Source organism: Dama dama, chromosome 15 (assembly GCF_033118175.1).
Source record: "Dama dama isolate Ldn47 chromosome 15, ASM3311817v1, whole genome shotgun sequence".
NCBI lineage: Eukaryota > Metazoa > Chordata > Mammalia > Artiodactyla > Cervidae > Dama > Dama dama.
This window is the reverse complement of record NC_083695.1, coordinates 28,811,975-28,925,461: the sequence shown is the minus strand read 5'-3', so window position 1 is coordinate 28,925,461 and position 113,487 is coordinate 28,811,975. Positions and strand designations below refer to the sequence as shown.

The 113,487-nt window shown below is 48.8% G+C and overlaps 2 protein-coding genes, 1 long non-coding RNA gene and 1 other non-coding gene across 7 annotated transcripts; 1 reads left to right on the top strand and 3 right to left on the bottom strand.

Moving 5' to 3' along the window:
- Positions 1-9,506: 9,506 nt before the first annotated feature.
- On the bottom strand, positions 9,507-13,079 carry LOC133070058 (uncharacterized). The gene is made up of 3 exons (XR_009696066.1): positions 12,998-13,079; positions 12,076-12,239; positions 9,507-10,149 (listed from the first exon to the last, which is right to left on the bottom strand). It is a non-coding gene; the product is annotated as an uncharacterized LOC133070058 (long non-coding RNA).
- A 3,744-nt stretch (positions 13,080-16,823) lies between these two features.
- On the top strand, positions 16,824-29,020 carry TACR2 (tachykinin receptor 2). Of its 3 annotated transcripts, none has more exons than XM_061161700.1 (6): positions 16,824-17,869; positions 19,442-19,636; positions 23,020-23,173; positions 23,799-23,995; positions 27,387-27,497; positions 28,654-29,020. In XM_061161700.1, the coding sequence occupies exons 1-6, from the start codon at positions 17,478-17,480 to the stop codon at positions 28,670-28,672; spliced, it is 1,068 nt and encodes a 355-aa protein (XP_061017683.1). In that variant the 5' UTR covers positions 16,824-17,477; the 3' UTR covers positions 28,673-29,020. The 3 variants fall into 3 exon arrangements, with proteins under 3 accessions (XP_061017683.1, XP_061017682.1, XP_061017681.1); XM_061161699.1 differs by having other exon boundaries at positions 28,606-29,020; XM_061161698.1 differs by having other exon boundaries at positions 27,387-29,020.
- Positions 29,021-29,818: 798 nt separating this feature from the next.
- On the bottom strand, positions 29,819-102,445 carry HK1 (hexokinase 1). 2 transcript variants are annotated; one of them, XM_061161696.1, is made up of 18 exons: positions 102,301-102,445; positions 82,096-82,258; positions 69,606-69,754; positions 63,296-63,415; positions 61,240-61,335; positions 60,536-60,635; positions 60,239-60,422; positions 53,700-53,855; positions 50,738-50,971; positions 47,976-48,280; positions 46,920-47,068; positions 46,522-46,641; positions 45,042-45,137; positions 43,178-43,277; positions 37,986-38,169; positions 35,746-35,901; positions 32,346-32,579; positions 29,819-30,704 (listed from the first exon to the last, which is right to left on the bottom strand). In XM_061161696.1, the coding sequence occupies exons 1-18, from the start codon at positions 102,358-102,360 to the stop codon at positions 30,560-30,562; spliced, it is 2,751 nt and encodes a 916-aa protein (XP_061017679.1). In that variant the 5' UTR covers positions 102,361-102,445; the 3' UTR covers positions 29,819-30,559. The 2 variants fall into 2 exon arrangements, with proteins under 2 accessions (XP_061017679.1, XP_061017678.1); XM_061161695.1 differs by lacking the exon at positions 102,301-102,445 and adding an exon at positions 99,046-99,245.
- Positions 57,442-57,514, bottom strand: TRNAE-UUC (transfer RNA glutamic acid (anticodon UUC)). The gene has a single exon. It is a non-coding gene; the product is annotated as a tRNA-Glu (tRNA).
- Positions 102,446-113,487: the final 11,042 nt, after the last annotated feature.

The window sequence follows — 113,487 nt, the reverse complement described above, 5'->3', positions numbered from 1 at the left end:
AGGTGGGGGTGGGGATATGTAACATGTATGACCACTAATACAAGATAAAGATAATTTCAGGTACTGACAAGTGCTAAAGATGCAGGAGAAGAGCTTCTGAGTGGAAGAAGCAACAGGTACAAAGGCCATGAGAGAAGCTGCAGCTTTGAGAGGGTCCATATGGCTTGTGCAAGGACCTCAGGAGAATATAATAGAATGGGGAGAGATCAGAGGCGTGGGAAGAAGCCTCACAACTTTTGTAAACAGTTTAGATTTATGTCCAGGTTTAGTGAGGGCCACCGGTACTGTGTTAAGCAGGGACGTGATACTGAATCTGATTTAAGCTTTAGAAGGTTGCAGCTGGGACTTTCCTGGCAGTCCAGTGGTTGAAACTCCAAGTTTCCATTGCAGGGGGCACAGGTTTGATCCTTGGTCAGGGAACTAAGATCCCACATGCCACACAACCAAAAAAAATGAAGACAGTTTCAGCATAGAGGACAGACAGGAGGGGGCCAGGCCTGGGGGTGAGGAAGGCTGGTTAGGAAGCCTTTGCACAGGGTCAGTGTGAAAGGCTGTGGACTAGTGGTACACACTGGGAATGGTGACAGGTAGCTGCACTGGGGATGTATCTTGGAGACAGAGCCAGCAGGGTTTACGGACAGATTGGGTGTGGAATGTGAGGAAGAGAGAAATCAAGATACTCCCAAGTGTTTTTGCTTTGAGCAACCAGGTAAAGTTTGCTCCTATTTACAAATGTGAGGGATGTTATGAAAAATGCTGCTGGGGGGAAAGTGGGTCAAAAATCAATTACTTTGGCCATTTAATTTTTTTAGATACCTTTTCAAAACCCAGGTAGAGTTGTCCAGAGAACTCAAAAATGAGGTTTAAGTTAGATGATATAAGCTTGAGAGTCATCAGATCAATTTAAATCATTCCTCCAGTTCTTCCCCTAAAGTATTGCACATTTGAGTCTATTTATTTCTTCTGGAGGAGGGACTTTTGTTGTCCTTCAGGTTTTCCTTGACTCTTTTGGGGGCCATCTCATGGCTCAGAATTTAGGTCATTTCTCCTTCCCATCCCATCTTAACTCTCAAGGATCTCCATTTATTCCCGACCAGTTATTTATTAAGCATCAGGCCCTGAGCTGTGGGCTTTCACATAACTACCTCTTAATTTCTCACCACCCATGGAATTTGATTTGATGAATCCCACTTTACAGATGAAGGATGAAGGAAACTGAGGTTCAAAGATGTAAACTGACTTTTCCCAGTGGGAAGCTCAAATGCTCTGTGAGCTGGCAAATGATATGCTTTCTACCGAATGCATATGTGGCCCAGCTGTGCTAGAGTGAAGTGAGTTAACTATGTCACTTAAAAAGAAATAATACACCATAGCTCAGATATTGAGTTCAATACTGGCTAGAGTTGAAACTTTATGTAGCATTATTGTGCATTACTACAAGATAGTAGTTCTGTGAGATAAGTGTTTTGTTAAAAAAAGATCTATCAAATAAGTCTGGGAAATCCTGCAGGACTGTTTCAAAGCCTTTACCATGAGAATAGATATTGTTTCTCTCCAGGAAGAAAGAGGGGGATGCAGCTTTTCTCAACTATATGTGACTGCACAACTCTATCTTCCCCCAGACACCAGCAGTTAACATCTCAAACACTAGTATCTGTCAGTGGCTTATGGGACTTTTAAAACTGGGACAGTCCCAAGAAACCATAATAGTCCACCTGGGACTGGAGGGGTTTGGGTGCTAAAACTAGGAAGGACCAGTACAAAAGCAGGACAAGTGGTCATCCTATTTCTTTCCATCCTTTCCACCATCTCACAGATGTTCAGAGGGGTGTAGCCAGTGCGAGAGCTTCAGACTGTGCCCCTCAAAGTCAGAGAAGGAGGAAGGGAACGCTCAGGGGACAGGACCAGTGTCTTCAGGTTCTGAAAGCTGTCATGAGAGGAAAGGGAAAAGTTCATTCTAAGGGATCCCTTGGGATAGGGACCAAGGAGACATGCTGAGGGTGAGTCAAGCTCCCTGAAGCAGCACAGCTTTGAGAAAAACACTGTGATTCAGGATTAGGGGGTTGGGGGTGGGGGCAGCCCTACCACATGCCAATCAACTCTGAATGAGGCACTGGGAACCTGAGTTATCCTCTTGGGACACCAATGCCATCTGTGAAATGGGACCCTTCAAGTTAACCAAATGAAATTATCAAGCACTGTACTTAGAACAAAGCTGGTCCTAAAGAACTGAGTCAGATCTGCCCACAGCTGGCCCAGTCCACTGGGGACCAGTAGACATGGCGGGGGGGTGGGACCGACTTCACAGACCAGAACCCCTTCCCTTCCCTCACTGCCCGGGTGCTGACCCTGTGCCTGGCGTTCATCCTCCCAGGGCATTTATCCTCTGGCTGGTTTTCTCCTTCAAATTTTTTGGCGCCACCTGCCAGCACCGGGAGGCAGGCTGATTCCGTGTTTGTGTGCCTGATTACAAATGAGAAAAGAGGGCGGTTAGGACATCAATCCCATCCCCACCCACCACAGAGGAAATTAGCAGCAAATCAAGTCTGACAGTCATGATTCAAGGAGTGGCCAAGCTGGGAGGCTCTTCAGATATCATTCAGTCCACCCCCCTCATAAATAAACAGAGGAACTCAAGCTAAAAGGAGCTAGCATCCTGCTCACAGTTGTCTATTTACATCTAATACCCTTTTCTATGTGTGTTAGATTGCACAATAAAAGAAAAATGTTTTTTGAAAAGAAAACAGTTTTTAAATTTGCATATCCCCTATGACTAGTGAAGTCAAGTGTATTTTTACATGTTTATCAGTCATTTGTTGTTTTACAAATTTTCTGATTTTATCCTCTGTACACTTTTTCTTTGGCTGCGCTGTGAAGCATGTGGGACCTCACTTCTCGTACCAGGGATCCAACCCATGCCTCCTGCAATGGGAGCACAGAGTCTTGGTCACTGGACCACCAGGGAAGTCCCCTTTCCCCCTTTGTACATTTTAAAATTAAGTAATAGGTTCCTTTAAGTGGGCAACGCCAAGGGCTGACAGACTGGGGAAATGGCATTCCTACCTCTTCTTCCATAGGGGAGGGGCCCTTCTGGAGAAGACTCCAGGTTGGCCTCTCAGACAGAGGAAGGGTCTTGGAGCCAGCCACCTTCAGGGGCTGGCCTCATCGGGGCCCGGCCGGGCATTCTGGGAAAGCAGCCTGGGTACACTGGTGCTGGGCCAGGCCTGCGTGACTCACTGGGAGTGGCGGGCACCCGGGCATCAGGGCTGCAGCAGCAGTTCCACCTGTCATGCGGAAGAGCGGGGCAGCTGCTTCTGGAAGGCTGGGTACTGCTGGGGGAGGGGAGCCTCAGAGGAGGTGGCTGGGCCCCCGGTGCAGTCAGAAGGTACCAAGACTGGGCCTTGGGGAACACAGAACTGGGGTCCGGACCTGATCCTGTAGCTACTGAGGAAGGGATGCAAGGCTTTTACACTCAGAAAACATTCATGGACCTGCTGATCTGTGTCAGGAAGGTTTACAAGCCACAGCATCCTGCCCTGTGCTGGTTGCTAGGGGACCCCCAGCAAGGGTAGACCACCCAGTTTACAGCTGACAAAGTGCTTTCACCCACATATTAGAGCCCTCACCACTCCTACATTTACTTGGCTATTGCCTTCCTTCTGCACGGTTGTTGGCACCATGAAGCAAGGACCATCTCACCAACTGGTATCTGAGGGCCTGGTGGGGTGTTGGGCACATAGCTGCTCATTAAACATGGCAGCCGCGGATTGGCTGTCCCTGGTCACCCGAGCCGGCTCTGCCTGCAGCTTCATTCAGATTGCAGGTTCCATCCTCCCCTGGGGCTTCCACCAGAAACCTAGTCCCACAGATATAAAACTTGTCCGGGGAGGAGCCAGTTCCCTTCTCCCAGACTTGCCAACTCCTAAGGGCTACATTTCCCTGTAGGCCATTTCAACTTCCTCTTTCCTGTTTGCTAAGCAATTTGCATCAGCCACAGCTCCTACTCTCTGTCTTACATTCCCAAGTCCCTCTCTGTCTGGCTCAGAGAAAATAGAAGGCTTTCCATTAGCAAAATGCCATTTTCTGTTACAAACATGTGTTGACTGAGGGATTTTTTTTCTTTTCCATGGGTCATCAGAATAGCCTTGTGTGCGAAACTAGACAGGGAGGATAATTCTTGCTTTATTCATGAGCAGTGTGCACCCAAAGGCACCAGCCCCACAGGGTCCACGCAGGCTAGGGCTGGTTTCTGCCTCCTGCTCAGCCTCCTCAATCGTCCCCCCAAACACTGGAGCAAAGCGGGCTCCCTCTCTGCCCCCAGCAAATGACCCCAAACCTTCACAAGAACTGCAGAGGAAGCAGGCTAGTCTGACTTCTGGAGAGTCAAGTGGGGGCTGGGGAAAAAGAACACCGAGAATTTAGGCTGCTAAATACTAGTTAGTTCGTATGTCGTAGGAACCTGTGTTTAAAATCAGCTGGGGTGGAGGGAGTCATGGAATTCTTCTAGTAAAGGATCTCATCCTCTTCTATTTTTATTTTCATGTGAAGCCAAAACAACTGCCCCTAGAACATCCTCCAATTCAACACCGCTTATAATTTTTTTTGGCCACACCCAGTGGCTTGTGGGATCTTAGTTCCCCAACCAGGGATTGAACGCCAACTGTGGCAGTGAAAGCACCGAGTCCTAATCACTGGACTGCCAGGGAATTCCCCTGCTTAAACAACTTTTTATAACATGATGCAGAGCCGTATTTTACGTTACAGCCCAGTGTACAAAACACACAACCCAGCAAAAGCTGCATGAGACAAAGGAACCTTTGCCACAGGATGCATTCCTATATTTTCTATGGTCTCCCTTTAAACAGTAGTCATCACCCACTGTTTGAAATCACTAATTCAAACTGCCAACCAAATGCCTCCAGAGAAGTCCTACCAGGCCTGTTTCAGCAAACAGGTAAGTTACACCTGGATTTATTATAACATTTGTTTATACAGAGACTACCCAAGTGTTAAGCAAAAGCAAAACCCTTAAAAACTTGGCTCAAGTGAATCCTGAGATTGCCTTGATTGAGCACTGAGTGTATATCCTCTCCCCCTGCCTGCCACTCACTCTGTGGGTGACATAACCAGGAAGCCAGGAAAGAGCATCTAAGGCCACAGGGAGCCCCTACATCTCCAAGGACAAGAGAAGGTCTGGGGCCCCACCCTCCAGAGCCACAGTTCAAGGACCAGTGGTGGGGAAAAAGGCAGAGCTCCTTTTGGCACCAGGTAGAAAGGAACTCCTGGTTCCCAGAAGTGAACCCCCCCACGGTGGAACCCTAACTCTTCTCAGGGAGGGGGCTGCTTCTGCCCTCCAGCTGTGTGTGGTCCTGGGGGGCCTGCTCCACCCAGCTGACCACCATGGACCAGAGGGAACTGCACTGGAGGACTGATGGATCCCAGGTGGCCAGTGAACATCTGAGGATGCCTCGGGTGGAGAACGGTGAAGGAATGACTGTTTGCCAGACCCTTGCTTTGCCAAAGGCCCAGGAGAGCAGAAAGGGCTGTGTCTTCCACCACTTACTGGCTTGGCACCACTCTGGACATGTCGACAGCCCGACCCCTAGGGGGGCCAAGGGGAAAAAAATATGAGCGAGTAAAGAAAAATCACACTTGCCTAAAAGGACTCAGTAACAAAGGCAGGAAGCCCTAGGTGAACATGTAAATTAGAACTAGCAAGACAGACAGAAGAGAACTTCAAAGAAAAAAAAAGGGTCATGGAAAGATATAGTTGGAGCACACACAAAAAGATTCCTGCAAACTAAAAAGTGTGACTTTCAAATATAACAATCCAATAGAGACAGTCCATGCTGCAAATTGAGTCAGTGGTCTAAAAGACAAACAGAGAGAAATATCTCAGAATTCAGAGGAAAAACACAAAGAGGTGGATCAGAAGAAAAAGATAAGAGATGTGGAGGCCAGGATGAAATGTGGTAGATGCTGCTGCTGACTAACTCAACGCTGTTCCCAACCTCCTCCTTCCTACTCTGACTTCACTGTGGAGGCTAGATATGTGAAATATACTTATTACCAGCTTCCCTTGTTGGAGACTGTTCTGGTTCATGGGCCATAGACATCCAGAAAGATTGTTTGTCTTTTCTGATATGATTAGTGTCACAGTTTTTTCTCCTTTCTTCCTACGTAGAATGCAAACACGATGCCTGGAGCTGCAGCAGCCGTCTTGTAACCACAAAAAAGAGGCCAAGAGAACCGAGGAGATACCAGTCGAAACCCTGATGCTGTCCAACAACGGAACCCAAGTCAGCAGCTGCCTACCCAGAGCCCTGTGAAGTGAGGAAAATAAGTACCTATTTATTCAAGTCATTCTTTACTCAACTGTTCTGCTACATTCTTACATAATATGAGAAGAAATTAAGAAATTATAGAAGAAAATTTCCCTGTGAAGAAAAATTTGTTTTCAAACTGAAAGGGCTCACTAAGTATCATATTTAAAACCAATACCCTTATACACCTGATATAAATTTGTCAATTTATACCTGAATTACGCAGAAAAAAGAGAAAAAGCTACAGAGAGCAGCTTCCTTAAAAGAGAAACAAACATCAAACAAACATTAGAGTTTTCATTTTTAGCTCTTGAATCTGGACACCAGAGAAGCAATGTCAACAGATAATCGACAGGAAATAACAAATCAGTTTTAAATACAGGGTATTTTCCCCAGTCTTAAGTTCCCTGGGTAATTATTAGCCACAGCTTGGGAATTTCAAATAGAAAACAGATAAAAACTGGCTTGAAGCCACCTAGGAAGCCCCCTTTATATCTATATTCAATTTAAAGAAGAAAATGGTTTTCTTCACGCTTCAAACACCGTAAACAGATAAACGGCAAAAATAAAAATCTGGGGCAACGTTCAAAATCATAAGGTGAATAAAACTTGCCTCTTGTTGTGACGATTAGTTGCATGCATGTTTCCACTCAGTGGGGAAGGAGGTGGTGGTAAGGGGGGTAAGGCAGACATTTGAAAAAGAAATAACAACACAGTGTGGTAAGTATCAACATTGGGAAGGAGCAGTTGCTTAGATCTGTGTGTGCAGGAAGGGTTCCAGGAGGCAGCAATGTTAAAGAGAGGCCTGCCAGATTAAGTGGATATTGCCCCAGTGAAAGGATGTGTAAGAGGGTCTCAGAACAAGGGGAGAGTGGTTCCCAAACTTGACTGCAAACTGGAACCACCTGGGGATCTCTAAAAACTACTGATGCCTGGCTCCCACCCCCATGCCCTCCCACCCCCCATGCTATGCTAAATCTCTCAGTCCTGTCCAACTTTTTGAGACTCCATGGACTGTAGCCCACCAGGCTCCTCTGTCCATGGGGATTCTCCAGGCAAGAATACTGGAGTATTCTGGGTTGCCATGCCCTCCTCCAGGGGATCTTCCCAACCCAGGAATCGAACCCAGGTCTCCTGCATTGCGGGCAGATTCTTTACTGTCTGAACCACCAGGGACACCCAAGAATACTGGAGTGGGTAGCCCAGCCCTTCTCCAGGAGATCTTCCCAACCCAGAAGTTGAACTGGGATCTCCTGCATTGTAGGTAGATTCTTTACCAGCTGAGCTATCAGGGAGGCACCCATGCCCCCTACTTCCTGCCTTAACTTATCTGAGGTGTGATGTGGCAGCATTTTCAAAGCTCCCCAGGTGATTCTAATGAGCAGCAAAGTTTGGGAACCACGGGCCTACACCATGCTTGAGGCCAGAGCCTGTGGCTCTCTGTAGATGGAACAAGGAATTGGAGGCAGAGGACCAACAGTGGGAATGGAGAGAAGTGGATGGGTTAAGATTTAGGATGTAGAATGGACAGGAGTAAGTGATCCTGGGGAGGGAGCAAGTGAAGAAGCTGCTGACTGTGATGCCCAGGTTTCAGGCTTGGGTAACTGGGTGCATGTGGTCCATTTTCTGAGATGCAGAGCAGCAGGAGAAAGGGGGTGCGCGCAGGAAGACCTTCTGATTAGAGGTGATGCATGCTTATTTCAAAGAGGTTTGGCTTAAAATATCTTAACCCTGGCCGTGTTTATCATCATCACCATCTTCCTGTTTATCTGAGTCTGAGAGGCTGCTTGAAGCCCTTGTGCTCACACGGATTAAAGTAATGATGTCGCCCTCTGGCGTCACTATCTGTGTATCAGTTGACACATGCAGGAGATGGACCCAGGACCTGGACCCAGGTAGGAACAGGGGCTTGAGGTGAGCAATCAGAGATGATCTCTTTTAGTGCTCAGGCCACAATCTCCCAGGGAGCCCCATGCTTGGCCCGACTTGAATAAGGTCTCCTTTGGATAAGCCGCTGTCCCTGCAAAGTGCTCACCTCATGGAAGGAGCCCTGAGCAGAGGAAAGACCACTGAATGGGGCGTTTGCTGGTGGGAGCTACAGGCACAGCTCGGCCAGTATTGGCTCTCCACCCTGCAGTGAGCGCCTTACCTGGGCATCAGTGTCCTTAACAGGACGAGGTGCTCCTGGAGGACTAACACTGTATCTGTGTCGATGATCACAACAGTGGGCAAGACTGACCTTCTCTGCCTCCAAGGAAGAGACAAGGGGCAGTTCTCACGTTCTCCAGAAAGGCTGCCACATGCCAGTGAGGAATAGAGAGCAAGTCTCCAGGCAGGCTTCTGGAAGAAGGTAGCATTCCATCTGGGCCCTGAAGTGTCTGTGGCCAGACACCCCACCCTTGGGACATTCAGGAGAAACTTGTCATCTCAGAGAAGGCCTGGGGTCGGAGAAGAAAGAGTATGGGCTCTGGAGTCAGACAGATCAGGCTTGACTGATGGTTCTCCCAGCTGCATGACCTTGGGCAAGTTCTTTAACCTTTCTGAGCATATAATCTCATGTATGAAATTGGGATATAATGAAATTGTAGGAAGGGGGAGAGAAAGAGAAAAAAAAGGGGTGGCCTTACAGATGTCTCCTGCCACCTGCAGGCACCCAGGCGTTACGGGACTTTTCCCTGGGCTTCCAGAGAAGGGAGGACTGGAACTCGGCCCTACCAGAACCAGAATTCGAGTTCTCTGCCAAGAGGAGGTGATCAGTCTCCAATCCTTAGCTTAAGCTGAGGCCCTTCGACCAGATTCCTGCGTCCAGGACCGGGGGACTAGAAAAATAGGATAGGTTGAAAAGAGGGGTGAGAAAACAGGGGTCAACAAAATCTCTTGTTCCTTACCCGGTTGGGGCACCCTGGCCAGTTGTCTGCGTCAGGAGGAGACCAGGGACAAACGAGTCCCAGTTGCGGCCGCTGGGTCAGATCCGTCGGCAGGCGAGCTGGTCCTGGAGTACCCCGAGCGGTCTGGATGTCAGCCCCAGTAGAGATGGGGGTGTCCCTTCGTGGTCGCCAGTTGTTGTAGGAAGGGGAACCCCCTTCCAGGGCCCGAAGTTGGGCTCTTGTCTAACACTCGAAAAAGAATTATCTGAGGAGACACGTGCTGACAAAGCAAGAGATTTTATTGGAAAGGGCACCCGGGTGGAGAGCAGTAGGTAAGGGAACCCAGGGGAACTCTGCCGTGTGGCTCGCAGTCTTGGGTTTTATGGTGATGGGATTCGTTTCCGGGTGGTCTTTGGCCAGTCATTCTAATTCAGAGTCTTTCCTGGTGGCGCACACATCGCTCAGCCAAGATGGATGCTAGCGAGAGGGATTCTGGGAAGTGGATGGACAGGTAGTGTCTCCTCTTGATCTTTCCCGAACTCTTCCGGCTGGTGGTGGCTTATTAGTTCCATATTCCTTATCAGGATCTCCTGCCATAAAACAACTCATGTAAATGGTTATTATGGTGCCTGGCCAGGGTGGGCGGTTTCAATCAGTGTGCTTCCCCTAACAAAATGACAACAGGAAACTTATTTAGCCCTGTGCGCCAGGTACTGTTCTAAGCACTTTGCATGTATTAACTAATTTAATCCTCACAACAGTCCTATGAGATAACTAGCCCCATTTGACAAACAAGGAGGAGGAGGCACAAGGAGGTTATTTCGCTGGTTCAGGCCCCAGGCACACAGGCACGTGGTTGGTGGACAGTTACTGCTGTGACCACAGTGATGATAATCAATGGATTTTACTGGAACAGGTAAGCTTGTTGGCAGAGTTCAGTCTCCTGGGCAGGTCAGTGTCTAGGAAAGAATTTCAAGAGACAGAAAGTGACATTCTCCAGCAAGCATTAAGCACAATGCATGATCCTTTTATTTGTGACCACATCATGATACCCTATAGTCCCTGGGACTTCCTGAATGGGGACCATTGGGTAAGGAAAGGCATGGGCTCTTAGATCTGGCTTCTTCCTACCAGCCTCAGTGAGCCCCACAGTACCAAAACCCAGCTGGGTCTTAAAAAAGGAAAACATTTCCTCTCCCAACTGCCCATGTAGTTAACAGTGGTCATGTGACCTTGTTCTGGTCACATTATATAAGGGACATCTGCTGGGAGGGTCCTGAAAAAAGATTTCCCTCCCTAACAAAGGAGAAATACCTGGAAGGGGAATTCTTTTCCTTCCTGCTCCCTTCCTGGAATGGGAATGCTGTCATGTAAGAAACTGCTACTTGGAGATGCTGCAGCCATCTAACAGCCAAGAGGCAAATGTCAAGAAAAAAAAAAAATTCCTAAAGAACTTTGAAACCGTTGCACTGTTTAGCATGGAATCACTGACCTCCAGACTTCCGGTTATGTGAGAAAATAAGCCCCCATTTGTTTAAGTCACTATTGCTTACAGCAAAAAGTTTTCTACTATTACACCCAAGCTGTTTCAATATATTAATTTGTTTGCCCAATAATTCAGTTATTTAACCAACAAATACCGTCTAGCACACACTGTGTGTCAGTCATAACGGAGGGAAAGGAAGATATGACCATAATCAAGACAGATGGGATTCCTGGCCTCATGATTTCTTAGCATGGGTCAGGGTATTAACAAGAAGGAAAGCACAGAAATGCTACTGGAGTGTAGAACAAAGATAGTCAACCTGTGTAATCACCAAGGAAATTCTTAAAGGATAGTGTATCATGAAGGGTTAAGTGCTGTAATAGAGCCTAACATGCAATGCCTTAAATAAGAGAGAAGTTTGTTTTGCTTTGTTTTTCTTTTTCATGCAACAACCCTGGGTTTTGCCAGCCATAACACAGGGCTGCCCTCTCTGGATTCAAAATGTCAGCTCCCGTTGTTACCATTTCCCACCCAGCAGGAAGAGGGGCGTGGAAGTGGAAAGCAGCCAACTCCTTCTCTAAAGATGAGAACTTCAGAATGGCCATCATCAAAAAGTCTACAAATAACAAATACTGGAGAGAGTATGGAGAAAAGGGAACCCTCCTAAACTGCTGGTGGGAATGTAAATTGGTGCAGTCACTATGGAAAATAGTATAGAGATTCTATTTAGAAAACTAAAAATTGAACTACCATATTATCCAGCATTCCTACTCCTGGGCATATATCCAGACAAAACTATAATTCAAAAAGATACATGCACTCCTGTGTTCATAGCAGCACTATTCACAATAGCCAAGACATGAAAACAGCCTAAATGTCCATCAACAAATGAATGGATAAAGATGTTGTACAATATACAATGAAATACTACTCAGTCATAAAAAAGAATGAAATAATGCCATTTGCAGCAATACGGATGGACCTAGAGATGATCATACTAAGTGAAGTAAGGAAGACAGACAAATACCATATGACATCACTTCTAAGTAGAACCTAAAATATGACACAAATGAACCTATATATGAAAGAGAAATAGAATCAGGGACATAGAGAACAGACCAGTGGTTGCCAAGGCAGAGACGGGTGGAAGAGGGTTGGATTGGGAGTTTGGGATTAGCAGATGCAAACTAGTGTATATTGAATGAATAAATGATGGAAGTCTTATTGTACAGCACAGGGAATTAAATTAAATATCCTATGATAAACTGTAATATAAATACATGAAAAAGAATGTTCATATATGTATGAGTCACTTTGCAGTAGAGCAGTAATGAGCACAACATTGTAATGCAACTATACCTCAATAAAAAATAAATTAAAAAAAAAGATGAGGACTTACCTGGTGGTACTATGGATAGAAATCTTCCTGCTAGTGCAGGGGGCACAGGTTCAATCACTGGTCCGGGAAGATTCCACATGCCGTGGAGTAACTAAGTCCATGGGCCCCAACCACTGAGCCTGTGGGCCACAACTGTTGAAGCCCACCCGCCTAGAGCCTGTGCTCTGCAACAAGAGAAGCCACGGCAGTGAGAAGCCCACACACCACAACTAGAGGAGCCTCCACTCGCCATAACTAGAGAAAGCCTGTACGCAGCACTGAAGGCCCAGGACAACCAAAAATTAATTAACTAATTAATTAAATTTTTTAAAAAGCAAGCTGTTTGTTTAAAAAAAAAAAAAAAACAGATGAGACTTTGAAGTTGTCTGTAGACACATATAAATTGCTCCTGCCACATCCTATTGGCCAGATCTTAATCATGTAACCACATCTGGCTTGGAAGGGAGGCTTGGAAATACAGTCATTAGCTGGGAAGCCAGGTGACAATAGGTAACAACAGGGGAGGCTTTATTGCTAAAAGAAGCAAGGGGAAGTGGTCCTAAGAAAGAATTAGCAGTAAAGGAATGAAGCTATTTTCTTCAACCCAGAGAGCAATGGGAATTCATTGAGGGTTTCAAGCAGGAAGTGCATGGTCAGTGTTTTTAAGAGATCACTGTGGCAGAGGATGGAGTGAAGAGGGACAGATAATACAGGGGGTGGTAAGTTCTCTCTGCTCTTCCAGGATTTGGCTCTCCATCTTGGCTGGAAGCTTCATGAAGGTAGAGACATGACGCTTTCTCCTAACTCCGGGATGATTGCAGGGAGTTTCTCAACTCCCAGTCCAGTTGAGAGACCCCCTGCAGGGCCCAGGACTCAGGCTTTTCAGCAGAAACCCTGACCCTCTGTCCCCCTCCTTTTCCTCACTCATTCCCCCCTTCCTCACCACAGCACAATTGCCAGCACCAGGGCAGACACCAAGTCCCCTCTGTCTACAACAGCCAGGCTGCCTCTGGGATGACCCCAATCATCGAACTAGCAACCGGGTGTTGGGGGGCCCCCTCCTAGGCAAGCCTCGCCCACTTCCTCCTCGGCCTGCCATAAATGGGCAGATTTTGCAGAAGCCTGATGTTGGGAAATGAACCCGTTTGGTGTTAAGAGCTTCTGAGCTCTGTGTACACCAGCACCACGGCAGATGTAAACACTCACGGCCTCTCTTCTCTGGCTAGATAAACTTCAGGCTTTTAGGGGGAAGCACCACCCCATCACACTCACAGTGTTTAAAAAAGGTGTCAGCTGCAGCGCGTGCTCTTGGCAGACTGCAACTCTCCCTTTCCCAGCTGAAGTCCCAGATTCTGGGCCACTGATGCACAGGCCAGAGGGGTGGGGGGGCCAGAGTTCATCTTCTAAAGGGGCCAGCCTGGGACCCTCTGGTTTGTGGACAAGGCAGGGTGAACTATGAGGAATAAATCCTGAGATGCTGTGGAAACCCTCAGCATCCTCCAAAAGCTCTGCCTGACCTACACAGGCATGTTTTTTTTAGTTTAAGCTTTAGATTCTGTGAAAATAAGAATGCTACTCCCATCATCCCTGACTGGGTTATGTTCTAAACTTTATTCATAATTTGTTATTCATGTGTTCATCTGAGATTTATTGAGCACCTACTGTGTGCCAATGTGCCAGGTTTTACACTGCCCTGCCCACTCAAAGTTCCCTAAAATCCCATCACGGCCAATCCCATTAGTTAAAGGTTTTCACATCTACCTATCTATCTGTCAAGCATCTATCTCTCTATTAGATATGTATCTACTTATTATAGATAGATGCTTCCATGATGGCTCAGATGGTAAAGAATCTGCCTGCAATGTGGGACACTCGGGTTTGACATCTGAGTTGGGAAAATCCTCTGGAGAAGGGAGGGGCACTCACTCCAGTACTCTTGCCTGGAAAACTCTATGGACAGAGGAGCCTGGTAGGCTATAGTCCACAGGGTCGCAAAGAATCAGACACAACTCAGCCACCAAGCCACAGCATTATAGACAGATAGATAAACAGATGATATATGCAATATATACAATCTACCGTCCCTCACCCCTGAGTCATTTTAAATTTGATTCATCATTTTCATTCAGTCCACCTTTAGAGGGTACCTGTGATACTCTCGCTACTCTCCTGGACAAAAGACATAAACAAGACAAAGACACAGCCCAGGCCCTGAGGAACCCCCCGCCTGTGTGACAAGGAGGTGACCAAGAAGGGGCTTCGTGAGACCTGAGGCCGACAGGCGGGTGCAGACTGTGCGGGACGAGGGAAGCCATCAGGAAGCGGCCCCTGCACAGGCCAGAGGACCCGGGGCCAGCCTCCTCCCCTCGGGGGCTCCCCCTCCTCTTCTCCAAAGGAGGAACTAGATCAGGGCTCCTGGGTCTTTGAATTTCATGGACCAATAAAGCATCAAAACACCTAATTGAGGGAACCATACAGCTCATCAGCATGGTATTCCACTGAGTAAGAAACGTTAAAGGGAAAGAAAAATCACGGAGGCAACTACCATCTGCCATCACCATTATTTCATGAAACAAAGGATATTTTAACCCCCAAAGCAAGAAGCGCATAGTTTCAGAATGAAGGCTGATTTTTCAAATGGGATTCATTTAGCCAAATAAACAACTCCCCGTGCTGTCCTTGACCTCGTTTTGCCCAGCCCAGGTGAACTTGGTGGTGACCAGATGACCTGCAGCCACATGTGACCCACTGAAGCCATGACCAGGCGACATGGCATCTCTGGGATGCTGTTGAGGGGCACCTGGGCCACAGCGCTTCCTGGAACCCCTTTCTTTCTCCCGTCCCTTACCCATGCAGCAGCTCCTACCGTCGCCTCCAAACGCCCTGATATACAACTCCTCTTCCATTCTAGTCTTCAGGACTCCAGCTTCAGAACCACAATAGCACAAACCGTGAGGGTGACTCTAATGGGTCCTTCTAGCTCACAGTGACCCGACCTGGGGCTGTCCAAGGCCACTGTCTCACCATCACTGCTCAGCCACCCTCTTTGCCCACACCCGCTCCTCTCCCCTCCCTTCCCCAGGGGTTGATCCCATGGGCTTCTTAATAAGGAGCACTCTAAAGTCGGAACCAGAGTAGCCTCCCAGGAGTACCCAACCTGCGCCGCCACTCAGCCCATCCAACAGAACCAGTGGGCGGCATTCTCCTCCACTTCCTGGTGGAGGGAACTTCCCATACAAATCCTCGAAGACCAAACTGGAGTCTGGACGTGTGCAGAGGAGCTAAAGGAATTCAGAACGTTTTCCTGTTTTGAGAAAGACCGGCCTTCATGGCCATTGTTTAGTGATGGACTTCGCAGGCCAGCTCTGCACGCTCCTCTGTCCAGGGTGGTCCCACCCTCTCCTTCTACGAGACAGTACATAGTTGGAAAACTACAAGAGCACATGATTTAAGGGGGAAATAAAACTCTTAGATTTAACAGTTCCAAAACATAATCCTCATGTAAATACTGGAGGTGGTGGGATGCTGGCGGGGAGGAGAAACGGGTACTATTTGGGGCTTCTCTGATGTGTGATACATTCTCTGGGGTCCTATCCTTGCACTCTGCCTGTACCTGAAACTGAAATTCTCACAGCCTGAAGGAGGAGGCAGACCCACCAACAGAGTAGATTGCCCCAGCTTACATTCTTATTTCCACACATTCTGCCTCCAAAACCCGGGTCAGTGGAGCATGAGACAAACAAGCCCTGAAACTGGAGTGTCTGTTGCTCTCCCGCCAAAAGACATCAGAGGCAGAGGTCATTCAGCAAAAGACAGTTGTCCAAACAGAGGCTGGTGGCCCGATCCAGACAGGGAACAGGCCTCCCTCTGCCCCATGGCTTGGCCAGGGGGTGGGAGCCATTGTGTCCTAAGCTGACTCTGGGAGGGCAGGAGGCCCAGGGTCCTACAGTATACACACCCACGGGAGGAGTAGGGGTCCCCGGAGGCTGGAGGGAGTCCAAGGAGATGAAGCACACTTGAACCCTCCAGGCTTTAAGGAGGGACATGCCCTGCCCTTCTGAGGCTGCCAGGTCTTGATGGTCTACACCCCCACGGGTGTGCACAGGTACACAAATGTGCATGTGCTTACACATGCCTGTTACATACACGTATAGTCACTCAGACACAGCAGCTTCAGGCAGTGCCCGACACATCACACAGTCGGGGCGGAAGAGTGGAGTCTGCGGGCCGCCCCTCGGGGTTTTCTGGAGCTCACAGGAGAGGCAGTGAGCCCTGTCCTTGTCCTAAGACAGTGGTTCTCAAAGTGAGGCCCCTGGGCCAGCAGCATTAGCATCACCTGAGAACGGGTTGGACATGCTTTGCATTCCATCTTGGCCACAGAGCCCTGAGCAGGCCCCGAGGCCTCCCATGGGGCTGCGACTCCTTGTCACGCCTTTTATGCGTCAGCTCCCGTGCTAAGCAGACTTAAAATACACTATCTCATTTAAAACTCACCAATGCACTGTGAGATGCACACTGTATCGTTCCTATTTTTTTTTTCAGATGGGGAAACTGAAGTTCGAAAAGGCTTAGGAGTCCTTGCCTGGAGTCCCCGAGGCTCCCAAGCCTGTGCCCCTAGTCACATTCTAGATGTAGCTGCGGCCCCGCTGAATGTAAACACCCTACTGAGGACTGTGCCCTCCATGCCAGGCCCCACCCCTGCCACCCCCCACTTTCCCTGGGTCTCTCCCTGCCTCAGCAGCCAGTCCTAAACCTTTCCTAAGAGACGAAGCTGGGCCATCCACGCAGAAAGTGGGATGAAGGGTGGAGGCAAAGCCCCAGCTCGTGAGAAGACAGCACCTCTGCCAAGGCCCTTGCCGCCCCGCGCCGCACGGCCCCGCCCAGAGAGCAGTGGGAAGACCGCCCCGCCTGCACCCCAGCGCCTGGAGAGACCGCCTGCTGCACAACTGACCTGCCCGATCCAGACAGCTGCTTTGAGCACCTCTGAGCCCTAATGGTCCCTGAACCACATCAGGAGGGACCTGGGTTCGAGTTTATCACCAACTTACTACATGACCTGGGCTGGTCCCCACTTGGAATCTGTTTTTCCATTTCTGCAGTGAAGACACAGGCTGATGATTTATGAGGATGCTTCTTACTCTGAGACCACGTCTTGGATTCTAGATATCCACGTGACATTGGAGAAGGCTGGCCAGGACATGGGAATCTGAAGTGCCTAGGGCTCTGGACCTGGCTCTCTGCTCAGCCTAACTCATCTCTGTTTCAGACTTGGGAGTGACCCCCCGGCTCCCTGGACGCTCCTGGCTCGGCACCCACTCCTTCTGCTCCCCGCACTCAGAGAGGATTTGTGTGCTCCCACAGGGCACCAGGGCCTGGAGGGAGCCAAGGAGCCTTACCCCTTGTCCCCAGACCCAGAGGCAGCCATGGGGGCCTGTGTCGTGACAACCGATATCAATATCTCATCTGGCCTTGACAGCAACGCCACGGGCATCACAGCCTTCTCCATGCCCGGCTGGCAGCTGGCACTGTGGACCGCAGCCTACCTGGCCCTGGTGCTGGTGGCTGTGATGGGTAATGCCACAGTCATCTGGATCATTCTGGCCCATCAGAGGATGCGCACGGTCACCAACTACTTCATCGTCAACCTGGCCCTGGCCGACCTCTGCATGGCTGCCTTCAACGCTGCCTTCAACTTCGTCTATGCCAGCCACAACATCTGGTACTTTGGCCGTGCCTTCTGCTACTTCCAGAACCTCTTCCCCATCACAGCCATGTTCGTCAGTATCTACTCCATGACTGCCATTGCTGCTGACAGGCAAGAAGGGGCAGTGGGGCAGTGGGGCAGCTGGGGGGAGCCAGCTCACTGTGTTGGCTTCAGAGAGGGCTGATAACACACCCCAGTCACACAGCAAGTTAAGGGTAGAACCCAGGGAATTAACTGCCTCCTAATCTGTTCATGATCCTAAGCTATGCACCTGGAATAGTCTCACAGAGGACTGTGCAACTGAGACGAGAAAGGGTAAGGTTAGACATGAGAAAGAACTTTGCCCTTAGATGGCTGTTCAAGGCTATAGGGGAAAAGCAACAGTGTTTCAGGGACCTTCTGGAGTGATCTTCTCTGGAGTTGATTTTTGTTTTCGTTTCTTTCTTTTACAAGGAAATTGCTTATATTGTTTCCTATTCCTAGATAGATTATATGAGGGGGGAAATGAAACACTGCATGCAGTTACCACATAATTAAGATGGGGCCAATTACCTCCTGGGTGCTGATCTCTGGGGCTGCAGACTGAGCCTCTGCAGGGGATGGGGGCAGCAGGGTGGAGGAGTGATCAGTCGGCAGATCTTAAAGTCACCTAAGACTTTTTCATTCACCCGATAAGTATTTGAGGCACTGTTTCAGGCACTGGGGAACATACACCAGTGGGAAAAGCATAGTCTCATGGAACTTCTGCCTTAAAGGTCAGGTGGGGGGTGGGTAGTATGGACTGTAGAGGGCAGGATGGAAGCCAGGAGTCCAGATAGGCAGGAGGCGGTTGACTAGTAACTCAGGGGAAGGAAGAGGGCGGCTCAGGTCCGGATGGTAATAATGGAGACTCGTCCACTCATTTCTTCATTCATTCTTACGTTCAGTGCCCACTATATACAGATACTGTTCTGCACATTCAGGTAAAAACAGATAAAGATGCCTGCCCTGGTGAAAATTTAAATAGAAACACAAGACTAAATAAATTATATATTGTATTTTGAGGTCATGAGGGCTATGGGAAAATATTAGGAAGGGGATAGGGGATTTGAGGCGCTAGGGTTTGTGTTTCAGGATGGGGCAGATAGTATATCAGATATCGTTATCAGGATCAGCTAAAGGGTGGGATTTGAGCATTGTCTTATTGTCCTGGCCATTTCTCAAGATTCAGCTTAATCTCAGGGAGGAAGACTCGGAGGCTCATCTAGGAGCAAGGTCATTTCTGCATATGTAGAGCACTTCCTCCACTTCAGAGAGCTGGTGGGCAGCTGCTTTGGGCTTTGTGCAGAAGACCTTCGGGCTCTGTTAAAGTGTCTGAACAGAAGAGAGGCTGTGTTGCTGAGGAACTCAGCAGGGCAGAGCTGCAGGACAATGCCCCAGACGGACTTCTGGTGTGGGCACACTGCCCTCTTGTGGCCTTCTGAGAGCATGTCCACGCTCAGAAGGAGGTGACGTGGTGGACAGAGGTTTAGGGCACTAGTGTGCCACGTGTCTACAAGACAGTCACCAGCCCGGCAGCTCTCTGCAGGTTACCAGCTGGGTGCGGGGAATAGGACTGGAGAGTGTGGGCCTGGAGTGGGAAGAGGAGATGCAGGCTGGTTTGATGGGAGTGCACCCCCCACTCACACCGCCCTCTGCTCACAGGTACATGGCCATCGTCCACCCCTTCCAGCCCCGGCTCTCAGCTCCTGGCACCAGAGCGGTCATTGCCGGTATCTGGCTGGTGGCCCTGGCGCTCGCCTTCCCCCAGTGCTTCTACTCCACCGTCACCACGGATGAGGGCGCCACCAAGTGCGTGGTGGCCTGGCCTGAAGACAGCGGTGGCAAGATGCTCCTTTTGTAAGGCCTGGGGGTGGGGGAACACGGTGTGTGTGCATGTGTCTGTGTGTGCATGCATGCACATTCATGGGGTACACATGTGCAGTGTGTAAGTGTGAGTGCATTGGTATCTGTGAGTGAACTGGGGGTAATGTGAGCATAGTATCAACTAAAAGTGACACTTAGCACTCAGTAAATGTCAGGTCTGGTCTAAGCACTTTACAAACATGAACCCATTTAATTCTCATAACAGGATGGGGATGTGTTATTATTATTCCCATTTCTCAGATGAGGAAACCAAAGCACTAAAAAAACTAAGGGCCTGGACCACACAGCTGCTAAGTGGTAAATCAAGGATTTAAATCCAGGCAGCCCTGCTTCAGAGCCCAGTCTCAACACTCTTGCTTAAATAAGGGGCGTATCAGGGTGGCAGAAAGAAAGGGCAGATGGTGGAGTCTGGGATGTTTTCAGGAGGAGCCTGGAGACAGCCTTGAGTTGAGGCAGGCACCATGGGCTAGGGGATGGGGCAGAAAGCAGAAGTCAGACACGGTGCCGCCGCTGTGTGACCCTGGGTAAGTCCTTTCCTTTTCTGGGCCTCAGTTCGCCTACTTCTCACGTGCCTCTGTCATCCCCACGCACCCTGGAAGTTCAAAATAGAGGATAAAGAATTGGTTGAGGTTCTGGGGACAGAATTCGGGTTGGAATCCTGCTCTGTCACCTGCTGGCTCAAGGATCCTCTGAGTCACTTAACCTCTCTGAGCCTTTGGCTCTTTCTCTTTCCAAGGAGATTCGCAGGAGCATCGTACTCAGGGGTTGTTGTGAGGCACTTGGTACCGAGCCTGCAGCAGAACCTGCGCCCAGTATGTGGTCGTTTAAACGGGAACAACCGAAAACAAACCTGCCAGACTTAGTCCAAGAAAAGCCTGGCTGCCGCAAGCACAAGGCTGCGCAGGCTCTGAGCCCAGAGCCGCCGAATCACGGCGACAATTCAGGCCCCGCCCCGCCCCCCGTGACAGCCCTCTCCCCACGCCGGCCCCCACCGCTCCCCAGTCCCGAGCACCGGCCAGAAGGCGCCATTCCTCTGAGAAGCCTGTTCCTGGGGACTGTTGTGTTTCGAGGGCAGGCCCTGCCATGGGTCTTTGCCTTCACCCTGTACCCCACGTTCTCGGGACTCAATGCTCCCTGGGCGGTGTCCATGTAGGGACGCGCCCCTCTTCCTGGTTCAGGGAAGGGATGGGAGCAGGACATTTCGAGACTGGCCACTGGGCGGCGATGTTTCTCCACCTCAACATGGAGCTTTTCTCCTGGACGCACGGAGTGGTGAGAACTCAGGGTCCCACCCACCAGTTTTCTGGGGTTGGTGATTTCTGACCCTGATTCAGACGACGGCAGAAAGCAAGAGGGCAGAGGTGGGCTAGGAGGGTATACTTTGGTGATACTTCGAATTCTGAGAAGATTTGGACGAAAGTTTGGTTTCTTGTGTGTGAGAATTTCTTATTCATTCTTGGGTTAGGGAGCTTCTGAGATTTAGATTGGGGGCTCCATCCTTACAGGCTCACATTCTGTGTGTATGAATCTGATAAAATGACAGATGCCCTCTCTAGGAAAATGCGCATACACTTGCAAAATCAAAATGCCAAAAAAAGGCAGTCTCAGCTGTGAGAGAAGCCATTCCTGATTCTGGCAGGCCCTAGAAGGTGGTCCCCAAAGCTCCTTGGCACTCCCTTCTGGTGGGAACTTAGCCCAGAGTGAATCCCTATCCTGCACCGACCCCCAAAAAAGAATGAGACAACAAAGGGGGATCACTCATACTTGGGAAGCATGGTGGAGATTATCTCCATGTTTTACAAACGGGGAAACTGAGACTGAAGGAGAGATCTGATTGCCCAAGGTCATGCTTTAAACTAGAGGTTGGACAAGAACCCAGGTCTTCTGACTCCACAGGGCTGATTCTCAGTGAAAGGGAAATCATTTAGGTGTTAAGTCTGTAGAGCTGTTTCACATGACACAGACTTCCTGTGCCTCTCTGAGCCTCGGTTCCTGGATCTGGACACTGAGGCAGATGGCTCAGCTGATCCTCAAGGTCTCTCTGTGACCTCACAATCAAAGGTGACAGGGGCCGGGCATTCACTGCTCCTCCTGTCCTTACCTGCTCCACAGTAGGACAGATGGGGATCAGGGTGTCTAGGAGGCCCCAGACATTTTGTTATTAGAAAGTCAAATTCTAAACTCAGGTTTTAGGGGAGATATTTAGGGAAGAACCCACCTGCTCTCCTCCCTCCAGGTGGCAGCACCTCTTGAAAGGGGCCCAGAAAGGCTGGCACATGTGGAGGAGAGAGGTGGCTTGGGAACACCTCAGTTCTCCTAGAAGAAGGTCACATGACAGAGCCAGGGGTCTGGGGTCCATTCACCAAATGCTCCTGCCGGGGTCTTGTCGGAGCATGACTGCAGCATCACTCAGAAACCAGAAGGGGCAGCATGCATTTCCTTTACCCCAAAGGAAACAAAAGGACCTCAACACAGCCCCGGCTGTCCTCCATGGGGACTGGATGAGCACCGTCAGTGGTGTTCCAGGCCACTTGCGCACAGCAGAAAGTGTGTCTGCCGATGTGAGCCACGTTCCCAACAATGCTCACGGACAGGAAGAAGTGATCCCATAGCTTGAACAGTGTGGCCCGTCTTCACTGCCCCATTTCCTGGTAGGGATGCTGGTGCAGGATAGAAACATATCTACTCCAGGAAATCTATCTAGACAGACAGATGCAGATATAGACGATATACATAATCTATCTAATACATGTGTATATACACACATACAATGCATGATTCTGGAAGAAAATATTCCAAATCGTTAATAGCGGTGGGGGTGGGATATGTAATTTTACTTCCTCCTTTGTGCTTAATGGGGCTTCCCTGGTGGCTCAGCTGGTGAAGAATCTGCCTGCAATGCAGGAGACCCCGGTTCGATTCCTGGGTTGGGAAGATCCCCTGGAGAAGGGAAATACTCCAGTATTCTAGGCTAGAGAATTCCATGGACTATACAGTCCATGGGGTCGCAAAGAGTCGGACACGACTGAGCCACTTTCACTTGTGCTTAATGTCATAAATTTTTAACAAATGTATTGGTTAACTTTTTCATTCCTCTTTATTTCCTCATTTGATAACTTGTCTGCCACTTGGAAGGACTCAGAGCTTACACTGGTGTCCCCTTTGCGGAAGGGGAAGCCCTCACTGGGCACATATGCTAGTCGGTTTGCCTTAAAAAAAAAAAAAAAAAAAATTAAACCAAGGTCTTGGGAGGCGGCCCCGGGGTAGCCTGCCAGGAAAACTCAGGGGCACCGCAAAGTCCTGGCAACTGAGCTCTGGCGGTCGCCAGGTGCCCAGGCCCTTGACTCTCCCTCCAGGTACCACCTCGTAGTGATCGCCCTCATTTACTTCCTGCCTCTCGTGGTGATGTTCGTCGCCTACGGCGTCATCGGGCTCACGCTTTGGAGACGCTCTGTCCCGGGGCACCAGGCTCATGGTGCCAACTTGCGCCACCTGCAGGCCAAGAAGAAGGTGAACTCCGGGGGCGGGGGGCGGGGTCAGGGCGGGGTCGGAAGTCTGGCCCCGCTTCGGCATCGGCCGTTCCAGGCCCACCCCCGAAAGGGCGCCGCGGAGGATGGACTCCGCGTGTACCTTGTGTTTGTCCCAAGTCTCTGGCCAGAGCCTTCATTCCTGCCTCCCCAGGCCGGTCGACTTGCCTTTGGTCTTTGGGTTGTGACAAACACAGATTGCAGCGAGTGGGGATCTTGCGGACCCATAGCTGGCAGGCTCTCTCCTAAGGATGGGGTTAGGAGCGAGAGCTCATCCACTCTCCAGGGAGGGGAGCTGCTTTGCTCAAAGAAGGATCCAGGACGCCTTTAGGGAAGGTGGCCTTGAACTGGGCTTTGAGGAGTGAGGACTAAGAAGGAAAGACAGCTGTGTGAGCCTAGAGACCAGCCTGAGCAAAAGCCCTCAGGTAGAGGGCCCAGGAGTACCTGGGTAGCAGGTGTTCTGGGGGTCTGAGGCTGTGGACGCAGAGGGGGACCTGATTATTGAGGGCTTCTCAGGCTGGCATGAGGGGTGCCCCACCCCCATCCTCAGGAAGACTGGGGCTTGGGGCGTCCGGGCTGAGGAGTGACCCAAGTGTCTCCTGGACCAGTTCGTGAAGACCATGGTGCTGGTGGTGGTGACGTTTGCTATCTGCTGGCTGCCCTACCACCTCTACTTCATCCTGGGCACCTTCCAGGAGGACATCTACTGCCACAAGTTCATCCAGCAGGTCTACCTGGCGCTCTTCTGGCTGGCCATGAGCTCCACCATGTACAATCCCATCATCTACTGCTGCCTCAACCACAGGTGAGCCCTCACCCCAGCCCCTCTCCTCAGCCTGGCTCCATCTGGACCCCCCTGCACAGCTTCACCCACCCCCATGGGACTGCCATCCTCACAGGGACCCCCCAGCATAATCCTCCCTCTTGTCTGGGCCTCGCTTGGGCCCCACCCCCTCCCTAAAGCTTTGCCCAATGCCCAGGCCACAGCTTTCACGTCCGCCGGCTCCTGCTCTTTCTTCTGGGGGCTGCACCTGGGACAAGGAGAAGAGAGAAGGGGCGGGGGAGAGAGATGGAGGGAGGGGCAGAGAGGCAAAAGGACAGTCAGAGAGGGAGGAAGGAAGGAGCCAGGTAAAGGAGGGAGGGACTTGGCTACTTCCCTAGTGGTCCAGTGGTTAAGACTTTGCCTACCAATGCAGGGGGTGTGCGTTTGATCCCTGGCTGGGGAGCTAAGATCACACGTGCCTATCAGCCAAAAAAACCAAAACATAAAAAAGCAATATTGTAAGAAATTCAATAAAGACAGGGGAAAAAAAAAAAATCAAGGAGGGAGGTACTAATGTTTTTAAGAGCTTTCTACATTGAGGACGCACTGAGGACTGTCAGTGGGCGAGAACAGTGCCAGCCTCAGCAGAATGAAGCACTCAACCTGAGGCCTGGGGCCGAGGCTGGAGGGGAAACGGGTTGCTCCCTGGAAGATCACAGGAGGGGCTTTCAGGGGCGCTAGGAAATGACTTTGGCAGAGACTGCCAGGGAAGAAGGAGCCCAATTCTCACTCCCTACCACTCTCCTACCTCTAGAGAAGTGGAGTCTCACTGAGGGACTGGCATTTGCTCTGGAGCACATGCACAGGTGGGAGATGCTGGGCCAGGCAGGAGCCCCAGTGCCCAGGAGTCCTTGTAGAGCAGGCCACTCAGCCTCAGAATGGTGGGGCCAGGGAAGAGTCGGTGAGAGGTGAACACTGAGTCCTGGCCTTAACAAGGCAATGATGTGAGTGACATTGACCCTGGGCCTTTTTTATCACCTCTCTGCACAGATATCCAGGTCATTCTTAAGGCCAGTAGAGCCTTTGTTGCTCAGACATCCTACCCACCTGGGGCAGGCCAGAAGGAAGTGAGAGACTGACTTTTATCTTTTGAACGTTTAATAGGCATCAGAACCCTCCATTGTCTCCTGACAGGCAAGTATACCCCATGGACTGTAGCCCACCAGGCTCCTCTGTCCATGGAATTCTCCAGGCAAGAATACTGGAGTGGGTTGCCATTCCCTTCTCCAGGGAGAAACCTGCCTCTCCTGCATTGCAGGCAGATTCTTCACCATCTGAGCCACCAGGGCTACCCGTGTAATCAGATGGGGTTGTTATCCCCATTTTACAGATAAAGAAACTGAGTCTCAGAAAGGAAGACTCTCCTAAACTCGTACAACAAGAATTCCATGTGTTTCCAAGGTCTGTAATCTCATCCCTACATCACACATTTTTCTCTCATGCAGTTGTAGAAGTGAGAACTTAGAGACAGGGACTGTCACATCAAGGAGGGCCCCCAGCCTTCTGTGTCTATGCACGGGTACCCAATGACACAGTCCGTGGGAGTCTGAACACGCCACGGCTCTATGAGTTGCTGAAACAACCTCTGATCGTTCAGTATTTGAAGACACCAGCCCTGCAGTAGGACTGTTCCTCCTGGTGCAATCTCCTCTTCTCCAGAAAATAATCTCCAGTGGCTGTGTGTGCCAGCACTTTTCCAGGCCCTTTGGGATACCCTGGTGAACAAAAACAGTGATCCCTTTCCTCAGGGAGCTGACCTTCTAGGGGGAGCAGGTGGAAATAGACAATAAGCAAACCTAATGAGTCAATAAGTCACAGTGTGTATTAGGTGATAAATCCTGTAGAAAAAAAAGAAAAATGAGAACTGGGTAAGGGAGGACAGGAAGTAATGGGGGAAGTAATGGGCATAAAGTTTGCAATTTTACAGGATGGTCAGGGTAGGCCTTACTGAGGGGCCTTTTGAGCAGACTTGAGGCCTGAGTGGGCCCTGGTAGCTATCTGGATAAGAGTTCCAGGCAGAGGGAACACGGCAAGGGGGAAAAGCAGGGAGAAGATTAGGCAGTTGCAGTAATCCCACCAGGCAAGAGATGGTGGGTTTAGATGCATGAGAAGTGGTCAGTCTGGAGATTGCTAAGGTAGAGTCAACAGAATTTGATGGAGAGGAAGTCAAGGATGACTCCAGGTTCTTGATGGTCAGTTATCAGGAGCTGAGATGAGGACGACTGTCAGGGGCATGGGGGGAAGAGGATAGGGAGCTCAGGTTGGAACATGCTGAGTGCAGGTATAAGGGACAATGGCCATGAAGCTCCCATAATAAAGGCATTTATTGGGCTGCACCATGGAATCTCTAGAGCTACAGGGGGAAGAACCAACGTCAGGTCCACGCTTCTGAAACACAGAACCTTGCATCTCCTGGGAACAGACCACTCAGTTGTTTGCCTCTGTCTGCACCACACAGGGCCTCATCTATTTCTGTTCCTGACAGGACAGTGTCTACCTTCTGCCAGCTCCGTCTCACTTCTCCCACTCACTTTCTCCTTCCTCTGATCTCTCATTTACATGGGGACCCTCGTACTGCCATGGGGAAAGCTCACTTATTTTTTAAGCAAATGTCCCTAAACTTAGTTCAATGTGCATATTTCCTTTCAAAGCAGTCCCCTTGGAGAGCATCCTCATTCCAGCCAACATTGCCAAAGCCCCAATTTCTTAAGATTCCTCTTTGCATACTCCTTTAGAAGCCAATTAACAAATCAAACAAGAAAATCTGTTGTGTTATAATTGTACTTGGTTTGTTTTTGTTTGTTTGTAATAACAAATGGTCTTGTCCAGCTTAATCACCCACTTCAAACTTGGACTTGGCTCCAGATTACTTCTGGCTGCTTCCAAAACCCCAGTCCTCTAAAGAACGTGTCTCTGAGCTTTTTTCTTTAATTCTTTATTTATTATTCTTTATTTATTTTGGCTGCCCTGGGTCTTTTTTGCTGCACGCCAGCTTTTCTCTAGATGCGGTGAACAGGGACTGCTATCTAGTTGCGGTGCGCAGGCATCTCATTTCAGTGGGTTCTCTTGTTGTGGAGCACAGGCTCTAGGGCGCTTGGGATTCAGTAGTTGTGGTCACGGGCTTAGCTGCACAGGCATGTGGGGTCTTAGTTCCCAGACCAGGGATCGAATCCTTGTCCCCTGCATCGGCAGGAGGATTCTTAACCACTGGACCACCAGGGAAGTCCTCCAGAGACCCTGAACTCTTAGGAGTGAACTTCCGAAGCAACTTTCCTCCGAAGGGGAGATCGGCTCCTGGAGGTGGGGCAGCCACAGGGCAGTTTCCATACTGTTTCCCTCACTCCATTTCTCAAGATGACCCTCCACCCCTCAGGTTTCGCTCTGGATTCCGGCTTGCTTTCCGTTGCTGTCCATGGGTCACGCCAACCGAGGAGGACAAGATGGAGCTGACCCACACTCCATCCCTCTCCACGAGGGTCAACAGGTGTCACACTAAAGAGATTTTTTTCATGTCTGGGGATGTGGCCCCCTATGAGGCTGTCAACGGGCAGGCTGAAAGCCCCCAGGCTGGAGTGTCTACTGAACCCTAAAGCCTAGTGCCTGGCTGCAGGGGGAAGCTCGGCAACTTTGAAAAGTAGACAGTCGAAAGGACCACATCTGAAAGTTTGGCCCAGGCTTCACCCTTGAGTATATCAATGGAGAGACGAGATGGGGCCAGGAACTCTCCAGTGGGTACTACCTTTCCCAGCTAGCCCTTCAAACAGTGCTTCAGGGGATCCGATAATTCAAAGAAGACAGGGTGAGCTAACACTTGTCTAATCCAGGAGTTGCAAGGTCAAATGCCTTCCTGGGGCATACAACAAAATGAGTAAATTGAACCCAGTATAAAAGAAAAGCTGTAGATATATTGATAAAAGATAACTGACTTCCAGTGTTGGGGCAATAGGGAATGGTGGGGACTGTGGCAAACTGGAGGGCATAGGAATCCAAAGGGGACAGTAGCTGATCAGTTCTGGGCAAATGCTGCAATGTGACTGATCCTCTACATCTTTCAAGAAAAGCCCGAAATCCAAATTTGTGAAACTTCCAGAATTGTCAAATTTGGTTCACATTTTTATAAATGTTGTGCGAACCAAATAAAACACACCCGTGGGCAGTACTCAACCATGGCAGTGATTTATTATCAGGATAAAGACACAAGGAAAGAAGCTTCTGAATTTTGCAAAGCCCCTAACCTGTGAGCCAATTCAGGGCTTCTCTGCTTTAGCATCTAAGAACCCAGATCCATCCCAGGGGAGGTGGTGGTTAAGGGGTCAAAAGGAGGCTCAGCTGGGTGGTCTCAAGACAAAGACCTTCACATTGCCTTCTTTCAGTTGCAAAACTACTTTGCAGGGAGGCTGTGAGGATGATGGGAGGGATGCCCATAAATCATCAAGTCCAATACATGTTAAGTGCTTCATAAACAGCGTGTGTGCTCAGTCACTATGTCACGTCCAACTCTTTGCGACCCCATGGACTGTAGCCCACCAGGCTCCTGTCTGTGGGATTCTCCAGGCAAGAATACTGGAGTGGGTTGCCGTGTCTTCCTCCAGGGGATCTTCCCGACCCAGGGACCAAACCTGTGTCTCCTGCATTGACAGGCAGATTCTTTACCACTGAGTCACCTGGGAAGCCCTCATAAACAGCAGCCGTGACTTTCATTACTACCATGGCAGCCGTCTGACATGAATGCCTCTGCAAGTCAGCAACACAGCCGTCACCCTTACTTCTGCTCGAGAGGCTGGCAGGCAGAGAACACCAACTGTCCTATCCCCTAGAAAGCTCCAGGCCCAGCCGGGTCCACACCTCACCCCGCCTGCTGACTCACCTTCCCTGCCTCGGGCCCTTCCAGAAGAACCACGTAATGCTGTAAACGCACACCTAGAGTTTGATGTTACCTGTGTTCGCCACAAAATCACTGTGCCGTAGGCGCTGGCAGTGCCAATAAAGGGACCCTGGTCTCACCAACCAAGTGAACATGCAGTCAGTCCTGGGGTGACCATGGTCATGCAGAGGGGTGACCATGGCCGGGGAGGCTCACACCGCAGTGCAGTCACAGGTACCAGAATGTGGACGGATGTGGGGTCCACTGACAGCTTGGGGGAGGAGTCCAAAATGGCAGCCACAGAGTGGAACAGCACCCTCGAGGCTGAGGTGGGGCAGGGATGGAAGGGTTGGACAAGGGCCAGTTTCCCATAGAAGGGGTTAGTTTTCGATGGCTGGGGGGGGGGGCGGGGGGCGGCGGGGGGAGAGCACCACAACCCTGCTACCCAGGGCTGCTGCAAGGCTTCATCTACTCAGGGCAGGGGGTCTCTTCATCTGTTGGCCTGGAGTTGGCGGACAGGATGATGAAGGCAGGACTTGCTCGGGAACAGCGGGAGCGGCGGGGGCCAGTGTTGCCCCGTCCTCTCGGGAAACCCAAACAGCCCCTGCAAGCCAAGCTTCTACTTTGTTCCAGCTACGGGTGAGGAAGGCAGGCTGTTGGAAGACAGAGGCCTTTACCTTCTGGAAGGGGTCAAGGCGGGGGTACAGGAATCCCTCCCCAAGGCAGGCCCCTGGGGCTGCAGCAGGGAGCCTGGAGGGCAGGTGCTAGAAGACACGGGGAGAGCACAGAAGTCCTTGAGCCAAGAGAAGGCTGTGGGCTAAAGAACACAGCCCTCCTTTCAAACTTCCGACCCAGAAGGCCACAAAACCCCCCAGGGTTTGGTTTTTGCCACATCCCCCAACATCCTCCCTGCTCCCCAGTCATTAAGCGTCACTCGGGTCTTTGAATTGGTACAAAGTTTACTAGGTCATACAACATGGCTCACAAAAGCGATGGGTAATTCCAATGAGCGTACTGTTTCTTGATTGGTTCCTTTTACCCGAATGGAGACAAGACACTTTCCCGCAGGACTGCCCACCTCCCCTCCCCAAGACAGACAGAAAGCAAGACTGTCACAACGTGGCTGTGACCAGTTCCACGGACACACAATTCGGTGGCATTGCCATGCCCAGATGGGACACCAGACAGCAGTGGGTGCGGGGCTGGGAGGAAGCGGCGGCCGCTGCACCCAGGGGAGGAGAAGTCCCGGCAGTGTCTGCTGGTGATAATACATTGCACATGGGGGATGGGTCCCCAGGGACGGGCAGCGGAGGCCTTTAAGGCCTGTCAGATGGTGTGACTTTTCATCTTGGGCCAATAAATAACTGTTGGACGAATGCATAAATTAGAAACGGACGCCACTAAACTTCACACGTGGGGAACGTACGACGGGTTGAAATCAAATCATGCAGAGTGGCAGGGCAGGTGAGGAGAGACCTGGAGGGCAGGGAGATTATCAACAGCACACACTCTATTTTGTACCCTACGTTACGCGCCGTTTAGTGGGCTTCTGGTTTCCTCCCTGCGGTGGTGCAGGCGGGCTCTGGCGCCGGCGTCTCCCAGCACAGCTCGCTGGGCAAAATAAGGGGTCGCTGCTTGAAGAGAGAAGTGCTGGAAGGGCAGCAGGCTGGGGGTCAGGACTCTTAGCTGCTCATTTCTTGCCGGAGCCGAACGCCCACCGCTGTGATGAGGGCGGCTCCCTTGCCGCTGCCGTCTTCAGATAAGAGGAAGGACACATTACACTTTGGTGACAGTTCCTTCACGGTTTGGTGCATGATTCTGGAGAAGCTGAAAAGGACAAAAAATAGAGATGGGTTGGTAGAGGAATAGGAGAGATGCCGGACCCACCTGAAGATGCTGAAGCAGTCAAAGGGAAGGAGGGAAGCGAGGAGGGAAGGAGGGAAGTGAGAGGGGTGGGGCTGCTCTGAAGCAGCGGAGACTTATTGAGAATGGCTAGGAGGAAAGCGGGTTTACGGCCAATCTGATTACAATTTGCAGCAGGGAGACAAGGAGAATCCAAAACGAGCTCCTCTGGACAGCTTCTGAGGGCAATGGCATGAGTAACACACTCAGACCGCTCCCATCCTCAGAGCCTGAGGATCCTAGAGGACCGAAATCCAAGAAGGGGGTGCCGAGACCTGGGCGTGGACCACTGAGGCGGGCCAGGCCGGGTCAGCTGTTCAGCTCAGCAGGCTTCATGGAAACAAACATCACCCATCCCTAGCTTGCAGCCCTCTGAGACCCCAGCCCATCAGCACCTGAAGCGGACGGGAGCCTTCTTTTCTGCCCCCAAGTGAAGCATAATCTCTAAATGAGAGACGACACTGGGTTCTTGCATTTTGTGCTGCAAATGAGATATGGCCAGGTGAGAAAGCTCAGGGCAGCGGGGCTCCTAGAGGTAATACTGCTTGCCCTCTGCTGAGTATCTGCTAGGTGTCCCACACTTTATATACGTAATGTCCAGTCTGCCAGTGGTTATTATCCTGCAAAGAAGAGGAGACTTGACAGAGATGAATCAGCTGAGCACAGCTTATAAAGGGTGCTGTCAGGATTAAACCCAAGCCTGTCCATGTTGGGCTCCAAAGACTAGCTCTAAATAAACACAGTGACAACAAGGACAGTGACGAAGGTGAATAAACAGGTGGGGATGGAGCCGGACAGCCTGTTCCATCCCAAGCCACGGCCGTGAGGTAGGCAGGCACGGCCGTGAGGTAGGCAGGCAATGTCCATGCTGAGTTGGGTAGGCCTGCTTTCAAGTAGAGTAACATTATAGCTGGTTTACTTGGGAACAGTCCCAGTGTAATTGTTAGTAGCCCTCTTTCGACTGGCCAAAGTACCTCTGTTTCGACAATAATAAGGTCACTCCATTCGTAAGAGCCCAGCTTTGAGACATGCGGCAGGTCAAAGAGCAGAAGGGCCCACCCCTTCTCCTCCAGCATGGGATGTGGGACTCCGGGCCAAAAGGAGGTTGATCCCACCCGCCTCCATGGTCCAAAAGCCCAGGGCCACGATTGCTTCTGCCTTCCAAGGCTCTTGACAGAATCTGATGTAGCAGGTTAACAAGACAGTGGGTCCTCTCCCTTTCCTTCACTCCCTCTCCCCACTTCTAAAAAATTGCTTCTCCACCAGGCTGATGGGTAAGCCTGTGCCCACCCTTACCTGCTTTCCTGCTCCCCGCCCAGGATACAAGGGGCCGGGGAGGAGCAGCAAGCAGGAAATGTCAGGACCACAGGGTGAGCTGGCCAAGTTAAGCCACTTCTCTCTGCGTCCCTTCCTCGTGCCAAACAAGCCCCGCCCTGACCGCACAGCCTGCAGGCCGGCTGTGTTCCTGGTGAGGAATTTTACTGGGCGGTGGGAAGTCACATCCTGGTGTCCCAGAACCAAAAGGGGCCTCGCCCACGCGCGCACCCCAGTGGAAGCCGCACTCACTGCGGATGAAGCTTGTAGAGCGTCCCGTCCACGCCCACAGTCACGTTGAGGCGGTCCAGCCCCCTGTTTTCGCGGATCTTATCCACCACGGCGGCCATGCCTGCGCCACACAGCTGCGCCGCCCTCTTGGACACCACCCCGCACACGGTCTTCACGAGGATACTGTCGTCGCACGTGCTATTCAGGCCCAGCTGCTGGAGGATGGCCCGGACCTGCAGCAGCGCTAATCGGTCGCTGTGGGGGACGAAAGCCAGGAGGCCAGATGAAAGGGAACCCGCCGGAGAGCAGCAGGGGCCAGCCCCAAATCACCGAGCTTATCCACGAAAAGGGTCAGGGGGTTTTCTCTTCCCTTCAAAATTATATTTTTTTAAATGACCCTCAAAGTATTACAAGTTGTCGAAAAACTGGCAACTCTAGAAAAGTTAAAATTGGAAAATTAAAACTATCTACAACCCCAACACTGGGGAAAACACTTTTAGGGTTTAAATGTATTTCCTTCCAATCTCTTTTTCTTGAATATCATTAAACTGCGTTTGTTCTGATATGGAAATAGGCTTGTCATTTATTTATGTTTAAATTTTTATTTTATACTGGAGTATAGTTGATTAATGGGCTTCCTTTGTGGCTCAGCTGGTAAAGAATCCACCCGCAATGCAAGAAACCTGGGTTCAATCCCTGGATTGGGAAGATCCCCTGGAGAAGGGAAAGGCTACCCACTCCAGCATTCTGGCCTGGAGAATTCCATGGACTGGATAGTCCATGGGGTCACAAAAGGTCAGACATGACTGAGCGACTTTCACATAGTTGATTAATAATGTTGTGGGCTTGCCCTTTATATATGGTTTTCTTTCTTGCTCTTTTCTTCATGTATCTGAGGGAGTTCCTACCTCCTTATCCAAGACCAGGATTGAAAAAGGCTGCCATAGTATTCCATTCTGGAAATGACCATAATTTATTTAGAGAAATTTAACTTGAAATTTTTTGCTACTATAAAGTAACCCTCCAGTGACATTCCTGTTTATAAGTCTTTGTGTGCAACTCAGATTTTTTCTTTAGGATACATTTCTGAGTCAAAGGGCTTTTGACCCAGAAGCCAAGTGCCTTTCTGAAAGTTGATGCTTGGTCTCCTGGGATATTTGTCTCCTCATGAGATTGAAAGAGTTGACAATGAAGCAAGGACGATGACAACAACAGTGACAAGAGCAGTGAGCCTTTTTTGAGGACTCGCTATGTGACAGGTGTTTACATATATCACTTCATTCCTCCTCCTAACAGCCAACTGATCCACATTTGATTGTTCCCATTTTAAAAATGTGGCAATTGAGGCTGGAAGAGATTAACTCACCCAGAGCTCACAGCCAGGTCAAACCAGGTCTCAGGACCAAACTACCAAAGCTCTCACCCACCATGCCATGCTCTGTATCTTCTCATATAGAATGCAAATGTTTTCTTTGGTTTGCTGTTTTGTCTTTTAAGCTTGATGATTGATATTGTTTTTAACTTACAGAAACCATGCAGCTAAAATTTGCAATTTTCTCTTTGTTATTTCTCCCTTTGATATGACACTTGAAAAGACCTTCCCCAGCACTTCACACCCATCAAGATGGCTATTATTAAAAGAAAAATAAAAACAGAAAATAAATAGTGTTGGCGAGGATATAAAGTTGGAGCCCTTGTATATACAGTTGGTGGGATGTAAAATGGTACAGCCACTGTGGAAGAGTATAGCAGTTCCTCCAAATAAATAAATAAAATAATTATGTGATCCGACAATTCCACTTCTGAGTATACACCCAAAAGAATCGCAAGCTGGGACGTGATTGTGTATTTGCACACTCATGTTCATAGCAGCATTATGCACAACAGCCAAAAAGTGTAAGCAACCCAAGTGTCCATGAATGGATGAATGGATAAGCAAAATGTGGTGTATATAATACAAGGAATTATTCAGCCTTAAAAAAGGAAATTCTGACACATGCTACAACATGGATGAACCTTAAAGATACTGTGCTAAGTGCAGTAAGCCAGATGTGAAAGGACAGATGCTGTATGATTCCACTTACATGAAGTCACTAGAGAGGTCAAAGTCATAGACACAAAAGGTAGAACAGTGGTTGCCAGGGGCTGGGGGAGGGGGATATGGAGAGTTAGTATTTAATGGGTACGGAATTTCAGTTTGGGAAGATGAAAAAGTTCTGGAGATGGATGGTGCTGATGGTCGAACAACAAAGTGAATGTATTTAATGCCACTGAACTGTCCGCTTCCAAAATGGTCACAATGATAAAGTTAACGTTATGTGTATCTACCACAATAAAAAGGGCTTCCCTTGTGTCTCAGCTGGTAAAGAATCTGCCTGCAATGCAGGACACCTGGGTTTGATCCCTGGGTTGGGAAGTCCCCTGGAGAAGGGAACAGCTACCCACTCTAGTAGTCTGGCCTGGAGAATGCCATGGACGGATAGAAGTCGTAAAGAAGTCCATGGGGTCACAAAGAGTCAGACTCGACTGAGCGACTTTCACTTCACCATGGTAAAAAAGTATTAACAAGAAATATTCACTGATATTTTCTTCTCCTTATCTGGCTGCTATTTTCCACACTTGGCTCGTGGGTGAACTGCGAATGAAGAGAGAAGGAAGTGGGAAACTTGGTTCCCTATCAAGGCCCCTCCCTCCCCTGAGGCTGTGAAATGCCACCACTCTGGGTGCTCAAGACCTCCAAGGTCGGGGCCTCGGGGTGGCTGTCTACAGCAGTGAGCACTTTACTGCATGGATTCTGGTGGGCAGTGGGTTTCACCTGCAGGTTACAGACCCAGGCTTGGGGGACAGTGAGGAGCAGGCCCTGGCCCAGTGCCGCTATCATGGCCATCCTAAAATGTAGGAGGCTTCTGCACAAGTGCTTTTGCTGAGCACTTTCCTACTTTCTCCCACAGTACACTGTGCAAGATGGAGATGGTAGAGATGAAACATTCACTCCATGTGAGAAAAACAGAAGGAAGACAGAAGCAGCTCGCTGGGACACTGTGGGTGGTGAGCCCTGCATCCCCAGCTGCCTTTCAGAGGAGAAGAGGGTGAGGTCAGACCAGTGGCGCTTGGCTCTTTTGGACTCGATGCTCCTTCAACTCAAGTATCTGTGATGCACCTTTCCTATCCTGAAATGTAACCTACTTACACACAGGACTATTTCAAACAAATCAATATAATGCCCTAACATACAGAATTAATAAAAGGGAATGATTTATAGTAAAATTATGGAACTTCAACATGCAACTGCTCAGGGTATACTACTCCAGAGAATAAGAAAACCCTCACAAATGGCCAAAATGTCCCCTAGATTGCCTACCAACCCCATCACAGCCCCAGGGCCAGGTCCACCTGTGACTTGAAGGCCCTGCCAACTCACCTCTCGATCTGAGAGAGATACTTGGTCTGAAAGAGGCCCCGGGTTTTCAGCGGCTCAGAGATCTGCCCCCGGAAGAGGAAGCCCCTCTTGGCGAAGTCGATCAAGATGTTGCGGACAATCTCACCCAAGTACATACCGCTGATCATCTTCTCATATCTGGAACGAGAGGAGGGAGGCTGGAGGATTTCTAGGAGGCCTCTGGTCTCGCAGTAACCATGGGCACCTTCCCGTGCCTCACGGGCATCACCACCCCACGCACCCAGCCCTGTGCTCCCTGGCAGAGGCAAAGTGCAAGACCGGGAAGTGCTGAGGAATCCCCAACCCTCCCAGGATCAGACACGATACCTACCACCAGCGCTGTTTCATGGCTGGATCATCCTCTTCCTCACCCGACTCCCTGCCTTTGCCTGGTGAAATCCCACTCAAGCTCCTAGCTCTCAGTTCAACCATCACTGCTCCAAGGGGTCTGCCCTCCCCATGGTTCACCTGCCTGTCTCAGCTTCCAGGCACCCTCCCTTCTTTCCAACACACAGGGGCCCTCCGCCTCTCGGCATCCCTGCAGTGAAAGCCTCGAGGGGACAGAGCGTGAGTATCTTGCTCAGGTTTGTGTCCCAGGGCCCAGCACAACACAGTGCTGCTCTCAGTCAAGTGCTCAATACCTAACTGTAGAACTAGCAAACAGCTTAAAGGGATAAGACGACACGGGGAATGTTTCCACTAGATTTTTGGAAGGTGTTGCCACAACCCAGGGTGCTGGCTGGTCAAGCACCCACAGAGCGACAGAGCCACCCAGGCTGGGGGCCCCAGGCGGCCACCACACCCCTGGGGGCCACCTCTTCTTGGGGCTTCTAATTCCTGCCCTCTCCATGTCCAGGGGCCTCACGAAATGACAAGGGGTTTAACTGCTTCCATGCACACACCCCATCTCAGGGTCCCTAAGCTGGGGAGGCTCCCCTGGAATCTGGATACTCCAGAAGCTCTGGGGTACCCCACAGGAAAAAAAAAACTAAGAAATAGCACACCTATCATCAATTCTCACCTAGTCTTTCTCAGTCCATCAATGAGACATCTCCTTGGTGTGGAACATTTTGGTGCTGATATGGCTCTAACCCCTTCCAACCCCTACAGATCTCCCTTTTAACAAAGAGGGTCTTCCTGTAGAGCGTTTGGTGGGCACAGTAGGTAGGACTGAAATAACGCTCTTCTTCACTATATCCATTTTATGGTAATACTGGTTTTTTCCTCCCTCATTAAACTCAAGAATACAAGCTGATTTAAAGAAAAACATGCAGCATAGGTGGTATTTGGAAAAGACATAAATCTTGAGGTTAGCCGATCTGCCACTTAGGTTTGAGAGGTTCTACCCCAGCTCTTCGTTCTGCTCCTGGGGACGTGACTTAGACCACCCCATCTTGGCTGTGGCAGAGGATGGCCTGATCCCTGGGAGCCTGAGACAAGAGATCATTTGTCTCTTTGCTGGGAAGGGGGAACACTGCCATCTTGGGGAGGGTCCCTGAAACCCAAGCTGCAAAGCTCCAAATAGCCTCTAGGTGTTGCAAGAGGTCTGCTGTGGGAAGGCTAAACAGCGGCAGGCCTAAGCCTCACCCCTGACCTGGAGCCCCCCACTCCCACCCCCACCCCCACTGGCAACATCCTAACTTCCCTTGCCCATTAACAACTGCAAGTCAAGTGTGTTCTGCTTCCACTAAGCAAGGGAACAGCCTGCTGACCAAGAGGTTTCTACTAGTCTATGGGGAGGAAACATAGAGCAACAGAAAGACCAGAATATTCCAGAATTAACATGGCCACTGAGAGGATGGTGTGACCACCGCCACCCTGTACCCAGAGGAGGCACCTGGACAGAACATCAACCCGGGCCATCTCGTACCACATGCTGCCGCCACCCCTAAGCTCTCTGTTCTCTTTGGGCCAAAAGAAAAGGTCAGGAGTTAACCTGAGGGACCACAGTCTCCAGGTTCTGTGCAAAGCCCCCTCCCACTAGAAACTTCTTCCACTGTAACAGGCAGGGGACTTCCCTGGCAGTCCAGTGGTTAGGACTCCACGCTTTTACTGCAGGGGGCCCAGGTTCAATCCCTAGTCAGAGAACTAAGATCCCACACGCTACATGACTCGGCCAAAAAATAAACACAGGCAGAAACACAGCCACGTGCCCTGCCCACCGCCCGCGCCACCCCCCCCCCCCCCCCCACCATCCTGTCTCCTCTGCCAGATGAAATTACCTTTGCTTCCCAGAGTTTAGAGAAAACTCATCCACCAGTTTGTCATAGATTGTTCTGATATCATCCAGACACCCGTTGTCCCCAAAGGCACCCCACTCCATGTTGATACACATTTGTCCCTGGTTTCCTTCTAGCGTCTCGACGTTTTTCATTTCCTCCATGTAGCAGGCATTGCTGCCAGTCCCTGAAATACATAAAGTGGGGAATGAATGGCCATGTCACCATGCTTAGTGGGGAGGGGGATTGCAACTAGGCCTGGGGCTCCACCGAGGCACGCTTCTGAGATGAACATTTACTTTCCCTATGTCTTCCAGGAAAATCTCAAAATATAGCGGGAAAGTTAGAGTGAAAACTGCCCAGAGCATTTGATTAACTCACTTTATACCAAGGCACCAATACTAACAGCCTCATATGTTCACCTGTTCACTTCATATGTTCACTTGCTGCTGCTGCTGCTAAGTCACTTCAGTCGTGTCCAACTCTGTGCGACCAACCCCATAGACAGCACCCCACCAGGCTCCCCCATCCCTGGGATTCTCCAGGCAAGAATACTGGAATGGGTTGCCATTTCCTTCCCCAATGCATGAAAGTGAAAAGTGAAAGTGAAGTCGTTCAGTCGTGTTCGACTCTTAGCAACCCCATAGACCATAGCCTACCAGGCTCCTCCATCCATGGGATTTTCCAGGCAAGAGTACTGGAGTGGGTTGCCATTTCCTTCTCCACCAAGCAGGGCTATGCTTACTTTAATACAAGATGGTGTTAGAGCAAAGGGATGCATCTTAAAAGTGGTGGAGGTTTATGCAGCATTCAGATTGAAAGGGTATTTCTCCATTTCTCTTCCCCCATCCCCCCAACACACTGGCCACAGATACAAACACACACACACACTATATATATAAATATATAAAAAATTGGGCTTCCCAGGGGTAAAGAGCCTGCCTGCCAAAGCAGCAGATCAGTCAGAAAGATACCCTGGAGGAGGGCATGGCAATCCACTCCAATATTCTTGCCCGGAGAATCCCTTAGGCAGAGAAGCCTGGCAGGCAACAGTCCACGGGGTCGCAAAGAGTAGGACACAACTGAAGCGACTTAGCACGCATGCATATATAAAATACTATTAATACATGGAGGGGTTGTCTACTATCTAGCCACATATATCCATATATCTTTTCTTATCAAACTTGGTCATGGACTCTGCCTGGATAAACTCTCCTGTGTGTTCTACAATGAGGCCTGTGGTTAGATCACCGAAGGACAGCGTCCTGAGCATGTCCAGGGTGTATTTCTAAAGCAATGGTTCCTCACCATTTTGTTATCACAGATCTCTTTGAAATTCTGATGATTCTCCTGAGAAAGGAACTTCCCTGGTGGTCCAGGGAGGCTAAGATTCTGTGCTCCCAGCGCAGGGGGCTGGGGTTCGATCCCTGGCCCGGGAACTGGTAGTACTAGTGGTAAAGAACCCTCCTGTCAATGCAGGAGACATAAAAGATACGGGTTTGATCTCTGGGTCAGGAAGATCTCCTGGAGGAGGAAATGGCAACCCATCCCAGTATTCTTGCCTGGAGAATCCCATGGACAGAGGAGCCTGGCAAAGAGTTGGACATGACTGAATCAACTTAGCACACACACACTCCTGAGAAAAGGGACATTTCCCAAGGTGTAACCACACACTGTATACACACAGTCTGACAAATGGATTCCAGGGAGTCAGGAGCCTCTGATTTCCATCCCTGATCGATCACCCAGGGCAGGGCTACTCAGAGTGTGGCCCCTTAAGGACTAGGGTTGGAACCCAAACTGTTTGCTGTTCTCATCCAGGAGGATTTAGGTACAGATGCTGGGAGGAAGTGTTCTAAAACTTTCATAACAGTTTTAATTGCCAGATAGCAAACTTGTGGTTGTTGGCTTTGTCTCAGCGAATGAATGGGAAATTTAAAAACCAACCAACCAACCAAGTAGTCCCTCACATAGATATTTTTCTATATACCGGAATCCCCTGAGGAGTTGTTAAGATGGATTTCCTGATTCAGGAGGTGAAGGGTGAGTCCCAAGACCTTGCATTTCTAAACGCTCTCAGGTGATGCTTATGTTGCTGGTCCGTGGACCACATACAAGAGTCACAAGGCCCTAGAGCACCATGGACCCACCCTGGGTGGGATGCAGAGGTAGATGGATTTTCAACATCATTAAGGGACACAAAGACACCCCTACCAAGTAGACAAGTGGGCTCAGGTTGTTTTATGCCCTTTAAAGAAACTTAAGTAGAATTTGCAGATGCTTCTGACTGTGTAACTATAAGCAGATAGGGTAGGCATCCCCAGAAAAAGACAAACAGGCATGACTTTCTTGACATTAGTGAAGCCATTTTGGCCTAATGAATTTTGTGATCTAAGTTTGGCCACAATTCTTGCTCTTCAACAGGTCTCAGTGATAATGATCTTAAGGGACAAAGAACAAATTATTATCAGGCAAGAGAAGTAACAATAGCAAAAATAATAAATCAGTTGTAAAGATTCCTAGTTCTGTTTCATGTTAAAGATTAGCCTGAAGCACTTTCCTGAGCTGTTTTGCAGACTTTAAACCCCCCTCAGGCACTTAACTGCCAGATCGTCATGTATGGATGTGAGAGTTGGATCATAAAGAAAGCTGAGCGCCAAAGAATTAATGCTTTTGAACTGTGCTGTTGGAGAAGACTTTTGAGAGTCCCTGGGACTGCAAGGAGATCAAACCAGTCAATCCTAAAGGAAATCAGTCCTGAGTATTCATTGGAGGGACTGATGCTGAAGCTGAAGCTCCAGTACTTTGGCCACTTGATGCAAAGAACTGACTCAGTAGAAAAGATCCTGATGCTGGGAAAGATTGAAGGCAGGAGGAGAAGGGGACAACAAAGATTGAGATGGCTGGATGGCATCCCCAACTTGATAGACATGAGTTTGAGCAATCTCCGAGAGAGAGATAGTGAAGGACAGGGAAGCCTGGTGTGCTGCAGTCCAAGGGGTTGCAAAGAGTTGGACATGACTGAGCAACTGAACTGACTGAAGGGATGATGATGTTGATCTTTCTGACCCTCAGGACTTAAATCAAATGAAGCCTGGACTCTGTCAACCTTTGCCCCAACTCTATACTGAATTCTCCTCTGCCCAAGCCCAAGGTATTTCATGAATATGCAAATACCCTTAGCTTAAAACTTCCCCAATTTTTCTGTCTTAGGAGACACTGCTTTGGGAAAGATCCCCAATGTTCTCCTTCTGATCTTTGGTTTGGTTGTGTCTTTTGGCTTGATGCCCACCAAGAAGCCAACCCAGTTTTGGATTAACATCACTGGATTACTTTTGCTTTCTCAGTTCCCTTTTACCCAGAGGGTAAAATTGAGAGAAGAGGCCCTGAAATGGAAGGGGTACAAAGAAAACCAAAATATGCAAACCATACTTCTTGCTGGGGGAGTTCTGCTCAGAGATCAACTGATGGCAAAAGAGGGACTTTGAAGGCAGCAGAACCCCTTCTACACCTCCCCCACACCCCTGCCCCCACATCAGTGGGTCTGACTCAGGCCGGAAGCAGAGAAAGAGCTGAGTCACTCTAGCTTTTCATTTCACACCTAAGGCCATTCATAAGCAGACAGGGGAAGGGACCAGGAAGAGAAAGCAAGCTTTGCAAAAGAAAGAAACAAAGCGCCCCAAAGTCAGGCCTCAACCAACCTTCCCCTGGAGCCGCTCCTCAGTCTTTTAAATCTCCACTGAAGCCAAAAGGGGATTAATAAAAGACCAGGAAGGCAGCCTGCTTGGGCCTTCTCCCAGTCGCCCAGGTCTATGTAGCAGGGACCCTCTCTGCCCAGGGAGGGTCTATAGGTGTTGACTAAGAAACTGGGCCTTTTCTCAGCATTCCTGAGACTAGGAGCAGGATCAGCTAGACAAATGGTTTTCTTGCAACCTAAATCAAGATGCTTCTGGAATTCTGTGCTCTCAAGGCCCAGACCCTTATTTGGATTATAAAGGAACAACCTGAAAAGCTAAACGATAATCTTTCTGCCTATAACCAAGCAGGACCCCATGGGGCCTTCCCTGGACAGACCCTTCCCCCACACTGTCTGCTTTAGCGCCTCTCTGAAGTGCCTAGATAATACGTCTGAAGGACGTTTCCTGAGTTGTTTTACAGATGCTAAAACCCCTACCAAATGGAAGATACTAGCTACTTGCTGACCTTGGGCACACAGCCCACAGGCCTGCTGGAGCCTAAAGACTGATAATGTTAAGCCCTGTGACACCACCCTGCTGCCTCACCATCAACCAGTCAGAACTGTGCACAAGCTGATCACATTCTGGGACTCCCTCCCTCACCTGGCCTTCTTTGGGACCCCATGAACTGTAGCCCACCAGGCTCATCTGTCCATGGGATTCTCCAGGCAAGAATCCTGGAGTGGGTTGCCATGCCCTCCTTCAGAGGATCTTCCCAACCCAGGGACCAAACCCCCTTTAAAATGGCTTTGCTGAAACCAACTGGGAAGTTCAGACTTTTTGAGCACTGACTGTCCTGGATTCCTTGTATGGCGCCTTACAGTAAATGCTGTACCTTTATCCTATGCGAATAAACTACCTCTTTTTCTATTAAAAAAAAAAAAGTGGTTTTTCCTTCACCATATCCCAGTGCCAGTAGATTGGCTTTACTGGGTGGGTGGACCCAGGTTTTGGCTCAGTAACGTGCCTCCCTCTTCAGCAGCTGGCGGGCCACTGCTGCTAAAGGCCAAATGGCATCCAGACTGCCCTCTGGCCCTTCTCTACAGTCAGGAAAAGAGCAGGCTCTGCTTCCTTCCCAGCCATAGACCTGGCCCTGCAACACCTGCCCAGGTCCCTCCATACAAGCCCTCTGAGTTGCCCTGCTGACCAGGCCGGCTCCAGGCACTCCCACCCTGTCCACTGGGGCCATCAGAGCCACCAGGAGCCTCAGTCCCGGAAAGTTCAGTTTCTGACAATCTGCTCGTGGTCAGTTCACAGCCTCGTGGGGTGGGTGTTAGGAGGGGAAACCTCTGGAGAGCCCTGCAGCCTCAGTCCACAAAGCAACTCCGGAGGTGTAAGGGGACAGTGCTGACAGACGTACGATGCCACCCACCGAGCACTGAGATGTTGACTCAGGCCCCACGAAACAGGAAAACCCAGCCTTCCCTGCCGCAGAAAAAGACCTTCCAGGACACCCACCTACGATGAGTCCAACCTCGCAGGTGGGCTCCTCGTAAGCACAGGTCATCATGGTGCCCACTGTGTCGTTGACCACAGCCACCACGTCCAGGTCAAATTCCTTTGAAAGAAAAAAACAGGTTTAGCTTTAGGGGAAGGACACGCACTGCTCAGCTTGAGGTCTGCAGGTTCACTCTGCTGCATGCCAGTCAGAAAGCCACTGGTGCGTCATCTGAAACTGTTTCCTTACCAGCCTGCAAAAGGTAATGAGATGCTCCTTCACTAAACATCTGCTATTAAAGGTGCATCTGAAGCTTGAACTCTGAAGAAAGGATGCATTCTACCCATTTCATAGATGGCACTGAGTACTAGGCAGCCCAGAGGGCAAGGTGGAACGGAGAAAAGCCAAGGGGTAATGGCCACGCAGCTCTTTGTCTTGGCAGGTAAAAATGATAGCTTTCAGAGGGCGTGATGGAAATACCAAATCCATGTCTCAGAATCTGTCCAGACAAGCAAGTACACAAAGGCACATACAAGCGTATTTTCTCCGTGACTCAGGAGAGCCTGGAGAAACAACTGGAATGTCGATCAAAGGGGGCTATGGAAGGCCCTATTCAGGCAAACCCTGGAATCCCATGCAGCCAAGAAAGTGAGTGAGGTTGGCCTCAATGTAGTAACATGAAAGACTCCTGGTTTCATATTAAATGGAAAAAAAAAACCAAACAGCTGTAATATAGTATATATGGAATGACTCCCATTTTTAAAATATGTGTATATTTGTATACACATGGAAAGTACATTGGAAGAACACTAAGATTTTGTGAAATGGGCAAAATGAGTCATCAGATTTCTTTTCAATGAAACATTAACTGTTGTCTAGCATATTCTTCTAGGAACAACCGGCTCCTCTTTGTGCCCATTCATTTCAGCCTTCCTAACTGCCTGTGTATTTTATCTGCTCTTCTGAACTGGAGAGACTTGAATGGACTTTTTTTTTTTTAACTTCTTACTGATTCCCTCATTAACTAAGGAGCTAATTTTTCATTTTACATTTTGTCAATGTCCTCCAGCCAAAGACCACACCCACAGAAACACACCCACAGTGGATAAAGCTGGGCTTCCCGGCTGGGTGGCTGCAACACAGGCAAACACATCCCATGGGGTGATTCAGAATGTGTTAGAAAGCACAAATATAGGATTTGAGCCTGTGCTGGTGGTTTTAGGGAGGATGCCAAGAAGTGGGGTTTGGCTCTGGACTGGGTGCTGTCAGGAGGCAGGGCCATCTCCGAGTGTCTGCCAAGTTCTGCTGTGATGATGGACTGCTTCCATCTCATCTGATTGCATCACTGTCGCAGGAGGGCTGTGATGGGGGCTGTGCCCCGCGACAGTGCCAGGCTGGGCCCCGCAGTCAGGAGCTGCTTTTCCCTTTTTCAAGCTAGAGGAAAGCCATTTCTTAAACTATCCCTTAATAACATGAAACTGTTCTGATCTTTTATTGCCATCAGTTGGGAGGAATGTTAGTACCCTTGTCACATACTTCTGTATCGACTGAATTCTATACAACACACAAGTACAACCTTCCTTGTAGAGTGGCTGGTGGGATCTTAATTCTGCAACCAGGTATCAAACCTGTGCCCCCTGCAGTGGAACTGTGGAGTCCTAACCACTGGGTCACCAAAGAATTCCTAAGAAAGTACAATTTTTATAATCTGAGGAAAGGAGCAGTTCAGTGGTTAAGACTCCGAGCTTCCAATGCAAGGGCCGAGGGTTCAATCCCTGCTTTTGGGGAAATAAGATCCCACACGCTATGTGGTGCAGCCAAAAAATCAAAACATAACCTGAAAAAAGTAGTCAAGATTTTTTAAAACATCCTTTTAACAGTTACCTCTCTCCTTTTTATCGCCTCCCGAAGTAAGGTTGCTACATCGTGCCCCACGCAGTCGGTTGCCTTAAAACCTTTGGTCCAGGTGATTAAGATACCCTGCAACAAGAAGGGCACCGCAGAGTCTTGTCATTAATCCTTCCAGGCAGAACACAAAATGCCACTCCCTCCTTCCAGAGTAAACACCTGCTAAGACAGCACAGTGAGATGATGCTGGAACATCTGAGGCACAGACAAGTAGAATATGAAGAGTCCTCCCAGGCCTGCCCCCTCTCACAGTTCTCACAGCGGTCTGGTTTATGAGCCCCACTTCACAAACGGAGAAACTGAGGCATAGAAAGTTAACGGTGCTGCCCGTGGTATAACCAACTAGTTCCCCTGAAGAACAGTTTGCCAAAAACAGAAGTGGAGAAATGCAAACTTTTAGTAACTCTGTTACGACCTAAAGTCAGCTTTAGGCTTGACTGGACTATAGTTTATATAACCTGCTAGCTGTGTACTCACTATGATGATGGTACAAGTGAACTGCTTTTAAAAACCACCAGACCTTTAACAAATCACCCTTAAAAACTGCCAAAACCAAGTTTACATGGATCCACCTGTAGAGATCTCAAAGCCTTTATGAGGGAAAAAGCCCCGAGTCAGCACTGTGACTGGATTAACTGGCTTCCAGAGGCAGGTGGCCCTACCCAGCTTCTCAACTGCCAATCTCAACTGCTGCAAACCCTGGCCTAAGACCCATGTGATGTGATGCCAGCACCACGGCTTCCTCCCTGGCCATACCCCTACTTGGGAAAACGCAGGCACCCGCAACAACAGGACGGGTCCTGCCTGCACGACTCTGCACAGCCAGCTCCTTTCACATGGACTGTCCCCCTGCCCCACCAGGACCCCTAAGCGTGCCACTGGAGCTGCTGGTCTAAGGGCGGGGATGCTCCACTAGACTGGGGCCTCCCTGGGGGCAGGAACTGCCTGCCCAGTTCTCAGTCCTCAGCAGGTGCTCAGGCCTTGACCTTGAACTCTGTGTCATTCCATTTACTGAATAAACATTTATTAAGCATCTTTTCTGCTAGCACACTGGGCTAGGGCCTGTGGGGAACACAGATCCTTGGCTCAAGGATCAAATGACATTGAAGAAAAGACAGACACAGGACAGCACTAAAACTGGGTAAAAAGTGCTACAACCAGGCAACATTGAAGAAAAAGGGAATGCTGAGGAGGGTGAGATTCTTGTTGCCTGGAGGCCCAGAAGCCTTCCCAGAAGAGGTGAATGCTTTAAATGATAAAAGAAGAGTAGAGAAGAGTCTGAAGATGTTTTGGAGGGTATGGTGTTTAAGAGCTGGGTCAACCCTCTGTGACAGCTAAATTGTCCAGAATTAAGGGGTGACCCACTGTCTGGAGGAGGTTTCAAGAGCTGACCCACACTGGCCAAGAGTTGGTCAGCACTGCCCGATGTCTGAGGCCTGGAAAAAAAGAGACTCACCGCATCTAAGCTCGTCTGCTTGCAGGGAAACGAAAATGTGAAGCCCAGAGGCATTTTAGGGCCCTTGATGCCCATGTAGTCCAGGAAGTCAGAGATGCAGGAAACGATGTGGTCAAACAGCTTTAGAAGAAAAGAAGGGATTACTCATGCACCTCTGGTTTCACACCCTCAGTGCATACACACACACACACAATGACACAGGCAGAGCCCTCCCTCGGATCTTCAGAGGGGCCCGAGCATCCTCAGCCCAGCATGGCTGAAGGTACCTGACACTTATGGGCTGCCTGGACCCAGCTGCACCGCAGCATGTATCACATGGAGGCTCTGGGGCTCAGCAATGCCACTGGCCAGGTGTGTGACGCACACATGCCTTGGAGGGAAAAGCAACACTATCTTACCTCCTCCCCAGTGCCCTGCATGATTTCAATGGGAATAGCATAGATCTTATTGTGCATTTCCACCGATCTCTTCTTCCCACTACGGATTTTCACCAGCAGGACACGGAAATTCGTTCCTCCAAGATCCAGGGCCAAGAAGTCACCGTTCTCTGTTGTAGTCAAGAACATCAAGCAGGTCAAGAAGAGTGAATTTCACCTCCTGGCAGCCAGAAACTTCAAACTTTCAAGGGAGGGAACCTCATATTAAACACAGGGGAGAAACTGTTAAGTCTTTTCTCAGCATACAGCCTAGGCTCAGAGAGGTGGGCACAAACTCATGACTACCACAGTCCCAAGTCACACTAGAAGACAAAACGCCCCATGGATGAACCAATAGGACCAGCAAGGTCACAGTACAGGTTGGATGTGGAGCTCCAATGTGCCTGGATGTAAAACTCCCCAGGCCTCTGCGGGCCTCTCACACGCTCCACCTAGGAAGCAGGCACTGTTTATTCTTCTTCTGCCTTACTGTGTTTCGCAAAGGACCTACAAGCAATCTCAGTGCTTCAGAATCCGCCCAGCTCTGTTCTTTAAGCAATACTTTCTAATTCCGAGTCAGGGCTGTGGTCTTAAAGACAGCGCCTGCCTGGGAGTCCGGACCAGGGGAGGTCAGCTGCCTTGAGAGTCTCACATGCAGCAAGCGAGTCAGTGGGAAAAATGGAAGAGAGGGACTTCACTGGTGGTCCAGTGGTTAAGACTTCACTTTCTAATGCAGGGGATGTGAGTTCGATCCCTGGTTGGGGAGCTAAGATTCCACATCCCTCATGGTCAAAAACACAAAACATAAAACAGAAGCAACATTGTAACAAATTCAATAAAGACTTTAAAAATGGCCCACATCAAAAAAAAAACCAACTTTGAGAGGTTTGAGTGAGTTTCTAACTCTTGCCAAAATCATGCCACCCATCCCAGTGTCAATGTGTTCCCTGGAGAAGCCAACCTCCCAGCAGCCCCACAGTGACTCGGCCGCTGGTATGAGAAGCAGGAGGCACGTGAGCCCCCAGCTCAGGTCCTCACCAGTCCCATCAGGAGTGCTCCGGACGAAGGAGGGCAACATCTTGACCACAGCCTTGTCATGCGTCTGCTTGCCCAGCCCCAGTTCCATCTCGGCCCGCATCCTCTTTTTCACCTCCAGCAGCATCTCCTTTGTGAGACTGAAGTGGGCCAGGGTCTCCTCTATCTGTCGGTGCTGCTCAGCCAGGCGGTAGGCCACGGCAGTCACCATGGCGGCCCCCTTGCCACTGCCACTCTCGGAGAGGAGGAAACGCACGTCACAGTCGGGTACCAGGCGCCGCAGAGTCTTGTGGAAACGCCGAGAATACCTGGAGGGCGGGGCGCAGAGTAGACAGACTGAGCCAGACTGGAGGAACCTCTAGGATCCTTTTCTTTTTCCACACTTTAATTCCATCTTCTACACTCACTTTCCTCGTCACTCAAGTCATACAACAAACACATCCACTGTAGACAAGTTAGCAAACACAGACAGGTAAAAAAGGAAAACTGAAATCACCCATAGTCACACACAAAGAGAGGGCTCTCCTTATTATATGAATATCGGGGGCCTTCTCTGGTGGTCTAATGGTTAGGACTCCATGATTCCAGTGCAGGGGGCACAGGTTTGATCCCCGATCAGGGAACTAGGATCCCACATACTGTGCAGCCAAAAAAAAAAAAAGAAAAGAGTATCGAGTACAGAAAATTCAGGGTTCAAAAATCTGTTGTCCACCATGACAAGGAGATAATACAGGACACTGGTTAAGAAAGAGCCCAGTGTTTAAAAAGTCAGACCAGAAGGGACTTCCTTGGAGGTCCAGTGGTTAAGACTTTGCCTTCCAATGTAAGGGGTACAGGTTAGATCCCTTGTCAGGGAGCTAAGATTCCACATGCCTCAGGGCTAAAAAACCAAAACATAAAACAGAAGCAGTGTTGGAGCAACTTCAATAAAGACTTTAAAAACGGTCCACATAAAAAAATCATAAAAAAAAAAAAAGTCCCCACTTTCACACCAGGGGACCTGGGCCTGTTACTTAATCCTGGAATCAATGCAGATGACAGCATCCAGCCGACAATGATGAGGAAGGAACTCAAATGGGTTCATCAAATGCTTCAATGAATAACTGGCGCTAAGCGGGGGCTCAATAAAGAATTGCTCTTGTTTTTCATTTTCACTTGGCCCTTTCCCTCAGTCCCTAAGAGCTGAGATATTTTTTAGTGGTTAGAAGACTTTAGGACAAGACTCAGTAAGACAGAATTTTCTCCAGGTTTGTGGTCTGTTCTAAGTATGGAAGGCTGCTTGCCAAAGGAAACTGGGAATCTAGAACCCCAAAATGATAACAGTGGTCAATTCCAGGGGATGGGATCAAAAATGACTTCGCTCTGACATTTTTGAACTATTTGAAGTTTCTATACCAAAAATATGTTACTTTGTATTTTAATCTGTATTTAATCAGTTATTTTTTTAAAAATAAAGTTGCAGATGAAGAGTTCAAGAGATTGCTGGTGGTGATGGCTGCACAACAGTATAAATGAACTTAAATTTACTGACCTGTACACTCAAAAAATGGTTGAGACGATAAATTTTATGTTATGTATATTTACCACAACTAGAAGATTATTTTAATGTGATGTAAATGCCTAAGCTTTCTTATCCAAAAACTAGCCAAGGAATTTTTTTTAAAAATGGCTAATTGCATTATCAAGAATTTTACAAATACTCTAAGAATACAAAGCAATAAAATTGTGAATCTGGCAGATAACAACAGCTAACTAGCTCAAACCCTATCCCCTCAGTAACACTGAATTATCTCAGTTTAAGTCAATCTTCATTTAACTGTTTTGAGACCTAGTATGAAGGCACAGTATCTGCAAGGCCACTTCACAGGCACATTATATATACAATGGGAGAAATATCTGAGGTCATGTATTGGAAAAAAAAAAAAAAAACATCTTATAGGCAGTCATTTTTAAAAATACCAGGACTTCCCTGGCAGTCCAGGGGTTAAGACTTCACCTTCCAGTGCAGGGGTGTGGGTTCAATCCCTGAATGGGGGCCTAAGATCCTACATGCTTCCTGGCCAAAAAAACAGAAGCAACATTGTAATAAATTCAATGAAGATGTTTAAAATGACCCACATCAAAAAAAACTTTAAAAAATTAATTAAAATAAATAAATAAAAATATATAAAGACTTAGAATTCACCTTTAGCCTTTTAAAAAAATACAAACCATATTCTTAGTGGCCAGAGAAGGCTTCTGACACTAATGAGTCCAACAGACAAGAAGATAGCATCTAGGTGAGGACTACTGACAACCTAATCTCTCACTGGCTTGCAGATGCAAAGCGTCGACAAGCTGCCCATTTTTAAAAAGTACTATCCGAGTGTTTGGGGAGCTTTAGAAACTCACAGGAGCTTCTAACATAGGAATGTGGGCAGCACATGTATGTTCCAAACTACAGTGAGGATGACAGTCCCTGATTAAATGCAGACAAGTGAGAGAATTGAAGATACAGACACATTCCACCCAGTGCTCCTGGCAGTTAAAGAAGTCTCTAACAAGACTTATGAAATGAGGAGATGACAGAGCAGTGCAGAAGCAACACCAGTGGGAATCAGCTGAGAGCCAGATATTTCTCCAAGTGGGCAACTCTGATCCTTCCGTCCAACACTAGATATTGACTTGTCTGCCAAAAACTTTCACTGGGTGCAAAAGTCTGACCTCTGGAGACGGTCCTTCGCCAGGGCAGGTACTGAGCGCCAATGAGAGCAAAGGGGACTCACTGTGGGTGCGTCTTGTAAAGGGACCCGTCGACACCAACCGTGGTCCGCAGCCTGGGCGTGCCCTTGTTATCTCGGAGGCGGCTCAGGATGGCGCCCAGGGTCGCGGCCACCAGGTTGGCAGAGCGAAATGAGACGATGGTGCACACGTGCTGAACCGAAACACAGTCGTCATCGGATGGCTCCACTCCCAGGCGGGTCAGGATTTCTTTGGCATTGTGGAGGCCTTCCTTGTTCCTGTGGAGTCAGAGGCCAGTACCCGTTAGTTAAGGACTACATCAGGCGGTGCAGTGCTGTGAGCAGAGGGCGTGAAGGTCCTGGGGAGGTGGACTGATCATTCATCGTGTGTGTGTGGCAAGGGAAAAATCCCTGAGGAGGGGTCTCCTCCATAAGAGGTCGGAAAGCAGCAGGAGGAAGAACTGTTATGGTTAAGTTGTGTCAGGCACATGGAGAAGAGAGGCCAGGGCACGTGGGCTCTCAGCAGGTGGAGGAATAGCTGCTTCCATCCCAGGGCTCAGTGCTTCAGAGAGGTGAGGGAGTCTGCTGGTCTTTGGGTCTGTCGTGTGCCCCTGGATTCTTACACATTCTCCCATGATTTTTTCAGTCAGAGTTTAATTTCCTGCATTTTTGTTGTTTAGTCGCCAAGTCATGTCCAACTCTTTTGCTACCCCATGGACTGTAACCTGTCAGGCTTCTCTGCCCATGGGGTTTTCCCAGGCAAGAATGCTGGAGTAGGTTGCCATTTCCTTCTCCAGGGGATCTTCCTCACCCAGGGATCGAACCCACATCTCCTGCTTGGCAGGTGGATTCTTCACCACTGAGCCACCTGGGAAGTCCATAATTTGCTGCATATATGCTTTGTATAGCTTTTGTTAGATTTAAAGTATATCATGGAGGGTACAGCTTTATTACTATTGTAGATGCTGTCTTAAAAAAAAAAAACACATATACACATGTATTTTAAATGTACCATATTAAAACGTTAACAATGGGAAACACTGGTTAAGAGATATATACTATCTTTGTAGTTTTTCTGTAATTCTAAAAATAGTCTAAAAGATTTTAAAATATGTACATATTTTAATTACTGTCAATACATAGAAATATAATTAACTTTTGTATCTTATCTCCAGACATCATTCCTAACCTCTTCTGTTATTCTAATCACGTGTCTAGAATATTTTGGTATTCTATACAAATACATCTGCAATTAATGACAGTTTTACTTTCTCTTTTTTTGATTCTTATGTCTTTAATTTCTTTTCCTTTTTTCTTTCCTAAAAAACTATTGGCTAAGGCTCCAGGACAATGCTGAATAGAAACAGGTGATACTAACACAGGGCGCTTAACTCGGTGCTCTATGACAACCCAGAGGGGTGGGAAGGGGTGGGAGAGAGGTTCAAGAGGGAGGGGACATATGTATACTTATGGGTGATTCATGTTGTTGTCTAGCAGAAACCAATACAACATTGTAAAGCAATTATCCTCCAATCAAAAAAAAAAAAAAGAAAGAAAGAAACAGGTGATACTATCTTGATCCTGATTTTAAAGAGAATGCTTCCAACATATCTTCACTGCTAAGACATTCTTAATAGTTTTTTTTTTTTTTGAGATAGGCTTTATTACAACACATATGCCTTCTTGAGCTAGTTGAAGTGGGTTTTGTTTCTTGGTAACCAAAGAGCCAACACCATAAACAGCCCCAGAGGAAGGCAGGCATTTCCTGACTTTGTCAATGATTCTGAGATAAGCCACAGGTCTCAGGCTCCCTCCCCTCCCAACAGCTGAGCAGGAGACCTGAGAAGGGGGATTGTTGGAAACTCAGTAGTGTGGCTCCCTACTGACTGTAACGCTGCAGACCCTGAAGAAGAGGTTCTAGGACAAAGGCTGGGACTCAGAAAGAGCAGGTTCAGATAAACCCCTTTCCACTTATATCAGCATCTTCTCCCATAGCCAGAGCTATGATGCCACCGGCTCTGAATTTCCAGGACCACAGCATGGGCAGTGGGATGACTGCCTCATGCAGAAATGAAAGGGCATTTCTAGCATCAAGCTAACCCTATCTTTAAACAGGTGGCCTCATGTGGCTATGTGGAGTCTCCTGAACCAGGAATAGAACCTGGTGGCACACAGGACCAGAGACAGGACAGGCGCCCTTTAGATGTTAAGCTGCCTGGCTACATCAAGCTGCCTGGCATCAAGTCCACCCAAGGCCTGCAAATAACAGGCCTTGAGTGGACTTGAGACAGAGAAGTCTGGGTTTCTTACGTTGAGGTCAAAAGATAGAAGCCAGGTTGCTGGCTGGACTCTGTCCTTCTATGTCTATCTGTCCTATCTCATCTTTTAACCAATGTTTCTCAAACTTGTGCCAAGGACCATGTGTGGCTGTGAACAAGTGAAAGAATGGGGGGAGTGGGGGGGGCGGGAGACAGAGAGGGGAGTGGGGAGGGTGCTTCAGGCACAAAAGGATTTTGGGAAATGACCAGTTAACCAAAGTGAACTAGACTTTCTTTTATATGCTAATGAATACTTACACTTCTCTAAATATTTCTCAGTCCTAGAGGCCGCAAAACCCTTTCTTCGGGGAACACCTAATGATCCTGAGGTCAGTAGGGTTCCCTGGAACACTGTCTGGAGAAGACCCTGATATCCCAAGGGGGAATTAACCTAGGCCTGAGCTCAATCAGTTCCTGTTCACTTCCAGAATCAGGTGTAAGTGGGGTTGTGGGAGGGTGAAGGAGAAGGGGATGCTTTGGTAACCACACCATTCAAGAAGCATTTGCCTGACTGGTGCCACCAGGTGCCCATAGCGAGAGCAGCTCAGGGTGGGTCAGCTAAGTGAGAGGGGAGGCCAGCCCAGAAAGCCCTGACACTCCCAGCAAACCAGGACTCAAGCAGGTAACGAGAGACCCGTCGTTCTTCTCTGCCCCGTGCCCCCCGGAAAGCCTCGAGGGGAGGCACCTACTTTTCGATGGCCGACACGTCACTGGTGTTAAACTTCCCTCTGGTGAGCAGCTCTGGGGTGATCCGCCCTTCAAATAAGAGGCCCTCCTTGGCCATCTTGACCAGGATCAGTCGGACCAGCTCGCCCATGTACATGCCACTGACCATCTTCTCAAACCTGCAACAGAAAAGCACCAGGCACTTGTCAGTCCCTCCTACGTACTCACCACTATGGCAGCTTATGAGTGGTGGGAGAGACGTGAAAGGAGAGGAAGGCATGGCCTCAATTCTCACAAGCGCACAGTCTCACTGGCAGGCAAGACCATGCATCTGTGTGAGTAAACAATGAACAGACAGTGGGGAACAGGGGTTATCCAGACCCCATACCCATTCCCAGGGTAGGAAACAGGAGGAGAGCACCAAGGGGCAGGGGCAGTCAGGGAAGGCTGCCTGGAGGTGGAGGGAACATCAGGATTTAGATGGAGGGTAATAAGGAGGGACCTAGACAGGAAAGAGTAGGATACGATCATCTCGTGCAAAAGTTTATGCCTTACTTTTTATTTTTATTATTTTGGGGCCATGCCACATGGCTTAAAGAATCTTAGCTTGCATGGATCTTAGCTCTTCGACCAGGGATTGAACCTATGCCCTAGCAGTGTAAGCACTGAGTCCTAACCACTGGTCTGCCAGGGAATCCCAATTACTGTACTTTTTAAAGGGTTTTCATCTTCATCCCTCTATTAGGAATCTCTCCAATTCCTGTGGCAAGGTGGTCAGGAAGTATTCTCCCCATTTCCCAGCTCAGAAAGTGTAGACGTCTTCTCTGAAGGAAGATGACAGGGCTGAAATGCAGCCATTCCCCATGGGACCTCTGTCGCTGGTCGCCTTCCTGGCACCCATGTTCTCCTTCTCCAACCAAGACAGACCAAGAAAAATGGTCTCCAAGAAAGTGCTTTGTGCAACTCACTCCTTCCCCACTGACCTGCCCTTACACTCCAGGAGAGGGCTCCCCGAGTAGCTGAAAACCAGCCAGCTCCTCCTACCACTCTGGCCACATTCAGCCACAGGCCAATCACAGTGGATCGGCCCTCCTGCCTCCCCTGGGAGGTGTGGTGGGCGGTGTGAGTGCTGTGCCTGCAGCAGCCATTTCGAGCCCAACACTGCAGGAGAGAGGCAGCCAGGAACTCGGGCTCGAAGCCGTATCTGAGCCGGAGCTGGGTCCTGAGTCCTGGCTGACGAGGGGCCAGGAGCAAGCCCAGAGCAAGACAGATCAGAGGCAGGTCCACATCCAGGCAGCTGGCCTCTCCTCTGAGGCAGCCCAGCTGGCACACTCAGGGCTGGCTGTGACACAGCAAAACATTCTGTTCCACTCAGAGCCGGGTGCAGGAGCCAGGGATGCTGCTGGGACCTGAGCGCGCGGCCCTCCCTGCTGCAAATCAAGGAGTGGGGAAACACTAGCTCTCATTGTTCAGACAGGACCAGACAGGCCTGCCCTGGCCACGGCTGTGATGAGGATCTCTGGCAGGAGAGCACCACGCTGAGTCCTAGCTGCCCCGCCCAGCCCCTGCCCCAAGCACCTGTGGGAACAGCTTCAGTGCCACCCAAACTGGAATCTCAGAGCAGACAGGAGCCAGACTGCCTGAACTGAACTCCAGCCCTGCCACTTTATTATGCTACTTACCTTTTGGGGCCTCAGTTTCTTTACCTGCCTAATGGGGATCACACAGGGCCCACCTATAAGGTTGTTGCACAAAAGATAGAGGTGGATATAGGTAAAACGCTCCAGGGCTTGACTAACACTGAGCCACGGCCCTTGCTATGTCTCCTACCTAATTAAGCACTTTATGTGTATTAACTTATTTCATCCTTATTATAAACCTTATGAGACAGACATTATCATTATCCCCATTCCACAGATGAGAAAACTGAGGCATAGAGAGGTTATATAACTTGCCCACAGTCCTAGGGCTGATGAGTAGCAAATCCATTATTTTCAATCCAGTTAAACCCAGCCTCAGATTCCATGCTCTAAGCACTGTGCTGTTCTGTCTCTCCCATGGACAGTGTCATTAAAAGTCACCTGTATTACTGTCATGCTGGCAGCCACCAGCTCCAGCCCAACCCAGCCTCTGCTTGTCTACCTCCAGCTCACTCCCCTAGGCAGCCTGCACCTCCTATTGGGCAAGTATGACAACAGGAAGGTTCTTCCCCCTTAAGGTGAGCTACAGTCAGCCTTGGGCACCTCCCTACCATTGCTGCTGCTGCTTCTTTTTAAAATTATTTTTGGCTGCGCCAGGTCCTCATTGCTGTGCCCAGGCTTTCTCTAGTTGCGGGGAACAGGGGCTACTCTCTAGTTGTGGAGCAAGGGCTCTAGTGCTATTGGGGTTCAGCAGTTGTGGGGCACAAGCTTCGTTGCCCCACAGCATGTGGGGTCTTCCCAGACCAGGGATCAAACCACGCCCCCTGCATTGGCAGGTGGATTCCTAAACCACTAGACCACCAGGGAAGTCCTACCCATTGCTTCTTGCTCTGCCTTCTGGAGACACTCAGAATGACCTGCTCCCCTTTCTACACGATGGTCTTTTAGACACATAGACACTGCCATCCCCCTTTTCAGATAAAGGAAGCCTGAGGCCAAGAATCTGTCCTTTCCCAGTCCCTAGAGTCCCTGCTGGAGCAGCAGAACAAGGAAACAGCACTTCTCACAAGCCTCCAGCGAAACGCAGCAAGTCGTGATCTGCTACTCAGCAGTCAGATACCTATGACCACAGGCCAGTGGGTGGCACCATGGTGTTGCAGCCTCGCTGCATGCTGGTGGGCACAGGCAGTGCTGTGGCCCACAGGGCCTGGGGGAGGCTGGGAAAGGTGGGCAGGGGATTGGGTGACAAGGAGTGCCTGTGGCAGCCAGGGTCTGCTCCGATGGGCAGCCCAGGGACGGAGGAGGGTGAGGTCTGTGGGCACCTAAAGAGGATTAGAACTGCTGAGAGAGTCTATGGAGCAGGCAGAGCAACAGTAAGGAAGGTGTTTGGGGGATGACTTGAAAAGAGGTGCAATTACTCCACCACCATCCAGGCCAGACCTCCCTGCTGTCACGATCACTGCTGCTGCTGCTCTGCGGGGCTGTGTCTCCTTCACGCTGAAAGATGTGAGAGGGAATCACAGGGGAATGGGATTCAAAACTCCTAACAAAGCAGAAAATAAAAGAAAACTGAAGAGCAAAAGGCCTAAGAAGAAGAGGAGAAGGAAAATGAAAAATGAAAGAGGGTGGGGCTACATCTACAGTAGGAGACAGGTGTGGAACCAGGACAGAGGGCAACAGGGAGGAAGGAAGGCCGTGTCCGATCCCTTTTAAGGGAGAAACCTTCTAACCTGGGGGCTAGGGGAGGGGTCCTGAAGCAGCTGTCAGCAACGAAGGCAGGAGCCACAGAGCCGCTGTGCTGATACCCTTCCTGTGAGCTGGATATGGTCAGTACTCAGTAAATGTAAACTTCAATCAAAACAAATGAGTGGATGCATAGTGGTCTAGAGCCCACCTGGGCACAGAGCCTTTAGATAGAGCTAACACACCTCTGTTTTTCAGCCCTGGTTAAAAACTGGAATCACTTGCAGGCTCTTGAAGACAGGCCTCAGCCCAGGCCAAGTAGAATTGGGAGGAAAGGCGGGTAGGGTGGGGAAATACCTAGGCAACAATATGTTTTTTAAAGGTCTCTAAGGAATTATTCTTTATTTTTTCTGGCCATGCCATGCAGCTTGTGGGATCTTAGTTCCCTGAGCAGGGATTGAACCTAGACTCTTGGCAGTGAAAGTGCAGAGTCCTAACCACTGGACCATCAGGGAATTCCCCTTTTTAAAAAAAAAAAAAAATGTTTTAACATAATTCTAGTGAAAAACATTCCTCTAGGGGACTTCCTGGGGAATTCTTCTAGGGAATTAAGATCCCACATGCCGTGCGGCACAGCCAAAAAAAAGAAAAACATTCCTTTAGACCATTCATGATAATTTTTGCTTATAAATGATGAAATGCCTCTTAAGACATTCTGGAAGTTCACTATGAAAAACATGTACTTTCCAGCAGGACAGAAAACCACAAACCTAAGCCAAATTAAACCTCAAATTAGGCCAGCTTTGCTCTATCCCAGTGTCCTAGGGCCTTAATTTCCCCATCAGTCAAATGGAGCAAACACCTTTCCCTGGTACAAGGAAAACAAAACGGCTTTGAAGAACTTGACAGTGTATAGAAGACACAGGGAAGACCCCCAAAATCAGGCAGATGCCTAGGAGACCAGCTACAGTAACTTTGGCAAAAAAACCTTCTGACCAATAGCCTATTTCTAGCAACATATGATACAACTCAAGATCTGTCATTTTTTCAGAACTGTTCTTACCAAGACCTGACCTATGGTTCAGTCAGCAGGGAAGATGAAGATGGACCTTACCCCACCCGTCTCACTCTTTTATCCACGTATTTATTTCCCACCCATTTCCCAGCCACACTTCTTATCCAATACTCATCCTCCAACCCCCATCCATCCATCCATCCATCCATCCATCCATCCATCCATCCACTTATCCTTGCGTGTCCATCTTCTATCTGTCCACCATTTCAAATATGTTTATTGAAAGTCAACTGTGAGGCCAGTTCACATTTCAGCCTGAGGATACAGTTCAACTCTTTAGAGAAATTCAGAACTACATCAAAATGGATGACAGAAAATCCAGGTTTCCACCCAAGCCACGCAGGATCCCTACATTGAGGCCAAGGAAATAGCCAAGGCCCTGGGCCTTATCTGCTCAGTTATCGCAGGTAACTGCCCAACCTGCTCTGCTGAGAAGGGTGACTTCAGATTCAGTGATTGACAGTAACTACAGGTACATCATTTCTCATCTGAAACCCCTGGGTCACATTTGCTTGGGAATGGGGACATTTGAGGATTTTAGAGATGTAATATGGTACACATGCCACATAGTACAGAATAGCCCCAGAGGTGCCTGAGGCAGGATTATAATCAAGCACAGATCTCCAGTGACACATATAAACATGCAAGTAAATAGCTTCAAGGCAGCTGGGGTCAGGTTTTAGAATTCGGGATTAGGTCAATGGATTGAGGGGGAAAAACCTTTGGTTATCAGAGCTGGGGCTCTTTATTACTTAGCTGGTGTTTTGGCATGCAGAGTAGATGTTCAATGCTGGGTCTAAGAACTCAGGATTCTCCCAGTGAGAGACCTCATTTATTCACCACCACCACTCCCAGTGGAGGGAGGTTGGCCATTTATGCAATTCCATTAACTCAGGTGGAAAGCCCAATCAGCCAGCCTGGGGGATTGAGATCTTTTGGACGACAGACTTCAAAATGACAAACTCCCTCACAGTGTCTCCCTGGCAAAGGATAAGGGCAATTAAGCTCACAGGGTCAATGAACATCTCCCAGCATGCTGACAGCATCCAACTCCAGAATAAGGATGCTGGGAAGTCAATCAAAGAGGGCAGCATGCTAGCATCACAGAGAAATATGAATATGCACTTCAAGAAACAAGGAACTCATAGGAAGCAATGCCCACACCAGCCTGAATGATATCACTCATACTTCTGTGGCCAGAGCTCTCCAAGGCCAAGACCAACTTGCCAGAGAAGCCTGATGCTATGTTCTTTATCAGTTGTGACCCATGTGGCTTATACATGACATGGAAGAAGGTCTCCCCACAGTCTGCATGACTCACATGGCTCCCAACCACTCCCCTGCATGACAGGTATTTGCATATGTGACTTCCCTCCCCAACTGGACCTTAAGTTCTGGAAGGGAAGGTGCTACTCTGTATCCCTGGAGCCTAGCACTGAGCTGGCACATCTCAGGTGCTCAAGAAGTGTGTGCAGAATGAATGGACACTTGCTCACTCTCCCTGCTCACCAGACACCCCACATGCTGAGTGGCTTCTCCCACCCTCAGCAGCAAACCCTACTGAGGACATCATATGGAAACGTTTTTAAACCTTAGCTTTGGGCTAATGCTTCTGTGCTTTTAATTTTTAAAACATTTGCAAGGACACAATCACAGTGTAATTAAACAGAAATTTGGGGGTGGAGTGGGGGGGGTAAATTGGGAGATTGGGATTGATGCATACACGTTATTACTATATATAAAACAGATAACTAATAAGAACCTACTGTATAGCACAGGGAACTCTACTCAATACACTGAATGACCTATATGGAAACAGAATCTGAAAAAGAGTGGATAAATGTATCAATATAAGTGATTTGCAAAGAGTGGATAAATGTATCAATATAAGTGATTTGCTTTGTTGTATAGCAGAAACTAATACAACATTGTAAATCAACTATACTTCAATAAAAATTAACAAGGAGAAAATAATTTAAAACATGCTTTCAATGCTGCAGACACCACAGCTGCATGTGTCTCCAAAAAAGTTAGATAACATACACTTGATGGGTGATCCTTTTGTGATCACCTGGCTTCCTGCCCCTCTCACCTTCCACCCCAAATCTCCCCTTAAGTGTCCCGTAGGTCCTCTATATGAGTGGTAAGAAAGGGTGGGACTCACAGCTGCTTCCCGGGGTTGAGCGACCCCCGGTCTATCTCCCGGTCGAACTCAGTGCGGATGTCCTCCAGGGCCCCGTCGTCCCCGAAGGCCCCCCACTCGGTGTTGATGCACATCCTCCCCTCGTCGCCCTCCACCAGGTCGATGTGCCTGAGTTCCTCCATGTAGCACGCGTTGGTGCCGGTACCTTGGAGAGAGAGACGAGATCAGAAGCTGTGACCACGCCACGTCACAAGAGAGATGGCAGCGCCTGCTGGAAACGCCGGCTTCAGGAAGGGACAAGGACGGGGTGGGCGTTACCAATGATGAGGCCGACTTCACACTGCTGGTCGTCGTAGCCACAGGTCATCATGGTCCCCACCGTGTCGTTCACCACGGCCACAATGTTGGCGTCATAATCCTGGAGGCAGAGAAGAGGGGGTCACTGCCCACTCACACGTGGAGCAGAGATCACCAGCCTTTAAGACAGCCTGGCTGGAGGGCTCCCATTTCATAGCCTCCACTGCTGCTTTCATCACTGCGGGCAAATTCAGCGGATTCAAGCCCAGTGATCACATTATGGAGACAAAAAGGTGCCCTTCGTTATTTGGTTTACAATTTTATCAGTGTGGAGTTCACTCACAGAGCCACAGCCCTGTGTAAACCATCCCAATGCATCCGTGCGCCTTCTGCATTTGCTGCAACCCCGGCATGCTGCACTCGATCACGCCAGTTCCCTGCACAGCTGCCCTCCTGTCAAAAGGAGGCCAACCCCTGCCCAAGAGCTTGGCTCTTTGGTAGCACCTCGGACGGCTCTGCTTTGAACCAGCCGCGACCTTCCAGACTGTGAGCCCTCACTGCTCACCTGCCTGGGTCTTCAAGGACCCGCACCCACCACACCACCACCACCGTGTGATGCCTCAGGCCATGCACTACTGTCCCCCGAAAGAACCTTAGTCTCACAGCCTTCTCCCCACACTCCCCCACCTCTGGGTGGTCAAGGCAAGTGGCTAGTGAGAAGTTACCCCACGCTTTTTGATGGCTTTTTCAAGAAGCTTCACCACATCAGCTCCCTCCACGCCGCTCGCTTTAAATCTCTTTGTCCAGGTGATCAGGATGGCCTGCACAGGAGAGCACAGAGGGGTTGGAAGAGGGCTAGGAGGCCTCCACAACCTCCAGGTCCCTGGGGAGTCTGCTCAAGGACAGTGACTAAGCTGAGGCCCAGGGGGGGACACATCACATCGGGTAACAGACCCAGACTCTTCTCGTCTGTTTATCCACCCACACAATGCATTTCTCTGGGGGCTGCCACAGGAAAAAAAACCCTGCAGCTCACACTCAGACACAGTCCGTGGCTGGCCAGTGCAGTGGTGTCTCACAGCATGCAGATCTAACTGGTGTCAACTGCACAGCCAGACTTCATTTAGAAAGAGAAACACTGTTATTACCTGATCACCTTTCTGTATTTTCAAACCAGATCTTGGTTTCCACGGCCCCAAGGAACTTTTGTCAGAGCCACATTTCGAAGAGAAACAAAATGCTAAGATAATTCTTGGCTACTGTGCTTCTAAGAGCCAAGTCCTGAGCTTAAAGGGTAACACTAACTGTGATTCATGCCTCTTCCGCAAGTTTGGAATGTAACTCCCATTTGTAAGCAATGACTCTATGATACAGTATAATCCATTTCCGTGTGTATATTACAAGTGAAACACTAAGGACAGATACCCAGTGGTTATTCACTTCAGACTACAGAAGCATAGGAATTTTACGTTTTGCTTTACACCTTTATATTATTTCAATAGTTTTACATATTGCATCTGTATCTTTTTATTTAAATCAAGGATCCAAGAAAAGAATATTGTTCTATGTGACTATTCTCCAAGTGCAGGAAGTTATTATAAATGTGGCTTGGTTGGGAAGAGCTGCTATTTAGGCCCCATCGTCTCCACGGTGACATAGGGATGGGGAAATGTCCACGTTGGGCTGCCCTGCACTCCGAAAGCCGGATAGCCTCCATGCAGGATGCATCAGGAAGGGCAGGCAGTAGCCGGCAGCTGACCAGGCATTCCAAAAGCCCCCGGACACTATTATCACCCCTTCGACACTCAGGGCCCCCAAAGCCTTGGAAAACACGGTACTGTGGAAAGAACATGGATTGGAAATCAGGACATCAATCCTATCCCCACCACTTCTGTCCATTTCCTCATGGGCAGTCTTCCCAACTCCTCTGAGGGTGACTCTGCTCATCTGTCAAAAAAGGCAGCTGGTCTAGACACTCTTGAAGGTCTCAGGCAGCCTTGAGGAGTGGGCACAGGCCTCCGGATGGGTAATTAGATCCTGGGATCCACTGGCTTCCTGGCAGGCAGCATGCCCAGCTGAGCAAGCCCTCCCCAGAGAAGGGTCAAGGCTGGCAGGTGGGGGCCACCCTTCTGGCTCTTCCTCTGCCGGGCACCATCTGCTCTGCTCTGCCCTGTGGGGCTCTTGTGCCCCCGAGGACGCTCCCCATCCACTTCTGCCACGCCTCCTTCCTTGGAAGACAGCACCGCTGCAAGACAGGCCATATCTGTGTACAGCTTTATCCCAGGGCCTAGCCCAACCCACAAGGATGGCACTCGGTCCACGGCCACTGATGGACAAGCAAACAGCCAGCAGCCACTTCATTCCCAGTCCATCTCCTACCTCTTCCAGCGGGAGCAGGGATGTCTCACCCTGTCTTCTGCCCAGGGAGTGTGGCGATCAAGCCTCAGCTCTCAAAAGCCGAGGGAAACCAGTCCTGACAACAGTCCTCATGAAAGGCCACTAACCCTACTTTGTTTTCTTTCACTTGCTTGAGTTTAAGAAATGGTTTTCTCTACCAAATGGCCACAAATACCATGATTTGTCATGAAAAATACACATATAACTAAAGCAACTGAAAAGTAAACATCCTTATCATGACCTTACATTCTTTTCTACGAATGCTTTAAAAAAAAAAAAAAAAATACAAGATACGCAGACCATCCAGTAAGAGAAAGGAAAAGGGTTCCTTAGCATTTCCCCTCTGGGGTGTCTGGGAAGCCTGATAATCCCAGAACGTCTTACCTCGTCTATTCTGGATTGCCGACAAGGGAAAGAAAACGTGAATCCCACAGGTAATTTCTTGTCCTTGATTTTTTTTTTCTCCATGAAGTCTCCCAGGCACTCAGCGACATGATCAAAAAGCTGGAGGAAGCACAAGAGAGCAGTTGGGAGGGAGAAAGAGGACTGAGCATTTCAGGAAAAATGTGAGGGATTCTCTGCCCAACACAGAAAGGAGCCTGGCTACTCTAGCTGCCCATCCCCAAGGCACCTGGTGGCCAGGTGGGGCTTTCCCTGGAGTTACAGTGGTTAAGACTCCCCATGCTTCCACTGCAGGTGGGGCTTTCCCTGGAGGTTCAGTGGTTAAGACTCCCCATGCTTCCACTCCATGTGGGCTCGATCCCTTGTTAAGGAACTATGTATGATGTGCAGCACAGTCAAAAAAAAAAAAAAACAAACAGGAAAAGAGAAGCCAAGAAGTGCATGACTGCCAAAGAAGAGTCCCTTGAAAATAGCCTGCCTCGTTGGCCAGCACGACTTTTTAAGCCTTCACGTGGCCTCTTGTGTATCACCTGGGTACTAAGATGTATCATCTGGGTACTTAGGAAATGTGAAAACAAGAGGAAAACAGTCCATGCCCCACAACAAACAGGCCATGGACCACCAGCAGCCACCCAGGCAGAGTGACCATCTGGCCCCTTCTCTCTAACTCCATCTCTCTCTCCCTCACTCTGTCAGTTCCCAAAGCTCTGTGAGGCAATTCCCCAGCCTCCAGGCCACTTGAGTGATTTCACAGTCTTCGAGTTATCCAATTTTTACTTTTGACTCAAGTTCCACATGCATGCAAAAAAAGTGCACACATCCTAAGTATAGGGTTCATCGAATTCTCACAATTTGCACCCACCTGTGTCAGCACCCAGACACCCTCCCATGCAGTCACTGCTACTGCCACCCAACCTCACAAGGCCAATCGCAAGTCACTCTGACTTCCAACACGCTTTGCATGGTTGTCTACTATGTATAAAAGGACAGCAGTGTGCGCACTCCATGGCGTCTGCCTTCATCTCCTCTACGTTATGTGTGTGGGTCACCCACATAGCTGTGCGTCTCTACAGCAGTGAGATCCACGGCTGGTTCCCACTGCTGCACAGTATTCTATGGTGTGAATATACTACGATTTATTTAGTGAACTGCAATTTAAGTTCTACGACATGTTGTAGAACTTGCTGGCTCTACAACATGTTGCCAGGATATGCATATGTATCTTAGAATCCTCTAGAAAGAAGTCAGAACACTGTTTCCCTAGCCTCTGTGTGAATACTGTCAATGACGGCAAGCTCATCACCTCTAAGGCAACTTTTTGGATTTCTCCAATACCTCCCTCTTTCTCTAAAGTATATCCAGAACTGAATATAATATTTCACATGTGTTCTGATAAAAAAAAAAAAGCATAGCTGAATTAAGAACCTCCCTCTCTCTTAGCTCTCTACCTCTATTAATATAACCAAACCATATATATGCTCTTTTGGCAACTGTGCCACAGTCTAGGTAACCCCTCTTTTTTTTTCACATGGCTGTCATCAGATGGCTGTCATCTAACACTAGGCCTCCCATGTACATGGGATTGGCACAGCTAATCTTGAAGCTTCTTGAAGCCCAGAGAATGCAGCGTTCGCAGGACCGAACCACATAGTCACAGGAAGCAAGCTCAGCCAAGGCAAGGCCAACTCACTGAAGGCTTTCTCTGCAGGGTCCTTTCCCCCCATATTAAATTTATAGTTCTATTCAGGTTTGATTTTAACAAATGTGTCGAGGAGAGAGCCCACAGGAAAGGGTGGAGTCCATGGGGGTAGATCGCTCCCAAATGCCTGAGGAGGGGGCAGGTCCCCTCCCCTCTCCTTCTCTTCCCTCCTCGCCTAAAGGGACTTGGGGAGGGCGCTGGTCCCCGGGCCGAGGGGGCAGTGTCGGGATAAAGGACCAAGGAGGAACAAGAAACCAGACCAGGGAGGAGTGGGGGAATGGCCCAAGTGTTAGGGGAAGCACACTGATTGAAACCCCCCACCCTGGTCAGGCACCATAGTAACCATTTGCATGAGTTGTTTTATGGCAGGAGATCCTGATAAGGAATACGGAACTAGTAAGCCACCACCAGTCAGAAGAGTTCGGGAAAGGTCGAGAGGAGACACTGCCTGTCCGTCCACTTCCCAGAATCCCTCTCGCTAGCATCCATCTTGGCTGAGCGATGTGTGCGCCACCAGGAAAGACTCTGAATTAGAATGATTGGCCAAAGACCACCCGGAAACGAATCCCATCACCATAAAACCCGAGACTGTGAGCCACGCAGCAGAGCAGTTCTCCTGGGTTCCCTTACCTACTGCTCTCCACCCGGGTGCCCTTTCCAATAAAATCTCTTGCTTTGTCAGCATGTGTCTCCTCGGACAATTCATTTCCGAGTGTTAGACAAGAGCCCAGTTTCGGGCTGGAAGTGTCCCCCTTCCTGCAACACAAGGACCATTAGACAGAAGCCACAGCTTTCTGATTCCAGATTGAATTCACAGACAAAACACAACTAGACCACAAGCAGCACCCACTTCCTCTCCCCGCCAGGGCTGCAGTTCGAGGGGAGAAGAGACAGTTTCACCAAAACCACGGTCTACTCACGCCGGGCCACTCTGTCGGAGCTCCCTGACAGGTAGAGGGGACAGAGGAAACCAAAATAAAACATCGGATAAATTGTGTAGGAGGAACCCAGGAAGGGCCCAGCCAGAGCTGGGCCAGGCATCATGGCTGCCCCGACAGCCACTCTGTAGAGTCTCCTTGAGAGGAGGCTGGAAGTCAATATTCCCATCCCCATCTTTCCCCAGATGTCCCTGACCCAGCCCTGCAGTCTGATCATCCTGCCAAAGGAAAGGAAAACTTGTCAGCTCTGACTTGGGAGCCTCTGTCCCTGAGTCCATGGTGACAGCGGCCACTCTGACCAAGGAGGCACGTGGCCACCCTCCCTGGGAGAACCCAGCTAAGTAAGCTTCCTGCGACCTACATATCTGAGCGACGTAAACCCATTACTAAGCCCGACGGCTCGCCCCACGTCATCTGCCGGAAGAAGCTCCAGGCTCCCCGTGGCCCTCAGGGGAGCTGGCTGGGCGGAAGGCAGGCAGGCTGCGGGCAGGAAGAGGCCGGGAAGTGAGTTAGTTACACAGGGCTGGGGCGCTGGAAGCAGCCTCTGGATGGAAGTCAAACACACCCACCCCTTTGCACTCTGCTAAAAAAGGAAATGCCATTTGTGGAATGCTCCAACCCAGGGGTGACAAGCCTGCTCAGAACAGACAGGAAGCTTCCCCCAGGCTAACCCGTGTCTGTGACTAACCAGAAAGGGAAGTTACCCAGCTTCTCTGCACTCAAAATTTTACTGACTAAAAACCATTTTTTTTCTTTCCCGATAACATGCACATTTATTTTAAATAAATTTAAGTTATTTATTTAGTATTCAAAATTCCCCAAGCTAAATAAGTGATGTTTTAAGAAGGTCACATTCATGTTTCTGAAATTATTAAAGCTTAAAACTGCGCTGAAACTTTCAAGATACTTTGTGTTTCTGTGTGTTATGTGTGTGTATGTAGAGCAAGAGAGAAAAAAGGGTAAAACAAATAGTTAATTGAGAAAACTGGATAAAGGATATAAAAAGCTCTTTGTGCTTATCTTAAAGTTTTTCTGAAAGTTTAAAATTATTTAGAGTAAAAGGTTTTAAAATCTATCAAAAATCCCTGCCCATGTTTGAAAATGAGATCACAGCCCCAAGAATTCAGCACAATTCACAGGCTGTGAGTTTGAGCTGCTTCATGGGCAAAATGGGGCCCTTTGTGGACTTGAGTATTCTATAGGTCAATAACAGATATCAGAAAAATGGGCCACCATTATTTATTGCTAACCTCACACCAAACTTCTAGCTGAGAGGTTGCCGTTTTATCCCTATTTTTCAACTGCCAACCCTCTCCTCCCTCAATCACTTGAACCTTCCTCCTTGCCCTCACATTTCTACACTATCAAAAATTTTTAGTAAAAGTACAAATTAATTTATTAATTAATTAAAAACAAAGACCCAGTCTAACAGTGCCCTACATTGCTAAAACTGTCACATCCGGAGCCAGACTGCCCAGGTTCAAATTCCAGCTTTATCACTTATGTGCTGTGTGACCCTAGGGGCTGATCACTTAACATCTGAACCTCAATTTTCTCATCTGTGAAACAGGAATAATAATATCTACCCACAGAGTTGTAATGATAATTAAACGAGTTAATCCGTATAAAGGGCTTATATCAGTGACATGCATAACAAGTTCTATGCAAGTATTTGCTCTAATAATATAACATTATCATTATTCTCATCAACATCTTTTCTTTGCAAACTGCTTGAAAGGGGCAGCTGCAGAAACAGCTGGAAACAAAGTAATCTTGGAGCTGGGAAGATGGGGAAGGAGGCTGGAATAGACAAGGTCCTGGGGGCAGCAATTAGGAGAGTCACTAGCTTTGGAACTTTGAAACAATAAATATTCATGATGTGTGAGAAAGTATGATACACAACTGCATGATCTTAATTACACAAAAATGGATGCTTAGTTGTGTAAATACACAAACGAGACCTAGAAGGACACATCAAATGGTAAACTGCCCATGATTTCGGATGACTGCGTCTTCTGCTTCTTGTGTTTTTTGGTTTCCTAGTATGCACACGTTAACTTTTAAGAAATAAATGTTTTTCTAAAAATCTTTTTTAAAAAAGTCACCGCAGAAGTGATGCAGCAAGTGTGCACCTGAAGGAGGGCATCCCCTTAATTTACAAACCCTGCTCCTAAAAAGTCACGGCAAGACTCACATGAATGCCCATGGGATGGGGGGGGCGGGGGTCAAGTCCCAAAGGTGAAGGCAGGAGGCAGAGGTGGCTCCGTCCAAGGGCCATGGGGAAAAGAGTGACTAATCAGTATTTGTTGGCAAATAGAAGGAGCAAGATGCCAACTGGAGGCTGCTGACCACCTGCAGAAAGGAGCAATGTGGCGAGCACTGGGCGGGGTAAGGAGACCCACTGACTGGCAGTTTTCACGCACACACTGAATGAATGAGCCAATCTCTGCAGCCCTGTTATGGAGGGATAGCAGAGAGACCTCCAAGCACCGGCATCCGATGAGCAACGCACCCGTTTCAGTGGCTGATAAAAAGCGACCTAAGGACAGTGTCCCCATCAATGCTCACAGTCTGAAAAGCTTTGAACACAACCCCCGCCCCTCCTCAGCAGCAGGTTAAAGACCAGGATTAGCCCTTTTCTCTGGTAGAAGGAAAAGGCAGAGTTTGCAGTAGGTCCCAGCCATGGGAATTTAGCAACAAAATGGAGTCAAGAGAAGGCACTGGGCTTCATCTCAAAGTCCAGCCCAGAGCCAGTAAGTTCTCTGCAGAACTTAGTCATGAACCTTGCTGTGAACACACCCTCCCTAAAACAAATATTTGGCAAGCTCTGAATAATACATATCCTGACAGCAGCCATGGCCTAGGAGGAGAGCTCTAAACAAAGGGGAGGGGTCAGAATATCTGCAGGAGACGGGGAGGAGCAGAACAGGACCAGAAATGACTGCAAGCCTGCCAAAGGCTGCCCACAGCCTGATCACAGGGTTCTCAATGAGCCCACCACCCACCACAACCAGATAGGGAAGCAGGAGGGTGGACAGGCCCTTCTGAGCACACGCATGGCCTCGGCCAGCAAAGGAAGGCAGCCCTTCCGTTGGCCGGGGTTACAAGTGTGAGAGGAAGGGATGGTGACTTTCCAGGCAAGGCCCTGCCCTCGCTGCTTTCCACGCCAAGGTCTCGTAGGAGACTATTCAGTTGGGAAGCCAGGAGCCCTTTAGAATAGTCGTGGGGCTCTGAACTCAGATTCCTGCTGTCCCACAAGGTGACAGCCACAACCAACAAGGCTTAGGCCTTGGGGAACTGGGTGAGGAGGACAATGACTTGGAAGAAGGGCTTTCACCCAAGGGGTCTGCTCTCCCTCTGCTGGGGAACCACCCCAGGATCCTTAGGGAATGAATGCATTTACCCACTGGGCCTCCTCTTTATATCCCTCACCTGAAAGGCCCAGTAGCCCCCTCCCATCCACCAGCTCATTCACACGGTGGGGATCTCTTCAGGCAGTCACACCCTTCCACCCAGGAGTCCTTCTCTATGTGTGCCTGTGATGGACTCGTCCAGGGGCTTGGCCCACCACTGCTCTGGGGCTGGTTCCTCGGGGATACCCTGGAGCCTGATGCTTAGGCCACAGGGGCTAGTCAGAAGGGAAGTAGAGACCTACCTGGCTTCCACTGCCATGCATGATGTTCTCTGGGGTGTCGTAAGCCTCAGACTCCATATGAACAGCCTGGTTCTGCTCGTGATTCACCTGCACCCGTAGAATTCGAAAGGAAGATCCGCCAAGATCCAGGGCGATGAAATCTCCCTTCTCTGTTAGGGAGACAATAACATCACATCAGATTCAAGTGCCCTGGGAAGGCCACACGCTTCACCCACTTCTCAACAGGGTCTGGCCCCACTGCACTGTGCTTTCGGCCACAAAACAGGAGTCATGTAGACCCCATCACACTACAGCCCCACCTGGAAGAGTGGGCAAGAGAAGCCCTCTCCCAGCCGGGTGTCCCTAGGCAGACAGCTTCACACAGTCCCGCTCAGTCCCAACTGCAGGAGAACCAAAGTATGGACTTCATTAAAGTCCCAACCATCGTTCTCCAATTCTTTAACCCTTCTCACAAATGGCTATGTTATACATAAAGTAAAAATAAAAACAGCATTTCAACTCAGAGAAAACCCTACATCTGAGGTCTATTCCATGCCTTGAGTTCCTTCCCCATGAGACACCAATTCCAGCTAGTCCATAGCTCCAATGATTCCCCAGGGGATTTTTTTTAAATTGTAGTAAAATACACATAACATAAAATTTTCCACTGCAACCATTTCTCAGTGTACAACTCATTGACATTAAATATGTTTACAATGTCACACAACTACCACTACCATTCTCAAAAATTTTCATCATCCCAAACAGAACCTCTATAACCATTAAGCAGTAATTCCCCATTTCCCCTGTCCCCAGCCCCAGGCAAACACTATTCTACTTTTTATTTCTATGAATTTGCCTACTCCAGATATTTCTCATAAACAAAATCATACAGTATTTGTCCTTTAGTGTCTGGCTTATTTCACATTGTATCAAGTCTCAAGGGTTTATCTATGTTATAGCCTATATCAGTAGTTCACTCCTTTTTCAGGCTGGATGGTATTTCATTGTATGTGTATCCATTCATCAGACACTGGACACTCGTGTTGCTTCTGCCCAGGGGATGTTTTTAACAGAAGTCCCTCCTGGTCACACAAGAGTAAACTGGCTTGAACTGGTTTTATTCCTCACGACCAATGTGAGCGTGACTGGGGTGGATCTCAGTGGGTTAGAGAAAGACAACAGGCCTGTGTGTCAAGACTACCATAGAGCACCGAAGGAGGTGGCCGTGATGAGAAACCAAACCACTAAGCCACCATCTAACAGTCTTTATCCTAGGTACCCTCCAAAATCAATGAAAATCTGTTAATTTTGCTTCTGATGTTACATTATCACTGTCTCACTATCACCTTATTTTCTTGATGATGACTTTTGAAGCATAAGAGTTTATAATTTTGATGAAGTGCGACTTATCTTTTCTTCTATGGTTAATGCTTTTGGTGTCATATCTAAAAACCCATTGCCAAATTCAAGGTCACAAAGATTTGTACCTATGTTTCCTTCTAAGAGTTTTATAGTTTTAGTTCTTACATTGAGGTATTTTATTCATTTTGAGTTAACTTGTGTATACGGTCTGAAGTAGAGGTTCAGCTTCCTTCTTTGGCACGTGGATTGTTGTTGTTTTAGTTGCTGGGCAGTGTTTTTTGCGATCCAATGGACTATAACCCACCAGGTTCCTCTGTCCATGGATTTCCCAGGCAAGAATACTAGAGTGGGTTGCCATTTCCTTCTCCAGAGGATCTTCCCAACCCAGGGATCGAACCCCTGTCTCCTATGTCTCCTGCACTCGCAGGCAGATTCTTTACCACTGAGCTACCAGGTAGCCACTGTCAAATAGCAACACCATTTGCTAAACAGACTATTCTTTCCCTCACTGAAAAGTCTTGACACCCTTGTCAAAAATCAAGTGACCATAAATGTATGGATTTCTGAACTCCCAATTCTTTTTTTCCCCCAGTTTTGAGATGTAATTGACATAATGAACGCTCAATTCTGATTCACTGGCCTGTATATCTACCCTAACAGCAGTACCACACTGACCTGACTGCTTCCGAAATTTGAAACACGGAAGTGAAAGTTCTTCTTTTGCAACATTGTTTTCACTATTTTGAGCCCCTTGATGTTTTTTATTTTTTTAAGTAATGGATTGTTGGGTTTTTTAAACTTCTTTTTTATAAACTGACACCCTCTTTGTATTTGATTCCAACAAACTTTAGGCTCTGACACACTGCTCTATTTCTGGAACTTAGAATGGTTGTTTGGCAGATAGTATGAACACAACCAATATTGATACTTGAATTAATGAGGGTGGCAAAGGAATCGAGGAATAAACCAAGGACATCTATAACTGAATATCTGTTCTTATCCTCTCAAGCTCTTTGAGGGAAAAACCACAACTTAGGATTCTTTACATCCGCCCTTGGTACCCAGGGTAGTTCAGTAAGTGCTTGGTAGCTGCTTGATCACAAGGGCTGGCAGCCCATTCATTCATTCAAGGAAGTTTGGCTTGTTGTTCATTAAACAGGAAGCAGTTATACCACTGATTAGTTGTTTGTTTTCTTAGTAACAGCTTTACTGAGATATAATTAAAATATCACATTTTATTTTTTTTAATTTTTATTATTTGGCCATGCCACATGGCTCAAGAGGGCATGGGCATCAAACCCATGCCCCCTGCAATAAAAGAGTGAAGTCCTAACTGCATGACTGGACTACCAAGGAAGTCTCCATCTATCACATTTTAAAGTGTACAGTCTGGTAAGTTTTAGTATATTTACTTCACCACTATCTAATTACAGAAATTTTTCATCATCCACAAAAGAAACTCTATACCCATTAGCAGTCACTCCCCATTTCCTTCCAAACTGCCTCATCCACTAACAACCACTAATCTACTGTCTGTCTCAAGAAATTTCCTTATTCTGGACATTTCATTACAATGGACACATACAATATGTGGTCCCCTGTGGCTGACTTCTTTCATGTACTGTAATGTTTTCAAGGTTCACCTGCATTGAAGCATATATCATTCCTTTCTGTGATGAGTTATATTCCACAGTATGGGTATACCACATGATGTTGCTGTTTTAAAACTGCTTCTGTGGTCACAACAAACTGTGGACAATTCTTAAAGAGATTGGAATATCAGACCACCTTGCCTGCCTCCTGAGAAACCTGTATGCAAGTCAAGAAGTGACATTTAGAACCAGGCATGGAACAATGGACTGGTTCAAAATTGGGAAAGGAGTATGTCAAGGTTCCTTGTCACCCTGCTTGTTTAACTTGAATGCAGAGTACATCAAGCAAAATGCCAGGTTGGATGAATCACAAGCTAGAAACAAGGTTGCCAGGAGAAATGTCAATAACCCCAGATATGCAGATGATACCATCCTAATGGCTCAAAGCAAAGAAGAACTATAAAGCCTCTTGATGAAGGTGAAAGAGGAGAGTGAAAAAGTTGGCTTAAAACTCAACGTTCAAAAAACTAAGATCACAGCATCCAGCCCCATCACTTCATGGCAAATAGATACAGAAAAAATGGAAACCATGACAGACTTTATTTTCTTGGGCTTCAAAATCACTGCAGACGGTGACTGCACCGATGAAATTAAGACACTAGCTCCTTGGAAGAAAAGCTATGACAAACCTAGACAGTATATTAAAAAGCAGAGACAACACTTTGCCAACAAAGGTCTGTATAGTCCAAGCTATGGTTTTTACAGTAGTCATGTACAGACGTGAGAGCTGGACCATAAAGAAGGCTAAGCACCAAAGAACTGTTGCTTTCAAACTGTGGTGCTGGAGAAGACTCTTTGATCCCTTGGACATCAAGGAGATCAAGCCAGTCAGTACTAAAGGAAATCAACCCTGAATGTTCAGGAAGGACTGATGTTGAAGCTAAAGCGCCAACACTCTGGCCACTTGATGTGAAGAGCCAACTCCCTGGAAAAGACCCTGATGTTGGGAAAGACTGAGGGCAGGAGGAGAAGGGGGTGACAGAGGACAAGATGGTTGGATGGCATCACTGACTCAATGACATGAGTTTGAGCAAGCTCTGGGAGATAGTGAAGGACAGGGAAGTCCAGTGTGCTGCAGTCCATCGGGTCACAGAGTTGAACACAGCTTAGCAACTGAACAACAATGATCCAAAGGAAAGAGACCAAGTGAGGATGCTAGGAAGAAGGTGTCTCAGCTTTGTGAGAAATTTTGACCCTGATGTTATAGGTCATTCAAATTAGTTTAGGGTTTTCCCTGAGTTCCCATCAGAATCCTAATTCTAATAGTGCTTACACTGCTACTGGGTAAAAAAATAAATTTGGTATGAGGTTCCTTCTCAGGAGAATGAATTACTAGAACATCAGAAACACTATCTTCACTATCATTCATTGAGCCTTTCTGTTCTCCAACTGCTAAGTACTTCTTATGCCTCATTTTAATTTTAAGCCCTCTCCACTCTATGAAGTAGGTACTATTATGATCCCCATTCTGCAGATGAGCAAGTAAAGTCTAGGAGGGGTTAGGGAACTTGCCCAAGCACACAGCCAGTAAGTGACAGAGCCAGAATTTGAATCCAAAGCCTGAATTCATAGCCATTGGATACGACTGCCTCTTGGACAGACCTCAGGAACAAGGATCCCCAGGGACAGCATTAGAGTGAGATGTCAGCACATCAGGAATGGCTACATCTCTCTATAAACCACTTGTATACAGGTAAACAGTACACACAAAAGCGAACACTGTACTAGGATAAAAATATGGGTGCTTTTCCTTCCTAACATTTTTATTTAATTAATTTATTTACTGTTTTAACTTAAAAAATAAAGCCAGTTATTTATTTCACGTTTTGTACCGGCTTTCATCATAACTTAAAAAAATAGCTTGAGAAATCTTGATAAATTAGTCAGGTCAAAAGTCTTATCTTCAGTTGAATCAAGGGACTAATAAGTAAAAGCAGGTTCTTGTGCTCAAGTTCCACGTGATGGTGGGGGATCTCTTGCTTATTGGTGTCATTGTCAACACACAACAGGTAAGAGTTTTAGCCCTTTGTGCAGGAAGGAATCCGGTTTCAGGCAGTACCTCTGAAGCCCCAGGTCTCAAGTTTTCAAGCAGGATAAGTTTAAATGATCTCATCTGCCTCTAGGTCAGGGAAGAACCTGGCCTTAGGGTGCATGGAGCCGGCCCACACTTCTGCAGCTCTGTAAGACCCCTGCCCCATCCCAGCCTCCCACCACAGTCTGTCCACCCCATTTCTCCTTTTTTTTTTTTTTTTAACAAACACAGGTCAATAGGGTTTCAGGGAATTAGGGGCAGAGAAGGAGACCAGAAAAGTTAGCCTTGAGATGATTTGTGAAGGGGCCTCTCCCTGAAGGCATTTTACAAGAGGTCACTGTTAAGCCCAATGCAGCCCCTGATCCTTTCCTGAGCAGTGACCCTGATTCCAGGGTGTGTCTGTGCTTGCCAGAAGAAATGGCAGTTGGCATCTCTTCTGTAAATCACATTTGCAGCTCAGGAAATATGGGACAAATATTAACTCGCCTTCTCAACCTATGGATACAGTAGCTCCAACCAAACCTGCTGAATGACTTGCTCATGGTCACACCTGCGGCAAGGCCAGGGCCCTTCCCTTTCCTTAGTCACTCACATACTTCCAAATACTGGGATGCTCATTTATATATATATATATACACACACACATATATACACATAAAAGTTTTACCTTCCTCATCTGGGTGATGAGCAATTTGAAGGCAAGGGCAATTTAGCATGCTTGCTTCCTTCTCCCCAGTACTGAGTCCCACATACAGTAGGCAAATCAGAAAATGTTTGCAGCTAGTTCAATTAGAACTCAAATTTAGTTTAAGTCCCTCAGTCGTGTCCAACTCTTTGCGACCCCGTGGACTATAGCCTACCAGGCTCCTCAGTCCACAGGATTTTCCAGGCAAGAACACTGGAGTGGGTTGCCATTTCCTTCTCCAGGGGATCTTCCCGACCCAGGGATCAAACCCAGGTCTCCCACATTGTAGGCAGACACTTTACCGTCTGAGCTACCAGGGAAGCCCTTCCTGGATTAAATGCGTGGTCTGTTCAGCCCTATCCCCTGCCAGGCAAAGGACACCAAGGAATGACTTCTGGCAAGGACAGCAAGGTTTCTGGAAAGCTTTGTTTGCTGTCTGGCGTCTCTTTAGATAACCACCCTTCCCATTTTTTCATATGAATTGGGGGTGGGGTTGACTGCCTAGTCCAGCTCCAGGGGAATCAACATGTGACCCAAGAGCAGTCCCCAACTTTGGCCAATGTGATTGGTTCAGGGTGGGCACATGACCCACATCAGCCAATCACCACCTTCTCCAAGACTACCCTGGGACCTCTAATTTGGAGATGAGGTGTCAGCTACAGCTGCTGGGGCTATCTCTGCCCCCATAAGGGAGAGGCAGCCTATGAATGAAGCCTTGGTTAAGAGACAGATGAGGCCTTGGTTACAGGAGCCAACTTACAATTACATTTTCCATTATGTGAACCAAGAATTCCCTTTCTTGCTAGGCTGCTGGGTTCAATATTCTTTACTAGGCAATGGGCGCTCCAAATAGCAACTTGCCCTCCATAAAGGATGTATCCTCCCCCTTATCCCCAGGGATAAGGGGAGTTGGTCACCCCAGTTGGCCACCCCAGTCAGAGCTGTGGTGTTCAATCACCCAGCTGCAGAGGAACCAGAGTTGTAGTCTGTGGGCTCATCCACATTACGAGGGGTATTGGGGTGGGGGTGAGACAGCCTGCCTTTGCTTCCCCCCTTTTTTTGTCTCCTCCCTCTCATAACATCACAGGGATGCTGGCGAATTCTGAAAAGCTCTGACGTTTTCCTCCAGGGCTAGACCGCTACATTTAGGTCTGATGGGTAGGGGTCCTTTGACCACATCAGATGGGAAGGGCCTTCCAAAGTTGGGAAATTCTTTCAAAGAATTCTTCGTTGTTGTTCAGTCGCTAAGCTATCCCCGATTCTTTTGTGACCCCACGGACCCTGCCAGGCTCCTCTGTCCATGGGATTTCCCAGGCAAGAATACTGGAATGGGTTGTCATTTCCTTCTCCAGGGGATCTTCCTGACCCAGGGATTGAACCCACATCTCCTGCATTGGCAGGCAGATTCTTTACCACTGAGCCACCAGGGAAGCTCATAAAGAATTTTTAGAAAGTCAGTTATTAAGTTATAATGATGACCAGCAGAACAATGACTCTCGGTAACTCTCAACAGTGGTTTGCAGTTTCCAAAGCACTTTGATCCTTTTGACAGCCTTGTGAGGCAGGCATAGCAGGACTGCCACACCCATTTTACAGATGAGGAAATGGAGGCTTAGAGCAGTTAAGTGACTTCTCCAAGGTCACACAGATAATAAGCAGCAGAGCCAGAGTTTATCCAGTGGTCTGAAACTCTATTTTTTCCTTCAGTTTCAAGTTCAGTCTCCTTGCAGCAGTTGACTTTCTTCTAACTTCCTCTTTAAATCTTTGGCTTCAACCTTCCTGCCTGCTGCTGCCGAGACTTCATCCTACATTCCCCATTTCCACTGAAGCCAAGAAGAACTGCTCTTCTATAGAAGGCTCATTAAACAAAGCAACTGAAGGGCCCCTGGCAACTCTCCACTTTCTAATGACAGCCATTATTACCAGCAAATAATGGAAAACAAACACTGAAACAGATGTCTCTCTTGAGTCCAGACCTGTGCTGGAATACAGGGCAAACAAAAACTCAGCGTTCATGAAATGCCTCCCTTTGCCTGCTCCGTGAATTAACCCTGTACACGAGTCACAAAGCCTCCCGTCTGCCACCCTGCTAGCCAATGAGAGTTTACACCTTCATCAGAAACCCAACTGGAACACTAGGCATTTAGGAGATTTCAAATGGGAGAATTTCTGAGATAATCCAACCATCTTCCCACATAAGGACAGAGAAACGTAAGTCAACAGCCCAAATGCAGTGAGAAAAGGAAATGTTTTCCTTCCTTTGGCTGGAAAGCAGTATATCTTAAGCCCCACCAACTTAACTGTGAGTGTGCTAAGTCGCTCCAGTCATGTCTGACCCTTTGCAACCCTATGGACTATAGCCTGCCAGACTCCTCTGTCCATGAGGATTCTCCAGGCAAGAATACTGGAGTAGGTTGCCATGCCCTCCCTCCAGGGGATCTTCCTGACCCAGGGATCTTACATCTCCTGCATCGGCAGGTGTGTTCTTTACTGCTAGAGCCACCTGGGAAGTCCAGGAAGAAGTGTGTTAGTCGTCCAATCGTGTCTGACTCTGCGACCCCATAGACGCCTGCCAGGCTCCTCTATCCATGGGATTTCCCAGGCAAGAATACTGGAGTGGGTTACCATACCCTTCTCCAGGGGTTCTTCCCGACCCAGGGATTAAACCCAGGTCTCCCGTACTGCAGGCAGATTCTTTACCACCTGAGTCACCAGGGAAAGCCCAGGACCACACCGCAAATCAAACATTCTAAACTCATCCTTTGGGTGAGAGCACTCTAAGGAACCACAAAGCAGAAACAAGGAAATCTTCAACTCAATTTACCCTCAAGGAGCTTACAATCTAATTGATACTTGTAGTATCCTGAGTGATAAATGACAAGATGAGAAAAAAAGGGGAGGTTTCCCAAGTGAGAGCCAAAGTCGGGCAGGCCTTCCGACAGAAGCTGTATACAGGTGGGCAGCTATCCCCAGAAACTAGGCACCTCTGAACAAGGGTTTCTGTTTAGCCAAGTCACCAGCAAAAAAAGGCTTCAGTATCTTCCTCCTTTATGTATTATTCATATCTTTCCCATTGCAAAAAGGATATGCAGCAGCTAAAAGCCACTTTAGGGTTTTGTGTCTTTTTTTAACCTAATGTACAGATAACTTGAGAGCAATTAAAGAAAAAGCACTGCCCATTAAAATAGTCAAAAGGGGGGGAAAAGTAACAAAAATGGGCTGATAACATTTTCAAAAAAATCAATAGAGTTTCAAAAATCAACAATTTTCAGTAATCCAGTCATCAGGGTCAAGGTCAGCAGGAAAGGAAAGGTTGGTTTCTCCCTCTGACTTGGAAGTCACATCACCGTTTGAAGGGCAGGGCCACCTCTCCACTGCAGTGATTCCAATTTATCCTTTGGTGGTTTGGGATTACCACTAATTCTGTCACTGACTAATTATACAGGTGAAGCAGTAATTAACATCTCGAAAAGAGAATGGCACCATGGTTTACTATGAAGGAGAACTACATTCTGGCTCCTCCAAGGGACCTGGAGGTTGGAGGCACTTCCATCAGAAAGTGGCAGGGACTGGACTGGTGTCAGGTAGCCAAGGCCTTGGCATCAGTGTCAGTGTCTATGTGGGGCTGGAGGGACCATTCCAGGAGGAGTGTGGGCCCCTGGACACCGGACTTGAGCCCAGCCATGAATATTAGGAACAGTCATAGAGAGAAGAGCTATACAGTATATTACGGTTGCATGGTATCTACCCCCGCCCCCCCTCACCAAAAGGTATTTCTGTAGAAGTCCTAACCCTGGGTACCTGTAAATGTGGCCTTATTTGGAAAAGCGTCTTTTTAGATGATGTAATCGGATGAAGAGGAGGTCATGAGTGTGGGTTCTAATCTGACCGGTATCCTTATTAGAGGAAAATGCCGCATGACGACAGAGGCTGAGAATGGAGAGATGCAGCTACACACCAAGGAAGGTCAGGGACTGACAGCCACCACCAGAAGCCAAGAAGAGGCAAGGAAAGACTTAATCCAGTGTCTCAGAAGGAGCACGGCCCCATGGACACCTTGATTTTGGACTTCAAGCTTCCAGAACTGTGAGACAATCACTCTCATGTAAAGCCACCCGGTTCACGGTATGTCATTACAGCAGCCTTGGAAGCTAGCACAGAGCAGAAGAAACAGTCACCAGGAAGGGCAGAGGGAGGCGGAGCTGGGGAAGGGCGAGCAGTGCAGGCGGGGGCCCAGGGCCTCAGGGTGGGTCCCTGGGGTTCAGGGCTTCGGCGTCTCCCCTTCCTCCTCCTCCTGCTCTCAGCACTGCTCTGCGCCGCCGAGAGGCCCTGAACATTTAGTCCCATTCACTTCACTTCACCCTGGACACGAAGAGAGGCTCAGAAGGAGGCATGGGGCCCAGGCTGCTGGCTCCAGCTCCACAAACCCTAGGACAGCATTTCCCAACATGGGCGTAACCACCACCTACATCATCACATTTGAGACACCACTGATTGTGGACACACCGTTATTTTATGTAATGCGAAGAGAGTAAAAAGTGCTGCTCACAGTAATTTAAAGAGGCAACTACTGCACAATGCACTGCTAATTTCAGAGGACTCAACAAAAAAGACAAAAATAGGGTCTCAAAATAGATGAGATAGAGTAGTAAATATTGGGGAAAGAGCAAACAGGTTTGGGGAAAAGGCAGGTAAGCCGGGTTTAACAGGTTTCCCTCCTCCAGGACTGCTCAGGGCCTTAGCACCCTGGTATCTGCTTCCGATTTCTTTTATTTTCGTTTTGATTTTTCCATGCCACGTAATATATGGGAACTTAGTTCCGACCAGGGATCAAATCCAGGCCCCCTGCACTGGACGCACAGGGTCCTAACCTCGGGACTACCAAGTCCCTGCTTTGAATCTCTAAGAGGGATCTTTGGAAATGTTGTTTTTCCCAAATAAGAATGCGTTTGGAGCGCTGTTTTCAAATGGCTAGATTACTAGTGTATCTGCATCACACTTTGAGTCCCTCAGCCCTAAAAACGGTGTGTGAACGGATGAGGCAGGGCACCCCCTGCTGACACACGGTCCATGGAAGGGAAGCTGGCTTGCAGGCAGCATTTAGGAGAGGGAAGGAGCCTCTCATGGGACACGCCAGCCAGGGGCCAGTCACACAGGATCAGGGGTCCCCCAAGCATCAGGCATCCTTCTGAGTTATCTAAGCAAAGCCAGAGCGGGGGCCCTGGGGGGCTGTCCCCCTATCTTACCCCCTTTTCCCCCCTCTCTCAGCTGACAGCATGCACAGACACATCTCTCTTACAGAATTCAACTAACTCGGTAAAGACACAAATGCTTCTGGACATGGGTGCCATTCGGGGTTGGGAAAAGTAGGAGCAAACTACAAAGCCAGAGACATCAGAAAAAAATCCAGGGGACACTGTGGTCTGGTCACTCTGATGGCCAGAATCTCTTCGGTAGTCATAAAAGAGCCTAAACTGCTGGTAAGCAAGACCTCAAGGAAAACAAAAGGATAAAAGTGGAGTAGATTTTAAAAAGTCAAGAAACACGAGAGATACAAGGACCAGTGTGTGTGCTAAGCAAACCCCACCTGTGCCCACAGGGCACACAAAAGCACCCGCCCTTCCATGGTGTCCCAGTCTTGCTCAGGATTTTAAAGGCCGGGTGCTGGCACAAGAGAACCTTCCCACTGCAGCCAGTCGCTCCAACACGCAGTGCACCTGCGCATCTTTCATAAACATCAGCTGAAACAGCTACAGTTTTCCTGATGTCCAGTTTGAAGGATGTATATCAGATGCCTCAAATCACAGCTTTAAATGAGTCCCCAGAGCAGGGAAGAAATAGCAGGAAAGTGTAAGGGCCATACTCTCGGAGTGCGTACTCAAAACCCCAAGAGAAACTTGACTTTCATAATCTCTCTCCCTCCCTTGCACACAGCAGGTGATCCCCAGCCTAGAGCACAGAATCCAGCTCAAGGCGGGATTCCTGGGCATGTGCTAAGCTGGGGTAGGCACAACACCCAACACTGGGTCAGCCAGACAGAACGACCTCCACTGAGCAGGCCAAGGCCAGGCTACGCCCTCTCAGCTTCCACTCCGCCAAGTGGAGGGACTGAGGCCACTCCCCTAGGGCAGGGGCAATGACAATCCTCAGGAAGCCCCCAAATGCCCACTGCGGGACATGAGCCACCAGATGCAGACCAAGAGGATAATTTCCCTTTTCCAACCCTAGTCCCCTCCCCATTTCTCTGCTTGAGGGGCTACCCTGACTTAGCATCTATGAAATTTGTTCAAATGGGGACCTGAATCTCCCCTCTGGGTCTGAGACCCACTTGGCCACTAGGATTGCTGCTTATCTGGGATAGTACAGGGAGGCCCTGGTGCCCTGATGGAGAGATTCTCCTAACATGAACTCTTGGCTTGTTCTGGAACCTTCCATGTCCTGGAGATGTAAGAGTAATTCACACAGCATCTGGAAGATCCATGAACACTCTGCTTTCTTTCCACAAGTCACTAGACAAGTCAGGAAGATCAGGGGAAGTCAGCCTGGTCCAAACATGGTGTCCCCTATCACATGACAGAATCTCAACGGACATAAATTGGATGGATGGATGGAACGGTGAATGGATGGATGGAAGAACAGATGGATGGAACGGTGAATGGATGAATAACTGGATGAGTGAGCAAGTAAATGAATAAATGAACAAATGAATGAAAGTTGGAAGGATGGTTTCACAGAGCCTTCAGCCCTGAGAGCCCAATCTCTGGGTGAGAGACTCACCTGAGCCATCAGGAATGGACCTTACAAATGTTGGCAACATCTTGACTGTGGCTGTCGGATTAAAATCCCGGGAGAGGCCATTCTTCATCTCCTTTTTGAAACGATTCATGATATCTAACAGAGTTTCATCAGAGAGCCGCATGGCATAGAGATACTTGTCAATCTGGAGGAAGGATGAGAAGAAAAGAAAGTGAGGCCAAGGCTAAGGAAGGTCATTTCAGCTCCAGTCTGGCTGGAGGAGGACAGGGCGGGCAGGGTAAGGTACCCATCTGTCTAAGATAATACAGCTCCATGGCTCTGGAGCACCCATGCTGGTCCATCAATGAGCTGCCATCAACCATGCTGCTCTGAGCAGGTTTGAAAATGCTCTGAGCCCTGGTTCCTCTCCTGTAAAATGAACGAGACACCTCCAAGGTCCCTACCAACCCTCGAATATTACATGGAAACTGTCCTTTGATCCCCAAGTACATGCCAGAGGCACCTTAAGCCTCCACGTGACTCCTTCCCTCTGGCTCATCCTCACATGGGTGGCGGTGCCGCAGAACAAGGGCTCCCAAGCCATCACCTGGGGCTCAAATCCCAGCTCCACCACTTAACAGCTGTGTGAATTTCAGTTTCCTCAACTGAAAAACTGAGATGATAAACAGAATCTACTTCGCGGAATGTTAGAAGATCAAAGGAGACAGAGAAGCACGTAGAACACAGAAAGTGCTCAATAAACATCAGCTGTTACTAGGATCGTGAGGCAGTGGTGCTGGTGGGTTTTCTTGGGCATGACTTCTAGGTGAAAGGAAATGGTGAGCAAAGGGCTGGAGCCCTTCAGAACATGGCGCTTCAGGCCCAGGGCACAGAGGCCTTAACCTCACTACCCCCAAAAGGTCTGGAACAGCCCAAGTTCCCATGCTTGTGTGCCCACTCTTCCAGATCAGACCACCCCTGACTCAACCAGGACTCAGCCAACTTGCCCCTCTTCCTGGGCTACCCACTCTCCTCAGGATCCCAGGCTCCCAACCTCAGGCCTCCTTGTCGTCATTTGTTTTCTTTCTTCATAGTACCTTCCCAATGACTCTCCCAAAAAGTATTAACTGGGTGCCTACTCCATGTCTGGCTCTGGGTTAGACACTTGTCCTCATGGAGTTCACCGGAAGTCTCTCTGCCTGGCTCATTCTTTCTGCCATGCCCTGCTTTAGGAAGCTCTGCTAACCATGTGCCTGGATTCCTGACTCCTGACCCATTCACTGCAATGGTTTTCAGTCTTCAATTTCTCTCCCTTTTTAACCTATCTTCTACACCATGACCACGTTTTGCCTTTTGCAGGGGGGCAGGCAGGAGGCAAGGGGCTTGTTCAGGATACTTCGCTGTCTTAAACTGGGACCCTGACCACTTCACTCCCCTGCTCAAAACCTTGCAATGCCTCCCATGCCCAAGGCCCCTACGCTCTGCAGGTGCAGTTCTGGGCTCTCTGAACTCCAGCCAAACCACTCCTATCATTCCTGGGAGAGGCCTGGGCTCTCCTGTCAAACCACCCTTGCTTCTCTTCCCAGTTCACCTCCCCTTCAAGGTTCAAATCAAATGTCACCTCCTCCAGCAGACGTCTGAGACCCTCAGGGTACAGATAATGACTCCCTCAGCACTTATCTCTCCACACAGTCCAGCCTGGCTCACTGCCTGTCATGGGGACACCTGTCATGGGGACAGCGTCTGCTCCATTCACCTTGACCTCCCAGGGCCTCACAAGGAGTCTCACACATAGCAAGCTCCCGGTCAATGAAGAGACAGATTCATGACTCAACGAGGCTGCTGAAAAGGCCTTTGATGCTGATTGGCTTCTGAGAATGGGAACTCATGCTTACATTTCGGGGTGGCTGGAAACATTCAACTCAAGGACACAGAGTAATTTCTGCATATCTTGCTCTCAGGCAGCCTTCTGGCTCTGGACTCCTGCCTCCTGCTGCTCCTGCTGCTCCTGGCCCCGCCTGTCTCCTGTCTCCCAGACAAGGCAGGAGTCCTCCAGCGTCCTCTGTGGCCTGTGCCCTGCCCCCACCCCCATCACTTCTATCACAACCACCTTTCCCTTTCCCCTCCACAATAAAGAGAAGGGCAATCAGAAACCGCTGAGAGCTGGAATAGAAATGGCCAGGACACAGCCCCAGGAGACGTGCTCTGTTCTACCGCCAAGGCTGGCAGTGCCCATCGGCAGCTCTTGCTGCAAGTCATGGCGACCAGGTGCTGGTCGGAAGAGGCAGTCGTGAGTGCATGAGCCACAGACGTGCACGGGGCGGGGGTGGAGGGGTGGTAGGGCGGCTACTGAGCACAAGCAAGAACAAAGGCCAAAGACGAGGGAGGGAGGGTGGTCTGTGCGATGATGGAGCACACAGTGCAAGAAGGAAGCAACTGTCAGGAGCTAAGCCATGTGCCGCCTGATAAGACAGGTGGACAAATTTAGACTCTAAATGTGATTCTACCAAGTATTCAACAGCGAGATGTGTCTCAGAAAGATCAAGCTGTGTGCTGGGGAGGGGATGGGTGAGCAGGAGCAGAGAAGAGATAGTCACGACGCTACTCTGGCATCTGCACGTGTTTTCCCTACCACACTCTTCACCCTCCTTACGATCATCTGTGTACTGACATGCCTCTCTCCTCTGATAACTCAGGAGTTTCCCAGGGAAAGGAAACATGTTGAGGAGACCTTCGGAACTACCCGGTAGTCTGGAACAAAGGAGGAATTCAATGAATGCTGGGCGCAAGAATACTTTATATCAGGGTTTACAGTATATCAAGTGCTTTCATATCCAATACGTCATTTTACCTTCAAAATGACCCTGTCAGGGGGACATTCTTAATCCCCATTTTCCAGTTGTAGAAACTGAGGCTTCAAGAAGCTAAGTGGAGCCTACCACCGTTCCCACCCCTTGGGGAGTGGGAAGGCCAGTCCCCTCTACTGTGCGGGAATCAGGCCCAAGCAAAGCTGCTGCGACTTTCTAGCTGGACAGGGAGAAACTTCTAGAAAGAGCAGGGCTCCACAGCCAGCCTGCCTCCTAACTCAGGGTGCAGCTCAGCACAGGGACAGTGATCTCAGAGGCCCAATGTCTTAGGACAGCCTGTCAAACCCAAACAGAGCCAAGAAGCTCATACAGTAAAGCAGGCTGGGGGAACAGATGACAACCTGGCCTTGAAGTGTTGAAGGAAGGGCCTTCCCCCTCTCGTTCATGTTCATGAATCATCACATGGTACAACTCCTCTCAGCAGAGATGTGGAAATCGGGGCCAGAAAAAGGGCACAGCCCAGGGCAGAGCTGGAACTGACTCTGAAGCCTCTAGGATCTCAGGTGGTACCTTCCTGGTCCTCAGATGCTCAGGAGGGGGCGTGAACAACAGCACAGATCCCGAGGCTGGCTGCAGTACCCCCCACACTGCCCAGCCAGGCAGGCAGCTGGTGTGGGGCTCAGCAGACTCGCATCATATGGACTGTGGCCCTTTAAGCAGCCCAGGAAGCACGGGAGCCACATCAAGAGACACTTGCAGGATATTCCGTGGGAGCCAGAGTGCCCAGAACCTCACCAAACAAGGGGCCTCTTTCCTCCTGTTCATCAGATGAGCCCTGCCTGGCAGCTGGCTGGGCTGCCCTCTGTCTACCTGGGAAAGAAGCTGGGAATGGGCGGTGGGTGGAGGGAGGTAGAAAGGAAGTGGGTTCTCCTGCCTGTCTGCTCCAGAGCTCTGCAAGAACCCCAGTGTGAAAGCTGTTTTTCTTAGAGAAGGTGGGCCCAGAAGCCCAGGAGGGGAAAATGAGGGAGGGAAGCAGGGCCGGAGAAGGACAACTTCTGGCTTTGGGAGATTTGGCCAAAGTCATGGTCCTCTCAGCTTTTCTATTTCTGTCCCCTCTCCAAATAGCTCCAGATCTTTTCCTCCCCACTCTCTCTCCCTACCTCTCACATTTCCACAGTCCTTCCTCTTCCCTTAGGATACTGCCTCCAAACTCTGCTGCTCTGGCCAAACGCTGGCGTCCAACGCATCCCACATGTGCCTTCAGCTCCTAGCCCTACATCTTGGTGACAGGAGGGCACAGCACCTCTTCTGGTGGCTTCAAGCTGCAAGCCATCCGTCATAGGATGTCTATCACAGACACAGACAGAGGCTCCCAGGAGTCTGTGCTAGCAACTCCCTGGGCTCCGGAGAGTTCACGTTCACACTTGGTGTCTGACACGAGCATGCAGGACTCGGTCAGACTGGGAAGGAGATGGGGGCAGGGGTGCCAGGGTCCCAGACACCCCACGCTGGGCTGGATCCTGCAGACTCAGCTCAGAGGCAGGGGGAGATGTTGGAAGAGAACACAGCCTCACCAAGCCCCACTGAGCCATCCAGCCAGCAGAAGTACCCAGTGGCTCCACACTGGTCTAAACTCAAAAGTATCTGTGCCCGACGCCACCTCCTGCTCCCAACAGACATGCATAAAAAACAACTCAAGACTGGACATGCCCAAGTGAACAGGCCAGTTGTGGCAGGAGGCACCATAACTACTGGTGATTCGGGCACTCTGACCCCTCATGGGAAGGGGAAAATTTTCCACTCCCTCTCTCAGCAGAGCAACAGATGTGCCTGAAGTGGCTCAGCAGAGGCCTGTGAAGTGAACGTCCCAAGTGAGATGTTTTACTCGCAGGGGAAACTGGGGAACAGGCAGTAAAGGGTTAAGAAGGACTCTTGCTTAAGGGCAGAGCAGAGATTTCAACATCAGATGCACTTCTTTCTTAAGGGGACTGACTCAGGAAAGAATGGGTTCAGGGTGATGAATATTATTTTAATGAGTGCTCACGTTTGCAGAGGACTCTGCCATTTATACACATGCCTTTCACATCTCATCCCATCTGGATGTCACAGAAAGGGAAGAAACGAGCCCATGGATGTCAGGTGGCTGGCATGAAGTGGGCGCTCAGTGTGGTAGTCCCCTTCTCCCAGCACAGTAAGTCAGTGAAGCAGGCAGGAAAGATATCATTATCTTCATTTTATAGCTGAGGAAACGGAGACCCATGACTCACACACAGTCACGTGGTTTGTAAGTGGCAGCTGGATCTAGACTCCAGGCCTTCCAACACCTCTTTTGGGGCTCCTTCTTATGGATTTCTATTCTTTCTCACATGTGGGAAGAACACAGGGCTGTGGATGAAGAAAACTGAGTTCAATACCTGCCATTTATTACTTGTGTGACTTTGGACAAGTTACTTAATCTCTCTGATTCTTGAGTTCCTCTTTCAAATGGGAATAATAATATTTTCGCTTCCCAGATGGCGCAGTGGTAAAGAATCCGCCTGCCAAAGCAGGAGACGTAAGAGACACAGGTTCGACCCCTGGGTTTTAAAGATCCCCTGGATTAGGAAACAGCAACCCACTCTGGTATTTTTGCCTGGAAAATTCCATGGACAGAGGAACATGGCAGACTACAGTCCATGGGATTGCAGAGTCGGACACAACTGAGCGCACACGCAATACTTTCACCTCAGAAAGCTACTGGGAGGATTTTAATAACGTGTCAAAAACTCTTCCCATCCTTCCACTGAAATGACCAAAAGGGAATCCATCCCTCTCACTCGCCTGTCTAGCTCATAATCACACGTTCCTAATTCCCTTTATCTAAATATCTAGAGAAATGCATTGATTATCAGATATTACTAACCCATCGTGTAGAAAAGAAAACGAAAGGCAGGTGGTCATTTGCCTGAAATCATAGCAAATGAAAGATTCTCACAAAAGTCCTCTGAAACGTTTGGATTGTTTTATTCTTTTCTTTTAAATTAACAGTAAGTTACATATACTTATTATTAAAAAACACAAACAATGCATAGAAGTGCTAATAAAGAGTCTGAGTTCTTCCCTCAACCTCCCTAGAGAAGTTCCTTGCTAATACAGCTTTATGTTCTACGGCAGTTTTCCTACCTAAACATCCATACATACAGAGCTTGGTTTTTTTATAAACAGTTTCTCCCTTGAAACCTTAACTCCATCTCTGTTTCTTCTGGGAACTGCCTCTAAGACTCACACTAACAGCCAATTTAGATTTTTAGGACACTGCCTGGCTCACGGATACGGCATGGACTGAGCAGTGTAGACACCTACGTCAGACTCCAGCTTTGCCATCTTGTAGGCACCTCAGTCTTCCCATCTGTAATGTGGCTGTGTTCACCTGACCCTGACCTACGAAGGCCTTCTACTCTGCATGGTGCTTGTTCAAGTGCGGATTCTTAAGCTATCCTGTCCAGAGAAGCAGGGCAGGGGCCATCACATCCAATGCCCTCAGGAAAAATCAGAGTCTAGAGAGGCTGTTCAACTGGCCATGGTGACCACCTGGTGACTCAGATGGTAAAGAATCTGCCTGCAATGCAGGAGACCTGGGCTCGATCCCTGGGTCGGGAAGATCCCCTGGAGAAGGGAACGGCTACCCACTCAGTATTCTTGCCTGGAGAATTCCAAGGACAGAGGAGCCTGGAGGGCTACAGTCCATGATGTCACAAAGAATCAGACACGACTGAGCGATGAACACTTTCGAGGTGATCACTGGTCAGCGAGAAAACTGGAGTGGACACCAAGTTCCTGGTTCTGTGTCCCTTCCTCAGTACCCTTCTTGCTCAGCCCAGGGTGAACCCAGCCCCAGGGTCAGAGAGCAGGGAGATGTGGGAAAACGGTGGCATTAATGCCACCACTCTATCCACTACAGAAGCAGTGTACAGGCTCCCTTGCCTCACCAAAAGCACACCCTCCAACCTGATTATTCTGGAGGACTCGCTCACCCCCCAGCAGCCACCAGCGATCTGAACTCATTTCATTTTCCCTTTCACACCATCCTGGGAAAGATGCTCAAAGGCCATAGCAAACCCAAAGGTCCTGGCCTAACGGCACCCTCTGCCATGGTGGGTACCATCCCAAGCCCCGCTCTGGCAGGTCCAACCCCCTTCCTGCCTGCCCAGCCCCACCTCACCATTGAGGGTGGTGGCCCAGGAAACCTACCTTTCTATCCTACTTTTGGCAGCTAGGCCCTGAGCAGGCAGGACACTGGCCACAAAGAGAGACATTTCAGACGCCCTGGGTTCCCTACCAGAATCATCTGTCCCGGGCACCCTCCTGCCTTCTGCCCCACTGATGGGCCTTCCTGACAGATCCACTTCCACTTGACTGCCTGGGCCGGTCAATGCCGCTCAATACCCCGCTCCTTTCTCCACACACACCTCCTCCGAAGGGCGGGGTGATCCACCCGCCTGGCACCAGTTGACACTCTTCTCAGCATCCCCTCAGCCCCTGTGCTCAGCGTGGAGGAAGCAGCCTGCCCGGGGACAGCAGCAGTGAGTCCTCCCCGGGCACCGCAGCGACACGTGCATGGTGTGTGCCTCCCGCCAGACCGTGAGTGCCAGGGGTGCAGGGGCCACACTTCCAGGCCACTGGGGTCCCCACCCCCTCAGGAGGCTTCTCAGCTGGGCTGAATGGCTGCTCTCCTGGGTGAACAGGGGCCTCCAGTGACGCCTAACCCAGGAGGTATTCTCGGAAGGGTTTGCTAGCTCAGATGAGGCAGGAGAGTCCTGTTCCCTGAACGACACAGCCCTTGTCCAGCACCAGCCCCTGACTCCAGCCTCACGGTGACTTATGAGGAACCAACAGCCCCTCTGTGAGGGAGGGACTGCTCCAGGCGCTGTCCGATCCCCCCACCCCTCGCAACATCTGCACCCTGGGGTCCGGGGGGACACAAAAGCTCTACAGATAATCAGGAGTCTCCACTATTCAAGGTGGCCAGAGGCTGCTGAACACCTGAGAGAGGAAACGTGTTTAGGAAAATAAATTCCATTTTAGAGGCTTCTGAGTGAGAGCTGTGTGTGCAGACATCCCCAAAGCATCAGGGTCCCTTCGGCAGGTTCAAACACTGTCCTCAGAGGCTCCCCTTCCCAGGCCCTTTCCAAGGTTCAGATACAGCTCTCGGTCCTTTGTGCTTCTGAACGATTAGTTCCATTTCAGTGGGCATGGACTGAGCACCCACTAAGCACCAAGCACTGTTCATACAACACTTCTGTTTAATCACAACAAATCAGGAGGAAAATGGGATCCCCAATCTTGATTTGGAAACTGAGGTTTTCTTGGAACCGAGATAATAGTAAGCAGCACTGGAGGCCCTGCTGGACACTTCCACCTGCCCTGATCTAAGCAGCACACGTGCATGGTGGGCTCTGTCAGCCCCGTTTTACATGGGAGGGACTTGGGGTCAAGCAGCCAAGGGGAAGGCCCGAACATCCAGCATCTAGGATCTAGGGCGGCTCTGGCTTCAGACTCCAACCTGGTGCTCCCCAGACTCCTCTTGCTAGGAGGACCGCAGGAGGCCAGAGGTCATGCCCAACGTCCTCCTGGTGACCTTGGCTCCTGCTACGAGGCACTTTCTGCTGGGCAGAGACCAAGCCCTTGCCCAGGATGAGAACACAGATGTCATACTGAACTAGCTAAAAATAAAGGAGGTACCCAGTCCCTGACTGTGAACAGAACAGCCCTGGAATGTGGCAGGGCAAGAACAACAGGCTTCATTCTGGGCCTTGTGGTCAATGGCTTGGGCTGGAGCCAGGCTCCAGACTCACAGTCTCCAACGTCTCAGGTGCCTCCAAGCAAGCTGAAGAGAAGATCCGAAGTATAGACAGCTTTGCTTTCACCAGGAGACATCCAGACCCCGGAGTCATGGTTCCAAAGCACTGCGGGGGGTGGGGGTGGGAGGGCGGGGGGACAGAACAGTCTGGAAAGCTAAGGACCTCAAGGCCTCCTCCGGCTGCACGGATTCCTCCTATAACCCTGGGCACATCACTTCCATCTGTGTTTTTCCTATCAGTAAAAGAGCATCATTGAAAACTACCCTCTCGTCGTCACATACAGTGGGCACCGGAGCTCCATGACACCATGGATTCCTCAGAATACAAGCTTTTCAGAATCCTATGGTGGCCAAGCAGAATGGCACCCAGGCTTCCTGCCCAGCTCGGGGGTCTGGCCACCTACCCTCTGTTATCCAGGAAGCTGCACTCCTTCTGCAGGTGCCTACAGGTGTGCCCTGGATGAACAATGATAACACCTGGCATTTACGTAATTCAGGACACTTTCTAAGTGTTTCCATATCCATTCTCTGATTTAATAAATGGGCAGTGAGACACAAATCACCTCATCTGACAGATAAGGGAACTGAGACCCAAAGAGCTTGATGCCCACCTAACAATACTGACTCAGCTACAGGGATCCTTGAGATAAAGGATTCCAGCCTCCTGCTTTTAAAAATGAGGAAATCAAGGCCCAAGGACCCCAGGAACATACTGCTTTAAAAGAAGAGTGCCTCTGTCCAAACCTCTGAGCCATAAAATTCACTTCTAGCAGAATGCTTCCAGCAGGAATATAATGCAAGGCACATATGTAATTTAAAATTTTCTAGTACCTACATTTTTTGAAAAGGTGACATTAATTCTAATAACATTTTATTTAACCCAATATATCCAAATTATTATTCCCACATGTAATTAATATCTTTTAAATTATCGATGAGCTATTTTATATATCTTCTTTGTCATACAAAGTCTTCAAAACCCTGTATTTTATTTTCAACAGCACAGCTCAAACCAGACTTGCCACATTTTAAGTGCTCAATAGCCACACATGGCTAATGGCTCTTGTTCTGGACAGCAGGGCTCTAGCACTCTAGTCACATCTCCATCATGGAGCCTTGAGTGACAATTTCTGCTGGGAGGCCACTGCCAAGCACGGCTGTGGAAGCCTAAAGCCCTGGACCAAAGTCCTGGATCTGCATGAGGAGTGAGAGCTACTCACTAGGGTCTGGCACACCTGTGCCCCATCCCAGCTCTGGCCAACAAAAATCATGTCAATTCCACTTCCTGAAGCTTCCCTGCCCCACATGGAAGAGGTAGGAAGAAATACCTACATTCAAGCTTGCCGGAAGGACTCCACCAAATCAAGCATGTAAAATTATTTCGAAAATGAAACAGAACTTGGCAAATGTGAGGCAGGGTCTTTGTTACAATGATGGCCTGGAGTCTCCTACTTGATTCATCGCACCCACCCTGGCAGGGTCCTGGAAGGCACTGGGGGACATCAGAGAAATGAAGTCAGATTGAATAACAAGGCTGCAGACGAACCCCACGCATCAGTCAATCAAGGAAAGCAGCTGCTTACAGAAGGGCCAGGCAGACGGGAGAGAAAGCGAGACTGATAACGCCTTACAGGGAGCATAGGGAGGTCTTGCAAGGTGAGCACTGGCCGCCCCAAATGTCCTCTTTTACATGCAAACAGGATGGAGGGAGAAGGACAAATGGACAAAGGGTACAGAGAGAAATTTGAAAACCAGAGAAAATCCCTAACATTCATTGTAAAAGACTTTATTGGGTCAATTTCCTTCCCAGGTGGAAGGAGTTGGTCAACACTGAGCAGCATGGGGGTAGAGGGGTGGGGCGTGGAGAGGTGAGGGGTGGAAGGTGGCGACGGGCAGGCACAAACCAGGGTGCTGGTGCTGGGGAGGATGGGGAGGAAGGGGAGACAGGAGTCAGGGGGATTTTGAGGAGTCTATGCCCAGCTCTGCCTTGTCCCCAGTTCTTTCCTCCTTTGAATCGGTTTCCCTCAATAGCAAAATAAGAGTTGGATGTGTTATGGTAGAAAGAACATGGGTTTCTGAGTTAGGGGAGCTGACAGTGTTTCTATCACTCACAAGCCATGTGGTCAGCAAGTCCCTCCACCACTTGGAGCCTCGGTTCCCTCATTTCCTTCCTCAGGGGGACAGAAGCAGGGTCTCTTCCAGCAAGTCCACTTTTATACACATACCCAAGAGATGAAAGTATGTCCACACAGGGAAAACTGCTCACAGCAGCATTACCATAATAGCCTCAAAGTGGAAACAACACAAACATTCTGACCTAACAAATGTATAAACAAAATGTGGTATGTAAGCACAAATGAATATTACTCAGCAATAAAAAGAATTGAAGTACACGCACTTGAGTACATATGTATGAATGAACCGTGAAAACATGCTAACTGAAAGAAACCACACACAAAGGTCACATTATTACATAATTCTGTTCATAAGAAATGTTCAGAAGAAGTAAACTCATTAAAAAAAGAAACAGATTAGTAGATACCAAGGCGTAGGGAGCAATGGGGAGTTACTGCTTAACAGGTACAGAGTTTCTCCTGGGGTTGATGAAAATGTTCTGCAGTGAGATGGTGGTGACAGATGCACAAGTTCATGAATGTATTAGACACCACAGACTTGCACTCTTTACAATGTGAAGTTTTGTGAGATGTGAATTATATCTCAGGGTTAAAAAAAGCAGGGGTTCTGCCAGCAGACTTGATGGGTCTGCATGCTGACTCTTCTGTTTATACCTGAGCCTCAGGGTTCTCATCCAAAAGCAGTGATCATAAGCGATCCCCACTAACAGGGGAGCTGGGGGGATGTAATGCCTTTGGTGCAGCAAACAGGACAGGCATCACAAGTTGGCTTCGGTTAGTATTGTGACTATTGATGGTTAAATAAGAACCATTTTAGGAAAGACAGGCCGCTAGCAGGCATTCAATGCAACCTTCCCTCCAAGGTCCCCTCAACGTCTCGGCGCCTGCAAGCCGGTAACTAAGCGTGGAATTGGATGAACATGGTCCGACATTTTCTGCCTCTCACAGGGCTCACAAGACCTGCTTCTATTTGCGAAGGGCTGGGCTGCAGACTTCACATTTGTTTCCCTGCCGCGGGGGACACAGCCACCCTCTCCTTTTAGGGAAGATAGTCTGAGTCTGCCAGCTTTGAGCGTTCTCTAACAGAGAAACGTTTAGGGGGCTGATAAGCCAGCCCTGCCCACCCAGATTCACCCAGGAAAAGAGAGGACGCGCGGGCAAAAGCACACTTGTGTGTTTCAATTCCCAGGAAAGTTTACAGGATTCACGCTAGAGCACAAGGGGACACAGAGAGTCCTCACAAGCTTGTCCTTGCACCCTCCACCCCCTCCGCATGCATTGTGGAAACAGCCGAGGAGGCGGGCACTGCTCACAATGAGTTTTCAGCCTCAGTCAGTAATACTCTGGCAGCAAGGGCTCCCTTCGTAAGGCAAACTAGGAAATGGCTATTTTTAAGCCAAGCTCAAATGCTGTCATGTGCGTGGAAATGTCTGGGAAGAAACAGTCTGTTTTAAAATTGTCTATTAAAAAGTTTAAAGGTTTTACTGCACCAAGGATTGGCCGTGGAACCACAGGAATCTGTACAAAACTTTTTTTGTTTTGTTTTTTCTATTTTTTTTAACTTTTTATTTTTTATAGGGGTATAGCCAATTAACAGTGTTGTGGTAGTTTCAGGTGCTCAGCTATACACATACATGTTCTCCCACAAACTCCCCTCCCATCCAGGCTGCCACATAACATCGAGCAGAGCTCCTTGTGCTATACAGTAGGTCCTTGTTGGTTAGCCATTTTAAATATAGCAGTGCGTCCTTTCCAACTCAAAGTTCCTAGCTATCCCTTCCCCACTTCCTCCCCCTGGCAACTGTAAGTTCAGAACCTGCACAAAACTTCTAACTGGAAGCCTGATCACAAAGGCAACCTAGCAAAACGTTAAAAATGGGATATACACACTCTTCCGCCAAGCAATTTCAGCCCTAGAAACACAGCCTAGAGCAACTTCTTTGTGGACAGAGGATCCCTATGGCACTGCAATTTAAAAAATCAGAAATTCAAAAGCACACCAAAAGAACTGATAAATTAGTTTAGTGTGTTCACACAATGTAAGAGCAGTTTAAATTGATGAAACAGAGGTACATGGATCAACATGGAAGAGTCTCAAATATACAATGTTGAGCTTTTAAAGAAGGCCAGTTGCAGAAGGATACAAACAGAATAACACCATTTACAAAAGGTTCAAGCCATATAAAGTAACAGTACACAGTGCTTAACAGATACATGATATGTAATTAAAAAATTAAACATGCAGGAAATGATAAACACCTAATTTAGGACAGAGGTCACCTCTGGGAGGAGAAATGAATGGGACTGAAGAAGGGCATAGAAGCAGTTTCAGTTGTATATCTGTAATAAAATTGCAATTGTGTCTGTTACTTTTCAAGCTATGCAGTGGATACACAAGTGTTTGTTATATTAGCTTCAATATTTTTTATGCACCTTGAATATTTCAGAATAAAAAATTAACTCTTATGTACTGATTGGTGGGGGGGAGAGAATTAAAATACAGATTCCAAGTTAAATCACTAAAAACAACAGCCCTCTGGATCCCATTCCAGGTTTTCTAAGACCTTGAGAAAGTTACTTATCTCCTCTGGGCCTCCAGCCAGTCCCTGTTTCTAAAAGGGGAATAAAATCTCTGCCTTCTGTCCACAGGCAGCAGGATGTGCAGGGAAGGAGCAGTGAGGGGGACGGAGCCGCCCTGGGACGCTCGGGGATAACACTTCCTGCCGTGACAACCTCACTGAGGTTTCTGAAAGATCAGATGAAAGCACACACATGCCCAAGTGGGTGTCAGTATGTCTGTGTGTACTGTTAGATACAGACAGACATATATATCTACACACACAACTGATATCTGATAGGGCTTCCCAGGTGGTGCTAGTGGTAAAGAACCTGCCAGTCAGTGCAGATGTTAAGAGACAGGTTTGATCCCTGGGTTGGGAAGATCTCCTGGAGGAGGGCACGACAACACTCTCTAATATTCTTGACTGGAGAATCCCATGAACAGAGGAGCCTGGTGGGCTACGGTTCACAGGGTCACAAAGAGTCGGACACAACTGAAGCGACTTAACACATATGCACGTGGCACCCAGAAGGTGTTTTAAAAATAGAACCATTTAAAAAAAGAGAAGGCAAAACTACATTTTGGTAACTATCCATTTGACTCACTCTTAGGAAGTTTTTAAGTATAATATTCCCATTTGTACATTTAGAGTCTAGCTTCCCTGCCACACCACCCCCAACTCCCCCCCCCCCCCACCCCACCCCTGCTGCAGCGCATGTGTAATCTTAGTTCCCTGACCAGGGATCATACCAGGGCCCTTGGCAGCGAAAGTATGGAGTACTAATCACAAGACTGTCAGGGAATTCCCTAGAGCCTGACTTTAAGCAACTCCTAGGCTAGTGATTTCCCACCCAAAGATCTGACCATGGCCCCCAGAGTTCTCATAGCATTCTATGCTTTGCACTTATCATATGTCAGCAGATAGTTATTTATACTCCATGAGAAAACAGGGACTATTTCTTCCAGGTTTATAGTCATCACTCCAGCCTAGCACAGTACTCTGCACATAATAAAGGCCTCAAACATTTTCTGAGGAAATGACTGCACTCCCATGATCGGATTTGACTCTAAAGGTCCTCAAATCAATTAAGCAGATGCTGGCGGTCTAGCCAGGACTACTTCCTGGGCACAGAGGTGTATGTTGGCCTCTCCAGCATCTCCCCCAGGGCCTCCTCAGGCATGTTCAGAGCTGACTCCAGTGGCTAATTCTACCAGGCAGGAACCCCTGACTACAGGCACACAGTCCTTCTAGGAGAAAGCTGCCCATGCTTTCTCCAGAAAACAGGAGGAGTGTGGGAGGACGGCACGGCATGGCCAGATGTGAAAGTCCCTCATACCCACCCGCACTCCCAGTTTATTCCCTCATGACAATCCCAAACTGTCAAATCAAAGGAAGTGTTGGGGATTTTCTGGGTGGAGAACTCCAAGGAACTTCCGAAGGGTAGAGGGGACAGGGGCTGTGTAATGAAGATTCCCCAGGGAGTGAGGCTCTTACTGGGTATTTGCATAACACTAGATCAAAAGGTGCAAGTGATGGTTTTCTAACACTTCTCTCTCACTCCCCCCCACCCCACCCCCAATCAAAAAGGAAACAGCCATTTTTTAACTGCTTGCTTTTGCCACTGGGACACTTGGGCCTCAGGGAACTAGAACTCGGCAGCCCGGTAACTGCTAAGCATACTCTCCTCCGTCTTTGCGAACCAAGCACTCGAGGACTTTGGACAAATCACACTTGTTGCTCATCTGCCTATGGGAATTCCGTCAGAGCATGGGGATCCCTCCCAGGGAAAATCCACTGGCATTTGTTCACCATTCTGACAACCCTGGAGGTAAGGAAGTCTAGCCTTTCTTTAGAGGCCAAGTTCTAACCTTGCAGGGCCCATCTTCCTTTCCTGAAGGAATAGAGTGCTATGTAACCCTCCACCTTTCTTCAGGCTTTTAATGGCTAACCCAAGTGGAGGAAGCAGGCGAGAGGAGAGGTATGTTAAAAGCTGCTTGGAAGTCAAAAGACACAGGCTCTAGCTGCAGAATTAACAGGTGGCTAGAATTCTGATGGATGGAATGCACACAAGCATCCTTCTCCTCCCAAAAGCAACAGAAGAGTAAAAGGGATATCCATGTTTTGTACTATTGTACATTAGACTGAAGTCAGTCTAATGCCAGGGCACACTTTTCACTGCACCCCATCATCTAACACTATGCATACACAGTATGGAAAACAGCGATCCATGCTGGGAAGCCAGATGCTTGGTGCATTTCAACACAGAATATATTTATGAGGTTGAATTACTGATGTCCCATAAGCAATGGGGAGAGAAAAGATACCCTTTCATGATCACTTTGGTATCCCAAGCAATCCCATAAACCTTCACTGGCACCATCTCCCCTTTCCCACCCCCAGGATAGAGGGCAAGGAGATGGATGAGGATTTCTGGGGGATGCCAGAGCTGTCTCCAGTGCTCCAGAGGCCACCTAGGGCTGGAGGGCTGAATCATCATGGCTTGTCTTCACTGGGTCCTCATCGGGTTGCAAGTAGGGCCCAGCTCCACAGGAAGAACAGGGCTTGGAGTCCTGCAAGTGGAGGACTTACCTTGGAACCCTACGGTAAGTGGTCTCTAATAATCCTGAGTCCCAGGAGAACAGACGCGCTGCGCTCCCTTGTTGGAACTCCAAAGTCAGGTTGACTTTGCTGTCCAGCCCACCTTATCCCAGCAATAATGTCACTCACTTTGGGTGTGGGTCAGGAGCATCTGCCAGGCTCGGCAATGATAAAATGGGCGTCTTTCCCTACAGCTTAGGCTGTTTCTTAAAAACTTGGTGCCAAAGCTGGTAGAAGAGAGAGATACACCTTTCACACCTGCCAGCTGACAGTTTTTTATGTTAGAAGTCAGGGGAGGGAGATGTGTCCTTGTGCAAGAACACACACGCCACAAGCATACAAGTCAAGACCTCCATCTGACTCAAAAGAGCAGTCTCTTATTTGAGCTCCCTTGGGCTGGCTGGAAATTACAGCTTAAGAGAGCGGTCACGTAGAGGGATAAAAAAAAAAAATCCATTCAGACGTACCGCTCCAGACCTGAGGCCTATGAGCAAAGTTTCCGGTGGCCTCCGCGCCCCTCCCTGTTTCAGGAAGCCATGCGGGTCGCTCGGTCCTCAGATGAAGGCAGCAGCCGCAACAGCTGGGAGAGCTGCGGTGACAGTTTTCCCGGACCCCCGACGCCCTCCACCGGGAACCCCAAATATAGGATGCCTGGCCTCCAGCCAGCACCCCCGCCTGCCAGCACCTCCCCAGCATCTCCGTGATCACTCCGCCCACGGCGCTAGGACCGTACCAAACAGGCCCTGCGGACCAGCCCACCAGTCCCCACATGGCCACCTCCCCGCATGGCCCGAGGGCCCATTTGACTTCCACAGCCCGTTTCAAGGACACTGCAGCAGGCAGCCCAGTCTCGAGGGTCTTTCCCCAACATATACACAGACGGCCCCAGGAAGAATCGAAGGGCGAAGACTTCCCCACCGCCCGACAATCCAACCAGTGCTGGCCTGAGGGAGGCTGGGCGCGGGAGGATGGAGGCGGCTGCGGCGGCGAGCGGATGCCGGAATGCAAGGCTGCGGGCAGAGCGCCGGGCGGCGGCAGCGGCCCCGGCTCACCTTTTTGACTTGGTCATCCTTCAGTTCGGTGAAGTAATAAGCTAGGAGCTGCGCGGCGATCATGCTGGCGGTCGGGGGCTCGGGGCGACAGGCGGGCGGCCGGCGTCTGTCCTCCGCAGCCCGGGCGAACAGTGGTCCTCTGGCGGCTGCTCCGCGGCTCCTCCTCCTCCTCCTCCGGCGGCTCCTCCCCCACGACCCGGAGCGCGGCTCCGGCTCACGCGCTCCCGGTCTGCGCGCTCCCGTCCGCGCGAGGGTGACAGTCGCCAGCCGGCCCACCTCCTCTGCGCCCATTGGCTGCCGCGCGCCTCGGCTGCGCCCGGCGGCGGCGGGCGGGCCGGGACCCGGGGGGCGCGGCGGCCGCTCCTCCCAGCGTCTGAAAGAGGGCGGGCGACGCTGCGAAATCCCCCACGGCCAGGCATCTCCCGGCACGTCCCCCACGTAGGGAGCCGGCGCAGGGGCGGGAGGTTTTGTCGCGCGCGCACCGCCACGCGTGGCGGCGTCCTGCTTGGGCGGGGCGCAGGCAGGGAGGCGGCACCGCCCGGCCCGTCTGGCTGGGGAACTGGGCAGCCTTGCGGGGTGGGGAGGCAGTCCCTTCCTCGGAAATTAGGGTTCGCCCCTGTTAGTTCCAGGGAAGGGGAGACGCCCTAAGGGGACTCGAAGAAGTGGGCGTGAAAAGCCAGCGGGGCCTGGCTTGGGAGGCTTGGCGGTCCTCGCACCAGGGCCCCACGCCTGCCAGCTCTCGCGGGTCCAAGGGGCCGAGCGCGGAGCCCCACCTGGGTCCTCACAGACGGGGCATCACCCCCACTCCACCCTGGCCCGCCCGTGCGGCAGCGCCTCCAGGCCTGATCCTCCGGCTGGCGGATTGCATTGCTAAACCAAGAGCGACGCCCCGCAGCGTCCGCCCCTGAGTCACCGGTTCTTTCAGCCGTCTTCCCCAAGGGCGCACGCCGCACGCCGCTGGGCGGGACTTGAGCTGCAGGCACTGGCCCCAACCCCTGGGCTCCTGAGCACCCAGACTCGGTGGAGTGTGGGGGACCGTTTAGGCGCCCCTCTTAGATGCCACCTTTTTCACTTCCTGAAGGAAGTTAGCCGGGTTGGGAGGAATCCCCGGAAAACCATTCGGCTCTAAAACAGGGAAGGGAGGTGCGGAATCAGAGGTGTTTGCGTTGCTACTAGGGCTGATGGCAGCTATAGGATTCTTAGATTAATTGCTTCTGTGTGCCAGACACCACCAGGCGCTTTACTGCCTTACTCGAGGACGTGAACTGAACTCAAAATACAGAGAAGTGGTTACTGATTCAGCGGGTAAGCAAGTGGGGGCTCACTGAGGCCATGTGTCTTGCTATACAACCAGAAAGCTGTAGATCTAGGATTAGACTTTGAGTCTGTGTGTTTTCAAACCAGTGCTCACCCCTGGGTTTTGTGTCCTCGCGGTGGTAGGTAGCCTCTCTGCCTAAACAGGCCATGGTCCTGGAACCAAGGCAGCAAGATGGCCAGTGTCCAGCCCTATAACCTCTACCCGAGGCCTGGATCCTGGGAGCCCCTGGCCAGGCCTGAGAAAGGTACAGTGGAGTCAGGAGGGGATGGTTTAGGACCAGAACACTTCTCAGGAACCTCAGGGGCGTGATTTTTGCCATCATCAACTGAAGAAGATCTCAGTTGTGGCCCTGGAGCCCAGAGCTGTCAGTCCAGAGCATAACCCTCACCCCCTTGCTTTATGGTTGTGGCATCCAAAGTCACCTCTCTGAACCTGCTTCCTCGTCTATAACATGGAGATACTAATGGCACCTACCTCCCTTGGTTGCTGTGAAATACTACAAATAAAACACTTGCTTATAATATGCAATTAATAAATGGTGAGTATTGTAAGATTGACTTGGAAGCTGATGAGGTTTACACTTTGAGGCTTCTTGCTCACATTCCCCTGAGTCTAGGCCCTGAGAGGGCCTACAATTTTATTTTGTAATTTTGAATTATTTTCCAAAGAGGCTCCCCCAAATTGTTTAAGCTACAAACCTCACAAAACGTGGCTCTGCCTCCTAGATGTGTGCTCAGTTGCTCAGTCCTTTTTGACTCTTTGCGACTCTTTGGACTGTAATCCTCTGTCCATGGTATTCTCCAGGCAAGAATACTGGAGTGGATTGCCATTTCCTCCTCCAGGGGATCTTCCTGACCCAGGGATCAAACCCGCATCTCCTGTATCTCCTGCATTGCAGGCAGATTCTCTACCTGCTGAGCCATCAGGAAAGCCTCACCCCCTGGATAGTATTCTTGTAAGCCAGGAACAGAGAGGTCTCCTGGCAGCCACCAAACATTTACACCACCTGCAATTCCATAAAGCAAAATTGGGAGGATGAGAACAATTTGGTTGTTCTCAAGTGCCATTCAAGTCTTGCAAATGTGATTCTGCCAGACTCACAAGGACCAAGAATTGTGCTTTGTTAATTGCTCTGTCTCACACTCAGCCCAGGGCCTGGCACTCAAAGATGGAATGAGTCCAGGGCAGTGATCAGGAGTACACATACCCTTTTACCCAGGCCCGACCAGCATCATCACCAAGCCCCCATTACAACTGAGATGTTTATCTGAGCCGGAGCCAGGGAAAAACTAACCCTTCTACTGGCCAGGCTACCCTGAGATGTTCTGTTTGCAGGCAGGGAGGCTGCCAGTACTTTCTCTTCTCTGCCTTTGAGAGAGAATCTGTTTCTTAAGGGGACTCACTCCTCCCCATCCCCAGAATGCAGTCAGGTCCCAAGGCCTATCAAGGTTTCCTGAGAAATATCTCTAGGCCTGCCCCGCTGCTTCTTCCCAACCCTCAGTCCTCATCAGCCCATGCCAGAAATATTACAAGTCTTCTAGCTGCCCTTCCTGGCTCCTGGCTTCCTGCCATCCAAGTCATTCTGAGGTCTGAGCCACATTATTCCTGCTAAAAAGCAGCCTAATCACATCATAACCATGCCCTAAATCCCTTGATGGCCCCCTCCTTCCTGATGGAGCCAGTTCAAACATCTCTGCCTGGTGTCTGAGGCCTTACGTAATCTGACTCCACTGTTCCCCACATATCTTTTCTCCACCCCAAGGAGGCCACTTCCCCCTGTCCTTGGCCCACACCAGGTCCATCTTGTTTGAGTCCCTGAACTATTACCTTGCTTGCTCAGCCTTCTCCACTCACCTCCACCTGACCAGTGTCCCTCTCGCCAGAAACCCAGCTCTCCCACCCTCCCCATAAAGCCTTCCCTGACCATGGCTACTCACTGCAGTTTCCCAGGCCTCAGCACTTCCACAGGGCAAACTCGGACTGTGGTCAGAGTCCATCTAGATCTAGACCAAGGCTCTTCTTTACAGAGTAAGAACGTGAGGAGCAGTAGGCGGTCCATCTTGCCCAGCGTCAGGTTGTGGTAGAGTTTGGAGCTGGGACTCAAACCCAGTCCGCATGCCCAGCCAGTGTCCTGTTCATCCTTTTGCACCACCTCACTGTGAGCCTGGCCCACAGATAAGTAACACTGAGTCATGACACTCTGCCTGATATTGGATGTCTTCTGGGGGCTGGGTGGCCTGGGGCTGGGCGGCCTTATCTGCCCCAATCAGACAGCTTCCTAAGGCCGGCGCCCATGCTGCTGTGTCCCATACTGGGCTCAGAATTTCCCCTTTATGTCATGCCATTTATCACCCCTTGTACGCCTTTATTATTCTGCCTCTTTTTTATTGCTGTCACAGATCTCTTGGACCCCAGTGAAGTCCTTTGCTAATTACTTTACAGACCCTGAGGAAGAGTAGCAAAGATCTGGATCATAGGAAGCCTAGTTCCATAGGTCTCCCCTCTAGATGGCCCCCCCTTTCCTACAAGACTGCTGGGTTTCTCTGTTCAAGTTGGGGTGGGGGCAGAGGATCAGACTGCTGGATTACCAAGCCATGAAACACCCCTGCTGGTAAGAAAGTGAGGGCTGCAGCTAAGTCAGAATGAAACCATTTGCATCAACCCCATGGGCATTAGGAACTTTACTCCAGAAATTCTCTGCAGAGGATCAAAGCTGTACCCCAGCATCTGGCAGCACACTTGTAACAGTGATGCTTGTGTAATGTTGACAGTTCACAGAGTAGTTTCTCATTTATTGCCTCATTTCTCCTGATAACAGGCAGGTGAGGTTAGAAGGGCAAATATCATTATCCCCACTTAATCAATGAGGGTTATGGGGTTTATAGAACTTGTTTAAGTTCTCAAAGAGAAAGAGAAAGCGAAGAAAGAAAACCCACACTAGGGCAGCATCTTGGAATACTGACAGTGGGGGGCCTGTGATGCATGCACAACACATTCTGAAAAGCACCACCAGGAGGGGAGACTGACCCAGTGTTTCTGTTAGTTAGATCTGTGGTGTTCAACCTGGGTGCCTAAAAGAATCACCTGGAGGGACTTCCCTGGTGGTGAAAGCAGTTAGGACTCAACACTTTCACTACTGTGGGCCCTGGTTCGATCCCTGGTTGGGGAACTTAAGATCCCTCAAGCCAGGTAGTGCAGCAAAATAATAATAATAATCACCTGGAGGGGTTTTATAAATGCTAATGTCCAGGCCCTAATCCCAGAGATGATGGCTGAATTGATCTGGGGTGCAGTCCAAACAGCCTTTTAAAGGCTCCCTAGGTGAATGCCAGGGACTGTCAGGAATGAGAATGACTGATTTAGACCCTAACTTTCTAAGGGGACATCTGAAGGAAATGTCTGAAATGAATTGATCGGTAATACTTTTAGCAGGCTCCCTCAGACACCGCCGGCCGTGGTTCCTCCAGGGTCCTAGTGATCCTGTTGATCTGAAGAACACTGGGATGAAAGTTCATTGTGACTTTCTCATCAACTTTGCACAGTTCTGCTTCTTGCATGAGAAGGGTAAGGAGTGGCTGGAGTCGTAAAATCACCTCAGCCTGCCTGCCTTCCTCCTTCATTTGCCTAAAGTGCTGCCTTCCAACAACCTCAAAACAGAAGTTACAAATTGGCAACTGCCAGGCTGAAACATCGTATTGGACCTACCTAATGCTTTATGTGCTTCCCTGGTGGCGCAGTGGTAAATAAAGAGTCTGCCTGCCAATGCAAGAGACACAGGTTTGATCCATGGGTCAACAAGATTCCCCAGAGAAGGAAATGGCAACCCATTCTGGTATTCTTGCTTGGGAAATTCTGTGGACAGAGGAGTCTAGTGGGCTACAGTCCAAGGGGTGCAAAGAGTCAGACATGACTGAGCACACATACACAATGTTTTATATGTATGGGTCAACCCTTGAAAATTAGGAGATGTCGCCTTATTTTTTAAGTTGTTTTAGGCTGTACTGCCTGGCTTGCGGATCTTAATTCTCCCGCAGGGGTCTGAACCCACATTCCCTATGTTGAAAGCATGGTCTGCCCACTGGACCGCCAGGGAAGTCCCAGATGTCACTTTAAAATCCAGGTTGCTGGCATCTAAAGTCTAGCCCCCAGAGCCCATGTTATTAATGGCAACAATCAGCGGGCACTGAGCACCACTGTCCCCTTCAGACAAGGCTGAGGTACTGCAGCTTGCCCCAGACCCCACCCAGTCCACCTGCTTTACTGGTACACACAGTTGACTGGCCCCAGTAGGCATTTCAACTTTCAACTGATAACTGGAATTTACAGACCCAAGGCCTCAGGTGTCAGAGCCTGGACTGAGGTCAGAGAGGCCTCGCACCCCACATGTGTGCATGCATGCTCAGTCGCTCTGTCATCTCCAGTTCTTTACTCTTAGCACCTCTTTTGCTTCACCCAAGTCCCAGCCCTCTCAGGTATCATCCAAGTCCCTGCATGCCTGCTTCTATTCACCTCTGACTTGTTTACCTGGTTCAGAAAGGGCCTGAAACCACCCCCCACCTCCGAGATACCTTGTTCCACTTCTTTCCCCAAAGGCCTCTATTCTCCTTTAAGGATGACTCCCTCAGGGATGCCAAGGGAAGCCTAATCCAGTCTTGTCAATCCCTGGACATCCTATCCTCCTCCCACTACCTCTGAACCTGATGAGCCTCTTGTGCTTAAAGAATAATGGCCTGGAGGAAGAAGGGTTAACCAGGCTGCTGAGGCCTGCCTGGCCTCAGGCCTGCTCCTTATCTGAGGCCAGCTCCTTCCCCAAAGGACACCCATATCATGTTGGAACAGAGCAATCTTAAATCACCCTGCTGGCTACCCTGAGTTTCCTGGGCTATTTCCCCCCAGTGCCCCCACACAAACCACCCTCATGGGTCCAAAAAAAGTTTCTCAATCCTGCCTCTTGGAATTAGCTCCAAAATATAGAGGGAAATGCTTACATGGGAGAGTCCATGTCAACACCTAGGCAGGGTCCCCAGCCTGTGCGATCACACAGGCCAGCCAATTAAACACAAACGAAACCTAGGCACTGGCTTTTTGTTTTACTGAAAGATTTTTCTTTTTTTTCATTGTAATTTCCATCTCCTCTCACCATAATATCCTAAAGGAAAGTATATTTTAGCCCAGAGAAGTAAAAATAAGGGCTGCTTTTTAAATCGAATACTTTGGTTTTATAATAATGTTTACTGCTGTTTAGTCATGAAATTGAGGCTTCCCCAGTGGCTCAGTTGGTAAAGAATCTGCCTGCAATGTGGGAGACCTGGGTTCAAACCCTGGGTCAGGAAGATCTCTGGAGAAGGGAATGGCAACCCACCCCAGTATTATTGCCAGGAAAACCCCATGGGCAGAGGAGCCTGATAGGCTACAGGCCATGGGGTCACAAAGAGTCAGACACAACTGAGGGACCAACACACACACAGTTGCTAGGTCATGTCTGACTCTTCACAACCTGTGGACCGTAGCCCAGCAGGCTCCTCTGTACATGGGATTCTCCCAGGCAAGAATACTGGAGTGGGTTGCCATTTCCTTCTCCAGGGGATCTTCCCAACCCAGGAATCAAACCTGTATCTCCCACTTGGCAGGCAGATTCTTTACCACTAAACCACCTGGGAAGCCCCCTTTATAATAATAGTGTTTGGGTAGGATTTACTACATACCAGGTATTGTTCTAAAATCTTTACATATGTTAACATGTTTGATCCACAGAACAATCCAATGAGGTAAAAACCAATTTTATCCCCATTTTATAGGTGCAAACACCAAGTCACAGGGAGATTAAGTGACTTCTCCAAGGTTACAGGGCTACTGATGGAAGAGCTGGGATCCAAGCCCAGGCAGTCTGACTCAAGACCACCCTGCTGCTCTAAGAAGTTGTCCTTATTTCTCTTATTTCATCCAAGCCCAGTGATGGCTCAGTCACAGCTGGGTCCAAGCACTTGAGTTGGGGAGCCTGTCTCCCCTAGTGTACTGAGCCATTCTTGGTTAGATGTATAAAACATAGCACGTGGAGCCCGGCTCTGCAGAGCCATCTTATAAAGGGCATTTTCAGACCAAGTGCTGAGGCCGATCCAGTGACAGAGGGGCCTGTAAGGGGGGTAGGGAAGCAGCGGCCCCTCCCAGTGCGGTGGAGGTGGGGCATCTAGTTTGGTGAAAGGAGCTGAGTGTTCCCTGCTCTCTGAGTCTCCTATGGGTGCATCCCAGCCTGCCCTACCCAAAGAATCATTCTTGTTTGCCAAGAGCTGCAGCCCCCATCTCTCCTGAGCTCTAGATTCATATTTCCAACTGCCTGTAAATATCCAGTCCTAGCTCCCACAGGCACCTGAAACTCAATTTGTCTCCCATCAGTCATTTCTTCTTAAATTTATTCTCTTCTTGGTTCCTCTCCTTGTCATTTATTCACTCAACAAATACTTGTGAAACACTTAAAGTGCCCTGTACTTCCTAGTTCACTAGAAATGTGTAGGTGAGCAAGACAGAGTCTCTGCCTACATTCTGTGGGGAGAGACAGTAAACAAATCACAAATTAAAGATACCTTATATCAGGTGGTAGGAGGAAAAATAAAGCAAAGTGTTGGCCACTCAACTACCTCCTACAATTTCTATTTTGCCTTGTCCTTGAGTCCCCCAAAACTGAGTTCCCCTGCCAAGTTTATCATTAACCTCTCTATGCAAAACTTTATTCCCTTTCTTCTCCCATCCCTGTTCCCCTCAGGCTTGAGGAATATCCAAGAAAAGGGGGTCTGAAACTGAACTGGACCCTGTAGGGTCTTCCCAGGCAGAAATCCCTCCATGCTCCCCACTCCCCATCCGCCTTCTTGTTTGGCCTTCCCTGAGCCCCAAAAAGTATTTCAGTTCAGTTCAGTCGCTCAGTTGTGTCTGACTCTGTGACCCCATGGACTGCAGCACACCAGGCCTCCCTGTCCATCACCAACTCCTGGAGTTAATGATTTGAACAATGGTCCCGGGCCTCCTGAAGGGACCAAGATAACATCTGAAGCATGTGTATATCTTTGAGTAGTTCTGCAGAAAGTAAGATCCCCACTCAGGAGGGTGGTAATTTACTGACCCCAAGCATGTACACCCCAGGCTGATTGGAACTAGAAGCCTGATGAATAAGACTCCTGAAACATCTGTTAATTCACCACCAACCAATCAGAAGAATGTCTGCTAACCTATCACACACCCTGCTACTCTTACCCCTAATGCTCCCTTTAAAAAAGCCCTTGCCTGGGAAAAAAAAAAAAACAAAAAAATCCTTGCCTGAAAGTCTGCTGAGCATGAGCTGCCCCTTGGTGTAAACATTGTACAGACGGTATTTGGCACTTTGTTCTCTACCACCCACCCGCTGTCTGTCGACTCGTTTTGCTGCACATCAGGTGGAAGGACCCAAGTTCCATCAGTAACAAAAGGAAAGTGAGAGCATCTCACGGAAGCTTCCCAGAGCCGTTCCTGACTGCGCAGCTTCCCCTCTGCCATCCCGCCTCCTTCTCTCGCGCTGGCAGACAGACTGGCTGCAGATCCAGGAACTGTCTTGGATTAAGAGATAACCTTGAGAATGGCAGCCACCCAAAACAAAGCAACAAAATAAAATAGAAAGAGCTTGTTTCCCTCTCACCCAGGGATCCCATATCAGCCCCAAACTGATGACCTCCAGATTTCCAGAACTTGAGAGAAAAAAACTAAATTACAATAGAAAACAATAGAGAATCTGAGTATCATTTTAGATAGGATGGATAAGGGAAGCCTCTCTGAGTATGTGACATTTGAGCAGAGACCAGAATAAAAGGAGGGAGTATGCCATGCCTGCGCTTTCTCTTCTCTCTTGGGAGAAGAATGTTCCAGACAGAACCAACTCCCTGCCACCCAAGCTGGAAACCTGAGCACCATCCTTGAGCCCTTTCCCCTCCCAAATGCCCCACATCTAATCTGTCACCAAACCCCATCAAGTCTACTTATACTTGGGTTCTTGAGAACAAATACAACACAAATCAAACCTACAGACTGTCTTGAATCCATCTTCTCCTTCTGATTCATTCTGCTGGAGCAGGACTGGAGTGGGTTGAATGGCACCCCCCTCCCCCCAAGGCATGGCCTGATCCCCACAACCTGTGAATGTGACCTTATTTGGAAGAAAGGTCTTTGCATGTGTAATTAAATTAAAGATCTTAAGATTATCCTGGATTACTGATGGGCCCTAAATCCCATGACTGTCCTCATTAAGAGGCAGAAGACAAGACATAAGGAGGAGAAAGGAAAGTGCCATGTGAGGGCAGAGGCAGATGCCACGTGAAAACCAGCCAGAGGATGCCTAGAGCCCCCTGCAGTGGAAGAAGTTCCCTAGAGCCCGTGGTAGGAACCTGGCTCTGCTGACACCTTGATTTTGGTCTTCTGACCCTTTAGAAGTGTAAGACAATATATTCCTGTTTTCTTAAGCCACCAAGATTGTGGCAATTTGTTCTTGTGGCCCTAGGAAATGAATACATTTTCTTTAGCACAATATCTACTCTTTCTTAGCTCCAGGCTCCATAACTTATCTGTTTAGAAATCCCTGTAGTAAAAACGTCTTGATCATGTATCTCAATGTAGTAAAAACATTTTACAACTATTAGTGCATACTACAATACTAATAAGTATGTTGTAAAACATACCTAAATGTCTACGCTAGATGTGAAAATGGATAAGACAGATGGGAGTGTAAAACGATACAGCCACTTTAGAACTGTTTGTTTGTTTCTGATAAAGTCTCATAGACACTGACCCCATGACCCAGCAATACCTTTTCTGGGGATTTGCCCAAGAGAAATTAAGGTATATGTCCCTACGAAGATTTGTGTACAAATATTCATAACATTTTATCAGTAACAGCCAAAACTAGAAGCCCCAAATGTCCATGAGCAAGAGAGGGGATAAACAAATTGTAGTATATCCATACATACTTTATACTTCTCAGGTATAAAAAACAAGTGCTTTTTTAGGGGTAACAATATTATTGAGATATAATTGACTACTGTATATGCACATTTAAAGTGTAAAATTCAATGATTTTTAATACAGTTGCAGAGTTGTGAGATCCTCACCACAATCAATTTTAGAACATTTTTGTCATCCCCTAAAGAAACCCTATATCCATTAGCTGTCCCTTCCCATCCAAACTCCATACTCCCCAGCCCCAAGCAGCCTCTAATCTGCTTTCTGTCTCTACAAATTTGCCTATTCTGGACATTTTGTATAAATGGAATCATACAATCTTTGGTGACAACCAATCTATACTTGGATTAAGAGATAACCTTGAGATTGGCAGCCACACAAAACAAAGCAACAATTGAAATAGAAAGAGCTTGTTTCCCTCTCACCCAGGGATCCCATATCAGCCCCACACTGATGACCTCCGGATTTCCAGAACTTGAAAGAGAAAAACTAAATTACAATAGAAAACAATAGAGAATCTGAGTATCATTTTAGATAGGATGGATAAGGGAAGCCTCTCTGAGTATGTGACATTTGAGCAGAGAATAAATTTTGATTTAGAAATCCACTGATTTTTGTGTATGGATTTTCTATCCTTGCTGGATGTGTTTATTAATTCTAACAGTTTTGGTGTGTGTGTGTCTGTGTATCTTAAGATCTTCTATATACAAAATCATGTAGGAATGAATATATGCAGCAATATAAAAACAATAAAGCCAGATACCAAAGAGCACATGTATATGATTACATTTACGTGAGGTTCAAGAACAAGAAGCCCAACGTATGGTGCTAGAAATCAAAACAAGGATAACTTCAGGACAGGGGATAGGGAAGCAGTGACTGGAAAGGGGCATGAGGAGATTTTGGGGAGTGATGGAAATGTTCTATATTTTGAACTGCATAATGGTTATATAGGTGCATATGAGTGTGAGTCATAGTCTCTCAGTCATGTCCAACTCTTTGTGACGACCCCATGAACTGTAGCCCACCAGACTCCTGTGTCCATGGGATTTCCCAGGTGAGAATACTGGAGTGAGTTGTCATTCCCTTCTCCAGGGGATTTTCCCTCTCTGGGGATCGAACCCAGGTCTCCTACATTAAAGGCAGATTCTTTACCAGCTGAGCCACCTGGAAGCCCATGAGTGAGTAAGTGAAAGTTACTCAGTCGTGTCAGACTCTTTGCAACCCCATGGACTATACACTCCATGAAATTCTCCAGGCCAGAATATTGGAGTGGATAGCCTTTCCCTTCTCCAGGGGATCTTCCCAACCCAGGGATCAAACCGGGGTCTCCTGCATTGCAGGTGGATTCTTCACCAACTGAGCTGTGAGGGAAGCACATACAGGTGCATACATGTGTTCAAACTTATTGATCTAACACTTAGGGTTTATGCATTTGACTGCTAGTCAATTATACTTTAATAAAAATAAAGAGATAAAGATGAAATAAACTATTTTAAAAGGCAGGCTGTGGCCTAATGTATCACTAGCTAATTATTTCAAGGCCTTCTATGTACATAGGGACTAGCTCATCATTAGTGATACATGAAGTAGAGACAGAATTCAAATAGCCTTGCTCACTTTAATTTTTTTGACTGATTACTTATTATATTTTGATCAGACCTTTTGTTTCTTTTAACCCCAAGGTGTGACTGATGAGTAGCTTGTATTAGAGACAGGAAAGTAATCAGCACTCTTATTTTCTCACTGTTCATTAGCTTTAATCCAGTTTCTATGTAGAAATCTTTCTCAGTCATTTGCTTGTTTTGTAAGGGTCAGTTCTAGTTAAAGCCAGATAATATCATGCATAAAACTTCAACTAGTTTAAGTTTGGAATTATATAAAAATAAAACATTACCCAGAAAACTGAAAAACAAAACATATGAAAAAAACAAAAATAAAGAACAAAAAATCTTCAACCAAGCAGTTTGAAGATATAAAGCCTCATAAGACACTTAAAATGGTTCAGGAAACAAAGCAAGGGGCCGCTAACAGCCACTTCTCATTGTGAGAGACCCTAGGTACAAGATGATACTACTAACCATCTGAAAATCTAACCAAGCAAGGTTACCATCAAGAAATTGGTTACAATGGAACTTGTAATATTTTCTTCCCACTCTGAGTGGATTATGTTGCACACACACCTCTGGGGATCTCTCTAGACATATCCCCACATCCCCATGTCTGAGTTTCCTAGATGCCCAAGGCTCATGCTCCTTGCCACTACCAGATAGAATACAATGTAATCACATGATGCCTCAGCCTAAAGATCTTTTGGACCCAGTCACTAGAGATCCTTAACCAGACACCCAGTGCCTGTCCCACCCAGCTTCATCAGCCTCCCCTTGTGTCTTCCACACCAGTGTCACACCAGACAGCCTCTCCAGGCCCCTTTCCATCTGCTACAGGCTCGACTCTCTCTGCTGGACATGTCTCTCCTGCCCTTACAAATTCCTTCCTCAAGCAAGACCCTCTGCAAATCTCACCCCTTCTATCCAACCTTCCTTCTCTTCCCAAGACACGACTGATTCCTCCCTCATCTGGCTGTTAAGTCACATGTCACCCTATGTTATAACTTTTTTCTGTTGAGCTTCACTTCTCAACCATAAATCCTCAACACTGGAGACTCTTATTTATTTTGGAAAGGAGAAAAATAGAGCTGTACTATCAGTGGAATAGGGGTCAGGGCAGAAATGCCTATGAATGCCAACCCAGCCTTGAGCCTCACCTAGGACCAGATAGTGGACCCAGATGCAGGAGAAATAGAGTTATTCTGCTTTTCTTCCAGCAAACTGGCTCTTCAGGACTCTAATTTACCAGCTTTGCATGAAGCAATCCACCTCAGATCTACTCTGTTGCAATTTTCTTTTCTTTTTTTTTTGGCTGCACCAGCATGACTTGCAGCATCTCAGTTCCCCAACCAGGGAGTGAACCCAGGCCATGATGGTGAAAGCCCAGAATCATAACTACTAGGCCACCAGGGAACTCCCTGTTGCAATTTTAAAGGCACTGTAAAGTGCCAGCTTGTGGAATGAGAGGGGGGTGCCCACCTCAAATGGCACAGAACATTCTGTTTGGGGAGCACATGGGTGATGCCAGTAGGGAAGATCTGAGACCCGTCCATCCTCTGGGGTGGAGGAGTGGGCATCAGTTTCCTGACATACTGGAAGAGACAAGAGAGGCGCGAGACCCTTCTGTTCCATCTCCCAGGGTCTCCCACAGTCAGCATGCCACACAGCTCCAAGGCTGGAGAGCACCGTGTTTTGCTCTGATGATTAGCATTTTGCTTCTAAGAAAGGGTGCAGATGTCATATATTAACGCATATATGTGGAATCTAGAAAAATGGTATAGATGGTCTTATTTGCAAAATGATAATAGAGACACAGACATAGAGAACAAATGTATGGACGCCAAGAGGGGAAGGGGGTGGGTGGGATGAATTAGAAGACTGGGGTTGACACATATACCCTATTGATACTATGTATAAAATAGATAACTAATAAGAACCTACTGTATAGTTCAGGGAGCCCTAATTCAGTGCTTTGTGGTGACCTAAATGGGAAGGAAATCCAAACAAGAGTGGATATATGTGTATGTATGTCTAACACAGCACTGTAAAGCAGCTATACTCCAGGAAAACCCAATAATATTTAAAAAAAAAAAAAAAAAAAAGGGTTAAGAAGGGAGCCTAAGAACAAAGTCCTCTCCAAAAGCCTCTGCCTGGGGGAGTGGTCTGGGCCCTCACCCCAGAATCTATTGCAGGGCTTCTCAGTAAAACCATGATCAGAATTTCCAAAGGGAATTGCCATACACTAAGTCTCTTCTACAGAAAACATTACAGAAGGAAATGGAAATAACATTGAGGTCTCTTACCTTAGCTTCAGTAAGCGGAGGCCGGATTGAACTTTCAGTTTCTGTACCCTTAAAGACAGGACAAGATAAGGTGTTATAGAGGCATGCAACTTGCATTCACAACACATTGGTGCTTATAATTAACCAACTATGCTCAGAAAGTGAAAGTAATTATACGTAACCTTGAAATACCTAAGCATATCCTATAGCGGCAAATGAGCCTCTGGATGAAATGCAGCTGAGTTCAGAAATCTTC

Coding starts and splice junctions, on each gene's coding strand:
- HK1 (XM_061161695.1), bottom strand. CDS start 99,108: ATGATCGCCGCGCAGCTCCTAGCTTATTACTTCACCGAACTGAAGGAT. Junction 60,423..60,535: donor TGAAGTCGGCCTCATCATTG/GTAACGCCCACC, acceptor TCTCTCTCCAAG/GTACCGGCACCAACGCGTGC. Junction 38,170..43,177: donor CGAGGTTGGACTCATCGTAG/GTGGGTGTCCTG, acceptor TATGTATTTCAG/GGACTGGCAGCAATGCCTGC.
- TACR2 (XM_061161698.1), top strand. CDS start 17,478: ATGGGGGCCTGTGTCGTGACAACCGATATCAATATCTCATCTGGCCTT. Junction 19,637..23,019: donor GGTGGCAAGATGCTCCTTTT/GTAAGGCCTGGG, acceptor CTCTCCCTCCAG/GTACCACCTCGTAGTGATCG. Junction 23,996..27,386: donor TACTGCTGCCTCAACCACAG/GTGAGCCCTCAC, acceptor TCCACCCCTCAG/GTTTCGCTCTGGATTCCGGC.